Source organism: Gobius niger, assembly GCF_951799975.1.
Source record: "Gobius niger genome assembly, chromosome: 19".
NCBI classification, from domain to species: domain Eukaryota; kingdom Metazoa; phylum Chordata; class Actinopteri; order Gobiiformes; family Gobiidae; genus Gobius; species Gobius niger.
Window position 1 is genome coordinate 11,382,415 of NC_136870.1, and position 139,027 is coordinate 11,521,441.

The following is a 139,027-nucleotide window of genomic DNA, read 5'->3' on the forward strand; positions in this document are numbered from 1 at the left end:
TAGATTAAAGATTTGTCAATTATTATAGTTGTATAATAATTGACAAATCTTTAGTCAATAATAAACAACTGCTAAGTGTTCATTTCTTTAAACAAATCAAAACAACCAACACTGTCAAAATGTCAGATGGAGGGCTGGGGGCATTGTAGCTCCATAAGTAACTGGTCCGACTTAGACCAGCGAACACAGACTATTGTCCCACACAGCGCTCTTCAGGAAGTCAGAAATAACCTGGACTATCGCAGCAGTGGCTCCAGTGCACCCTCACTGAAGGTGGAGAGCACATTTGCCTGATTCCAGGGGGAGCAGAGAGGAGCGGGGGAGCGGGGGGGAGCTGCTGTATGTAGTGCCTGCGGGCAGTGCTCCCAGTCAGTATATATCCAGCGCGCACTGAGCTGCGCTCCCATTTGAGCGGGACAGAGTCAGCGTGGCCTCAGCGCGCGGAGCCACAGCAGGACAGCCACACAGGACCCCTGTGACTTAGGTATGATACATTTATCTACTTATCTCAGGCAGGTGTTACTTTAACAAAGAACGCGTCGGGTCTGGCGCTTATTTATGAAAGGTTAGAAATGTATTTAATAGAACAAAGTGATAATAAAAAATACTATAAGCTTTGTCTTTCACTGACTTTTAGCTTTTTGGAAAATAGAATTGAATTTAAAGCTTTACTAAATATTAAACAAATATTCTATGTACAATTTGCAATGGATTGCATTTGTTTAAGTTAACTTTTAAACTTAGCTTTTAAATTATTGTATTATGTTTTGTGCTTTAAGTTTTTCAACTTTATTTCTCTATTTTATCAGAATCAGAAGTAATTTATTGATCCCAAAAGGGAAATTTTCATTGTTACATACAAAACATCTCGACCAAAAAGGAAGGCTTTATAGACAATTACATTAAAGCAAACAATTGTAAATAAAGGGATTCATCTTTTTTATAACAGATGATAGTTGCATGATATTAATGTTAAAATGCTGATTATACTCATTGTTTTTTCTATTCCAGAATTTACTGCATAAGACGCCTTTTAAAGACGACAACTGGCATCAACATTGGCTGAGGTAAAACTTAATCTTATTTTTTTTATTTATTCATCTTAATATAATGTCACTGCATTATCTTATCATTAGACTTTTATAACCCAATGCCATAAAGAACAGTAAATGTCAGCATATCCAGTGGCCAGTTGACTGGAAGTGGTGCGGTCTTGTTAACTTGTCAAAGCTTTTAGGCCTAGCGCCTCTGTAATAGTGACAGTAGATGTTCAAGTGGTTATTGGCTTGTTTGATCATCACTCCTAAAAGCTCAAAACAAGACCGCAGGGTTCGGATATGGGGCAGCGAGGGGGGGCCGAGCGCTCAGGCCTCTGAGAGGTGCACAGATAGCAGTGGCCTTGAGTGGGAAAAATCTACTGTAAAAATGATTTTTATTGATTGACTCGTAGTTGCAGCTGTTAGGCCCCATTATGAGCTTAAAGCCGGGGTCAGAGCCCCGGGGCGGTCAAGTGAGCCAATCAAATGGTTGGCCACTAACGGGGCAATTCTGAGGGTCCAATTGGGAGCGCGAATGGGAAACGCCTGCCATCCGATGTTAGAGTCACCAAGCCTTTCATCGTCAGCTTTCATGTGGCGGCTTCACCAGGAGCTTGTGTTGTCCCGCAACAAGACGAGCCACCAGTCACTGAGCCACCCAAATTATCTCAATTTAAAAATAGTCTATGATAGTAATACAAACATTACATGCACTTCTATCTTTAAAAGACCTAAGGAGAAAATACATAAAATAGCAGCCTCAATCTAGAATGATTTTAATTAAAAAACTCACTCCGGGTGCAGCCAATGGCCAGGCTCCGAGAAAGAATTCATCAAAAACTTTTACTGTTTTAGTAGTTAAATTAATTCAAAATAATTTAAGAAATAAATTTTCCAAACATTGAAAAATGTAATTATAAAATGAATTAAAATCTAGTGTATTTACAGATTTAAACAAATCTCAATACTGAAAATCTTAATTTCAAAAAGGGCGTTCACACAACCAGTCCGATGGTGGAGATCGGTTGAACTTATGCACAGTGTCCTGACCCAGATCCCCGTCCTGGCACTAATGACGCCCTTTAGGCATTACAGCGTCCTCTCATTAGCAAAATACAGGCATTAAACCCCCAACTCGGACGCTTCGTTGATAAAACTCGCTCTTCCGTCTGGTACCAGAGCATCCCGCTCGAAACGCTGGTGCGAGTCAGTTTGCTTCTGTCCCGCCGAGCTCAGCTGTTTCAATAAGCATCATTTATTTAGCAGCTGGTGAATCTCTAAAACATTACCTAAATAATTTGCTTATTCACTGTCTTAGTTTTCAGAATTCTTTGGTGTTCATTTCTTTGTTTTTGTCTGTTTTACAGGTTGAGAACATCAGGGAAAAAATGCCATTTTCACTCACCAACTAAGCAATCATCAGAAATACAATTAACCAAGTTGCATACCAAGCTAAAAAAAACAACACACACACACAAAGATGTCTAAGGAGGACACGTGCAAGGTCTCATCTGCCACTAAACACAAGGAGCGAAAGCCCAAGAAGCCTCACTATATCCCACGTCCTTGGGGCAAACCGTACAACTACAAATGCTTCCAGTGCCCCTTCACCTGCATGGAGAAGTCTCACCTGTACAATCACATGAAGTACAGTCTGTGTAAGAACTCGCTGTCGCTGCTCATCGAGTCTGACTGGCCCTATAAGAAAGGCAACATCCTGCACCCCGACCAGCTCCGCTCTTTTCAACACGGTCTCCACAACAGCACAAAGGATGAACTAGAGGTGTCGAGGCCTGATGGGAGACAGAAGCAAAGGGCGACGCAGGACGAGGACAGCGAGGACAAAGACGCCCCGGAACCAGAAGAGGAAGAGGAGGGCGTCCGGGGCAATGGAGGGGAGATAACAGGTGTAACCAAAGAAAGCAGCAACAAAGGAGAAGCTGCCACAGAAAGTAGGAAAACCAAACAGCCTGAGTCAGATTTGCTCATGGCTGACATGCTCTCTTTAGAAGACCAGCTGTTACGGGCGCGCTCAATAGAGGTGGAAGCCCAGCTGAAGCACTACAAACTCCCCAAGACCTGCCTAACCACCCCTGGACTCTTCTCAGAGCAGTGGAGGCTGTTAGCGTCCAGCCACACCAAAGCAAAAGCCGAGCCCAGAGTGAGCAGTTCAATCCCGTGTTACCCCCCTCCGCCTAATCTGGTGGATTACCAGGACCCCACTGGGCTCAATCTGTCGGTGCTCGGGGTTGGATATCCCATCAGCCCCAGCCTTTTCTCCTACATGAATTCAGTCATCCCCACGGCGGCTACCAGTGTCGCAGCCCAGAATCAGATCGCCCAACTCCCCTTTCTGGCGTCGGCTGCTCAACTGATGCACCCAGCATCAAGCGCACACAGCCCGTCCGAGAGAGCCTTAATTTCACCTCGCCTCTACTACCCCTTCCTTTGTGAGCACACGTTTGGCCAGAGCGAGCCCAGCAAAGCCCTAAAAACATCAACAAATAACCTCGAAGGAAATGTACTATCCAGCTTTCAGCCAAAAGTAAACCTTTGGAAAGTCCCGGCTGTGCGACCTGGGTCGGCTGCCATCCAGACCACAGGCTGGGTGTCGCCTCAAAGAGACACCCCGGAACAAACCTTCAGAGCGCAAGCAGACAAACAGCAGTTTACAGCCAAGGAGCCGAAGGCCATGTGGGGCTTGAAGAGGACAGCGGCTCCTCTGGGAAGCCTGGAAGCACCTGCGGAAAAGAAGCCGAGTATGGGGTTCACGTTTGACCTTCTGAAGAACATCCAGACAGCGTCAAGCCTTAATCTGGTGGCGGATAAACTTCTCTTACAAAGCAGGTAAGGCATCATTTCGATCAAATATGTAATATGAAAAGCACTGTTGTATTCATAGTTTGTCATTCTTTTGTGTCCTTAAGTTTACACGATCCTCCGCTTCAAACCCAGCCTCTTGAGTCATGGTACAAAGAAGCCGTCAGCAGTCCAAACAGTGATACCTCCACTCACTCCACTGCCATTGGGCCCAACACCCAAGACTCTTCCCGTTCAGCGAGCGGGGAATCATCCGAGTCCGTGGCAGCCCTCCTCACTGACCTCTCCAAGGCCTTGCGGGACTACCAGGAGGCCGAGCGCAAAATTTCCCACATGGAGGCGGAAGACCTACCTGCCCAGCGCCACCTCTGGGAGCACCTCAGCAAAATCCGCAGCGAGCTCTCCCACATCCACCAAGCCCTGGAGCAGACGTCGCGCCCCAGTGACGGGCCCCTGGATTTGTCCGTCAAGAGGGAGCAGATGGAGTCGCAGAGGGAAGACTTTAAAGACAGCAACGCTACGGAGACAGAGGACGAGGAGGATGAAGAAATGGAAAAGACAAAGGACGAGGCCGACGATGAGAGCGAGAGAAAGGCATTGAACGCTTCACTGGAGAGTCGGAAGCAGTCTCTGGACATGCTGATAAAGATGAGTCAAACAGGAGCCGCGGTTGTTAATGCAGACATTCTCACTGCCGGGGCTCTGGCTCTCAGACCCAGTCCAAACGAGGCACTGTGGCCTGGCAGAACCACCAAATGTGAGGCGGACTCCAGCGTGTTACTCTGTCCGGACGGGCGCTCCGTGGTGTTCACTGACATCTCTGCGAAAACTCAGAAGAGATCCCCGTCCATACAGTGCTTTGAGGCCCAGTGTCCGCCAAGCCCCTTGACGGCTACAGACAACTGAACATGCCTCTGGTCTTTATTTGTTTAATTTGCTGTTACAGACAAAAAATGCACCTTAATAAAGAATGACACTTAATTTCATGAAAATGTTTTGTTGTGGTTTGAAGTTTGAATGAGAATGAATTCAAAAATATTAGAAAATGCGTGAGACAACTGCACTACTTATTGATGATTGTAAAATTGTAAACAACTGGTTATTGTCTTAAAAAACAAACAGGTAATAATAACGCTGAGACAATCTTGTATATATAATGTAATACTATGAATATATGAACAATAATGCGGTGATATTGTCATTTGTACAATATTTGTTGTGGTGTTTTGAATAAATGAGTCAAACACAACGGGGTTTCTCTCATAAATAAAATGCTTTTCCCATTGCTTCCTCAAAAAGTCATTCGCTCCAAAATAAATGCGAACGCTTCAGTGAGTTTTCAAAATAATCTGTGGTGGCAGACAGAACTTTAAATGCTGTACTGACCCTGACACATTGGAGACTTTGCAAAAGGTGAAGCGGCTCCTTAAAGGGTCACCTGCACTCGCCAAGACATGGACTCGCCTTGCAAAGGTCAAGGCCCAGGGCTTAATTGCAGTAGCGCCTCGCGGACCCAAAGGATGGACAGGTTAAAATAAGAAAATAAAATGTGGATTTAGAACACTCAATCGAGACACAGTAAAGGCAAATTATCTTATTCCAAATATATTGCAGTAAAAAGTATGCGGTTATTGCTGCAAAGTGTTGAGTGTCTACAGCATTCACCATAGATGATAGCGCCCTCCAGTGGATATTGTGTAAACTGCAAATCACAGTAATAGCCTATTGGTTCACCCACAGGCCGTTGATCATCGCTATTGCAATGTTTGCACCAGACGAAAATACTGCCAATGTTGCCCCCTCGAAATCACCAGGGAGAATCAGTTGGCTTTTCAAAGTTTATTTCGAGCTCAAATAGTACAGAAAAGAAAAGGGTAAACATAGGTCCCACGTCCCAGATGTGACAAGGCTTAGGCCACGGCCCGACTACTGCGCCACAGCTTCTGTCCTGAGGCTGTGGGCCTAGCTCTTTTAAACTAGCATAAACCGGTCACGTGATTGACGTGCTTCCGGTTTCAATTAATAAAAGACAGTGTTTAATTTTAGCGAAAAGATTAATAAATACTGTTATTTACAGTGAACCATTTACCAACAATAAGAAAGCGCTTAAATACTTTGTCGAAAATGGGCGAGCAACACCCTCCCCCACTAAAAATAATGTTAACCCAACATTCCCTTAATCCTACTGGGGGGTCTTACTTGACTTAAACCATAAATTGTAGTAAATAAACAATTTGAACCACAACAATACTTCACAAAAGAGTCCAGGCTAAATGAATAGTGTCCGTTATCCAAGAGTCCTTTGGCACGGCGGTACGCGCAGGTTTAAAGGTCCATTTCCGTATTTGGGTAGATAGTCCGTTGAAGCATTGGTGGGCCCCAGAATCTTCAGAATTGACTCAAGGAAAATACCTTCTACCCAAGATTTTGTAGCAGCATAGCAAACCAACTAAACAAATGGCATGTACTACTGAAACAATAATTAAAGTACATTTACTACTATTGCACATATCTCTATTGCACACAAGCCACATACTTTAAAGTGCAAAGTGCAAAGTGCAACTCAATTAGCAGGTACATAAAGTGCATGTTACTACTGCATTACGACTGGGAATTAAAAAGGATATAGGTTGGCCGAGGTGCTGAAGAAGCCGTCTCGGACCCTCGCTGGTTTGGACACACCGACAGGACAGGTCTGCACTTCCAGGACCGTGGGCTCACCAAGCTGGTCGTAGGTGTACAAGCGCCTGGGCCGTCTGGTTCTGACAGGTCTTGCAGATCCCTCCGAGGAGTCTGAGGAGGATGCCTCTCGCTCAGATGAATCCGCTTCCTGCACTGGCTCTGGCTCCGGCTCAGGGTCAACCTCTGGGATCAGGATCACCACTTCAGCTCTCTCCTCAGCAGGTGCAGCTCCCTGTTCCGGCTGTCTTGGAGTGGGGACTCTAGGTTGGAACTCTCTGGCAGTTGGATTGAGCGGCTGAAGAGCGGGTTGGGGTGGCAGGACGAGATGGTAGTCTTCCTCACTAGAGCTCTCTGTACCTGCAGGCTGGATGTTGCACTTAACACTTGTCCCTCTTCCTGGCGACGTTCTGGTTCTCCTGCTTCTCCTTTTAGGGTTGGGGACGACAGGCGCTGGTTCAACCAGGTAAGGACAAGGTAAGAGCAAGTTTCTGTGCAGCACCCGTCTTCTCCCTACAGCATTCAGAGGCTCAACCACATAGACAGGGCTTCCAGGGCCTTTGCTCTCCCTCACCACATGGACAGTGTCCTCCCAGTGACTGCGGAGCTTCCCCGGACCACCTCGAGGCGTGAGATTTCTCACCAATACATGGTCACCCGGGTTCAGCGTAGAGCTCCAGGCGCGCTGATTGTAATAATCTTGGCCCTTTTTTGCAGACTTCCTCATGTTAGTCAGGGCAATGGCATAGGCTTCCTGCATTGCCTCTCTCCACTTCTCCGCATAGCCAGCAGGGGTCTGTTTCTCTGCGTCACCGAGCTTCTTGGGAAACAAGAGGTCAACTGGGAGGGTTGGTTCACGTCCAAAAAGCAAGAAGAAAGGGGAGTACCCTGTCGCCTCGTGGATGGTGGAGTTGTAGGCATGAACTACTTTGTTGAGGTGCTCCTTCCATCTGGCCTTTTGTGTCTCCTCCAGTGTCCGCAGCATACTCAACAGAGTCCTGTTAAAACGTTCGGCAGGGTTAGCTTGGGGGTGGTAAGGTGTAGTGCGAGAGTGTTGAATACCACCATATTCCTGGAGCTTCCGAAACAGCTGGTTCTCAAACTCTCTTCCTTGGTCGTGGTGGATCCTGGATGGAAACCCAAAGCGTGGGATAAATTCGTCAAACAGCTTTCTGGCAGCAGTTTTCCCAGCCTTGTCTTTGGTTGCGTAGGCCTGAGCGTATTTAGTGAAATGGTCCACTAAAACCAGGATATACTCTTCCCCTCCGTTGCTTTTCTCCAGATGTAAAAAGTCTATTGAGACCATCTCGAATGGTGCAGAAGTTTCAATGCTTTGAAGTGGTGTCCTTGTGACTCTGTTGGGCCTTTTGTTTTTGATGCAGCTGCAGACACGTGTAACGTAGTGCTCCATCTCCTGCCTCATTTTTGGCCAAAAGAAGCGCTCTCGGGCCAGGGCCACCATCCGGTCAGCACCCAAGTGTCCCATCTCCTCATGGAGGTACTTGTACACCAGGGGCTTCAAGGGCTCTGGCACCACCAGTTGCAGCCTGTTGTTAGTCTTCCTCCACAGGAGTCCATCTTCACCCAGCTGCAGCTTTGTCCATTCTCTCAGGAGAACCCGGACTTGCTCACTCTCTGCAGCTTTGTCTCTGTACTTCAGGTAAGTGTTTTCTCTTTTCAGGTTAGAGACCCTCTGGATGGCTGGATCTGCATTCTGCTGGGCCTGGATGTCTTGGATGGAGAAGGGCTGAAGGGGTGGTACAGCACTGCCATCTGGTGGTAGGACATCCACATTACAGGTGACAGCAGAAATCCAGTTGATCTCACCTGTTTGGCTGCTTTTGACTGCTTTACAGATGCTGTCCATGACCTCCGGCTCACACTCTTCCGTGCACTCCTGCATGATGGTTCTGATGGGCTTAGGTCTGCGAGAGAGAAAGTCAGCATCTGTGTTAGCTGTTCCAGGTCTGTACTTGAGTGTAAATCTATAGTCTGCCAGCTCTGCAACCCAGCGGTGACCCGTGGCGTTGAGTTTTGCCGACTTGGTAACGTAAGTGAGTGGGTTATTGTCACTGTAGACTGTGAAGTGTGGCGCGTGGAACAGGTAGTCACGGAAACGCTCTGTGATGGCCCATTTCAGTGCGAGGAATTCCAGTTTTCCTGAGTGCAGCTTGTAGTTCTTCTCTGCAGGCGTCAGGGTTCGGGATCCGTAGCCAATCACTCTCAGTGCGCCATCTTGTCGCTGGTACAGCACAGCACCGAGCCCTTGCTCTGAGGCGTCAACATGGAGAATGAAAGGCTGCTCGAGGTCTGGATATGCCATAACAGGTGGATTTGTAAGTTGGTTCACAAGCGTCTCTAAAACTGCTCTGTGTATTTCTGTCCACTGAACCGGAGAGGAGGGTGGGAGCTGAGCACCTGAATGTTTTGTCCCCTTTTTGTGGCAGTGTTTTGGCTCACCTTTGGGCTTTGCCAGCAGCTCATACAGTGGCTTTGCAGTCCTGGAGAAGTCCTGGATGTAAGCTCTGTAGTAGCTCAAGAATCCCAGGAGCTTCCTCACCTCTCTCACTGTAGCTGGGGTCTGGTACGTGAGCGCCTTTACTGCCTCCACCTCTCTTGGGTTCATCCTGTATCCTTCTGCAGAGATCACACGACCAACATACGTTACTTGTGGCTTAAACAACTCACATTTTTCGGCTCTCAGCTTCATCCCACAGGCTCTCTGTCGCCGCAGGACTTGTCTGACGTTTTCCACATGTTGGTCAAATGTGCGGCTGAAAACAAGGACATCATCCAGATAGGGCACACAGACTTCATCCCTCAGATCTCCCAGGCATCCCTCCATGTGGCGTTGAAAAGCAGCCGGGGCATTTGAGAGGCCAAAAGGGATCCTGGTCCACTCATAGAGTCCCCATGGTGTAATAAAGGCTGTGTATGGTCTGCTCTTCTCGCTCATGAAGCCTTGGTGGTATGCTTTGCCCTGGTCCAGGACGGTGAACCAGGAGTTTCCACCCAAGTTTTCCAGGATTTCTTGGATCCTGGGGATGGGATGACGGTCTGGCCAGGTCTTCTCATTCAGCAGCCTGTAATCAATGCATAACCGGAGAGTGCCGTCCTTTTTCCTGACACAGACTACCGGTGAAGAGTAAGAGGAATAGGACTTTTGAACCCAACCTCTACTCAACAAATCCTGAATGTGAGCCTTGACTTCCTGATACAGGTGTCTGGGTATGGCATTGTATGTTCTCTGGACAGGGACAGAGTCTTTCAAATTAATGTCCATTTGCAAACCAGTGACACAACCAGCATCCCACTCGTCTCTGGCAAACACGTCACCCTCCTCCACCAGCATCTGACGAACTCTGTGCTGCTGCTCTGCCGAGAGGTGACTCAGATCTACAGGCGGGACCCAGGGCTCCCTCTGTGGTGCTTGACTGGGCTGCTCCGGTGAGGATGTGGCACTGCCCTCTGGTGACTTGGGCTCTAGTGGATAAACAGCATCAACACTGTGTAACCAGCCAAGCGTTGTGCGGCCACAAAGAGTAATATCACAGTCTGTTGTGTTTTCAACAGTTACCTTAATCCTCGTATTCTCTTTATGTTGAATGAGCTGCTCTCTTACTTTGAGTCCTGTGGGCCACGGTGTCTCCGGGTTAGGCTCCAACACGACGTGAGTTCCACAGAGCAAACCTTGCTGTAGGTAGTTGCATTGCACTTGGATGGCGTTCCTCTTTGGGACAGTAACTGGCATTCTTCCCAGACGAGCAATGTGGGGGTTGTTTTCAGGTGACGGCTTCTGTAAAACAGTTAGAACAGCCCTCGCAGTTTCCTGACCCACATCAAGTGCTGAACAAAATCTCCTTACCATGTGACCAGAAGGAAAACAGCTTCCAAGACCCTCATTTGCCAAAGCCAGCTCCTCAATTACATTAAATCCAATAATAGGACGTTCCAGATCTGTAGAGGCGACTAAGATAGGAACAACTACTGGTTCATCACTCATCCCAGCAACAGCATCTTGTGACAGTGCAAACTTCACTTCAATCCAGCCCTGATATGGAATCTTTGTCCCATTTGCTGCGGACAGATCCAGCCCTCCTTCTTCCAGTAACTCTTCCACAGGCCTCACAGTAACATGGGGTAAGTGTCTCTGCTTCCACTCATCTCCAATAATGGACACTTGTGAGCCAGTGTCCCACAGCACTTTGGTGTCAACATTGTTCATTGTGGCTCGAACAAGGCACCTCCTCCCCACCAGCTTAGCAGTTTGATGTTGTTTACCAGTGAGAGGCGCTGTGGTGCAGAATATGTCTGTGTTCTTACCAAGATGTACGCTGGTTTCGATCTTGTTGGTGGAGGCTGTGGTGTTCCTAGGCGCTCTGCGGCAACCAACGGCCCAGTGGTCTATGCTCCCACACTTGTAGCAGTGGTCGCATTTCCCCCCTGGATTGGTCCGCTGGCACTGGTGACACTGCCGGTTGGGGCGTGTCCTTGGCGGTGGTCTGTTGTAGCTGTGGCTGGCTTGTCCCCATGGTGGTGGTTGTCCGGGTGGCTGGTGCAGGCTTGACAGCTGAGTGGTGAGATTCTGAATGGCTTCACAGATTGCTTTGTTCCCCTGGTCTACTTTCTCCATCAATGTGTCACGTTTTTCAAACTTTTGCTTTTTATAACTGGTAGAGTTACTGTCATAACTGCTGCTCTCTGAATCAGTGAAATGTGGATCATTACTCACCGCTAACACCTTGGCTCTGGATTTGCTTGACAGCTTGCCCTTCCTCTCCATCTCCAGGTTGTAGGCGGCGGTCATTTTCTCCAGCAGAACTTCATCAGTTATTCTTGGATTTTGCAAATATGGCTTTAAGTCAATACGGATGGTGTCATCTTGAAGTCCGGTAAGTATGGTTTGCAAAAACTGATTTTGGATGAGCTCTGGGCTGTACTTCAAGCCAGTGTCTGCTCTTTCTGAAGCAAAGAGTATCTGTTGCCTCAAGTCCATAGCTCGAACTAGAAACTGGACTGGAGTCTCTCCGTGATCTTGTGCATCACGAGTTAAGGAGTGGTACAGCTCATTAGCATCTTTTTCAACAAAATGAGTCCGCAATATTTGTTTCAGAGCTTTCAATGACAAATCATCTCTACTTTCCAGATAACTTCGCAGTTTTGTTCCTGGAATAATAGCTTGAAGGACTGCGTCAATAATTTCGCATTCATCATATCCTTTCTTTAATGCTTTTGTAATTTGTCTTTCTAAACTTGAATATCCCAGCTTATCCGTTTGATTATGTTCACCAATTTGTCCATTAATTTTCAAGTCTTTTCTATACATTGGGTGAACAACAGTTTGAGTTCTTTCAGTGAAATTATTAACGGCAGTAAGCGTGGTGGCAGAGGTGCGTGGTCTTACCACAGGTTCCGTGTTGCTGGGCGCAGTACCAGCTGTGTCCGCCAGAGGGCGGCGTGGCGACGTGGGACCAGACGTAGACAGCGTTTTTCTCAGTTCATCAATGCTGTCATTTATTTCCAATAACAATGACATTCCTCCATCTTCAAGCGACGTGACATCCTCACACTCCAAATGCTGCAGAATTAGCCTTCTCAATTTGCGAGGTGAGTTTTTTTCTTCATCTTCAACATTGATTTCAAGTGTAGTGCATATTTTAAGAAGTTCCGAAGCAGGCAAGGCAATTAGCTTTCCCTCGATTTCTTCCAGCATATTTTCCCATTCAGACACTTGTTCGTTAAAGTCTGGCATGATTGGAAAGTCTTTTACCTTGGCTTTGATCGTGACTTGCGGTGGGTTGTGTCGTCTTCCTTGACCTCGCTTCCGTTAGCATTAGCTCCGTGATAGCTTCGTGTTGGCGTCTCTCGTAGCGTATTCCACTCACGAATATAGTCCACACACGCGCTCCGGTAGCCACAATCCACGGTTGCGATCCAGGTCATCCACAAACTTAATCCAACCGGGCAGAAACACCAAGATTTTGTTGCCCCCTCGAAATCACCAGGGAGAATCAGTTGGCTTTTCAAAGTTTATTTCGAGCTCAAATAGTACAGAAAAGAAAAGGGTAAACATAGGTCCCACGTCCCAGATGTGACAAGGCTTAGGCCACGGCCCGACTACTGCGCCACAGCTTCTGTCCTGAGGCTGTGGGCCTAGCTCTTTTAAACTAGCATAAACCGGTCACGTGATTGACGTGCTTCCGGTTTCAATTAATAAAAGACAGTGTTTAATTTTAGCGAAAAGATTAATAAATACTGTTATTTACAGTGAACCATTTACCAACAATAAGAAAGCGCTTAAATACTTTGTCGAAAATGGGCGAGCAACACCAACATCTCAGAGTCTTCCCTCATCCCTCCATACCTTTCAGTCTGGTCTTGTCTCACATAATTGGGTGGTGGGGTCATTCTGAAGGGGAAGGGGAAGGGAAAGAAAACAAAGAACAAAACAAAACAGAATGGAACATACTTAAAAAGATGAAAGTTTCAAGAGAGAGAAACATAAAAAAACAGATTTACAATACAGTCTGTAACATACATTGATCTTTCATAATAATAGTGAATATTTTAAGAGGTGGTACTTGTCTTTAAAATGTTTGAGAACCTCTGCCATAGCTCTTAAAGAAGTCCACACAAAACGCACGAGTTGGTCCATCATCACATAAAACTTACTTTCCCCCCTCTACCGACTTCTCACATCTAAACCCACCGTCCTCCAGTCCAACAACATCACAAGTAGATACTTCTAAAGGAGACCTTTTTTTTCTCCTCTTCTGACCCAGAATCGAGCCGTAGCAGAGCAGCCTTGTAATGACGATAGGGCGCGGTCTCCTTCAGCTCATGGTGGCCCATGGTTCGACACTGCAAGAGACAGAGGCGGCAGTTAGGGGTTTGTGGCGCCAATTTATTCACTCAAAGGCTCTTTTAGAAATACAGGCAGGAATAAAAAAGGTATTACAGTTTCCAGGTGTGTTCCATAGTAGAAAAAGTTCTTTGTCAATTTATAATGTTCATGAAACAGACTGAATCCAGGTTTGTACAGATAGGAAAATTCGTGCCATTACTATATTTTAGAATCCATAAAAACAAAAGAATCGGTCCAAACATTTTGGAAAACATAGAATTAGAGGAAATATCAATATTTAAAAAGACAATATGATAAACATTTGTCCAGTTTCAGCCAAAGCTGCAGCCCGAATGTTTGTTTCCGTAGAAAAAAGTGTTGAGCAATGTCGTTATCCAATTTAAAGATACATTATGAAACTTCTATGCGAAAAAAAAGTTGACATTTGTACTTGTTTGAACTTGTAGTGACTTTACTTTCCATCACAGTGGTCTGTAGGACGCTCCAGGATCAATTGTTCTGCAGGTTTTCTGATGAGAGGGTCCTTCAGCAGTGAAAACCTTCCAATCAATTGGTCCTGGAGCTTCCACTGTAATGGAAAGTAAAGGTGCCATGCTGACCACTCATACAGCTGCTGGGTCACTGAAAGGTCAAACAGTTGCAAAAAGTTGCATAATGCACCTTTAAAGCTGCACTGTCCTATTGGTAATGTAAAAAAAAAGTGAATTCATACCTAAAAGACAGAAGAAAACTTAGAAACATATACATTAGTTCAGATTGCTCTGCCCAATCCCATCAGACCTTGGAAGCTAAGCAGGGAAGGGCCTGGCAGGACTTGGATGGGAGACCGTTTGGGAACACCATGCCTGGCAAATGTAGTGAGTGAATGAGTGGTGGTGGTCGGAGGGGCCGAGGGCGCAGACTGGTTGCCTCGCCTCCGTCAGCCTACCCCAGGGCAGCTGTGGCTACAATAGTAGCTTACCACCACCGAGTATGGAGTGAACGAATAGTGCAATGTAAAGCGTATTTGAGTGTCCAGAAAGCGCTTTATAAAACCAATGCATTATGATTATTATTAGATGGTGGTGCTATTTTAACATTTTTTCAGTGTTAAATTGACATTAGCCTCTCACTTCAAGCCTAAAATGCCTATTCTGAGTAGTTTTAAAATGTTGTAAGTGATTATCCAACAGCTGCTCTTTTTCTGCCATGTACTGCTTAAATCAGGGGTGTCCAAAGTGCGGCCCGGGGGCCAAATGCGGCCCTCAGACCAATTTATGGTGGCCCTCGGCCTCTTGCTGTATCGGTACACATCACCAGAGATGGACCTTTTTATTTGAAATGTAATAATTCTACACAATTCTAACAACTAACATTTCATTGTGAGACAGAGCTGGCGTGAAGGTTTTAAGCTTAAATAGAGGTATGGGGCACAATTTAAACCTCTGCTAGTCGAAGGATTTGCGGCACTAACTACTGATCTACGGCCCTTCACCCCGTGTACGCTTCAGTATGCGGCCCCCCATGAAAAAAGTTTGGACACCCCTGGCTTTAGAGCCGTTTTTTCCTATAGGCAAACTATGCAAGTTGCTTAGGGCCCCGCACCCGCAAGGGCCCCACATCTCAGTCAAACTATGGTGTTGTTTCACTCAAATGAGTTCACACGGTCCACACGGTTCTCACGAGAACAGTTACTTACAATAACTCTGGTTCTCTGAATGAGCACAGTCTAACACAAATTGCGTTGCTCACAGGCTGATTCTCAGAGGTCAGACAGAAATAACCATCAGGAACAGGTGTAGTTTTAAATCAGCGCTTCCCAAACTGTGGGTCAGGGACCAGAGCTGAGAGAATGGGACCATTTGCCATTTTAAAAAGTTGGGAAATAGACTATAGTCGTCCTAAATCCCAGTCTGACAGTGGCTAGTGGTTCTCACACAGGGGGCGGGGCCTGAGTTGAGGTCATTATGTTCCTCTTCTGCCCTGCACGACTGCACAGTGGAACTGTTTCTGACCGTTAATGGATTCGTTCTTCATCGAATAACCATGAGACATGTACTGTAGGGCCCCCATGTGGATTTTTGCTTAGGGCCTCCGAAGGGCCAGCACCGGCTCTGCCTGGCTTAAATAGACACGGTTAACTGTCCATAGGAACTAATACACAAACAGGAAACAGTCCTTATTTTAGGAAGTTAGCATCATGTTGCTATGAATATTTTTTATGAAACACACTAAGCGTGATGTTAACTTTAGTTTCTACTTGTATGTATGCTAAAATAGGCAGAAAGTTATAGCCAAAATCAGTCTGTGCACACCTTTTGCTTGCTTTTGTTTTGTTCAAGTACTGTTTGAAGGCTTTTGCCACTATGTCTTGCATTGTTCACTCATTCCCCTCTCCCAAACACATTATGCTTATTTATACAGGAGCTCGTCATATAATAAGAATATCATGAAAAAGTGCATTCACTTCTGTTTTTCAACTTAAACTGTGAAGTAATATGTGATAGTCTCATTACATGCAAAGTGACATACATAGCCATTATAATTTTGATTAATATGGCTCTCAACCCCAAATTAAAAATCTCTGAAAATTAGAATATTTTAAAAATGGACTGTAAGCCATAATCATCAAAATTATAACAAAGACTTAATATATGTAACTTTGCATGTAATGAGTCTAAATCATTAGAACATTTTAAGTTGAATAACGGAGGTAAATGAACTTTTTCATGATATTCTAATTATATGGGGGATGTTGATGTCCTCAACACCAGTTTTAGCACCAATGTATTAACCTGTAAACCCAGTGATATATTTATTTAATAAATCAGCCACAAAAATCAGCTCCAGGTTTTGAAAACACTTCATTTATTTAACATTATACATTCACATGAAAATAAAAAATATTCATATATATATTTTATATCAAGCTATTGAGCAAGTACAAGTTTAAAACAGACACAGACGTCCTCTGTGTGGCATATCTTATTTACAAAGCGTGGTTTGAACACTCCACAGTGTGTATCCATAGCTGCACAGGTTTCATGGATGTTTACATCTTCACTCAGTTGAGGCACAACTAGATTTCAGTGAGAGGTCAGGGATTGGGCCAAGTGCTTCAAAGACTGCCGCTTACAGTAAAACATTACACCAAAACAGTAGAACTTGCAAAAGCAAAGCTTATTTGTTTTAAGAGGACCACTCTGAAGCATAAAGAAGGAAAAAGAGGCAACATGATCGGCCTGTAGTAAAAGCTATACTGTACAAGTCATGCAAAGTCCTATACGTTCACTTTGAGATGACTGAACCACGGCAAAGTCAAAAAGTGAGCAAACACAATTCCATGTCCGAAAGAAACAATGAAAAATCCAGTACCGCTAACAGCTCACGTTGTTCGTTTAATCTGACAGGAGCCAGGACGTTTGGTTGCACTGCAATAAACTGACTTCAATGTCACTACACCCACATATTGACAGAAAGGTTTTCTCAAGTAGTCAAGTGATAAGTGCAATCCGCTCCGGTTCATCCTCATACAAACACCCCATCCTATAAAACTCTCACTCAAAAGCAATGCAAGCATCACATTATCACTCACTAGCACGCAGACCACATTAGTACAGCAGACGCCCCAGCCATAGATAAAGAACCCAACATTATCCAGTAGTTATGTACAACACAACTGGTGCAACATTTAACACATGTAGAGTATTGTACATAGGAACTGTAACAATGATAAAATACAGCAGATAATTAAGTAATATTGGTAAATATATATTATTCATAATGAGTATTGCTGTCTATTTTGGCATTTGGAAGGATAAATAAAAAGCTGCTATGCATTTCTCTCACAGCTTATATGACACTGAATATCTCAAAACTAAGTTTAAAATAACCTTTACACAAGATTGATTGATCAGTAAAACAATTTTCATTAATTATAATAAAAAAAAATACATCGGAGGCAAGAAAGCAGCACGTCCAGGTTTAAGTGACCTCAATGCAGTCTGAAGCTGAGGCTGAGTGTGGCAGAAGTCAGTCCAAAACCAGTGTCAGAAAAGGTCAAAAATCTTGACGAAACTTCAGATTTTTTTGGAATCTTTTGCTTCAAAAAGCTTCAAGCGCTCCTGCACAGTCAGTCCTTCTTTCAGGCTCTGCGGACAAAAAAAAAACGTGGTAAGAGCGACAGCAAAATGTACTCACTCTCACACCAATGAACACCATAAAACCTGGGAGTATAATACAGTTAGTTCCAAGCAGCGTCATTTAGTCTGGCAGCTGTTTAGTTATTGTTTACAAGTGGTTAAAGTAATCAAGAAACAGCTCCCTGTGTAAGAAGGCTGATATTAAATGTTACTCCTACTACAATCCTACTACAAAAATAGAGTCCATTTATAATTAGTAGTCTACAGTAGTCTATTGAATTGAGCGGTAGGGCTCCCTTTGAGCAGCACTGCACTAATGCTTCTGATGTTTTCAGTATTTTTGTGCCTCTTTCTATGTTGCTCAAAATAAACTAACCGATATCTGCTGAGGCTATGGGGCCCAGCTGAGATTTTAGTTAATTCTTCTGTCCAAAAACTGCTGCGTCTTTAGATATCATCCGTCTTCAACCAGTCTTTATTTATTGGACTCTGTTTATTCAACTTATTTCACATCTTATTTTTAAGAAGAAAACAATTGCGTGGCAGTCTATGAAATACAGTACTTATAAGTTATGTTCTTGCATTTTTGTTGTGACGAAAGTACAAACATCCTTGAAGCAACAACACACTGAACCAGAGAGAGTCAGATCACTAGTTTGAGATGGAACAGACGTCAAATCAACATTAAATGAGAGAAAGGTGAAAGGTTAGACGGTTATCACTAATGACACGCTGCAATGAAAACAGTGCTTCCACAAACTCCAGTTGTGCCAGTGAGGGTTAACTATAATCAGAGGTGCAGAGAGAGGTGGTTTAGTGAATGGAGTCCATGCAAGTTTAGGTGGGACATGCTGAGCTCTTTACAGGCTGTACCTACGCAGGACAGGGCTCGGATGGGGAGTCGCCCCACAACGGGGGTGTCAGCTGTCCAACGACACCTGTTCAGTGACGGACTGACCCAACACAAAAAAAACAAATGACAAGCTTTGACACCAACTCTTTGAACACTGATAATGTCTGTAAAGCACGACCGCTCAGAACGTTTGAACCTCACAAATACACTGCACAACGGAAAGACGACAGTGATTCTTGTTGACTGACCTTTGACCTTAGGCCTCTGGATGGCTTGGCTGTGGCTGATTGTTCCTTTTTCATAAAATCCGGATTGCTTTTTGATTTCATAATATCTACAAACAAATGAAACTATGGTAAATATCAATGTAAACAGCACAGTATAAACATGGTTACGTTTAAAATCTGAACCGACCGTATCCAGATGTGACGGACCCGTCCACACTCCGCTCTCCCAGAGCCTCTGTGGCCATGAGCAACTTTTCCTTCAGTTTACTGATGTCGCAGTCTGCCTTGGCCTTGACAATACTTAGCTCTGTGTAGATGTCCTTATACTTGTTTGCAGCGTATTTTTTGTCCTGCAGGGAAAATAATAAATCAGTAACAGGGCCGTGTAACGCTGTATTTGGAGCAATTCATCAAACCAATTCATCTTACCCTCAAAGCAGACTGCAGCTCATCTTTCAGCGAGTGGATCTCCTGTTTCAGATACTGGATCTCAGACTCCTTGATTCTGAGTAAAACCTGTAGTGATGCACATTTGTATTAGACTTACATAAACAAAGGTGATTAATCATTATAAACAAAGGTAATTATGCTTTGTTTTAGACATACTAATCACACCTCTAGTTCATAGACGTCTTTGCCCTGGGTAACAGGCGACATTGCGGTTTCTCCACTTAGACATGAGCGCATGCGGGTGATCTCTGTGGTCAGTCTGTTGTTAAGTTCCTGTTGGTAGAAAGGTTTTGTTTTAGATTGTGTAGATAAATGAATGTACATGTCGCATATGCCATTTGCCTGACCTGGTTGTGAGCGTTGAGCTCCTGGTTCTCGCGCTGGCATTGCCTGAGGGCCTGCCTCTCGGCCTCCAGCGCCTGGGCCAGGTGAGCGTTTTCCAGACACTTCTGAGAGTACTGCTCTGACAACACCTCCAGTTCTCTGTGGATGGACTGCAGCTCTTCCCTGTGGAGAGATCTCATTGATAACTAAAATGTTTGACTTCACTATGATTTAATTAACAATCTACATTTCAAGTCTAGGGGTCGAGTTTATATCATTTCTTACTCATATTGTAGGCGAAGCTCATCAATGTCAGAGTTCAGTCCACTGAGCTGAGAACGCTGCGTTTTCACCAGTTCCTCCTTGTGTGCATTCTTCATAGCTTCAATAGCTGCAAAAGGTGTACATTTTTTTGTGATACATGTGTAGTGTGCGGAGGGCAGGGGTTGATATTATGTGGAAAGGGGACTGGAAAAAGAAGGACATTGTGGGAGAAGATTACCAGCAATAGTAGCAGCAGTCTCCTCAGCCAGCAGCCTCTCTCGCTCCTCCATGAGTTTGGAGATCTCTCTCTGATGCTGCCGTTGAAGGTCTTCGATAACTTTGTGATGAGTTTCTTCCATTGCAGCAAAGCCTCGTTCACACGTCGCCTATGGATGCAAGTCATTAGTCTGTCACATCACACATAAGTGAATTAAAGACATGTTCTAACAGAGCATCAAGCTACTCAAATGTCTCATGCACAATTTAGCATATTAGAAGAATGCAAGAGCACAATTCTGAGCAATGCTAGGTTAGTAGAGAAAATTAGAAAGTGAAATTCCTCTATAACAGAAAAGTAAGGCATTGATAACATTTTCTACATGGAAAATGGTGTGTTTAAAAAGATACATAACATATTATGGAAATGTACTATGTAATTCACTCATAGTTTCTATGATTTTTGCAGATACACCATTTTCCACAAAGTGAATGTCAGCAGAGTGGAGCTGTAGCAGCAGTGATTACCGCCCTATCACTACTCTCATCTACAGACTACAGAGGTAAACTAAAACAAAGTAAAGGATCAGAAACCTTCAGACTGTCAAAGTCCCTCTGGTATTTGTCGCGGAGGCTGTCCATGTCTCCCTCCAGGCTCTTGTTCTCCAGTTCGTCCCTCATGGTGTCCATTTGGGTCTCAAGCTCCTGGATGCGTTCTCGCAGGACCATCATGGAGTCCACCTCAGACACGCTGTGGTCCTCCCCCTTCCTCTGCTCCTCTCTTGTCTGACCCGCTGTCCTGTGCAGAGATCTGTCGTCCTCTGTATACTGTTGCAGTTTCATCAACTCTTCTCTGTGTAAACGTTGGAGCTCACAGATCCTCAGCTCAAACTGCTCTTCTTGTCTCTTGATGAGGCTCTTGTGCTGTTCCTCTAGTGTCTTATGGCTGCCTGCTGTAGTCTCCATAAGCTCCTTCACTGTAGATGTTCGTTCTTCCTCCACTTTTCTTATCTCCTGTTTGTGCCTCTGCCTCAGATCCTCAGCTTCTTTTTGAAAATGCCCCTCTAATGTTGCCATCTGCCCCTGCTGCTGAGAAAGCTCGGCCACCCGTTTAACGATCTCACTTTTGAGAGCTTGGTTTTCACTTTGAAGACTTTCCACCCTGTGCGAGAAGCTCTGCTGCTGCTCTTCCATTGAAGATTCATACTTCTCCTGGATTGAGCTGATGTTCTGTGCATGCTCTTGGACCAGTGCATCCATGTTTTGACTGGCCTGCTTGTACCAGCTCAGGTCTTGTTCATGCATGACCCGCAGTCTGCATGCCACATAAGCCACTTGACTTTGTATGAGCGCGTCACGCATACACAGGGAAGCAGTAGTACACTGTGGTGAAGTCTGCTGTCCTAACAGCACATGGATCATTTTAGCCAGCTCTGGATGGTTGTCACCACTTTCTAATTCGTGAGCATATTTTTGAAGTACAGCAGCTTGTTTCTGGAGCTCACTGGCTAGCACCTCATGTGCATTTCCTAGTGACTGGATAGACTCAACACCACATGATAGGACATCTTCAGGTAAGTGCCTATCAATAATCTCTTCAGCCATGCTTCTCGCCTCCTCCACCTCGATTTGCTCCATGTACGGGGCCAGTTCAGGGGGACGGATGTCGGCTAGCTTATGTTTGCTGAGACCCAAGTTCTTTTTGATTTCTTTGATGATATTTTTCAAATCTGGACTTTTGGAAGCTTCAATGATTGTTTTCAGAGCAATTTCCCTCTGATGCAAATTCTTATGTGCTTCAGCTAACTCCCTTTTCAGGATTCTAAATTTCTCATCATACAATATTTTTATGTTTTGAATGGAGTAGGCCAGTTCAGCTTTAATGTAGCTGTTAAATAAAAGACTGCCCTCTATGTTGGCAACACTTCCCTGATGTCCAACGTTCTCCATGTCCTTCCAAAAAGCGCTCTCGAGCATTAGTTTCTTAGTCAAAATATCAGCATAGACGATTGCCAAACAGTCTTTATCACTGTTTTTAATGTTCTCCACATCTTCCCATATTTTATTTAAAGTTTGTAAAACGTCAGATTTTGAAGTCTGTAATAATAAAGCCATCTTGTTTAAAACCACTGCCTCAAAAGACAGGGTTTTGGCAAAGAGTTGCACTGCATTTGTGTCAGATTCTGTAGGCGGATGTGGAGCCACTTCTGCAGATTGCTCGGTGTTTTGTGCTTGATGGATGAAAAGTGATGCATTGAACAAGTCACTCTCTATTAATGAAAGTGAATGCAGTTGAGAATCAGTGGTTTGATGAGAGCCACTGAGAATGCCCCGCACTTTTAGCCGACAGTTTTCTATACACACAAGAGCATTGGCATAGTGATTATCAGCAGAAATGACTGGAATGCCCCTTTCACCATCAAAGGATGGTGTACTTTCACTAAACTCTACTTCAGTTTTGGACATTGGATCATCTTTGGTTGATCGATCAAGGTTGTGTGTGAGATTTCTTAACTTATCTTCAGTAGCAAGGAGTTTGGATTCTAGGGCATGTATAATAGAAATAAACTTCTCTGGGTCGCTGGTTTGAGGGAATGAGATGTCAGTGGAAATGTTTCCTTGAACTAACAAGACTTTGTGTGTTCTGTCTGACTCCTCTACATTTGTATATTTTTGGCACTGAATGTTTGAAAAGCGTATTCTTGGTCTTTTAGCAAGAGACTCGTCAAAGGGGTTTTGAACTGCTGATGCACCGTCATTAGACATTTCTACAGACTCCTGATTGCACTGTTCAGGACTCTGCCTTTCAGAGTGAAGACCAGCATAGCCCAGCTGCAGGGCATGGAGGTGTTGCTCAAGCTCTGCGATCCTGTCCTCGGCAATTACAAGTTTAGCTTGCAGATCCTTTTCAGCGTCGCAAGGCTCTAAGAGTCTTTGACTCATCTGACAGAGAAGTTCCTCTTTCGCTTGTAACTTCTGCTCTGTTTCCTCCAGGCTGTTCCCGAGTGCAGTCATCTTCACAAAGGCCTCCTTTAAGTCCTCCTCTTTTCGTTCCACCAGCCGCTCATACATTTCTTTAGTCTGATGGATCTCTTGCTCCTTCTCATGGAGGAACTGGTTCATTTTCTGAAACTCCTCAGTGGCCCTCTCATATGAGTGCTCCAGGGTGTAGTAATCGGCTTCTTCTGCCTCCAGTTGACCACGGAGCTTTGTAACTTCTCGGTCTGCCTCAGAGATCTGGTTGAGAAGCTCCTGGCAGTGACAAGTCAGGTGACTTTTCTCCTCCTCCAGTCGACGCACACTCTCTCTCAGAGACTCTATCATGTTACTTTTGTGTGTCAGCTCTTCTTGAAGCTTATGCAGTTCCTCTCCTTGACCAGCAGAGCTCTGTCTCCCACAAAGCAGAGCTTCTACCTGCTGCTCAGCCTCCAACAGTCGCTCATCCATATCCTTCTGTGCACTTTCGGCCTCAGCTAATCGTCGACACAAACTCTGTTTCTCTCTCTCATGAGCCTCTCTCAGGCTCTGTTGCTCCATCTTCAAGCGCTCCTCTTTCAAAGCCTGTCCCTCCTCGGTGGCGCTGAGCCGTGCTGTCACTTCCTGTAGTCGCTCTTGAAGTCTCTGTGTCTCTCTGAGGTGGTCCTTCTGCAGAGCCTGCTGTCGTTCCAGGTGTCGGAGAGCCTGGCTCCGCTCTAACAGACTAGCCTCCACTTCCTTCAGGCGCTCCTCACTGTCCTTCAGTTGAGCTCTAAGTGTGGCCTCGCTGCGGTTATACTCCTCCTCATGTTCTTTGGATCTCTCCTGTTCTAGCTTGAGTTCATTACGCATTCGAGCTACAGCTTGTTCACTAGCTAATATTTCTGCCATAGCACTAGCCAGTTTAGCCTGGAGTGCTTGGATGTCAGTCTCATGGCGGTCTACGGCCTCCTGGGCTTCAGTGTAACTTCTCTTTAACGTCCGAATCTGCTGCTGAGCAACATCCTGCTTGTGTTTTTGGCTCTCCAGTTCTCCTTGTAAATCCTGGTTTAGTTTGTGTATGCGCTGCCAAGGGACTCGGTGCGGTGATGAGGAAGGGGGTGTGGCGCTCTTGAAAGAGATTGATAACAGAGTTTTAGGAACATACAACATCTAACCTGCTGCAGTACGGAGAACCACATCTCAGGACTCAATGAAATTTACCCTAAACAGGCTCTCAGATCTGAGATTCATTCCACTGTGCTTTTCCAGTTTGAAATGTTGAGTATGAAAACCAATAAACTCAAACTGACATGAGAAAACAAAAATGATTGGTTACACACATTCAAATTCACAAAAATACACAAATGAATGGGATGGTCATTACAAATTTGTACCATGAAGTTGGTCCAGTCGCGGTTTGACATGCAAAATAAAGTATGCAAAGGACACACAATGGCAGCACAGACAGACAGACAGACAGAGGGAAAAGCATAGTGCAAAGCTTCCCAGTCAGTAACTCACCACAAGCCACAGATCAGTTATTGACCCAAGAGATGTGAGCCTCCGTAACAACAGTTAGTCCAAACCTCATGCTACGAACACCACAACCATGCACATCAGGTTCAGAATAAAGTGCCCACACCAGTTAGCAAAATACAGTAAATAAGGCAACTTGTAATAGGTCAAAGATGATAGTTTTGCTAGTGTGGAAATACCTGCAGCACGTAGCCCTCTCTGGCGCTCTGTTCTCGTCCCAGCGCATCTTCCAGTTGCTCTTTTAAGAGACTGTTCTGCTTCTGAAGCCGGTCCAGCTCTTTCTGCTTCTGTCCCAACTGCACCAAACAAGTTCAATAAAGGCACACTTCAAATAGCCACAATAGACACAGTGAGTAGTAGACTGAGTAGTAGATACTTTGAAAAGGAGGCAATGCGTGTGTTGATTGATCGTATGTGTTGTTGTCAGGAAGTCAGGGAAAGCAAATGAAGGCTACCTTATAAAATGAAAATATTCAAAAAGCATGAAAACCTTATGAACTATGCGCACTGAACTGATCCACATACCTCTTTGTCGAGCAGCGCTGCCAGCTCGTGCGGAGGTAACCGGTCTGAGTTACTAGACACCGTCGAAGCGGTCGTGATGGGCACTTGCTTTTCTTCCCTCAAAGGCGTCGTCTCCACCTGATGCCACCGCTGTTCGATCTCCACCTGCACCGCGCCAGAGCCTTTACCGTCGCCCCCGTCTTTATCTGTTTGGTGATCTACCTCCATCCTTCCTTGGTCCTGGCACTCGCGCGCAGCAGGGCCTGTGTAGGTGGTCGGCGCCGCGGTGACTTTGTCCTCTGTTGTAGACGGCGGCTGTGAGGAAGTAGAGCCAGGGGACGAGGCGAGAGAGGAGGACGGAGTCGACGAGGAACAATAGGTGGAATTGGGTGAAAAAGACGAGCTGAGGTCCACAGTGTCCGCCCGCTCCTTCGCAGGCTTTTCGGGCTTCTCCATTTTGAATTCTGTCCAGTCGTAGGTCTTGGAGCGGCCCTCTCGCCTGCGCTCCCGCACCCGGCTTTTGCGCGGTTCAGAGGGAGGGTTGGACGAGTTGTTGGAGCTCGACTGGTTGGTGAGGTCGGATTTAGTGGTCTCCGAATTGGGGCTCAGTTCAGATGTGGGCTGTGAACATGGCTCTAACGCCACTGGGGATTTTACATTATCTTCAGGAAGGGATCTAAAAAAAAAAAGGGAATGCATCAAAACAAAGCCGAGTATATCTGTGCTACAAATGACGTCACAACATTTCACTGGCATGTACTGTTTAATTGATGGGGCAGAGCAAATGTTGACAGTTGACAAACATAATACACTTAATGTGAATTTTAGGCGTGGTTGGATGATTTTTTTTTGCAAGATCCCGGACCTTGTTACTAGGGTGACCACCGCAAACCGTTGTGCAATGACAAGAAGGAGGGAATGACTAGAGAAACTGAAAGGGGCAGGTGGTCACCCTACAACATAAAGGTTTCACATTGGTGGATCTTCTTCTTCTAGCAGTATCATACAAATAATATGGGAATTTTGGCTTTCATCTGACAGTGTGACATCAACACAGTCTGAAGACAACAAATATGACACAACACGTAACAGTTGTGCCTCTGCAAAAATCATCAGGCATTAACACTGAGGTACTTTGGGCAGCGTGTGCGCACAGCTTAAGCAGCCTCGGCATTTACAAGAATACCCAAAGATAAGCTATGTCCAACGCCCGCTTTCACTTTTATTTGAGCTATTTTTAAATGCAGCCCAGTGTGATGACACGTTGGCAGTAAAGTTGTCACTTTTACCATAAACCTGTACAGTGCGTTTTTAAAAAAGGTGACCTCAGCGACTATTTCTACGGGTCTGCGGTGAGCTACTGTATCAGCCAGTGTGAGTAAGGGGAAAACGAGAAGGGACAGGGCTCAAGAATGACAGAGAGGTGTCGGAGAGGCGTCCCGACAGGAATGCCAAAAATATCACACATTCCCGTTCGAAGCAGGCGACTGAGGATTCGCACTGGTCATGTTCAGAATAACAACCTGACTCACTTCAGACAGAGCTGATTCTAGGAGTAGCAAGCAGATTCAGCAAGAAGGAAGACAGTTTATCAGGCTTAGGGTTAAAACACCAGCCTTAGTACAAGCACATGCCTTTGTAAGATTTTTTGGACCACCAGAATTTATTCCCTCAATAAAGCATCAGTAATGTTCTAAATGAAAAGCTACCGAATGGTATTGCAATATAATGTCAACAAGATACTGCATTTGTAAAACTCAAAAACTGTGAGATTATGCAAATACCCTCATGTCAATAAAGGTATCAATAAATGAGTATTAAAATGAGTAATAATGAGAATATTGTAAATTACTGCGATTACTGCTAAAACTTTTGGAGTTTATTTAGATATGAATCCGATAAAATTCACTGCAATGATTAAAGACGCTGATTATTGCTGCTTCATATTAGTTTTGTCTCATAAATATGAACTCTTATCTGATTTAAAGGCACACTGCGTAACATTTTGGACTATACTGTTGCCATCAGAACAAAACATGCTCCTAATGACCAGCTCAACACAGAAAATGCCATCTTTACAGTGGGTAATCAAAGAATGGATTTGGATGAGGACCAGTCAGTCAACATCTCCATGGAGACGAGCTGGAGACGTACCCACTTGGGGTAAAGTACAGTACAGTCATGTCTTCGGACAGGTAAGCCGCTGACAACAAAGGCTCATGTTTGTTTGTACATTTTTTCAATGCTGAAAATCTCTGTCATTAAATAAATGTTTGTACTTAAATTTTATGTATTGGGTAAAATTCTACGCAGTGTGGCTTTAAGTCATTTATTTGAACTAAAACTGCATCGTCATTCTCTATCGGTGTTCATGACATGCTTTCTTTCGTCACTGATAATAAATTCTAGCAGTGATGAAATGTTAACATTTCTAAGAGCGTCTGGCACAGCTGACAAGAAGACATTACTCAACGATCACATGACACGGAGATAAACACACGGAGCGGACATCGCTGAGCCATGACATCACTGTTTTAAAGAACATGAAAGACAACACACAGGCAATCCAACCTGGGCTTCAACACGGACAGTTTCAGAGAGATGTTTTTCCTGGAAGCAGGTGGACACACCACGAGGAGGAGGAGGAAATAGAGGCAGCGGAGGAGAGACATTAGTGAGATGCACTATTAGAGAGTATCCTTTTGTTTGTGGCAGTGGATAAGTGCAGCTGATCCTCTGTGAGTATTACCGGGTGACATCAGGGGCGATTGTGGGTCGCACATTCTTCATGATGGCCTGAATCCAGTTGCGGCGGATTCCAGAGGTCATCGCTGACAGGGTGCATGCTCCCTCTTTACACTGTAAACAGCCAGGCATGACAAGGGTGAGATAATGGCCAGCTTAAAATACCGTCCTGACATGTTTGTGAAGAATGGATGCTTTTTAAAAGTCAAACGAAATGATTAATATCTATTTGTCACAGCGCAAACGCATGACCTTTTCTATTTGTTGACAGACTTGAATGCAACATGATAGAAAGATGAAGAATGTCCTAACAGTTCAGTGACTAGTGATGGAAGCCTTGCTGCTGAAGGCAGACGTGTATAAATCAGTGGACCCATCTTCAACCAATCACGACAGGCCACAACCCAAATAAAAGTGTTAATTATAAATTGTAATAAACATATTCTGGAGGTTCATCAATATTGATAACAAAAAACAAAACAAACAAAAAACAGTTAGAGACCTACTGAAAATGATCCTGTCACAGGTCCCAAACCACTAATACAGTCTTAATAATTGTTATATGACCGTGTATATGACTTTGATTAAATAAAAATGTGTACTATGTAAACACATTGATGGTGAAATGTACACCTTTGATTAATTGAATATTACAATTAAAAGAATTAGAAAAAAATGTATGCATTACACATGCACAGCAGCTCCAGCTGGTAGGCACACAGGCGCTGGAGCAGATATAAATACTGCAGTTATTAATTTCTGGTCACCAAACCCATGCAGTTCACAGCCAAAGAGACTATTTCTGATCCTTTAGCAACACTGGGGATGCGTCTGCGAGTGAATGTAAACAAAGAAACCGACCTTGTGGCTAGTATACTCTGCATATAGGCCGGCTTTGAATGGCACCTCTGAAATCTATATGTAGCGAAGCGCAAAACCCTGATGACATCAAATGAATAATGTGGACATTCGAAGCATCTATATGTGCCCAGAACTGAGCCAGCAACAAGCGCTAAAAGTGATTAATGGGCATCTCCACATTAGGGATGATGCATCCCTAAGACGCTGTTATAATTCACAGTAAATCTATCTTGATGCATGAGTGTTATTGAGTGAACACAAGGGCAGATCTTTGCAAACATGACGTATGGGGAAGTTGTAGCAGCAGTAGCAGATTTAGACCAGATCATGAGGCTAGACCTTCGTGGATGACAGGCCCCTGACATCCTTCATGACAGACGAAGAATGGTTTTCAAAAAAGGCCAAAACCTGATACCTAACGTTGTGTCGCCCGCTCGTCTAAAGCTATTTGTGGCCCGGCAGCAGACATCAGCTCGGAAGAGGTGCAGACAATGAGTTTCATCTACATGGGTGATAAATGTCCCTGTCCCTTTGTTGATGTGAAGAATCAGCAGCACCCACCATGATCTGGAAACCGTAATTCCTCTGGACGGGGAACTCTTTGACATCGTAGCACGTGGACAGATCGATCTCGCCGTCCAGCTGTGACGCCTAAAAAAAAAAATGCAAAACTCAGAAATGTAAGACTCTTTAAACGATTCAACCCAAAAATTCGAATCCAAAAAAATGACTTGCCTCCTCAGCAATGGAGTCTTTGTAATACCTTAGACTCTGATCAGTGAGGACAAACCAGTGCTTCTTCCACTACAAGACAGAAAAAACATCATTTGTACAAAGCAAAGGGAATCCATCCATCCAGTCGTTTTTGTCTGTAAGTAAAAGCTAATTACCAGTCCGTCTTCATACAGCTTAGTCATCCATCCTTTCTTGAAGTTCAATAGATCCGGCTGAGGGAGGGCACAACAAAATAAGGCAAGAGTATAACCTTTAAACATTCAATGAAATGACCAATGAATACAGAAAGTAAGTGATGGCATGTACAGTTGGCTTTGACACTTTCCAGATCAGAATATTTATTTTACTCGTAGCAGTCTGACACTAGACACTATTACCCAATAGTAATGCAAGTATTCACACCCTTTACAACAACTGCAGACCCATCCCATTGCTTTCAACCGGAGCTGTCTTTGAACATTCATAATTTCATTCATTTCACCTGATACAAAAATATGTAGCCTCAAAATAAGCCTGAGTGTCTTTTTTTGATAGAGCTATAGATGTATTCAACCTAATAACAAAGGAATACATACAAGGACATGAATATACCTGAGTACTATGTAGGAACCATTGTTTGCACATGTTACAAAAGAAAGCACAGTGGTTTTTACAGTGCCAACATCACAGCAATAAAGGCTCAGCTTTAAAGCCATACCGTAAAGATTCATGGCTTGAACATGTACCCGCCATGTCCTGAGTGTGGATGCTCATGTTTACATTAAGTCAACACACATCCGACCCTGAACTCTAGCGCTCCTGACTGTAGAGACCGACTGGCGGGAGCTACAGCTGACGGTGAAACACAAACTGCTGCACGCTGAAACCAAGCCCATCTGTTTATAGACTCCAAACTCAAATAATACCCCCAAAATGCACCTCACTCACACATACCTTAGTTTTGTTCAGCTTCATCCGGAGGGGGGTCACAGTTTGGCACAGGGTCATTTTGATGGCTAACCTGCCTTAACTTCATAAGCTGACAGTCAGGGTTCTCTGCCGGGGACATGCACACCACTGCGGTGGCTTCTGCGCGCCTATTTATAACCATCAGTAACGCTACTGCTCTACCGCGCGTGTGTGTGTGTGGTGGGAGGGGGTCAAGGCAGCTGCACCAACCAAACAGTGATCAGACCTGCCAAACTGATCTCAGCTCAGCTGATATAACTTCCTATTCTAGCATTAAAGAACTCGGCTCTTTTAAGCAGTTTACATGTATACCTGAGATTAAGCAAAGCCTTTTTTGCCACTGGATTTTAGCCTGGACAGCCACACGATTAACTCCAGAGAACAGAACAAAGAGAGGAAGACATCAAGTAATTCTTCATAGACTGGATTACTAGATGTCTTATGGGAACAGCCGATGGAGTGGAGGACAATTGAACCAATGGAGCCAAACCGTCCCACTTCCTCTCGGCGCTGGAGGTAAAAATCCCATCAAAAAAATAATAATTTAAGGGTTTGAGAGAGAGGGGAGGTAAGGAACAGGCTTGCATCACACTTCTCTTACATTAGTTCCACTGTATAAGCAGGGCAGGACAATCATACTCTGCACAAGGTAGGCAAGTTTGTCTGGTCATGTGACAATTTTCCCAATGGAGCTGAACCTACCTAAGATGGCCAAAAATGAAGGACCACCATCAACTAATAAAATGTTTATACATCATATAAATCTAACTAACCAGAAATAATTTTAAAAGAATGAAGAAGTTTACTTAAACAGATACATAGATGTCTGTTGTACATAATCATATTTAATCAAAATCATCTTGGGGGTCAGATGATACATATGCTCGAGGCCAGTTGGCCAGATGTTGCTTTCCCTGACCGTACAGAATACATGTGGTAGTGCAAGTAGCTCACCAGACTCGCTGCTTTACGGTTCTATATGTCAGACTTACCGTCATTGATGACTCCGTTGCTCTGCGATCCAGTGACTTGGCCCGTCTTAAATTGGCAAAGGTTGAGTTGGACACATCCGGCACTGAGCGTTCTTTTCCTGCATCAAGAGACAAGTCCTGGAAAGAAAACATTTAATATACTATTATACATATGTGAGACTTACAATGAGTCGATTAGTCATAGTAAACTGTATACCTGTTTGTTAACTAGGTAGCGTCTTTCACTGCGGCCTTGTCTCTGGGATAGTGAGGTGATCGAAGGGTCATTGGAGTTACTAGTGTCCATACGTTCCACTTGTTGACATTCTTCAAAATGTTCAATAATTCGCCTAAAAAACACACAAATACAATTTGAAGCCCCATGACAAAATATTAATACAAAGTAAAATACAATAACACATTCCCATAACGCATTAAGCCTTAGCCTTAGTTTGCATACAATTAAACCAAAGCATCAGAAGATCAGTAAAAACTAAAAAAGTTATGAAGCAATTGCACAGCAGTTTAATACACATATGCATTTACATGAAATTTCCCAAAAGAAACACCTACACACCAAACTAAAGGTTTAGGGAGCAGTGTTACTGTATCTGGAGGGAAAAATGGTCAAAATGGTGGATTAGGCAAAAGAAAGTAAGGTATACCTTAGGGTGATGGTTGTTACCAAATATAAGAATAATTTAAAAGCAAGGAATATAATAGGCAATCTACAGTCTGTCCCAGGCAGCGCAGGGTGAAATGAGAGAGCAGGATTCAGCGATGGCCAGCAGGGGGCAGCAGTGGGACAGGGAGGAAGGGTTGGGAAAGCTCAGAGAAGCTCCTTTCAGAAGCCCCTGGAAAAGACCAGAATGATAAAACCGCTGGCAAAGTAGCAAGCGCAAAGGAGGAATCAGAAGAAGTAAAGTAACACATGCAGCTTATGATCAGAAATCATTAATGCTAAACCACTGGTGAATTAATGCTCAAAATATGACCACATCTTTATAAACTACTTCATTCATGTTTAAGGGGAATGGGATGAGTTTACAACCAGTGGGTTATTAATGATTGCAAATTAATTAAGTCCCTCCATCACCAGTTGGATGTTTTTGGCCATCCCGTACCTGCGCTCCTCCCCAAACAGTCGGGCCACTTCCTGTCGGCCGGGGCTCCGTGTGCGCGCCCTGATCTCCTGCTGCTTTCTGTCCGAGCGGAAAGCCTCCCTGTAGCTGAGCCGCCGCGCTCGAGGTACGTCTGACAGGACGGCATATTCTCTGCCAGCTCGGCCCACTCTGCCTGTCCCACTGCTAACCGCACCAGCGCGCCCCTCCCACACGGGGGCGCTGCTGCTGGGCTCAGAGTCCAGAGAGCTCTGAGAGGAGCTGATGGTGGAGTAGCTAGGGGAAACTAGGGCACCTGGAGAAGGGAGAGGGTCTTGGGAGGGTTGGTTTGGGGAGGTCAGGGGGTCTGGCTCAGAGTAGTACCTTGGGCTGAGAGCTCCTAAAGAGGAGGAGGATGCTGAAGAAGACAGGGGCAGGTTCTGGGGTGGCTGAGGAGACTGGGAAGGCTGTGGACAGGGCTCAGATTTTGTTTTCTCCAGTGAGAAGTAGCCGCTCTCCACTCGTACCTTGCGCCCAGTGTTGACTGTAGCAGCATCTGAAACACAGCCACAGTGTCACTAACAGCAAACACAAGAGCTACATGCTTTTCCACCGCTGCCCACCGTCCTGAGAGTTGGTTCTGGGATCTGACTGGCTCTGGCTCAGCTGGCTGATGCAGGACGCGCTGCGGCTGCAGGGGATAGTGGCCCGGCTCCAGCGGCTCTCCTCCTGCCACAGAGAGGCGCGGCTGGTGGGGACGCGCTCCGCGCAGGCTATGCTGCTGGGCAGGCATGGGATACTGCCCCCACTGTTGCTGGTCACAGTCACTTTGGCTGGGCCTGGCTCCTGGACACAGGATTGGGTCAGGGGAAATGGATGAGAGGAGGGGAGGACACAATGGGAGGTGAGATCAGAAAAGGGCTATGAAAAAGGAATGCATCAAGAATAAAAAATATGAGTGAAATTACATTTTCATGACAGTAAATCACTTCACTGATCATCACATCAGAAAAGCAGATGGAGTAAAAAAAAAAGTTAAATCATTAAATCTTGGGACGAAAAACATTTGGAGAAGTTAGAATCACCTTTAAAAGTCAAAGTAGATTTGGCATGAGAGGTAAATTTCTCATTTGTGGGGACTAGAACTTACTGTTGGCAAAACAAGGGGGATTTTGTTGAAAGTTTTAAAAATCATACTCCGTAATACACCAAGCACAACCCAAGATTATTCAAGCCTGAAGGAAGAGAAGGGAAATTTCCAAGAGAAAGCAACTCTACAGCCACGCAGTGTCACACAAGCATGCATGTGGTGGTACAAATCACTTTTCCACAAAGAAGCGAACACTATTGTCTTTTTACTGACCCGCCACCTGCATCATCCGCCATAAAGATAAATAGGCCTTATTGAAGCCAAGAGTTCAAAGCTATTCAGGTCGAAGCAGGATTAAAATGAAGGTTTGGCTGAGCTGAACTCACTGGGTGTCCATTCATGTCTTCAAAGGAAAAACACTGGTTTGGCGTTAGTCCACCCTGCCAATCACAGAAGGCCTTTATTTTCAAACTGTGCTCTGTGATATATTGATGAGGAGTAATAATAATTATAAGGTTAGGGCGGAGAGATGTGAAAAAACTGCGGTGTTCAATAAGTGTCTTGAATATTGCAATAAAGAAGTTTGCGCTATATTATGTGAAACCCTAAAACCAACCGCAAAATGAAAAAATAATCATATTTAAAGAAAGAAATCTACAAATGATAGTATTTTTTATGGAACTGCAAATTTCAGCCGTCAGTTCAGCACTTTCTAGTGAAAACTCCGATATATTCGCAATATGAGACAGATAATGATCCCGTCACGTAATTTTGTTGTCGCTCCTCATCACATGGTTAAGTGTGAAGGCGCTGCCCAAAACGCAAACATATGCTTTTGTACCCGAGCGTGCATTCAGAAGAGTTTCCACGGTCACGTCTCTGTGGATCAGTAAAAGAGGCAGGACAGCTCAATGCGGTCTTGACAGATGTGGAAAATATGAGGTAGCCCAAGTATCTGACTATAATAATCTCAATCATCTTCTCACCCACAAAACGCATTTGCCAATAGAATAATAATCTCCATTTTGGTTCCATCATTACCATCATACAGTAGCAGTAGATTGCGTTCACATGCACCACCATTCAGTGATAGGATTTGCCTTTCACTGAATGTTAAAATGCAGATGTTTTAACCTCAATTAGGATTGATATCTCCAGGGCCTGACATTAACTCTTTTGGTCACTGTGGTTTTCTAATGGTGTGTTCAGACCTGAACTGTTTGGTCCACTTTAAACGGACCAGGGTTTGTTTCCAACGCTGGTCCAGACCTTTAATGCAAGTGGGACCAGGATACATGCGCCTTTTTGGGCTTAACAAGCCACTGTAGCAAGGCACCGGGGGAAAAATTAGCTCTTCACTGCTGCTAGCGCTAATACTGGAGCGACCAGAAGACACTGTGCCTCCTGGATATTAGGGCAGATGCGCACTAACCCAACTAAAAAGCATGATGCAACCTGCTGTAGTAGGGCTATAGTATTATTTACACTTACATGACCAGGATTGAACCAGTGCACTGTGCGTAATATGATTGTAGCTTTATCCGGACCGAGACCAAAGTGTCGGAGGTGAATATCCACCGTCCAACGTGAAACCAACTTCACCACGGTCCAAAGCACTTGCCTCCCGTGTGCGCCTCGCTTTTCCTCATCATTTCGAGGTTGCTCATTAACAGCACACTGTCTGCACTTTCATCTATTTCTTATACACCTTCTGCACACACCAAATTACTGTTGGGAATTAAACACTTTGTCTGGAGAAAAGTGTTTTAGTGAATTTTCTGATCCTTAATCGCATTCAAAACACTGAATTATCCACATTTATAGGCCCCTGCCCTCTATCAGACAAGGCAACCATTTCTACAATGACTTGAACACAACCTTCTAAAATCGCCTAAAACCAAAACAAAAAGACGAACATGAGCAGCCAAGGTGACAGCCAAGGACACACAGGTCAGTGCGGTGTCAGCACGGCCTCTGCAAATGAGTCACTTTGTTGTAGATCCACTCTGTCCCGGGGCACTGTCATTAGAGGACAACGCACTTCAGAGACAGAGGGACAGAGAGAAGAAAAAAAGCCTCACAACAAGAGGGAGCAATGAACTGGTCACAGAGCTGGGTGGTCGGGACGGGCTTATATCATATTTGGAAGAATGTTGTCACTGACTGGTTTATAAAGTTGTGAATTAGTTTCGAAAAAAGAGAAAGCAACTCCTCCGTGTAATATAAGTTACCTGCTGAGTTGGAGGGTCGACTTTTCTCTTTTTCTTCTGGTTTTGCTTGTTGGTCCTTGGGTAAACGGTCAGAGCCTCCTGCCACCTGCAACCAACAACAATTCCCATAAAAAGACAAAAAACACGCTTATTATAAAGAAATGCTAATGACGTGAAATCCCTTGTGTTTTGCTCAATCTCAGTGCGTGTGTAATACACAATGTAAATTTAATAGTCAATCAAATGTGCATATGTCATAAGTAATAAAACCCCCTGTCAGACTCCACCTCATTTTAAGAATAATAGTCTGCTCTTACTGCCAGATGTGAACAATGTAAGCATGTAAACCTATACAGAAAGCACGTGTGATAAATACTAAGATAATGCACAGCGTTTAAAAGCAATTGGTCACAGCTGCGAGCGCTTGTGTGTACACACTCAGAGCACAGACCCATCACTTGTGGCTAATGACGAGGCCTGACAAATAAATGTGTGGGCACCGGGCAGTTTAACACACCCAGCAAAAACATACACGGGCTTAACGCAATTTTAGAAGTTGTTATGTTCAGAAGTAAGTGCCAGCGCCGGGGGGAATAATGGTGCAGAGATGGCCCCGGACCAAACACATGGGGGCCAGATGATCGGAAGGTGTGGGAAGATACAGCAGGTAACGGCGCGTAGTGGGCGTCGTGAGTCACGGACACCAAGAATAGCCGTGATGCAGACGAGCTGGATGTGTGGTTACAAGAAGACCTGAACATGGGGACTCGGGCTGCAACAGTGAATAGAGTCAAATCGAAACGGCAATTTGAATCGTTTTTAACTGCAGCTTAAACCGAGTGCTTTTTCTCCAGTTCAGCTTTACCCAAATCTAAAAGGTTATAGGCTAGAGTAACGCCTCATCTGAAAGCTAAGACCCACAAAACTGATCGAGAAGGAGCTTTTTCCTTGCGTTGTTGCCGTGTTGTCGTCATTTTGTTTTCGTTTTTTCCTAGCTTTTTTGTCACTTTTTTGCAACATTTTTAAACACATTTAACTCACAATTTTGTTATATTTTTGTCCCTTTTATGTTATATTTTTGTCACTTTTATGTTATTTTTTTGTCACTTTTATGTTATTTTTTTGTCACTTTTATGTTATATTTTTGTCACTTTTTTACCACATTTTTGTCACTTTTTTGTTGTCACTTTTTATCAAATTTTTCTCACTTTTTTGTTATATTTGTATCACTTTTATGCTATTTTTTGTCACTTTTGTGCCACATTTTGTGCCACTTAATTGTTGCATTTTCAACGCTTTCAATGCTGTTTTTGTGAATTTTTTCGTGTCATTTTTGTTGCTATTTAGGGTTAAGTATTTTTGATTTAGATTTGGGTAAAACCGAACTGGAGGTAATGTGGTTCAGGTGGGAGTTAAGAGGTTAAGCAGTGCTACATCTTTTGCAGAAAATAAACAAATGAAGGGGTCTTACTTTTGTGTAAACCTGAAAGCCCAGTCTTTTACACCTCTTTAAACAGGTTTTGAAAGGCGTGCAATTCTTGTATTAGATTGGCAGTTCATATCTCAGTCTTCTCTCAAATGTTAATGCCTCTGAACATGATTTCCCATTTGTGTAGTGCTTAAGACTTGTAGGGCAGACATCCATGCACATTACTGCTTTTTATGAGCAAAGTCTTGATATGCAGTAGAAAGGTATACTAGGGAATAATGAGTGAATTTGAGGTGACACTAAAAGAATGTGCAGAGTCACCGGAATACAATTGTGTGGGCGCACTTCCCCAAGCAAACAGCAGGGGGCAGAGTTTTTCAAGCCACTGCTGCGTCGTTTCCCTTCCTTCTCATCTCAGCCCACACACCAGCTCTGCCACTTACATCAGCATCAACAACAGTCACTATGCATGTTATCCACGTCGCGTCTCACCCGTTGATGATTTCTCTACACTCGGCCCGGATGAAATGCTCCCTCTCTGGCGTGATGATGCACAGGGAGTTCTTCTGGCCCGTCCTGGACTCCCCGTCGATGACGTCCGAGCACTGGTTCATGTTGATGGTGCCCTGTGGCAGAGTGCTGGGCTGCGGGGCAGAGAAAAGAGACGCAAAAAAAGTGTCAGAAAAGTGCAAACGCAAGTGGCTGCTTATCCGTGCACATGGTCGGGGCCCTGTCTTCTTCGCACACTGCCCACCCACTGACTATTGCCGGTGCCAAGCTTCACACAGCCCACGCGGATCCGGCAGGCTGTGCAAAAGGCTGCTGGTGCCGATCTGGTTTATTTCTGATTCGTCAAATATCTGCTAGAAGTATTATATATGATTGTATAGAGGGGGGAACTTAGTAAGGTATTTGAGGAATCCTTACGGGGTGCTACTACGCGATTTATGGGGGACATTTATGGCCGTCAGTCATTTTTAGAGCTGTAATAAACATTTGTAGCAACGTAAAGAAGGGTCAGCTGCAGTTTCAATATGCCATTAGTCTGACCAATTCAGTGCTCAAAATGGGAACGTTTTGTTCAGGGATAAATGCTTCATCAAATAGGCTGCAAAGGTTTTGAAAAATGTGTATGATAAGTAGCCAATTTTGACGGTTACTCTATAATAGTGGTTTCAAATTCCTCTAGATTTGGACCTTCCATCAACCTTTCAAGAAGTTCTCAAAACAATCTATTGACTGCCATTTGCGGCCAAGACCAGTCAGTGACCCATTGAAAAAGGTCAAACAACAATTTGATCGACAAAATACTTTTACCGACAGCTTGTTAGTATGATCTTATGATCCATTTTCAAGTAAATGATCCCGTCACGCACAAACTCTCAGATCAACTCCCGCATCAGTCCAGCTTAGTCAAATGCATAAACTTACTGTATCTCTATATTGTACATACAACCACCAGCCATCACCAAATATGCCAAAAACATAAATACATCTGAAATTTGACCCTGGCTCTATCCAGGTTTTAACTTTGTTTTCCGTTTCCTATTCACCTGCTGCACCTCGCCTTTGACGTATTTAAATGTTTGGCAGACATCCCAGTGTGTGCTATTTGCAACCCGTCTACAACCTTATAATATATGATGGCAGAGTGTGTAGCCTGTAAAGGACTGTCTGCTCCATTTATAAACAGTCCTGAGTTCATGGGTTCACCGAGGAGAGCGGCCTGAGTCTAATCTGTCTGATGAAGCCCGGCTCGGAGGCGTGAAACCAACTATGCACACACTGACATGGGAGCCATCTGTTCGCCACGAAAGAGGGATTTTTACTATAATAATACAGCATTGTGTGCAATAACTCGGAGGTGTGTTGTGTGCGTTTACACGGGCACACCAAGCTTTTGTGAGGTGCACGCCTCGCTTGCAATGAGTAGAGGCTAGTTTTGTCACAATACCACACTTTGATGCTGCTTGACAGACTATAAATCAACATTTCGGATTAAAGTAATAGAGATATTCCTTTACACCAATGTGAATGATCCACAAGAGTAGCTCATTAATACATTTTAAAAAGTCTTACAAAACAAGTGAACAGTATGGCATTAAATACACACCATATGATCACTTCTGATTCAGACCAATGCAGCAGGTCTGCAGTTGTTGCATAGAGTCAGAATACATACAACATACATACAATTTCATATCATTCCAGCTATTGCTTTTCTACTTTGAATGTATTATTGTAGAATAAACAGTGTAGGATTACTAACAAACAAGAAATGTATCGGAATTCTCTCAAGTGGCTACATAATAAATCCATTTCATTACAAGAGGCTTGAAAACACACTATATTTTTAATATGACCAAACTCTGAGTGTCAGTTCAAGTTGTGTAACGATTGACTTCCACGTTATTTACTTTAACCATTTGGAAGCATATCATCTGATCTGTTTAAAGTTTGCTTTTGCACACACCCAATGACACACACAACAAACTGCCAAAGTGGTCAAGGGCGCTAAGACAAATGTAAAAAATACATTGTAAAAGCTGAAGTTATGTTCCCGCAGCCACCGCACTCATTGACGCCTCGAATGTGAACAGAGGAGTCAATAGTTAACCATTCGTGGTGAATCTTTGAGAAGACACTGTTTACTCTTTCGCTGCTGAGCCTCACTTCATTTTGTGGCTCTTGCCCCGCAGCAGAAAGGAGAGGAGTACTTAACTAGGAAAAACAAACTGAGCGAGCTCCATTGGCAGCATGATGTGACAGGTAGCACCACCAGGACCAGCGCGGGGAGGAAGTTTTGCTTGTAAACGCTCTAAAACGGCACTACCGGCAGCAAAGGGCTCTTAACGCGGAGGTGAGAGGGTGAGGACGACAGCCGCGCCTGACAAATGGACGCGGGACAGCTGGGGGGACGGCGTCAGCTTGACATGAGAGTCCTGTCAATCTCAGGCACGGAGTCAACTCGGGAAGTTTAGTGGCACAGCATGTCATAAGAATGGGGATTAGGACTCAAGGAGGGGGCAGTTTATGCGGTGAAAGCTTTGCACGGCCATCTGTCTTTATGGAGAGTGTCCGGCACAGGCAGAAGATAAACAGCAAAAAAATATTTCAGATTCCGGGAGCCGCCGTACGAGCTGGTTAAGCCGCCGGCATTGGATATAAATCGCCGACTGACAGCGGCTTTGATTAAAGGCAGGGATAGATATTGGCCGCTCAGTGGGTGGTGGCTTATGTGAGTCGCTGGCTGTATGTATTTAGTAATGGCTTAGAGATGCAGCGCACTTCAGTTCACTGATATTGGCACAATATTAGTGCGATATTTTAACGATAAATGGTTGGGTTCTGAAGCAACCCAGAAAAACAAATGTGTTTTCCTGTTCCAATGCACTGTCAAGAGGGTGCTTCCAATAAGTGAAGTAAATATCGATGAAATATGTCTCTGAGTCTGAGAATCACTCAACAAAAGTGACCTTCATTTCCACCTTTAATCATGGGGGCCAGTGGATTAATGGGATGCACTGTACTCGTTTCAGACATAGTGGATTGGACCGGTCCCAGTGGATCTTATACCCCCGGACCCAGGCCCCTTCGAACTCTGCCACACAGTCCAGTCTTGGTCCCTCTCTCCAGGCCACCTCTCGCCACAATGAGGCCTTTGTGGAGCAGTGCCCGTTCACACAATGCGGGATTGTCAGCTGCCACAGTCCGCAGAGCCACTCCTCCCTTAACCCCTCGACGAGGAAATGACCGGGAGACAAGAGGGTCGAACAAGTGTCCTTTTGTCATCGGTTCATTGAGAAATTACGAAGGCAGCATAAACTTATTCTTGTCTCTGAAGTCGGGTAGACAATAGAGTGGCTACTGTCTCTGTGGGAGCCATTGAGTCGCCATGGAATGAAGGACAAATCAGGAAGTGATCTGGTTTCAGCGGACCAGCAGGATGAGCGCTCTGGGCATCGGCAATCAGCACTGGACACATGCTACGCATTTGTGTGAAGATAGGAGGCTAATCGCAACAGGCTACATCATGCATCACCAGCTCTGGTCCTGGATGTGCACATGAAGTCAACATAGTAACCACTAGCAACAGGAGAAAGCAGATGTCTGAATTGATGTGGTTTCATCTCATCCTGCAGAGTAAAAATGTGCCGTGATGTCCAAATTTGTACCTGGAGTTCAGGGTTAAATGCTTCAAACATCGAAGCACAAATTCCAATGTCTTACAGAAATATGTCTGAAGGAATAGAAGGATGGTACACATGTGGAATCCAAAACAAGAAGTCATAACTTATTTTGTGATCAAAATGTTCACCTAAAACAAGGCATTGCTCTGATTTATTGCTTGACTTTCATCACATTTTTATCATGTGACATACTAAGATTCCATTAGAGTTAAGTGTTCCTTTTCTTGTAATTTATTGGTCTATTATTTTCCATCCATCTGTAAGAGCAAAGAAAACACTGTGGCTGTACTTCAAGTTATTTAACAACGGCAAAGCTCCACTGCATCGAGTCTGCCAGTGCTGCAGAAACACTCCAAAGCCATTTTATGCCAAAATTGTGCATTTTATCATACTCGTATAACAACGCAGATAAGTGCCAGTTTACACATTCGGAAGCCATTGTATTTGGCCTTAGATCAGCTATATTCAGCATGCAATTACATGGACATGTGAAGTGTTTAAATTGGGCCTCTCACTTCTGATACACAGTCTACAGTGTTTGTGTGCTCTTTGATCTCGATCCAGATGTTTTGTAGTATTGCATTACTGTTCATTACAGAGATCACCTCTGTTTAGAACATGATCATTAGGAACCCAGAGCATGTATACCTCTTTCTCTTGGCTCCCTTTAAACTTGGCCATTCAAAATCTTAACAAAACATCCCCTTCTCTCTTATGACACAGCGGCAGAAATATTTGCTTCTTTTGGCAGTCGTTTGATGGTCTACTTTCAATTTTTGGTTGCAGAGCAAATTCTCCTTTGCCATGGCCGCCCCAGAGACGGCGTTCTGGCGATGGAAATCAAGAATGCAGTTAAAATGACTCATTTAAGAACACAATGAAGGATGACAGGGCTTTTAGAGAGACGACTGCCTCAATGTGCTTCGGAGCTTATGTTTCAACTCGAGTGAAGAGGCATGTCATCTTAGTCACAGGCCAGGTTTCAAATGCTGCCATTGTAAACATCTGCGATTCGATATGAGGTGCCGGCTTGTCTCCTGAATGTGCTCTGACAAATTTGCGTGTTATGTTGCTTCTTGTAAATTTACTTAAGACATGTAACAACAGGATGCACACAGGACACGCATCGAGAGCCGTTCGACTCCGATCAGTGCTGAAACGAAGTCCAGGACTGGAATTGATGAACTGGCATAGCTTCGTCTTGACTCACGAAACATGGCCCCGAATCAGGTCTCTTCAGGGTCCAACATCATTCGCTCATTGCCGATAACAGCAATTATGCAATAAATCTTTCCTTAGCAACTTAGCACAACAGACGTAAACAGCCGCTTTTCTGATGCCAATAAGCAGCTGCGGGGAAATGTCCTCAGGTGCCAGACGCATGGAGTCACCTCGATGGAGAGGCGAGGGCGGGGGGTAAAAAAAAAATCCAATGGTCTTCCTCTCCCCTGCATATCTGCAATGATCATATACGTATACAGCGCACATGTAGCAATCAGCGTTAGAGCTAGAGCCGATAGATTGGTCACGGACGCGATTACAATCATCACTGGCCTGGAGCCTTCACGGTCCTGTAATTTCAACCCACAACTTTGAGCTTGATGATAGTTACCTTGGCCCCTGCTTTAATACCAAGCCGAAGCCGCGCTGCATGTAGCGCTATAAAATGAGACATATGGCGGGGATAACGGCGTAGCAAGGCCCAGGCAAACCCGGCAGGCTGACACACCTCATGGGACTGGTATGCGTGTGCGATATTTAAATGAATATCACACTATAGTGTAGCTACATGACGAAATGAGGGCAGCAGTGGAAGTGCTTCGCGGTGTGGAAGGACGGCTGCCAAACTAAAAGTCTTTAGAATGGTGAAAAGCCCTTAAAATGGCATTCATAGCAGGAAAAGGTGAACTGAACCCATGTATAGGCGGAATATTTTCAAATGGACCTGAATAACTATGGGAATTCACTTCCTGAGATGTTGAATGTGATCTTGCAGCACAAAACCTTTCACATGACGTAGCCTCCACAATTTTAGTACTATTGTTTAAAAAAAGAAGTCCCCTAAAGATATTTTTAGCTGACACAGCAGACATTAAACTTTATGTCTGTTTGTCTCATGTGGATAGAGCCAGTAAATAGGCTACAATCAAAACATTAACTTTTTCCCATTTGAAAGGCTTCTTCTTTCTATTCTACCATAGATGTCAGACCTGTCCTTATGCTCGGGATTGGACTGTTTCATGAAAACTGATAAGATTTCTGGGTTTCCTGGCACATTCCCTAATTATAAACCTAATATTTCAAAACATGAAATACTGGAGTTACACTTGGACACTACACTGTGTTAGATCCATGGCTCTTTAAATAAGGTTTACAGCTAATGTTATCATGGACAATGTTTGCTACCGCCTCCTAGCCAAGTGAGTTTCTATGGAAACATTCAGTCCCGGACGCTATAGGTTTTTCAGAGTGCTATTGCTGTCTCGTGAACCCATGCTGCAAAGAGAATAGAGCAGAGCAGTAGCAGGTAGATGCGAGGTGACCGTGGGAGGTAGAAGCGCTGCGCTCGTTGTTATGAAGAACGCTGGGAGGACGTGGGCGGTGTAATGCCGTATTAGAAGACCAGCAGCCGACGGAGCTGTGTGGATGGACAGAAGGAGGAGGAGGAGGGGTGGTAGTGAAGAAGACTATGCTGTGCAAGCGAGGCAGCCCACTGAGCCCACTTTAGTTTCTGCAGTTACACATGACACAAAAGTAGGTTATGCAACATTCATAAGACTGCTTAACTAAACTGAAGAACAGACAGGGAGATTTACGTCGTGTCTGAGGCTTGGGAAAGTTGTGGAAACAGGTGCTCCCATCGAGTCGTGTCATGTCGTCTTGGCAGATCAGAACGCAGTGTGTGTGGTTTGAGACTCACTTACTCTTTCCTACACTACGTCACTACTTTTCACCTTTCACTATGAGTCAACATCATGAGAAGAACACTTGATTGTATGCCTGGTCATTTATTAGTACTTGACACAATGTTGATAATTTGCTTGATGTAATCAGCGAATTAGCCGCTTTTACGAATTGTTTCAACTCTACAACTCTGGAATGTGATTTTCATCGCTATTGGAAATGACATACAGGGCAGCAACTAAACCATATCAAAACTAGGCTCAAATTTAACCTCATTGTCAAAACAATTCTAAATTCTAATGTGTTTTTGTTTTAGGCGTTAATCTTAGTTAAATGGAAGAACTCAGTGATTCTGCGACATATTGAGTCTTCTTGGAATGTATATATTTCTTCAACTACTGTGGTAACAATTATTATATATAGCGCCGCTCTGACTACCAACCTGAAATTATCCGATGCTATAATTTAATGATACAGATGAAATATTTTGCCAAAATGCTAAAGCTATTGCTAAATTAAATATAACGTCTTTAGAACAGTGCTCTTCTTTCTGCTGATCACCTAGAGGCGAGTTTCTGCAGCTTGTTCCACACAATGGGCAGGAATTGCATAAGAGCTGCAGTCAGACTTTTAAATAACTCTTTGATAATGACTACAAATCTGCCAAAGCCGGTCTAAGTCAATTTGAATTAGCCTTCCAGGCAAATACAAGGGAAATTTAGGAAGGGATCGGAAAATGTTCCACAGAGATTTTATCGAAAAACTATTACTTGAGTCAAAGTCCAAAAAATGTTGCCACAGGCCTAAAGCACATTGATTTTTTAAACATATTTTAGCAGCATGGTGATTTATTTTCGTTTTTTGATTATTTTTGAGGCAATGGAGTATCTGAAAGTTTTAGATGATTTAGAAGAAGTGGATTTATTTTAAAGATAATAAACAACTGCCATTTGCTCAAATAAAATGAATATTTCCGAGTTTGTTCTACGCATTGTGGAGTACTGTAGGTGTAAAGTATGGAGTTCAACAAAAAGTCAAAAATGGCCAAACTTTGGAAATTTGCAAAAGTCATGATTTTGCTTTAAAGCTGTACTAAGTAACTTGTTGACCTAATAAATCCTTTCCGTAGTGTGGGTAATAAGTGTTCATGGTATGATTGGAGGGTCTCTCATCTCCCTGGTGTCTCTGGCCAGTGAACCACACTTGCAGCTTTCCCTGCTCCGGCCCCGAGCACCAATACACACTAATGGAATCACGAAGAAGAAGCTAACAGGCCCGCTGACTGTGGGCTAGCCCCACTTTAGCAGTATTTACAGCCAAGTCTGGACGTAGAATATCCTTTGTCTTTTCTGTCAGCATAGTATTGACTCTCACGGAGTAAAAGAAAGTAACACGCTAAGACACCTGCAGTGGTGTTTATTGCCTCTAGGGGCATGAGTTACTTAGTTCTGCTTTAACATGCCAAAGAAATGATTTAATATAGAGTGTTAGAAAAAAATGAGACCGACTTGAAACTTCAAACGCTCACTCTTGGGTATATCAACAACGATTATGCCAAGTTTGAAGCAAATCTGTGATGCCATCTGGGATACATTTGTTGATCTGACATGGGATGACCCTCCTATTCTACATTAACAGTGCACCTCTGCTATGTCTTCAGGCTTTTCCAAATCAGACTTTTGGCAGCGCTACTTCTACAAATGCACTTTCCTCCGCTATTAATATCATGCTCTCACATCCACGACCCTAACAGGTGGCTGCGCTGGCGGGTGACCGAGCTGAGGTAAAAGGCGAGAGGTCATAAACACACCTGCACCTGTCACACCGCAGAATGACAAACCGCTGCAGCTGCCGCCACTCAAGACTCGCGCCGATCCAGCCAACGAGAGGAGACATGATTACACTTCATCCAACTGAGATGTCTTCACGGAGACTTCCTCCCAGGAGTCAGATATCCATCACTATCCCTGGATCTCACGTGAACCAAAAGGAGGACCGTTTCCATAGCAATTAACCATTCAAAACAAAATATTCGGTGCACAATCAAAAGTCCTTCAAATGGTGTCTATAACAGGAAAAGGTCAAGTGCCGGTACTCGAAATACTTTAAATAACCAGGAATGACCTGCTGAGATTCAGAAACTCCTCTAAAAGGGGAATTAATCTTTTTGTACAGGTGGAACGAGCAAAATCCACACAGACAGGCCCTAACCACTCTGCCATCGTTTTGGCCAGTAAAGAAGTGAAGTAGTCGAGGGCGTGACATGAACTCCCTGGCCATGTGGCTAATCGTTACAAGACGACTTACGTTCTCATAAGCCAGAATAATGCATGTCTTTATAGGCTACTTGTGCTAATGCCTGCTCATCATAAGGCTATAAAACGGAGGTGGGCAAACTATAAGCCCAGGGGCCAAAAGCGGCCCATTTTCATTCAACTAACAAAGTAATTAAAGCAGAACTAAGCAACTCATGCCCCTAGAGGCCATAAGCGCCGCTGCAAGTGTCGTAGCATGTCTTTTTGGAAAAGACAAAGGGAGAGAGCGATATTGTACATCCAATTACACAATGGAGATCATTTTGTTCACACAAACTTGGCTGTTTAAGTGGCGCTAGCCCGCAGTTAGCTTTGCCCGTTAGCTTCTTCTTTGTGATTCTATTAGTGTGTATCGGGGCCCCTGGGTCGGAGCAGGGAAAGCTGCAAGTTTGGTTTTCTGGCCAGAGACACCAGGGGGAGATGAAAGACCCTCCAATCATCCCATTAACACTTGTACTACCCCCAGAGGGACTACGAAAGGGATTAAACAAGTTACTCAGTCCTGCTTTAAGCCTCACCAACAACGCCTTAGTTTGAATGCAAAAAACACTTCGAAACGGACACAAAACTTTGATGCACTGGTTGAAAACGGTGACCAACATCACAAATCTCACTGGAATATTTTGTTTTTTAAGAATTTTTTTGGGCTATTATTACAGGTTATTTGTTTACGGTGTATGAGTTTGATAACACCAAAGTGCTATTTGCTTGGCCAATATGGCAAAAGTTAAAGCCCAATGGGTCAAAAGGTTTGCACATACCTGCCATACACCAATATAATGTAAAAGGCTTAGTGGTTCACCTTCACAGATCACCAATGTGCGAGAGTGTTCAATTGTGGCCATTGTGCATATTTAGTCTTTCACCTTTCTTTTCTATTCTGTTTTACTTCAGAAAGTTTGGAGTAACACTTTGACCTAAAATAGAAGCAGCTACTGTACAGGAGGTTTGACTTGCTCTCTTTGCTATACGAAACCTTACCAGTGCTCTGAGAGAGAGTAAGAGTTTGTTCGCGTCTCTGAAGTGTCCCACATTAGCCTTGTAGACACGTAGCCACCCTCCCCACTGTTTTATTAGCGGTTGTCTTAGCGCTGCCTAACCCTTCACCCCTGCTCTTTTGTCAGTGTGCCTCTCCTGCGATTTTCAACAAACTAAGCAAGCGGTCCGTCAGCGCTGTTTGGCTTTATAGACAAGGCAGAGTTTGGGGAGAAGAGAACAGAGAGATTGCACAATACCTCTGGCTGCGCGAATGATTTATTGGCCGGAGAGAAGTGGAGTGAAAGACAGAGATACGAGGCGATTGGCAGCTATGTGAGGAGGTAAAAAAGGATGGGAAAGCTAAAGTGGACACTGGTTTAGCCAAAGCCTCCCCGGGAACGCTTTTATTCTAATAATGAATGGTTGGAAATCGTTAAAAAGAGCAGGAAAAATGAGAGAAGACGCACATACAAAGAGAAGGACACTCTTGGAGCTGGAGTGGACAGGCGTTTGGCTCGGCCTGCATTGACAATCACCAGGAAAATGGAAGAAACGTGATATGTTATGAGAACCCATTACCCCTTTAATTTGTGTAATATAGTCTTGTTCTATGGAAGTGCTGATAGAGGCAGTGCCCTGTGCTAAATGATCCTGTCCTCAGTGTCATGCTGCAGTGGGCAGGAATATAACCATTCAGACCCAACACAAGGACTTCTTTGGGCAAAGCTGGTGAGAAGTTAATTTTTTTTTCATTCTCATAGGGGTTAAATAATCGGTCGTTTGTTTCAACAATCGAGCAGAGCTTGACATTCTATTTGCGTGGGTGTACGGGCCAAAACAATGAGGTTTTATTGAGTGTAATTCGAACATAATACGTGTAATTTGTGGGCTATTATTTTTAGACTCATTAAGTGATTTGGCTGCGTCCACAATAATAAACTTGGAACTGAGGAGAAGTGCTGAAATAGAGGGGGCTTGGGGGGGGGCGTATATCTGATCCCACAATTTGATTTACTATGAAATGAGTGGGAATTGCTTGTTTTGGGACGTGGCCAACGCAGGTCACTCGCTGTACTCTTAAAACAGCCCGAATTTGGAGAAAAACAATGCGAGAACGGCGAGAAAAGTGCGACTGCTTGGGCTCCGTTTTTACAGTGCAGATTTGGTCCAGTGCCGCTTTGTGGCTGCGTACGCTCTGACTAAATACATGGCTATTTTAAACGAGTGGGAAAGATAACATTTTCGTCACATCCAGGAAAGCGTGTTTGCAAAATGGGTGAAAAATACGGAGACAGTGGGCTGGAAGATCAACACGATTGCTTTAAACGTAAACATAAGGATTGGGAGCTTACATTGTGTTGGGCTTAGTAATGCTAATGGTCATGTCAGCTTGGAAATATGAAGGGAAGTACGTGGCCAGTGCAGAGAGCGGGCAAATCAGAAAAACCTCGAAGGAAACGTGAATCAGTCTCAATCTGATCTAAAAGTAATAATTAAAGTTTATTGCGTGGAAGCATGTGTCAATCTCAGCTTTAGCTCATGCTGGGTCACTGAGTAAGTATAGATCTGAGTATGGCCAAGTTTACATTCCAGACTATCACTCGCTTCTTGAACCAGGGGGGAAGGAGGGCCAAGGGTCAAGAAGACTCTCACGCACTGTATCTCTCTGGCAAAGACTTTTTTTGCAAACGTCGGATGTGCATTTGTGTCGATCTCGGCTTGTTTTGACTGTAGCTGGCAAGTCTGAACTCTGGTGTGCGGACTGGAGCGCAGCTTTTCTATAAGTGCACCTAATTTAAAGGGGTGCGGCGCTTTCGCTTCCATTTACTCTATGCGCTCACTGCCTAAAGGCAACAACACAGCGCCTCGTCCAGTCACCCATCGCCGAAATTGGCTCGCTTTAAAAGGCCAAATATGTAGCATTTTCATCTTCCAAACATGCTTCAACCTCTCACTATGTTGTTAGGGTTTTGCAAACAAAGTAGAAAAGAGGTGCCGTTTTTTCTCATGGTCAAGACTCGAGTCAGAAAGAGGGGTTTAAATTATTGATGGGCGTTTATCTTGATTGCCCCCAACTGCTTGGCCGCAAAGCAGTGTTACTTATATCACGTCATGACATTTGGAGAACGAGTGCGTAAAACACCACGAGGATTGTGTGATGAAATTGCAAGACAATGGTCATCAGGGAACTCTAAATACAGCTTATGCTCTAAACATTTCTGTAATGTTATTTATAGCATTTAGCTATGACCTGTGTCAGCATGCGCACACAGAGTAAGTCGAGCATAGTCCAATAAGTTGTCCAAATCAATCATAGAAGAGCATAGGTGTCAGTCTGAATCAGTGTGACCACAGCACAATTACAAAGAAAGAAATGCGGCTATGCATCATATGACGGGGGCGTAAATGCGCGCGTCTGCTTATGTCAGTGAGAAAAGGTTACAATTAGGTCAGCCGCTAGGAGGTAAGTGCTGTGTGGGACATTTAGCGCCGCAGAGCCAAGTGCTTATTAGGGAGTGGGTGGTGAGCATTTCCACTCTTGTCACTAAAGCGGCTCCCACATGTCCTCCCAACCAGGTGCTAATAGACTGTGGTATGAGCGCGTCAACAACACTTAGCTTAATTAGCTACTCGATCATACACAGCTCATCTGCAAATAGGTCAGCCATTCTCTTTAGCGCTTACTAAAAATATCTAATCATAACTTTAAACCAAATCTCATAACATTCGTTTTACTCCCTGTGCAAGTAAGCGACATCAATATCAGCTGGGCCGGAAATGTGGGAAATTCAGTCACCACCTTTGGCCCCGGAGAAGTGGTTTGGTTTATCACAAAACAGCAGCTGTTTGAACAGGGAGGTGTCCATTGAGTCCTGATGTACCGTACTTTGCTTGTCAATGATGTGTAAATATCTTAGAGCATGGCATGGGCCACTAATGTAATGTGTAATGTGCAATGGAATTCCACCACTATAACTAAAGTCACTTCTTTCATCAAAATATTTCAATAGGCTACATGTATTTTCTTTCCAAGCAGAGAGTACCTATCCCTGACCTGTCCAGTGTTGTCCAGCCTTGGTCTAAATGCATTCAATGACACAGAGAAACCTGCAGAGCTCAGCAGCTGTCGAGTGCAACACAATAGTCTGAATGCTGATGTTTTTCTATCTGCTGCATGAGCCCAGAGACCAACACAACCCACTGAACACTCCACTTCCAGTACGTTCTGTCCCCGTCCCGATCCCTGCAGCCCGGACACAGACGGGCCAAGTCCTGTCCTGACTACGGCGACTAACACAGGCCACGGACAACTGTCGGCGGACAAAAGGAACAAAACGTGTTGCCCTGGCAACGTTCCCCTGAAATAACTGTGCGGGGTTGCTCTGGGAGAATCCAGCTTGTACTTTTGCAAATAGGGGACATGCTGAACTAATAGAGAACTGCAAGCATTTGTTTGTCTTTTTGTCAGTTAAAAGCACGCACAAAAACAGACTTCAGTAAAATAGCAATGATTCACCAGATAACTGTTTTATCTTTGCAAAAACATCGACTAAAGCAGTGGCACTGACCTTGATCTGATGCACAGTGTATTTAAGGGCCACAGGACAATCGCAAATGAATCGAAATCCCAATTATTACATAATCAGTTATAACACTGATTATTACAACAATTATTTTGGCATTATAATGAATTAAAACATAATAATGCATGAACATACCCTGTCAAATGTTAATGTTCCTGGATGTGTTTAAAAGGTCAACCAAGTCTTAATCACAACAATAATTATTGTCAGAAAAATTGCAATCTGAAATCCTTCAGCCAGAGTAGATTTTTTGCATTGTGTTTGTTCTTTAGTAGTGACAGCATTCATCTCCAGAGCCACCAAGCCTCTAGTATTACATCGGCTCTTGTTTGGTGCTCTCTGTAGGTGGGCATCCCTATATCAATAGCTCAAAAGAATCGTGATCCATCCCAGGCCTAAGCGAACTGCTCCTTTAGCCCCAAAGCTGTGCCACATCCTGCAGGCTGGAACCGCAGCCCATATGGGTTTGGTTAGAGCCAAGTCATGAGAGCCGTAAAAGTAGTGAGAGGAGAAACTGAGGGGGCACCGCCACCTCATTCAGCCCAAAACCAGCCATCTCATCCCGCCTATGATGTGGTCACGGACAACATTATGCGGCAAAAGCTGGCAGCACTCAATTCTGACCCCGTGTCACTAAAATAACAAATTCAGATTCATCTTTTGCCGGCGCCCTACGGGGCTGACGCAAATAGCAGGCACAACGGTTCACCTTTGCAACACATACATGGCATTATTCTACAGTAAACACAAATTCTACACTACACAAGTGCACCCTCTATATAAGGAACAACAACAAAAACTTGAATATAATAACATCACAAACACCTCTGTAACCCACTGATTGCTATTTGCTAATGAATTTAAGATTTCTAAAAGCCACACGTTTCCGTTATTATTCAAAGGACAATGGCTCGAAAGCTGTTTATTCAACATCATGTAATTATTCTGTTCTACTCAGGCTGACAGTTCTATATTTGGTGGCACTTGATAGGAGCTCCTCTGTCAGACCCTCGCAATTTCCCTTTTGATCCTCCATTCACAAACAAGATGAAAAGACGTGGAGTGACACTCGCGAGGATGCATGGGAAAGGCACATCCGCGTTCTGCCTTTGTCTAACACTAATCACGATCTCTCCTCGAGTGTCATCGGTACCCACGCCTGTAAACAAAGTCGGCCACATGTTTAAACTTACCGCTGAACGACTTTGGGAATATATTTGATAGCAATTTAGTTCAAACACTTCTGGTGGCGTCGACAAATGGGAGAAGCCTCATTTGTAAATCAGAGGAAGTGCTAAACGAATACAAGAATCACATACAGTTCAATGCATGTTTAAATTATACGGCTGGCAGGTTTTACACATGAAAAGACCCGATGGGGAAAGGAAATGTTATTGTATTGCGGAGGCTATGCTAATATATACTAATTACAGTCTTTGCGTTTTGCATATTGTGGCTAATAACATTGCTGTTATAGGCCTATATATATTCTCAATGTTCAATTAGAAAAAGAGTCGCTATGGAGTATAAGTCGCACCAGCCTTGGCAACTACCTCGGCATGGAGGCGCAACTGCACGTTGACAAGCCTCTCCCAGCAGCACGTTGTTCAAGCCCCATTTGTGAACTCATTCCTCCAGCTGTGGCCATCTAGCTTTTAGCCCGCGATTAGTTTTTGTTGTTTTCTTTATTGCATTAAGAGTAACCTCCGCTTTTCACCGGTCCCTCACAAGTTTCCCAGTCACTTGCTTTTTAAATGTTTAGTGGTACAGGACTAGCAGATACTGGTACACAAGCTTAGAGTGGCCACTAGAGGCTGTCAGTGTGAAAATAACAAACATTGTGGGATTATACATTTTGATATATAAGTCGCACCTGAGCATAAGTCGCACCCCCAGCCAAACTATGAAAAAAGGTACGATCTATAGTCTGGAAAATACGGCAATCTTTTAGGTCATAAACATTTAATAAGAGAAAGATACGCTGTAGTTGCTTAAGAAGTATAGGAAATAGCATATAGACTACAGTTACCATACTACACATTAAAAAGTTTTTTCATAAGGGCTTATTTGAGCTGTGGGCAGTGTTTGCATGTGCATGTAAGCATACATATCTAAACATGCTTGAACTGGGTTTGTCAATCATCACTGTCGTCAGGTGAAGCAATACAGTAAAGGGGCCTTCATTTTATCACGGCGATATTTCACCTCAGGCTGTATCTATTCCAGCGTTTGGTCGTTTTTCGACTTTTCCACTCCAAAACAGGAAGTCAGAAGGGGACTCTTGCTCAACAAAAGCAAACACAGAACTCAGCACATGACTTATCAGCACCTGATGGCATCGCTTCATTGGTGTTTACACTGCTGGGCTTGTTGGCCTAGTTCAATATTTTGTCAAAAGGAGCACGAAGGACAACATTCAAGATAGTAGTATCAGGTTGGGACGGGCTGTTATTCTAATGGTCAGTCAGGGTCAGCTAGACAGTGGGTTCTTTTATTTTATTATGTGGCTCAGACAGATTTCTTGCTGGAAGTATTCAGACCCTGTACTACAACTGCGGACCCATCCCATCGCTCTCAATCACAGTAATCACATAGGAATAGGTGTGAATACTTGCATTTGTGTTTTGACTTTCGGTACAAGGGGAATTTATTCACTCACCATCTCGTCCAAGGCGTAGCGCAGTAAACCGTGCTCGTAAAGGATGAAGAACCGCCGTTGCCATTTCTGCGCGGGACAAAGGCAAGAGAACAGTTAGTCATGAGAATCGTATCAGTTATAGTCACGGCAGTAAAATGCATGTATATTTTATGACGGTGGTAATATGTGGTAATATTTATACAGGAGACACTGCGATTCGACGCGAGTGATGCCATTTTGGACGTGTAAACACTTTGCTAAAGACGCTCTCGAGGGGATGCACGCCTTTGGCAAACACTTGGCATCTCTTCTGGCACCGATCCACGAGGCTATGGAGCTATACCGCATTTCATGGCTTGCAACAGTCAATAAATTCTCAATATCTCTGTGCCCCTTGTTCTCTGTTAAAGGTAATGAACACACACAAGCATAATAGAAACCCCTCACGAGCAAGGTCACATGCATCATATCACGTTTATCTTCCCATTGTTCTATATAGATTTTTTTTGAGCGAAATGATACGTTGACGTCTCCCCCCCTTGATCCCTCATCTCACTGGCTGGCTCAAGTCCATGCTAAATACACCTTTCAGCCGCAGTGTTACATTTCCCTCAACTCAACATGCCCTACATGAAATATTAAGAGGTGCTTTGTAACCTTACAACCACATCAAGGTCTCAGAACGTTGCAGACAAGCTCGGCGGACCATGGGAAAAGGGCCCCTACGTATCGGGCCATTGGGATAATCACATGTTTTGTTGATTCGGCGCGGTCCGTAATGTATAACCTGCGAAAACCGAAGTGTTGCTAAAATATGACTCATTTAACTTTGACAGCTGTATCATTTATGCGCGCTGGTCAGTCAAAGCGAGCGTCGGGACCACTACTTATGCGACCGCAAAACTTGATTGTAAGAACGGGCCGCGCTCAGGGGTGATGATGTCAAACGGGCTGGAGTCTGTTGACAGTAGTTGAGCTGAGCTGAAGGATCCCGAGTTGCCCCCCCCCCCCCCCCCACACACACATGCATGCACACATGCACACACACACACACAGACGTCCCATATGGAAGTCATCAGAACGGCTGTGTGAACTGGGACGGTTCCTACACCTCCCCCCACGCGCTCCCTTCTACCCCCCCACATTTTTTTCTTTTTTTCGGGGTGGGATGCAACAGCACATTAGAGTCAGGAAACAGATAAGTGGGAAGTGAGCAAGTGTCCTGTTATGTGGCGCTGGGGGAGAGGAAATCGTCAAGTGGAAAATAGGGATTATCAGGTCAGAAAGATGCTACTTCAGGCTTTAAAGCGGTGGGAAAACACACAAAAAAGACGGTTCTGCTGTCGGAATATTGATATAAAATGCTCAAGGATACAAGTGGAGACATTGGAGGCAGAATTGTAGCCTTTAGAGACTGTGATTGAAGACAGAATAATGAATCAAACTGTAAAGCCACTGTGCGTTGACAGAAGTGCTTAAAAAGATAACTCTTATCAAAATAACTCCCCGGTCACTGAACTTGGGCTCGACCCCCACCTCTCTCGCGGCGCTTTCTCCCAAATCAGCGCGTCTACATCAAAGGTTAAAACTTGTTTGCGGGAATAGTGTTTTAGACAATTTACTCACAGGTTGAATACATCAATTGAATGTTGCTTACCCGAGATCTGTGCAATGGATTGTCAAAATTAGTTCCCTCTGGGGCGAGCAGCAGCCACCCTCCGTATATGGGCTTTGCCTGGCAGAAGAGAAAGGACAGTTACAGCGTGTTAAAGTGCACATCTGATCTGAAGGGACACAGTTTTTAACAATGGATTAATTATGCCACTTGGGAGGATGCTACAAAAGGAGCAATAACAGTGTTGATTCTGTGGACCAAAATATTGTCCTAGTAAATCAAAGTAATATTTCCCTGTGCCTGGCTTATTACACCGACATTACAAATTTGAGCTGATGTATTACAGATTTGTATCACAGATTTGCAAGACCTTTCATCGAGTAAAAACACAACGATCCTAGAGGCTTGAAGAGGTTTGTGTCCAACCAGAAGACTGTCAGCCAGCGAGTTCTGACTGCAGGCTAGTGGCTGCATTCCCCAGCTGGCCCTCTTCCAGCGCACCATGCTGCCACAGAAAAAAAAAAAGAAAAATCCAAAGCCTAACACACATGATTTTTCTCTCTGATCCTCTAAGTAGGTGGACTGGTGGGTGGAGGGGGCAGCTGAGAGGCAGAAGCCAGCGAGAAAAACAGCAGATGAGGAAAACCCAGCAAGGAAGTCGCTGCAGAGAGCACACATTTGCAATTCAAACGTGGAAGTTTCAGCTGGTAGGCTTTTCAAAAATACTCCTCATACATACTTGAACAGTTGCCAATGCCATCGCTTAGCGTTAGGAATTCCGGGCCTTACTATGAGCGCACAAGCGTTTACTTAAAAGAGTAGTACGTGTAGACAAATCTTGCACAATCATGTTGCAGTAAAAAAAAAAAAATCAAGACCGAAACTGAAGCTTTGACATTAAGAGTCACTTCTCACCCCACTTTGAGCCAGTCTGAATGCACACCGCACTTGTGCATATAAAACCATGCATAAAACTCAAGCTATGCCATGACTTACAAGGTATTTATCCGTTGAAAGTCTCTGGAATGAGATGCCACAGAAGGAAGTCTTTATTACCCACCCATCATAAAATAATAAAAAAGTACACATAGCTACTGAACTACGATTCAACTGTGCCTTATAGGTAAAGCAATCACTCAATCCAATGGGCAGATACATCGATTTAGGTCACCATACATTTCAAATCCATAGTTAATTCTTATATGACCTGACAGAAGGGGTCAATGGCAAACCCTCCTCCTGGGATAAAAAAAAGGGGTCATTTTTACCCTTCAGTGGTTTAACAGCTTGGTCCTGTGATTGGGGGATTCCTATCTTATTTATCACATGTTCTGTTCCTTCCACTATTTTCTGATAACTATAGAAACAGCTGAGGAAGAACATAACAGCTAATCACACTGGAACTGGGCAGAAGAGAATGGGAAGTTTCAATATCACAACTCTGAAAAAGTTGTCCAGAGGCCAAATGTCCAGGATGAAAAGGAAGTATTGTTATCCTACACTATCACCTGAGGTCGGACGAGTGTCATTTGTGCCACTCTCTGTGCCAGCCAAAACAGCACAAGGTTACTGTAGGTGTCTAGATGGAAATTCCTAAATATGCAAGGCATTTCAGTGACAAGAGCAAAAGGAAATGAATGTGGACTGATGCACAAATGACAGAAAGTCATTTCAGTCAACACAAGCAGCTGATAAGAGCTGGGGGCTTGGAGCTGTGCATATCCATGGAATAAGGTCAGGCCTCGAGGTTACAAGCCATGTCCAATTGACCCCAACCTCTGCATCACGGTCCACTGACAGAGGGCACTGTTATTTATGCGCACGTCTGGCTTAAAGACTCAACAAGCTGAACTCTAATGGTCCATGTCATCGTCTGCTAAATCCAGTAGGGAGCAGTCATATTCACCTGGTTTAGGTCTTCATCGTTGAGCAAATGTGACTCTCTGGGCTTAAAGCAGTTCTGGCATTTACTTTTGTTGAAAATATTTGCTTGAAATTTCCGACAAGCATTTTCCTTCAAAGACATGGCTGGTTGGAAAACAAGAAAGAAAAAAAGTGCCACTTGCGTAAAAGAGTTTAAAAAGTCAGCCTGTTCTGTTCCTGCTGCCAAATGGATCAAATCCAACTGAAGCAAAGGCAAAACGTGGAGAGATAACACCACAGCGCATACCTGACAGCACAGCCGCGTTACCCTGTCCTGTATGTCACCTGAGGCAGGAATAACCTGGCCTAAGTTATATCTAGAATATTCATCTTCTGTGAGGGGTGCCTCCCGCAGCTCACTCTTTCTGCTAAGTTGTGCTGGCTCTAAAAGTATGCTGTCCTGCGCGCACAGTCCCGTGCTGTTATTTTCCTCTAATTGCCGTGTCCAAAGTGCTGTCTTCGTTTCCCAGGTGACATTCCGGGCCTGGAGTTTACTGCAAAGGTCCCGTCATCCTCCACCGGGGGAGGGAGTCCACTCTGGCCCCTCTTTCGTCGTCTTTTCTATCTAACAAGTGATACCGTTGCATTCATTCCAGTTATGTGTGTTCTTCCGCTGTTTATGCCGCTGTTCGAGGCCAAACTCCGCTCTCCGGGTTTGGAAACGCCATGGATTCGGCTGTCATTCCGCTGAACCCATTCCTCCGGATCCCGTGCGTCGTCCCAGCCTCGGAGTTGGCACTGGTCATGGGGGCGCTGGTGCGCAGTCTGCGGCTGATGTTTTCGTGAAAATCCAGGCTGGGACGGTCATCCAGTTGGCGGAGAGAGGGGGAGGTGTTCAGAGAAAGTGGAGCGCAGATGGACAACACCGTGAGCCTATGAGAGGATAAGGCCCGCCCTCCTCTGAGGCCGTGTCTCCAACAGACCAATAGGAAGCCCCAAACAGAGCACTCCTGCTCAGGCTGGTGGGCTTTAAAGAGCCCCCCCTGGTGAAACTTTTGGTGCAGAAGTGTCAATTATCGTCTTGACATTTGTGATGATTACCATAGTGTTGTTCCGAGGGGATTTGTTCAGCTGTGGACCTTGTGTTTATATTGATCCAAACTGTGAGGGTTTGACACTTCTTATTCATGGTCAGCATTTCTTTCACACCTTTCCCACAGAAAGCTTTGCTTGTGATCTATTAAAACTATAGCCTCTATTTTGTTTTTATAAAGAGCTTGTAATCTGAAAGCCTATATAAAGAGATCAGTTTTCACACATGCCATATTTAGATACATGCAAGTGTAGAGAAATAAAACCTGTGTATTGAAATCTTTATATCCATAGGTTATAAAAGCAGCACTTGTGTTGTAAGTAAGATGATCTAAGTGAGGTCCTGTGATTCTGTGAGGCTGAAGAGCACCATCTGTTGGCTCACTCTCCTGCTGCTGCAGTTTGTGAAATCAATTTATGTTAAGGCTCCCTTATCAACCATCGGCTCATAGATGACAAATGGATCACACAAAATACAACACTGGTTATCCTCCTCATAACATCCTTCCTCCCAATAAAGCTAGTGCATGTGGAGGTGGATTGGGTTATCACAGCTGACTGTGTGGTGACATCCAAACTCTGGCCTCCACTCCTCACAGTCCAGAAATAGCATTCATGAGGAGAAATAAGATAAGATAAGGAGATTTTGGGAAATGCATTCATAGTAAAAGTCACAAGAGAAAAAACACAGCTGAAGTCATACTGCATGTTTATTTCATGAAAATACAACTTGACACAGAAGTGCAAGAGTTTTTACTCTGGTTTTGCCATGGGATCAAGGAAACTGTGCTTTGCGGGTAATATACTGTAAAGTGCAGTGAAATGTCCTATTTGCTGAAATAATCACAAACATGAAAAAAAAACATCCTCAATAAAATATGACATTATTATTTGAGTGTCCAAGACATAGCTAAGTAATACATTTTATTTCTATTTCTAAGTCATTTTTCTTTCTTTTCTACCTGAAAAAAAACTTTTGGGAAATAGAAGAATACTGCATTATTTGTCACTAAAACATTTATTGTACAGATTTAATGCTCAAAATCTAGATCCTTCGATGAGCTGAGTTCTCATGCTCCTATGTGCTCTGAGGTACTGTACAATAGTGACAATAAGGTACAATAAGGTCAGCAGTGAAGTGTGATGATTGAAGCTGATGTTTTCGGTCTATATAGAATCTTATATCTGAATCACATTATTCACATCACAACTGAAGTGTGGGAGAGGCGGCGCTTAGAAAAGATAGGCCCTTTTCTTCATCTCATTGCGTTTCCACAGGGGGAGTCTGCTGAATTCATGGTCCTCCATGCCAAATATGTCAAAGAAAGAATCTGGAGAAAGATGCCGCTGAAAAGGACATAAAACAAATAGATGAAAAATTGATTATCATCAAACCAAGTCAAATCTGGTCACTTAAAATGACATTATCACTTTTGTACCTCAAGGTTTGTCTTGTCTACATCTCTGGGAAGTTTCACACGCCCCCTGTTGGCAACTGTGAGTATTTCATAAGGATAAATCTGAGGGAAGAAATGTAGTGTTAGATGAAGTCATAGTAAGAATTTCAGTTTCAGTGAAATCCCGGTGAACAGTCCAAACATAACACTGGCACAAAGCACACACAAGAACAAAACATAAAAATACTTGCTTTTGGTTCCAACAAATTAGGCATAGACATGCCTCTTTCCATCCGTGCAAGCTGATTGCCATAGATGAGCTACAGTCATGCAATGGGAGATCGTGTTAAGATGAGGCAATTCAACATTTACAAGCCAAATTAGAGTTAGTCAAATTAATTGGAGGGCAAACGGCTGCGGTGAGCTGATGCATAAAAGAAATGATTTTCAACTGTAGCCTTTACCTTAAAATCTGAAAGACAAAAACAGAATTCTCAATGAAATAATAGCCAGAGATTTTGTTCGACACAAAACAGTGACTGGGCTTTACCTCTGTTTCTGTTGTCATTGCACTCCGTGTAATCGGCTGAAATGTGCAACTAAAGGATGCAAAACAGAAAAACTTATTTGATTATTTTTTAGTTGACATCAAATTGACATTATAAGGCAATCTGTCACTCATCAAATGTACATAAACCCTATTACTTTACATTACAAATTACAAGATCTAGTGTTGTCTTAAGTACTGCACTGCACTCTTGTACCAACCAAGTGCAAACTCATTTAAGCACAAGATGAGGTGCCAAACCCAGAGCATAAAGCCTGGTTTCAGACTTCGTCATCCATGTTGCTCTTACCGGATTAAGGCCGTTGCGAGCATATCCTGGCAGAGAGCAGGTCTGATTCGTCAAGTTCAAATCTATGGCGCAGGGAAACGCACAGATTAGCCACAATCAGACTGAGGGCTTACTAATAATAGCCTCTGAGCATGTTCCTTTGCTTACAACATCTCTGTACAGGGATATTTATGACCAGGCATCACTGCAGACAAGAGAAAGTACTGTACCGTGTTGCCTGTAGACTGGGGGCCTCGTGTACATGTTGTAGGCATAGTCTGGGGATGAAAAAATAATCTGTCAAACATTTAATTATGTAAAAGAAATACCATGATGCTGTGTCACATATTACCACTAGATGGCATAGTTCAACCAAGTCACTATTCTATTACTCCAGACAATAAACCTTTATACACTGTATCTGAGTCAGTGAAGCAGTGCGCCATGCTTGGACTGTGTATTCTATAGGTCAGCGAGCACAGGGCAGGACAGTAAAGCGCTTGAGGACTTTGGAAATTAGGACAGGGGTCTTACCTTTAGCAGGAGACACGGGGCTGTGACTTATTGGGGATGAGGGATTTCTACCATTGAGGCCAGAGTGCAAAGAGGAGAAAACTGTCAGCCCTAGATGTTATTGAGGAGCCAGTGAGGAGGTGGAAGAGGAGCAGTGAGGGTGAAGGAGAAAAGGACATTTAAGAACAGCTAAATAATAATCTATGGTGCGACGGTGCGTTCTATGAGTTTCTCTCTTACCAGGTCGGTGGAAGTGTTGAGGCGACCGGGACGGCGTGTAACTGTGGCGGTTGTGTGTGGCATATGCGGCGTAAGATTGTTGAGATGAGGATTGTGGTATGTGTCTTCTTAATTCAAAACTATCCTGGAAAAGGACAAAGAAAAAACATTTATTTTGTTGTACAGAGTCACAGAGTCATGGTTTAATGAACACTTACCTCTGTGCACACCGACATGTTGGCAGGAGACTGAAGAGAAGGGGAGAAAAAGTCTTTATTATATCTACAGAAATGTATGAAAAGCTTTTAGTAGAGACAAATGTAGTTAGTGAAATATTAGAGCGTGGATAGGCAAAATCTTTAGTTTTTTAACACTGTATCTATATTGTTTGGTTGGCTCTGCTAATTTTTCACCTGAACATAGTTAACACTGCAGTCCAACCACACTGGACAGATTATTACTGACTCTATCAAACTAAATAATGAGAAAAAAAAGAAAAAGATTTTGACAAACCATCAGGGATTTTATTAATAGTAGTAAAAATAGCTATAAAAACAGTTTTCTGCATTTTGCCTACCGTTGCTCTAATATTATACAAATATTCTACTGCTCCTACAAAGTGAAAAGTGCATTTCCCATATTAGACAAATGAACAACAAAAACAGGCCTTAGTTTGAGTGAAGGCAAACCAAGTGTGAACAAGAACAAAGCCACACTGTGCACATCGGTTCGGATGCGTTACCTCGGCAGGGCTGACACTGCGCTGTCCGCTGCCTTTGTTGTCCAAAGCAGAGGAGTTGTTGTTCACACACTTATAGGAAATCATATCTGGATGCTCTATATCATATATAGCCTTGACTCTGGGAATTGCCGCTAAGTCTCGGTAATCAATGATCTCATTATCTACTTTCGCCTGGGACCAGGAGAGGAGGGAGATACAGGGAGAAGGGAAGGCAGGAGGAGAGGAAACACAGACAGATCAGGTCAGGTGTAGAGTATTACATAAGTTCTGAGAGGAATGGAACTTTAATCCCATGGCACACACTGACATGTAGTTGGCACTGTGTGAATGAAGTAACACGGCATAATCAGTTTACAATAATATGACCTATTGTTACTTAGAGGCTTATTCAGACTAGGGCTATTCATTTCATCACAAATGTATTGTTATTAAGATCATCTATACCCAATGTAAACCCAATATTTTCTTCTCATAATGCAGTCATAATCATTATAATAGCAACAATAAAAAAATGAAAATATATTCACAGACAGCTTTAACGGCCACATTCCTGACTAGTTTCTATTCTGCTTTACTGGGAGTAAAGTGCCTTCCATGGTAAACAACAGCAAGTGGAGAAACAGGCAAATGGCAGCAGGACGTTGCCTTTGACCAGGATCAATCTGAACATATTCAAATTGAGGGAGTACATTCATATTCAACACTGAATATGAGCTTTTCAACCACAAATGATCTAGTTCCGAACAGTCAAGGTCAATTTTTATATTTGGTCTTTTTTAGTTTGATAGAAAAATATTCTTTTTACTGTAAGTAAGAAATATCAGTAAAAAGAGTGATTTTGTCGCTGCGACTCCCCTGTGTAAATAAAGGATAGACACAAGTGATTGGTGAAAGCTGCACCGTGAAGATGCTGGAGAAAGATGTGGTGAGGACTTACACACAGGGAGCGCCCAGGGCTCCCCGGGGTGCAGGAGCCTGGTCTGGAGCAGGAGCTTTCTGAAGAGGAGTGCGTGGGCTGAGAGAGCAGAAACAACCTCACTGTCATTGAGAGATTACACAGAAAACTGTATTTAAACTGTCTTCACCACATAAATATGGTGCCATCAACAACAAGCATGTTTTATACGCAATGAAAAACACTTTTCTACTGTATTTCTATTAATGTATGGACGATAAGAAGTGATAGAATGAATGAATGAATGAATGAATGTATCAAAATATTCCCATGGCGGTGATAATGCAATGTACAAACGTGCAGAAGGCAATGATTCCCAAGCCAACAGTGAAAGCCACATTTAGCCTTGCTTTGGTTACTTCTGTCTTCTTAAAGTGGAACACCAGAACTTGCATCATGTGAAAGCACTTGCAAGTTTGTGGTTAATCTGAGATTACAGGCCGCTCAAGCCCACACTACAAAAGCCACTCTGAAGCAAAATAATAACCTTAAGTTGATGTGGAGGGAAAAAGAAATCAAGGCCGGGTTTTTTGGACCTGCTGAGCTGCAGAGGAGCACAATACAGTTCTCTAAATCTCTTTTGCTGCATTACGTCTCCTTTATAATTGAGGAATAAATTCTCACCATTGAACTGTCTTCACTTCTGCTGCCGCGTCTGCAGTCTGGATGCCAAATAGATGAGCCTGTAATGTTGAGGACAGTTAACTTCTACCACCTTTTAGTAAAACAATGTTCCACCACACAAAGAAAGGTGGATTTTATTGAGCTTTTCCTTCAAACACTCTATTTCCCCCCTTCTTACCTTGTAGGTACATTTCATCTCCCTCTGCAAACAGCTGTTTACACCGACTGCACCTTGCACAGCTGGGGTGGTAATGCTTGTCTCCTGCCTGCAACAGATCCACAAGACATTATAATGTTTTGGAAAAAGCCAGTACTATAATTTGGTGAACTTGAGATACATAAATGAGATCAGAGGAGTAACCTTTAACATACTTTCAACTGGGCGTCCACTTACCTCCAGAACTTTACCGGTGATAAATTTCTGACAGGCATCACACTTGACTCCATACTGAAGCTGGTAGTCCTTCTCGCAGTATGGAACACCATCCCTGAAACATGAAGGGGTCATTTACCATTTTTTACCCACACACCCTCCTCTCTTATACATGTCAGATTTGTGGTCCGAGCTAAGTCATTCAGGGAATTTTAAATGGTAAATTAAAGGTGCATTACGCAACTTTTTATGTGAAAAAAAGTTGATATAGTGCATATCGACCTTTCAGTGACCCAGAGGCTGTATGGGTGGTTAGCTTGGATTGGCACCTTTGATTTCCACCCCGGTGGCGTCTAGGATTCTCCATGGTAACCACCCATACAGCTGCTGGGTCACTGAAAGGTCAAATATGCACTAAAATTAACTTTTAGTTCCCATAAAAAGTTGCACATTAAGTGTGACAGAACCACAAATAGGTACAGTATATGCTATTTTACAGCTTCTGGTCTTCTGGTCTTCTTCTGGTCTTCGCACAATATTTTGAAAACGTTGTGGATAGAGACAATTGTATCTTTTAGTGAGTGTTATTAAAAAAAACCTGTGCAGTACATACTTGCTGATGTATTCCCCGCTCAGGACTCGGTTGCAGGCTTTGCACTTGAAGCAGCCGAGGTGCCAATTTCTTCCCAAAGCCACCAGCGCTTGGCCATTCTTGATGTCCCTCCCGCAGCCACTGCAGTCTACAAACACACACACAAACAGAGTAAAACACAATTTCATAAGCTTTTATGGGAGCATGTTTGTTTTGTTTTGAGTTATATGGCAGTTTTGTGACAAAGGTACATATGACCTGGAATGTTCCGAGTACATTTAAGCATTTCCTATTTTTAAACAGGTTAACAAAACAAATCCAGAACCACTAAAAATGACCGGAATTCGTTTTCACAGAAGTTCATTTAGCTAATCTTAATCTCAGTGCGTCTGGATAATCCTGCTCACAGCGTCAGACTCTTTAGGGTCAGCCTCACAGTGCACTGACTTTGTGACCTGGCAGGCACCCATCGGATCTGTTGAGTCAGAGATTTCTGACAGAGAACAAAGCAGGTGTTACTTTTGTGAACATATACAGGGACTAGTGGCAGAATGTGTGGTACGGCTGAATGATTTGGAGAAACTATTTAATTGCATTTTTCTGACATTTTCAATTATTTTATTGAAATCAAGATTCCTTTCACAGTGCACCGGCGTGTGGGTGATGCAGTGAATCACACAAATGCCTGGATGCTGACAATGTGCTGATGTAACAGTGTGCACCTACTGTTGGGGAGTTTGGCTTTATCATTTGCAGGAGACATGGGTCGCAGGCATTGCTGGCAGATACACTCTTTCCCACTGAATGTGACACAGTCTCCTGCAGGAAAAGGTTGCCTGCCAAACAAGCAAAAAAAGAAATGTTAGATAAAGGTACATCACCTGGAAAGTTGCTGAGAATATGTGTATTTACTTGCAAATGGTGCACACAAAGCAAGCAGGATGATAGCTCTTCCCCAGCACGTTGACAACCTCTCCCTCCACAAACTCCCCGCAGGTGGTGCAGGTGGTGCCATGGAGGCGCTGGAAGTCCACGGGACACAGGCAGTCCCCGCTCTTAATGAAGAAGCCGGACTGGGACAGATCACAGCCACAGACTGCAGAAAAAAAGTGGTTTGAACAACAAGTACAAGTACAGTAGCAACTATTACTCCCACAATACTTTCTACTGGAAAATGTTGACTCACCAGTTCATCTAACACATGCACGTCTTTGGATGGTGGGAGTGCAGGATGTTCAAACCTCTATGTTTTTTGTTGTTGTCTGACTGATACTGACTAACTTTTCGTGAAGCACTTTGTAGGTTTAAAAAATTACCAATAGAAAATAAATGTATATGATTTCACAAAGTTTTCAGAGGTCTTAAAACTCTCTGAAAGCTAGGGTATGTTACACATAGACAACTGCTGTGACCTCAGCCTTTCTCTGCATGTACATGCGTGCTTATAAAACCACATTATTCCCATATTAGGAGATACAGGTGCATCAATTGTATACATGATGAGTTATATCCTTCCCTATGTTTCTATTGGCACATACTCTTGTCAAATACTCACTTAAAAGATTTATGATGTTTAATCAGGGTTTATACAGGCAGAAGCAAGTCAAATTTAATGTGTTTTAATGCCATTCTAAAACCCAAATACTACATTTTAGTGGAAGTCAACATCGACATGGGAATAACAAGCCAACTCCACACAGAATGAATGGTTATTATGATTGTCAACGTGGGTCGGTAGTTTGGCTAAAGTACCCATGTGTCCAGTGTTGCTATATCTGAGCCTTTTATAAATCCCCAGTCATGAAAGTAGGGGTGTGTTTATCTGTCACTGGGCGACATGTGACACCTGTCACTGTGTCCCACCAGCAGAATGCAGCCCGACGCCAAGGACACATTATTTCGACTCTATTCTGGGCCCACTGTGAGCTACACAAATATTTCCCAGCATTATCTTCAACTCTTGTGCAAACCAGCCAGAAACTTCAGCTTATAGAGTACATTTAGAAAGTATTCTGAGCACTTATAACTACGTCTATTCTATCATGTAGCAGATAAGTCAATGTTTTAAATCTCTACTGTTACATCACAAAAATCAAATTATGTGATAATAACAGAAGGTCTAAAGAGGTTGTTTGTTTTTTTTCCTTCTTTTTAGTGCGGGCCATTCTGTGAGCTTGCCTCTTCTCTGAGACCCTTTGTTTCGCCTGTGCCGTAACAGCCATTGAATTGAAATGAATGGACAACAACATGAGAGGCCTGTCATTCCCAATTACTCGCCGCAAGAGCTCGGGCAGAACGTTTGCTTTTGTGACCACGACAAAACAAGCCACTGAAATCCCACTCCCAGAGATATGCAATGCTGGTCCTTCATTCGATGGTGTCTTTTTTTTGCTAGCTGTAATCAAATCCACCCTGTTTTTTTTTGCATATATGTTTTATGTAATATGTTACAGACTGACCCTTGCAGGTGAAGCACTTGATGTGGAAGAGGCTTTTCTGGACGCGCAGCACTTGTCCTCTGCAAGGCTCCCCACATCTGTGACACTCGATGGGAGTCTTCTCCATCGATGAGTTCAGGTTGCCCTGGGAGTGCATCACTGTAAGAGCAGCACATAGTAATGCATTAGTACAGTGTTTACCAACCAAATGGTATGACGCATTTTAGGGCTGGACAAACACATGCAGCTGATACATGGACTTAGATATACCTTTATACAAACCTCAGCTCAAACGAAAACAAAACTAGGTGCTGTTTCTTCCAAAGCATTGTCTGTGAACCTGATGATTAAAAGGCCCCATGACGATTATTGAGATTGACCAAAGTAGAGATTGCAGTTTCAATTATTCGCCCAACTCTAGTACATTTGGATGATTATGAGAATTCTTCTTACATCATTTTTTTACTTGAAATAATGGTCTAGATCAGGGGTGTCCATCCTTTTTCACCCCATGAGCCACTTTCATGGAACAAAAATGGCACAACTACTTTGGCTCGAAGACACAGTACGACTATGCGAGTAGCCAAGACGATATTGTTAGAGGACAACATTAAGTCGCTATATATCATACTGGGTCAAGCTGTAAATCTGGTCACTCAAAAGGTCACACTTATGACCTCAAAAGTATATTGCCCAGTTTTCAACATTCGTCACAACTCTGGGTGCACCCAGAGCTCATTATAATTGTTGAAAAGAGGAGGGGCCAAGGAGGAAAGTCGATTTGCTCTCTGCGGAAATATTGTGACTCTTTCTGATCGAAATAAACAAATAATGAGAAAACAAAAGTTACATTAAGTAGAAATAGTATTATGTTTGCAGATGCAGATGGTGCTCTACATGTTTAGAATAAAAATGCAATCCATGAAGTGTGAGTGGAAAAGCCTGTGGGGAGCACACTGTATTCCTATCTAATAATCACTAATCTATCTGTGATTTTTCTGATGTATAACTTGAATGTTGTCTTGCATGTTGGATTGGTTTTCTATGGGTTCTCCTGCTCCCCCAAATCAAAGAAAAATATGCCCTAAAAACCCGAGCTAGCGAGTCCTGACAGCCCAGCTCCAGATCTGGAGATACTATGGGTCCCACTGCAACTGACAGGTTTCCCAGCGCAGCGGCTCAGATGGATGAGGACAAATACCCCTTCATGGACAATCTAAAGTATACCAATCATTGTTGCTTCTCTAAATCCTCGTGGCTGCAGTTCATTTGTCTCTCACAATAACAGAGGAACTTTGATCATGTCCACAAAGAAAAAGCCCTCCTATAATCTGTCTTGGCCCAATATCAATCAAAAGCATAACCAAATTGACTGGCCTAAATTCGTAACAAAAAAGCCAATCTCAAACCTCTCTTTCTTCCATAAATAAACGGCATATGGCACGTCTATAAAGGTCATATTTCCAAAAATCTGAAACCAACCATTTAGCATCTCTCCAAAGAAAGTCTCATTCTCATCAACAAAACACACTCATTTTGGAAAACCTCTCAACAGTGCCACGCTGCAATCTCCATTTCAAAACTTTACAATCCAAAAATGGATATAGTCGTGTAGTCGTGTTAATCTGCTTTTATTGTGTTTTTTTTTGTGCCACATGACACATTAAAAGCAGTTCAAAGGCCATTTGAATCTCAATCCAGTGGCATTATCTCTTTATTGAGTTGGCCAACAAAACAACAGCTTGTCCTCCAGGAGATTATATAACTCAAAGCAATGTACAGGCATGCTTTGTCTGTCTCGCCGCTGTCGCTTTTAATGGTTAACTCATCAAATCTACAATACAGAAAGGGGTTATTACTTGGACTGGACTTTGAGCTCGTGAAAGAGTTTTTTATAAAGTCGATCCTGAATTGTAACAGGCAGAAGCAAGTCAAATTTGATGTGTTTTAATGCCATTCTAAAACCCAAATACTACATTTTAGTGGAAGTCAACATCGACATGGGAATAACAAGCCAACTCCACACAGCACATGCCTTTTGCAATCTAATCACGGGCCACTTGAAATGCTCTGAATGTGATTAGTAGAGGATGAGGAGGGAAGAATGTGGCACGTCAAGAGCCCCCATCCCTGTGTCGCCCCACTGTTTGGACATGGACAGGGGGGCGAGACAGTAACAAGTGCCCAGGGCTTTTATCTCCCTTGTCTACACACACGTCAAAACATTTACTCTTTCCACACGTTTACCGCGAGTATGCCGCAAGAATGAAAGAGGGTTTATGTTTAAAGACCAATTCCCAACGCAGGTTTCCCCTCCGAAAATTGAGTCAATCACCTTTTGGTATGTGGATCTGCCCCACCGCAGGGGAGAGCCGTTACTATGACAACAAGCAAAACAAAAAGAGTGGTAGTGATACTTAAAATGTGTGCAGCAGTGATTGAAAGTTGGGAATGTAAGATGCAAAAAAAAAGAAAAAAAGAAAGAAATAATTTGAATGGGCTAGAAATGAGACAAGTTTAGATTGTGTAAGCGGTGTTGTATGGGGGGGGGGGGGGGGGGGGGTCTGATTGGCAACCCCACGTACAACTCCACACAGAGGGGCTGAGACAGTAGTATATTAAGGGTCAGCAGAGTTCAAGACAGTTTTATCAGCCCAAAATTGGGGATTTGGTATAAATAGGGAGTAACTTATTCATGTACCCGATTACACAATACAAAAATGTAAGAGTTCTGATCCTAAATTAAGCCTTGAAGACTTGGAGCCCTACAAAAAATATCTGGACACGCCCTGACAACTCATCAATTATCTCAAAAGGAAGTTTGCTGTCGCTATGTCCAAACTTTGGGGTGAAAAAACAGTTAAGTAAAAAGGAAGCCGCCACAGCTGCAACCATCCAACGGCTTGCTCTGTCCTGTCCTTGACTTCTGAAGTTGATATTGTGTGAGGCATTAGCATTAGATTAATTTAGAAAGTCAGCAAAAGTGGAGAAATACAAGACGTTCTGCTACTGTCACAACAGCAAGAGATACCGTTACTATATAAATGTGCGCCCATGCTGCAGGGGTCTGTAAAATGAACTGTATTCGTCCCTAGACAACAAGCAGATCATATTTCTACTGCAGTGTACTGCACTGTACTCGTCCGGAACTGCTCAAATGACTTTTAAAATAGTCTGTCGATTTATTTACAAAGGCAGTTGTTATGTGGCCAACTTATTCCAAGTACAGAAGCAGACAAAGCTGTAATTGAAGTCATAACTCCCAAAGCTTTGAAACAACAGAGGCCAAAAGACAAAACAAGTTCATTAGCTCATCAACAGAACAGGCGTCATAGACTCAGCTTCTGTCACATGTCAAAGCACCACTCATCAACAAATCAAGTATATACATATAAACAGAAAATTACATTAAGTTATTAAAAGTTATAAACAATCCCGAAAGTAAATCTGTAATTAAGATAAATAAATCAAAATGATATTCTTAGGAGGACAATGAATAATAGCTACCTTTCTGTTTCATAGCTGGAGCCGGTTGGTGCACATCTGCAGACAGCCCCTGCACTGAGCCTTAGACAGGCGGAGGAGGAAAGCTAACGGGAGAGCTGTCCCAGGAAAAGGGGGTGGTACCTCGCCTCCAGCGTGTGTGAGTGAGTGAGTGAGTGAGTGTGTCTGTTTGTTTGTACCAGATGGGCAGAAGCCGTCCCATTAAATGCTTTTGTGAATCTGAACTATGACCTCATACGTTTTCGGTAAAAATCTAAAATGTAGGAGTGTTGTTTATGTGACCCTGAGTGAGGATAAAATTAGATATTATGCATGAGAAATGCGTCATAAAACAGGCTGACGGCATCTGCATAAAGATTTACAATTACTTTTGGAGGGGATTATAACCCACTGACATAATCACGTTTCAGAAGATTTAGTATATTGTAGGAAAGATTGAAATATCAGTCCAAAAAAAAGTCAATGGGATTCCGAACTGAAGAGGTCTCTTCAGGACGTTATTTGGATGGGTCAAGGGAGGGAGAGACAAACATGTTGGAGGCTGGACTTAATGACGAGATGATAAGCTATATTTCTCTACCAACAAATGCTTCCCTGTTTTACCAGTGGACACATCTGCGGCTCAATCTCTACCAAACTGACACTATTTTATATGATAAATATATATATTAATTCAATACTGAATATACAATGCATAACAAACACATTCCTTTATTGTTATTGTATCTAGTTTTGGGACCCTTTGTTTGGGACTGTAGGTACTAGGTACTGCATGTGATCCATCATTCAGTGCCTCTGAGGTGACCTGTCAGGAGCACTGGGTGGCTGCAGTACAGCGCCTGGGGACCCATCTCCAGGCCTAAAGTGAAGAGAAACTCCACATAGAGAAGGCTCACTCCGGTCACTCAGCCACTCAGTTAGAATGAAAACGATTCTTCAAATTATTAGTAAACTAGTTGTGAATATAAATCTGAGCTCCCGTACAGGTCAGTGTCATTTACCTGACATCTCGGCGGGGATACTGGCCAGCTTCTCACACAGGATGTAGTCGGCGGGATTGATATAAGGCATCTGTCCCATCAGAGACTGTTTGGGGATGAGGTACAGCACTTCTGCAATCTGGCCGTCTTCGATGATGGACATGCGGCGTACAGAGTTCTTCCTCTTGACCCGGTCCAAAACCACCATCTCGCTGCTGTGGCTGGAGCCACATATTCGGCCCAGGCTGTTGAGGTTCAGGAGGTTGGACATGCTCATTTTGTCCAGAGAATCAGCCAAAAACTCCCGGCTGCACACCGCCTCCAGCTGAGAAAGCATAAAGCACCACAAGTCAAAGTTGAGTGACTCTTTTGTGGAAATGTCAAGCGTTAAGATGCCCTCTAATCACTGCGTGTTGTCCATGAGGCTGTCCAGCACTAACTCCTGCTGCATGCTGTAAGAAGATTAAGTGTGGTAGGTATATTTTTAGGGTTTCCCTTCACAGTAAACAGAGGATATGGGCTCAAGAAAGTCCTCATCAGGTAGCTCTCTTCCCTTCCATGTCTTTCATAATACATCACATTCACAAGTTGCATAAACCTGGTAATCTATGACTAAAGGGCCGTTTTTGTCAGCTGTTGTTCACCTGTGTCATTAAATCATCCACAAAGTTAAAAAGCATTATGTAAAGTTTGATTTGTAGTGTCTAGTCTTGTACATATAGTTTTTTAACATATATATTATTGCTCTTTTGGATTAAAAACGCAGATCCTTAATCCTCAATCAAGTTTCTGAATGAGGTTTTCCATCCAACTCTATTGTGGTATTAAGCACAGTCTGGCCACAGTAGATCTATCTCCACAGACAAGCTGCAAAAGGGCAAGCAGGGTCAAGCCTATGGTCAAGCCACATTGGAAAAGTGTTGCCAAAGAACAGGTCATCTGAGTTTGATATGGAAAGAGAGTTTGATATGGGATTTCTAGAAAGTATAAGTGTGCATATCTTAAAAAAATAAAATAACTTGTAACACCAGCTCTCAAAAAACAAGAATCAAGCAAATCTGTGCTCTGAACAGTGGCTCTCAAACTGCGAATGACACTCAGGGTCATCTTCATTTTATCTGTTATAAAACGGCATTAACGTTTGGTCTTTTTTCACTTATGAACTTGTTTTCCTCTCATTTAAATCCAAGTTTACTTTGGCCCTGGTTTACACCAGATTTGATCTAATGAGATGATAATTGATTTGAAAAGTTTGTGAAAAACTGTATGAGAAAATGACGCTACCTTTCCGCCAGGCTATTAACATATATTTCTGTAGGTCCAGATCTAAAAACAGAATGCAGTCATACTTACTAGAAACAAGAGGCCCATTTAAAGTGTCATTATTTTGTTGTTTTTACATAGAACATTCAGCCTCAGCCAGTCATCCACTCTGTACTTGAGGTTAAAGTCATCAAATCAAGTATAATTTGCAGACAGCTCCACCAAATGGCTAAAACAAGTACTACATCTAAGTCCTGTGGCTTTACACGGCTCATTATTAGACCTAAAAGCCATACATGTCGTAAGGGCCTATTACTATTGCAGACACTGGGTGGGTGGGACCCTCATGTCAGGACATGACTGACTCACCAGAGTACATAACAAATCAGTATGTGAGTGGATGTCAGTGCCCTCGATATGATTACAGAGGAGCAGTAATCAAGGCCCGTGCCAGGAGAATTAGGGTTCTATCCTCTTAATCATTATGTCTATGGTTCTAGTGTAAATGATTAAAGCAAATACAAAAATGTACACAACATCGGAATATATTTATTCGATAACAAATGTATTCCCTTTGTCAATCAATTAAAAAACATGCTAAAACAAAGATAAAAAATGTTTCATAAAGTGAAGATGTGATTAGAATTAAAACAGAGCATTAAAAGTCATTATTTACAGTTAAAAAATACTAAAAAGCTTTTGTTTACATAACCTTTTGTTTTGCCCCACAGTAACACTAACTCGGTGCATCACGATTTCTCGAAACTTTATGAATTGATAGAATGCCGATCGTCCTCTTCCTCCTCGCTCTGCTCTTGAGCCGGGTTTAGTGGTTCTCGGTCCGCCTCGTCGCTCTCCGTCACTGCTGATCTTTTGGTCGTCTTGTTCAGGGTTCCTCCCTAAAATGACACGGTCAGTTTAAGGATGTGGGGTTCTTACATTTCTTTGTCCTACATGCATTAAGCACATAAAGGGCATCAAACCTGTCTGTGGTCCACGATGTTGAGCAGCACTGAGGTCACGATGCAGCCGATTGTATTAGCCAGCATGAAGACCATCATCCTCTGCCAACGCCACAGAGGAATCTTTTCACTGCAAATGCCATTCAGTTAATCTCAGGGCTAAAAATATACAATCAAAACTTTAATAGCAGATTCACAGAAAGTTATTCAGACCCTGATTTGGTTCCTAGAATCTGCCCAACGACCAGATTGGACACTCCGATTCCAATCATCTGTATGGAGGTAGCGAGGCCCATGGCTGTCCCTAAGGTTGCCTGAGGAACCACCAGGGGAATCGATGGCCACATGCTCGCCTGGGATAAAGTGGAGAGGAAGTTTAAATTAAAAACATTTAAAAAGAGATTCATAGAGAGCATTTATAACAATGACGTTTCACTACTCACTGCAGCAAATGAATAGGTGACTCCAAGCCAAATGGTGGACACCAGCGGGGGAACAAAGGTGAAGGCCAGTAGGCCGAATACTGGTAGAGTGAGGACAGCACAAGACAGTGCAAAAACCCCACGCAGACCCACATAATCCTGGAAAATACAGGTGTAATAATAAGCAATCATGTGGGGATGTCATCTTTAAATACTAAGAACAAACTTGTACTTACTATAAGGATTCCCACACTGGCTGACAGGACCAAAGAGGAGTCATAGACTGCCCCAGCGATATACGAGGCTTCCTTCTGACTGTAGTCACTGTATTTGTCCTGGATGAACTTACTGCAAAGAGCAAACATGTATATATCAAGATTTTCAGTGAATAAATAGAACACAATGAACACTTTTTTTTTGCAATTTCTCTTTGTTGATGTTTGCTACCTGGCATCAGCAATGAACGGGAAGATGCCATTATAGAAAAACATAATTGTGAGAACCAGCAGCCAGTATCTCAGCGAGAGGAGCTTCACATCTTGAATCCTCTGGAAAGCGAACGCGAGAGAGCAAGGGGCCGTGTTTAGTAACGCAGGACATTGTAATTTTAGATGAAATAATCTATTACTGTCACGCTTCATACCACTTTGCGAGACCCCTCTTGAATGGCGCCTTCCAGACCCAGCTGTTTCATCCCAACCTTGTCCAGAGTGCTGACGATGATGGCAGAAGTAAAGCCAAGCACACACAGCAGCGCACCTGAAGACGTTAACTGTTCATTCACGGCTCTTATACTGAAATATTTGGTTTTCTTCAAAGATATTCTGTTGCAGTACCTCCCCATAGGGTCCACTGCATTCCAAATCTTTCTTCAAACCCCTGTGTGAAAAAGAAGTTAAGCACCGAGCCCAGACGAGAGAAGGCCAGGGTTAAACCAAATGCCAACGCCAGCTCCTTCCCTCTGAACCAAAAGGCGGTGATCCGGTTCTGAACAACTGATAAAACCACAAGTTTACACATTTATAATAACAGCAGCATTATGATCATGCATGTATGTGAATGTTCTTACTGGTGAGGGATCCATTGCCTGACCCGAACAGCAGTCGGCCCGTGAGCATGAGGGGCAGCAGATAAGGGGTCCCTTTGAAGTGTGAGCCCAGGGCAAAGAGCGAGGACCCCAAAACACACAGGAACGAGAAGAGAAACACTCCGACTGCATCAAGAGAAAAGAGATCAATAGAAACGCTCGACTGGTTTTGTTAATGTGCTCTCTGAAAACTTACAGCGATTTCCCAGTTTGTCGATTAGAAAACCCGCCATTATCACCACAAGCGCATTCCTAATGAGTGAACGGAAGAGTGTTATTGACAAAGCACAGTGATCTAATCATGCACGAGAGGATGCCACTGGTGTGAATGCGCTTACGTCCAAGCGTAGATAGCGTAAAGGAGATTATACTCCTGGGGGGTCATGCCCAGCCCCTCCACACAGCTCACAGTACCATTGATCACTGTAGTGTTGGAGCACGTCAGATTCTACAAGAGAAGAAAGTTATAAACACTTAGCCTGTTTAGCCTATAAAAGAAACACAGTGTCGAGCAAGCATTTGTCAGAGCTTCCTGCACGTACCCCTTGGAACTGATCCTGCAATACGCTGGGCATGTCAAAGCAGAAGTAGGAGCCGAATGTCAGCAAGCAGTTGAAGAAGAGTACCACGAAGCGGTAATAGGCTGTGGATATAAATCACGCACAAATTCAATATTGTACACTTAGACATCATGATCAATATTATTCTATTTGATTATTGTTGGATTATTTGAACCTTGTGGGCTAATAGTGTTTTTACTTACTGCTATTTATAATGTAATAAAAGGGTTATAGTTGTAAAGGGAATGCTGACTCTTTTTTTTTTTTTTTTTACACCAAAACATATGGAATACACTTAGAATAGTTGCACCTTTTCTATTTTTGAATAGACCAGCAAACAAATTCAGAACTACCTGTTGAGATCTACACCAAGTGGCAAGAGTTTACTGGGCAAATTATAAATCTACCAACATCTGGCTATTTGTGAATCCCTGGTCATGGTTGCAACAGCACACAATGTACTTCAAACTGAACTAAATGTGCTTGCTTAGTTCCTGTCACATGCGTTTTCAGACGAGCAAGTCGGCCAGTCCGTATAGCATCACCACTTGCTGAGTTTGTATTTTTCCTGACCCAGACTAAAAAAGAGTACTTCAGAGGAAAGAAAGACAAAGCTAGTCCTTCTAGTGCTGCTAATACGTGTATAAAATACTATCTAGGCTTACCTTTCTCCGCAGGCTGAGCCATTGTGTCAGTGAAGGTTGGCAGCTGTCTGAGAAAAACACAATCGCATCATTTAGTGTTGTTTACATGGGCAGAGAGCCGCTAGCGCTGCTGCTCCTGCCCGTCGCTCACCGCAGATCTACAACACAAAAGGATGGGGACCTTCGTATAGAGGCTGCCGCACGCGACGATTTGGACATCAGCGTACGTCACAAGTGTTACACCAAATCCCTCCGCTGGAAACACTACTTATTTTTTTTCTTCCCCCACCACATTTAATGGTTACAAAATAAATAAACACACGGGACACTAAAATAAAACGTCTTGTCTTGTGAACCGTCCCTTTTTTATTGTGGCGAATCTGCCTTTGAGTTTTAAATTTATGTTATTATGTTAATTAATGTGTCCCTTCGCGGGCACCGTCCACCAGGTGCCACCAAACATCATACAGTGCAGCGAGAACACTGACCAAAAATACAACAATGACATGGGATTCGTGCCTATTACTGCACTCCTCAGGGTTAGTGTTTTGAAATGGATGCCGTGTCTGCTTTGCGTCGAGCGAAAACCTGGGAAATATCTGAATCTGAGGATGAGACTGAAGCAGAAAACGGGTCAAACCCAGATTTAAAAAGTCACGAGAGACTCCCAAGTGTGACTGTGAGCACCGACTGCAAAGAAGAAAACGCAGAAGATGCACGTTCTGACAGCAAATACAAAACAGCACAAAAGAGGTCAAGAAATAACACTTGTGCCTTGCTTCCTCCTCCTAAACCACCAGCAAGTCCTGCTACTCCCAGTCCCACCAGGAAACGCAGGACCAAAGAGGAGATAGAGCTCGACAAGCAAAATGCCAAGGAGAGAAGGGAGGCTAGGGAGAGGGTGAAGGCTGCTAAGGCTCTGGAGAAAGAGGAGAAGAAACTGGAGCAGCAGCAGAGGAGAGAAGCAGCACAAAAGCTCAAAGCACTCAGACCAGAGAACTGCCTCAAGTGTCTCACTCTGTGCATTGATCCAGGTAGAGAGAGTGCTATTAATGAAAAGAAATAGGTTTACTATGGTATTTAAATCTGAACTAGTGTCTGGTTACTACATTATTTTTGTCTGTCTCCTAGTGCTGCTCCAACAAGAAAGCTCAGACATTTTACTAGAGACATTGTCCTCGTTGGAGTGGACATTTCTTATTGAAAGTCAGCATCTTAACCATTCCATCACATGGACCAGACAGCTCCCTCAGGTAAACATTTCTTTAATACATACTAAGATGCCTGGTTGACTGTTAGATATTTTTAGGAAGGTGGGATTGTAGAGGAAGAGCAAGTTCTGATGGTGTTTGGATGGAGTGAATTTTTAGAAGTGGTGTCTGCTGTGAAAAAAGTAAGTTCTAGTATGTTGAAGGAATATTGATCAGCCGCCGCAATTTTATTTGTTGTCAAAATCCATGTTCTCATTGTAGTCATTGGATAACGAGGGTGATGAAACGGGAAGCCCTTCATTTTTAAGTCCACTGCTGGAGTTTTTGAACCGGGATGCAAAGAAGGTGGTCACAATCCTGGTCATGGACTCTCCACTTGAATACACGTGAGACGCTTCTATCCACTTTACAGAGAAACAGCACTGTAAAGTAGACAAATGACCATGACCAGCATTCACTGAACTGTTTTTGTTTTGTTTGTTTGTTTTTTCACTTGAAAGTAGTGGTTCAGATGAAGGAACCCTGGCCTCCAATTTAGGAATGGACCAACTGCACATTGAAGAGGTGAGTTACCATTTCAATTACTCTTGACAAAGAGTTTTGAGACATTGAGCAGTAAGTGACCTGCCAAACAATGCCACACCAAATATTTGTTAATAATAATGAATCTGCCTCTTGTCTTGTGTAGGTCCTTGTCTACCTGCAGCTGTATAAGAATGTGTCCATGGTTTTTTTGGATGGCTGGCAGGGTGTGACTAGCCACGTTATTGCTGTGACCAAAGCATTGTCAAAACGCCCTTATAAGTATGCACAAAGGGGCGAAAAACTGTTTAATATCAGTTATTATGCAGATCCTACAGATAATTTCTGTGTTACTTTAGACTGTTGACAGAGAGAGCAGAGCTGCCCTTTTGTGTGGATGGGTCTTGGGCCAGTGGGGCTCGGGTGGAACGGGACGGCTCTGGGCTGGAGCAGGTGTGGACTTTACAGATCCAACAGTTGAACAGAGTCAGTCCGACTGTTGCTGCTACTGTGACGGCAGCGTATCAGTCACCTCAGCTCCTTTTGCAGGTATGGGTAAATACTTAAGAATAGCTCGACTGTACAAGCCGTCTTCACATACAATGTGTGCTTCCTATATTAAAGGAGTACCAGAGACTGGAATCCGAGGAGGAGAAAAAGGGTTTGCTAGCTGGACTTCTGATAAAGACTGGAGGTAAAGAGAGGCGCATTGGACCAGAGATCTCTTCCAGAGTTTACCGCTGCTTCACAAGCCAAAACCCCCAGCTGGTCCTGGACTAGTGTGAGGATATCATTACTAATATGTTTTCTAATGAAACTTAAGCTGCTAACTTGTTGTGTTTACAACTGAAAATAGACTGAAGCTATCAAGTAGGCTTCCTAGCAATAGATTATTTATAATCAAGGGAACTGATTTGTGAGAGAAAATGTTGATGAACTAATGAAAATAAATTATGAGCATGAGATTCATTTATTTATGTTTTGTTTTAAAGCATCAAGTAAAAAAAGGTAAACAAAATAACAGTGAAAACAAAATTCCTGTTTACAAAACAGAGTATGAAACATTTCCCCCAGACTTCTGTTCCTGAGTAACAGACTCACTCCACCACCACAGTTTGAAGTCTGATGAAATGCCAGATCAAAGACTGAGTGAAAGGATATCAACAAACAAGAGGGAAAAACATGGCTCATATTTGTACAAAAGTGCAAATATTAACAATAAAAATGTTTTTATCTACAATTTTATGCAATAAAATTCTTTTGAATTAGGTCATTTATCAAACAATAACAATATAAGTTCATTAATAGCCATGTTTTAAACAAAGGCTATATATTTTTTCACTTGATTCACACAGACATGGCAATGGCAAAGGTAGAGATTAAAGTAATGCAGTAGGTACAGGGTCATGTCCAGCGGCATCTCTTGCTCTGATAATCCTCTGGCTCGGAGCTGCAGCTGTCGTAGTCACTGCTGGGTGGGGTGGGGGGGCAGAGGCAGGTACACGAGTGAGTGTGGGGCGTTTGACAGGGACACTGAAACGGGACACTGTCAAAGGGACTGCAGTATGGGCTGAGGGAGGCACAGGCACTGAGGCTCGACACGGGGCTGGGGATTGGACTAATGCTGGGACTGGAAGGCAGACTCATGTCTTCACAAAAGACATCAGATAACTCCAGAATAGGATCCAAAGTGTTATGTTCAGGACTGCTGTTATTCAGAGAGAACACCCAGCCCATCTGAGCACTGAGGTGGCTGCGCAGACCTGGCGGGATGTTCAGAGCACCGAGCACATCAGGGCACTGGGGGAACATGTGTCGAAGCTGCACACAGCTCAGATACTGCAGGGACGTGGGTGTGTAACAGGCTCGGATCACCTTCATGCTGCTCTTTGCTGCAGTGGAGCACACCATTGGGAAAAACTTCTTATTCTGCAGCTTAGTGGCAGCGACACCTGGGGAGCAGTAGTGCGTATATAACCACATTTACATATTTACCACAAAAGAAAGTTAATTAAATGTACTCTGTAGCAAGATATTCCTACCTATGCGGTGACGGTTCTTGTAGAAGGTCAGCGTGCCATGCCATGTGTCCAGATGGACTCCTATGATGGACCCTTGACCAAACCGAGAGGAGAACTTCATTTTGTCGCCTTTGTGCTGGAACAGACCTAATGGATACATAAGGTTAATGTGTATCCCAGGGTCCAAAGTACAGTGGTAATGTCAGTGGTAATACTGTCCTACTACCTGTGTACGAGAGGCCCCAGCTATCTTCATCATGACCCAAGAAACTCCCAAAGCTGTACTTGAACTTGTCCAAGTTCACTTCCAAAGTTCCTATTCCCACCATCTGCAGCACATAAACATAAAATCAGCATCTCCCTCCACAATCAGCACAACTCAAACATGTTGTACCCACCATGTCTGTCCCATAGACAGGAGAGGTCATCTTCACTTCCCAGAAGTGCTGTCCCTCTGTCAGCGCCTTGGTGCCCCTGATGGCAGCAGTCCCACAACTGTAGTCTGAGTGAAAACTCACTTTCCTGTTCTCACAGCTCAAGAAGGTTCCAGTGCCGTTGCACTTGTCATCCCAAACCCAGTCAAAATCTATAAATAATGAAGATTTAAATTGTTTTAAAAAGATGAGCCTTGTAAGTCAATCAGAGACCATGCATTCAAGAATGTGTTCAATCTATTTTAATTTATAATATAGTATTATTATTATTATTTCACAAGGAAATAGAAGTTGAAAAGCTGTTTGACCTTGATCATCCTCTCCACACCGACAGTCACTGATGAGGTTGAAGCCATTGAGAATAGCCCCCAGGGTGGTCTCGTCGTGTGGCTGACACTGGCAGAAGGACTCCCCTGTCACTGGGACAGTACTGGGCAGATCCAGCACCTCAGATACGGGCTCCAGGTGATCCACCTCCGAGTCCAACTCATGTTCCTGACAACAAGCAGCACATGCAACGGCCTGGATAGTCATGGAAGTCGCCATTGTCCATTAATGTTGGTCAAGATGAAGCTCTCTGAACATTTGCCTTCACAAGTGTCTCTGCTGAGAGAGTCATCGTGCCTATATGACCTCCTTCACGTGTAGCCTTGTCCCTAAAAGTGGTATCGCAATCCTATTGGCTGAACTAGTCATGTGCACAGCACGTAAAATTAGACTCATTCCAAAAATACAGTGCCTCTTGGGACCCTCTATGCCCTGCTTCTGTACTCACAACCATTTTAGACTTGGGGCTGTTTCAGTGGAAAACTACTAGCAGTCTGTTACATCTTGCATGTACCCAGATTACATACACATTTGGTGGCATTAATTGCATTTGCATTTTGCACCCTCTTCATTACTAGTTATTCTTTATGCATTACCTGTGTTGCTTCTTGTTGCACTTCTGCTCTGTCCCGTGACTGGATCGGGGCCATGGCATCTGCCTCCCTCGGCGTTTCGGCCCAGGCCAGACGAGCTCTGCCGTTCCTGGCCCTTCTAAGCATGGCAGCTCTGTGGACAGCAGGCCAGAACCTTATGACCAGCTGGCCCAGGCACTCGAGGTCACATTCAATTTACGGCATGTCATGCGAGATCAGGGGGTATCTATGCCTACTGGGGCATCTTGACATGTGAGATTGTATTTAGTTGAGAATAAACATAGATATATATTCTTTTAAGCTAAACATAGTTTAGTTTTTATATGCAGTCAGCACACATTTTCCAATTACCGGTATACAGAATTTATGTATATTATTTGGAAAGGTGTACTTGACAATTGTCACTGTAGTCATCAATAGTTTTAATGCCTATAAATATGGTATTATCTTTTTCTTTTGTTTTTTACACCTACAGGACTCTATTTCTTGTGGCCTATATTCTGTTTGAAGTCGTTGACACGTTGCAGGACACACCAGATGCTGAGGTGCATCGTAGCAGGTGCAGGAGCTGACTTCCATTCATTTAGATTAGTTGGGCTGGGGCTAGTCTTACTTTAATTGGTCCTTGCCCTACATTAACCGTGCGACATGCATCACCAAGACGCACAATGGACAAGAGTGGCCCACACATGACAAAATGTATCATTTTTGCTTTAGCTCTGAATGACTTTGCCACAATAAACTGATTGTTTATTGACTCGTGTTTATATGAGTTGGGCATTGGCATAGAAATTATACATCAAAATAAGTTTTCAACGTCTTTAGCATTAACCTTAACCTACAACAATTTCAAGACTCACAATGTATTCAAAATAAAGCAGTGCCTCACCGCGCTGTGGTTTTCTTGGAGGCTGTCTTGCAGTGGCTCATTTGAGTCCAACGTGGTCCAATTCCGAGTGTGACAGGTGCGCGATGAACCCTGTCCCAGTTCTCAACTGGCCAGACGTAAACATTACATTTCCACGCCCTCTCCCTGCTTGAGTGGATAAAGTCCTGGCAGGAAGGAGGAGTCTGATGATCACGCATTTGGTGGAATTTAACTTTGGCACAGCATCAGACAGCTTATACACAACTATCAAACAATGCATTGAAGACAGAAAGACTAAATATGAACTGAATTAATTACAACCACATTAAACTTATTTTCTAAGTCGGTTACGATAAGTTCCCATGCTTGAGCCCATTTGGTGCAGGTGGAATATACACAAATTCAACTGCCATAACAGAAGTAATTTACTGAGGTAATTTCTGAAATGAAACGTATCTGCTGGTAACAGTTAAATACTGATAAAATACCACGAAGTGCGTTTCTTTTCCATTAAATACGCATCGTAGTGTTATTGGTGTGGAGCCTATGAGGGCGGGACTTGAGTTGAAAATGTCTTCGGTAATTGGTTAAAATATGGAACAAGGTGTCACGAGATACGGAAGTGTCTAATCTTGTACGGAAACAGCCCCGCCGTGTTTTGGTCCCACGCAGCTGGAATGATGGAGCAAAATAATGGTAATTTGAACGCATTATTGGTCAATTATTATGTCGAGTGTATACCGTTAATAGTGAACAAAAGGGTCACAAGATCAATTTATGAATAACCCCCTTGTGTTGAATTGAGAGCAGTTTTCACCCAGATAATGATGATGCAACTGCATTGCAATTTGTCCATCCTGTTCACACTCTTTCTTAATTTTTTTCCATGACATTTGTGTTCTATAGCTATGAATGTAATTACGTTTTATGTCACTATTTCTACACAAAACTAGATGACAACTTGTCCCAGGTTCGACATGTGGTTCTTGTCCTGTCTGGAAAAGGAGGTGTTGGCAAGAGCACCATCACCACAGAGCTGGCACTGGCCCTTAGGCAAGCAGGCAAGAAGGTGGGAAAGAAGCTGCTCTGCGTTTAACCTACAGTACGTGGTGTGGAAATTAACAATTGTGTGTTCAAAAGGTTGGCATCTTGGATGTTGACCTCTGTGGCCCAAGTATTCCTCGGATGTTGAGTGTTGGTCGCCCAGATGTGCATCAGTGTGACTCAGGCTGGGTGCCAGTCTACACAGATGTTCAGAAAAGCCTCGCTCTGATGTCCATTGGCTTTCTCATGGAGGACCCTGATGAGGCCGTGGTGTGGAGGGGTCCCAAGAAGACCGGTGCATTCTTTGATCACTCTAAGTTTTTAAATGACATCAAGATGACACAATTTCAACATCGCATCTACATCATCTAATAAAGCTTCAGTTGGAATCATTGTTATCGTTCAGTTCGACATAGACATTGTAAAGGCATTGATTTCAAGTCGCTATAAATTTGAGACATTTTTATGAGCATAATCTCACATAACTAAATCATGCTTGTTTTTATAGCTTTGATCGGGCAGTTTGTGTCAGATGTAGCTTGGGGAGAGCTGGACGTCCTGCTGGTGGACACGCCTCCGGGGACGTCAGATGAGCATTTGGCTGTGTTGGAGAACCTGAAGAAACACCGAGTGGATGGAGCTGTGCTTGTCACCACACCACAGGTCCCTTTTGTGCTTGAATAGATCATGTTGTCGTAACCTTTAAGTGCAGATACTTTTTCTTTTCAAACATCTGGTATACTTTTTGAAGTTATACATAATGTTCTTAAAACTATGCCATATCCTGAACTCTTTTCACCTTTGCCAGCAAAAACATACACCAAGCATGTACTGTGTATTTTATACATAAAAATATCCTTTTATCATTTTCTTTCTTACAGGCTGTATCGACAGGAGATGTAAGGCGGGAGATCACCTTTTGTAAGAAGACAGGCGTTCGCATTCTGGGCATTATAGAAAACATGAGTGGATTTGTTTGCCCACATTGTTCAGTGAGTAATTCTCCAAATGTAAGACTATATAAAACTAAGGATTGATTTCCCAACCTGTGCTATGAAATACTATGTCAACAGGAATGCAGTAACATCTTCTCAAAAGGCGGTGGCGAAGACTTGGCTGAACTCACCGGATCAGTTTTTCTAGGTAAGGCACTGCAATGTAAGCTTTCCACCACAAGGTGTCAGGTTGCTCCATTTTTGGTATCCTGTTTCATTCATGATTCTGAGGCTTGTGCATCACTGCTAAAATGGTAGATGCAGACATGGCCGTAGTAATGGCCTAAACACAATCCCCAGAAATCAATAACTCCTGGTCAAATGAATAGTATCTCTTTGCATTGATCTTTATGTTTACACATCAGTCTGGGGTGTAATGAAGCAGCTAGTGCATCATAGCAGCGTGGAGCCAGCCTTTAGTGCCATTGAAGCTTAGCTTTAGCAAAGAAAGATGTCAGTGTAGGTTATATGAGCTACTGTACTACAGTATAGCTGATTAACTAGGCTTACAGTTCAGTTGTACAAAATCAAATGTACGGCTCTGTGCCAATTAGAATGGTTTAACAGAGAATTTCTCTTTCAGGTTCTGTGCCCTTGGATCCGCAGCTGAGCACCAGCATGGAGGAAGGCAAGGACTTCATGCAGTCATTTCCAGAAAGTGCCACTTTCAGTGCAATAAGCAGCATATGTGCAACTCTACTCAAAAGCCTCCATGACTGACCTGTTCTTAATAGTTTTATATTAGAGTATGTTTTAAAAAATACTGTCAATAAAAACTATGCAGCTTGCTAAATCCTCCCTTTACCTTTACAAAGCCTACAGACAGTCATTTATTGCCCAATTCATAAAAATTCAGAAAGATTACTATCAACGCCTTTGGTGTGAAGCCAAACCCCATTGATGTTGGAATCTTCTTTAATTTGATTGTGAAAACATTCACCTTGACACATCAGGAAAATTTTAATACCAGTGTTAATACAGGATTTTAGGCTGATGTTTCAGTAAATGCGCCAGAAGCAGTGCTATTATAAGAAAACTTACTCCAGATCAGTCCTTTTGATAAACTAGATCAGCTCAAAACACACTGCATGATTTATAGTTTATCAAACTGATTTATTATGGTTTGCATCAGGGTTCAGACTTTCTTATTTTGTACTGTATTGATCCGGAATAAATTGTCTCAAATTAGCTCGCTCATGAGCGCCGTATCCAACAGCAACAAAACATTGAAATCCATGCAGGATTTGAATGATTGGAATGTAGAAGAGATGAGTTACAGCCACAGATGTCGGGGAGGAGTGAGGAAGATGAGATGAATTTGAAAATTACACTGTGACACCCAGCACTGGGCACACACCTTTAATGCAAACAGCAGTACTACAGGAACACTGAGGTTTGAGAATGTCGCATCATGATTAGAATACAGCTACACACAGAACTCCCACTCCACCAGCAACATACTAAAGGCAATCTTATTAAACCAAGGGAATCCAACCACTTATCACATATAACCCACAGTGCATAAATCTATCTATAGATATTTTATATTCTGTATGTATAATATATCCTTGGATTAAAGTTCAATTAACAGTTTATTATAAATAAAATCAGTGGAAAAATTCATAAGTCCATACACATTTCTCTTTACAAACAGATCCTTAAGATTAAATGCATAAACTGTGTCAACTCCCACAATGATATGAGAGAAATAAAAGCTTTGCGGCCCTTTGGTCAGTTTTCATAGACCAGAGGCCGAGCTGCCTCAGCCGGCCCCCAGGCCAGAAATAAGTGGAGGGAGAAATCATACAACTTTTTGAAACACACACACACGCACACAAGACAGACAAATCACTACATTGCGCATTTACAAGTTGACTATCAAACTGGGACAACTGTACACATTGTTGATATAAGACCATATTCATGGATCCATTTTAAGTCCCCCCCCTGCCTTCACTCGTTTCATCTTTGTGTGGCAGAAATTTACATTTTCCCCGTTTTACACTTTTTCCAGCAGCAACATAAAGGACAGATCTTGTAATGGAGACGTTTGGGTGTTTACTTCGTGGATAGAATTAGGGCAACAATTAGCCCGTAGAGACCCAAGACTTCAGCAAAAATAAGAATAAGGATCATGCCCACAAATAGCCTTGGTTGCTGAGCTGTGCCCCTTACTCCAGCGTCACCAACAATGCCGATCGCAAATCCTGCTGCCAGCCCACTGAGGCCTACACTCAGCCCGGCCCCCAGGTGAAGAAAACTCCTGCACACAAGGACAAAAAGTCAGACCATTGCTTGACCTCACTCCTTAATGCCTTCCTACTGTAGGATCAGTGCCATGTTTAGAACATGACTGGGATAACTAGATACTCACTTGTAGAGGGTGACTTTCTCTGAAATGTTGTTGGCAATCAGCACTGCTACTACCAGGCCGTAGATGGCTATGATACCCGCCATGACCACAGGAATGATGGATTTCATGATGAGCTCCGGCCGCATCACCGACATGGCTGCGATGCCTGTTCCACTTTTGGCTGTTCCATAGGCCGCTCCCAAGGCTGAAGAGACGAGAAAGAGCAATAAAATACAAGGATATTTGCCTGAGCACATCACTAGAATACAAAACATTTATTCATCATCTTTTATGTCTGTTGTGATCGGCGTGAAGGATGAAAGAGAACTGAGAAAAAACAGGAAGTGATAAAAGACTAATGAAAACCCGAGATTACGTTCACTTCCTCAGAAAACTCCATTACATCTCAATATAGGGAATTACATTAATACGACCGCCACATTTGCTACAGTACAGCTGCATTAAGATTTCAGATTTTGTTTCAATGTTTTAATGAACCAGAGACTAAATTCAAACATGTCACATCTGTGAGACAGGACCACTGCAAAATGAAACCAGTTGAGTTCGACCATTCAACTGTAGCAGCTGCAGTAAGTGTGAGTACGCACTCCGCACCAGCCGGAGCCTCGCATCAGTAAAATGAAAAAGGGAGGAGTATAAAGTGCATCGTCAGCGGGACAGCCTGTGATGAAGAGCAGAAAGCTCCTACGTCACAGCAGCCGCTGCTTGCAGGAGCAGAGCCATGCTAGACTAAAATTAGAACTCCTCAGCAAGAATAATACTTCTACAAAACAGACTACCTTCAAAAGAAATACGCCACTATTTTTCTTGGATAGATAAGCAACTACATGGGACCACACTGACATTTTTTCTTTGAATCTCTGGGGAATCACCATGTTCACAACCTGAGGTACTTACTTATCCTACTAAACAGGACACGTACATTAGTATTGGACTGGTCGTCTGCAAGAATGACAGAAATAGAAAGTAATCTCTAAATGTACACATGGCAGGCAGCCACATCTCCAGTCGCTCCATATTGATTCACACTGTTACCATCAACATTAGGTTAAATCTCTCTGGCTCATCTAAAGAAAAGCACCACCTGACCAACTGCATTAAGATAATGATGCTAATATAATTACAGACAAGATGCGATTTCTATGTTAAAATTGGCTTTTTTTGCCTTCTTCCAAAAAAATAGATAGTGAATCAAATTTCTAATGTTTCTTACTGGCCTCTATTTGTAATATTCCTCAAAACCCACGTTTAGCACTCATCACTGTTGTGTGGCAGCAGCAGAGAGACAGAACCGCTGGATTTAATCTTAATCCAGTCATTTTAGAGCTTTACATCTTGCAGCACAATATTCAATGTGTCGGATGCCCTTGTGACGTACTGTGATGTCAATGAAGGATGGGCCTCTGGCTAGACATGCTCTTGCACATGCACAGCTCACGCAAAACTTAACAGATCAATGGACCGGGCCAAAGCAAGTTAAAAATAAATGAGGGCGGAGGGAAGTTCCCCTTCACAAATAAAATGTTTATGCAAATGTTTAAAAAGAACAAATCAACACTGTATTATTATGTTCTATTGTTCTTCTATGCTATTCTGCCAACAATGGGACCAACCAACGCTTCCCAGTGTAAGTCACACGCTTTTTTTTTACATCCTCTTTGCCGCTATTGAAATAAGTAGGGGATGGTGAGCAACAGTAGCCACAGGCCGACTCTTCCTTCATCATAAATAATAGCAGCTCAGCGTCATCTGCCCAGTAGCCACTAGCCAGGATCAACGGAGGTAGTTGCCATTTCACCAGACTGAACACACAGATCAGCATCACCTGACACCAGAGTCATTTACAGTTAATTACCTATAAGCTTTTGGGTGTCACGGTCATTTTTTACAGCGAACGATGTGAATCACGTGACCTATGGAGGAGATTGCGACACAAAAAATGATCTTCACGCCTCAAACCAACCTGGTTAAGTTCCCAGCAGTCCACGTTCACACCTCTCCTTTGTCCAGGCATGATCCCCTGGTGTCTCACTAAATCCCCAGCTGTCACTACTACTACTACTACCATTACTACGACTACACTAGCGACACTTGTGACCAATATGCCTCCTAAAAAACACCCCCATGGGATCAGTTATATAATTTACAAGCCAAACGTGCAAATCTCTGGTATTACATTATTATGTACCTCTGTAGATATCTTTTGATGGTTTGTATACAAATGTTTTAATGTAATTTAGCCTACAATAAGCAAGATGATTGTGCTTTTACCTTACATACATTCAAAGCATTTGAATCAACCTTCAGCCATTGCACTGAGCAGCATTAGGTTCAAACTCAAGAGTCAGAAGTCTCATCATGTGATCGTCATGTGACTTTGTATCATTCCTTTGAGCAATGAGGAAGTGGACGAGCTCGGTCCGTCTTGAACAAACCTATAAAAGATGTTGTAACACTATTTCCATCTGGCAATTATATAAACATATAACATCACTCATGGATGGACGTGCAACATCTGAAGTAAAGTCGTCTCTAATAGTTAGTAGTTTCCACAATTCAGTGTCAAAGAGACTGATCACAATACATATATTTGGTAATGACCAACACGGCTCAACACGCATTTTGCATTAAATGAACATTAACACAGTGAAAGTTCATCTTGTTAGCTAGCAGCTGGATGAAAACTGTCAGTATGTCCGAGCCAGGAAAACATCCTTTTAAATCAAGTGGGGAATGTCTAGGTTTGTCCTTTTTTTATTCCCTTATTACAAAACCCTGTCAAAGCTGTCACATGCTAACGTGACCGTACGTCATCAGCTGGTTAGCATTGTTAGCATAGCACCCAGCCTGAAAGAGAAACCGACCATCGAGCAGGAAATGTCAAATAAAACGCAATGTCGTGTGAATGAGAGTTAACTCCAAGTCGCTGGCTGTTTCACTGGATCAAGAACTTGATAAATGACAGCAAAAGATTAGCGCAGTCTTAAGGAGGAGGGGGAGAAAAAAAAGCTAGTGGATGGCCGTGCACGTAAGCTTAAGATACGGATCATGGCTGAGCACAAGTCGCCTGTGGAGAAGGACGGGGATGCACACTGGTTAGCAGCGCATGTGCTCCATTACATGTATTATTAACATGTATTACGCTAAAAAAATAAAGAATAAAAGTGCATAATTACCGCTGAACACCATGGCCGCAGAGGCTCCCATCACTGCGAAGAACGGAGAGTATTCAGGGCTTTCCGACATCCTGGCTTTTGGAATAAAAAAAAGAAACTAAATATACAAAATCAAGAGCAGGGGAGTCTTAAGTGATCAAAGGCCACAGAAATGAAGAAGGCCGGGTATACGGGAGGATCGTGTGACCACCTAACTACCAATGTACAAGGGATAGTCACGACTCTTCAGATAAATACCCGGCGCAGCAGCACAAAATGGCGAAGCGGAAAATATCACCTGACTGGCTGTACGGATATGGGACCTCCCATCAGCTGGTCCTGGTGCGCAAGTCATCAGTTATTTTACTATACCATAATCAACTTACTGCTGTTGACTGAATATGTGTACTGCGGATGTCTTTTATTATATTACAATAAAATGGCGACATTTTTTTTTATTTTTGAAGGTCACCCCTATGATGCATCAACGTGGTGTTTTCCTCTGCAGGGTTTCCCTTTACCTCCAGACTCAACCTTCAAATCACACTTGGATTCGTCGTGATGGGGTTAAACAGGAAGGTTTGGATATTGTTCTACTATAACAATATTTGTGCTTACGTAATAGTAACATTATACAAGCAATAAACCTAAAAGTAAAATAAATTCACATTAGGAATAAGTTGCATAACATTTGACCAGTGTTGTCCAAATGCATGTCCTCATTTTGCACCACAACTCTACAATGGCGCCTGAGATGGTTTGCAGCCAGCTGTGACATGCAGCAGCGTGGTGCGTGTGACTGAGGGAGAATTTGAGGATGACTGTATGTGATGGGGGAGGGAGAATCCCCACTCCACCCTATAGCTAAACTAACTGTGCATGCTTCCAGATCTGGAGAGGACAGGAGGGGCGGGGTGGTCGGGCACCACATCTATGGGCATCACAGGAGAGATGACATGAGTGAGTCACACACAGAGAAGGCCACGCTGCCTGCTCTTCCTCTGTCTTCATCCTTCACTGCACAGCAGGCTGGTTCAATCAGATTGTAACCCCCCCTCCCCCACCTTCATAGGAGAAGTGATTGTTAAAAAAAAGATACAAATAAAAATACCATAGGCCATGTATGCCTGAAGAAAAATGACATGGATTCACAATTCAATTGAAGGTAAAGCCTACCGAAAACCTTCTTTTTATTGAAACACATGTAAAGCACATTGTGTAAATTAATGCATCTTTTATAATAAGACAATGCAACAAGCCCACTTACACGATATATGAGATGGGCAAATATTACAGGAGGCTGCTGTTTGTTTTGGGTGTGACGTACAGCCAAAACTGTACAAAGAATAGGTTAGTTCTCTTTTGCACTCTGAAAAGTTGTTCTAAAAGTACATGGATCAGATGTTATTTCTATTATGCCAGTATACAACAACTAAAATCTGTATTTTGTGTAATACTGTATCGTTATCACATTATGTCACCTTTGTCTCAGTATAATTCTAAACAAAAATGACGGACACAATGTCCCTCCCTGGCCCAGTCAATCCGCTGTGCACAGACCCTTATGATCTGTGGTACAGTGTCTGTCCAGGAAAACACCCCTCTCAGTGTACACTTAAATGCTTAAACACTTAAGCATCTTACTACTTCAGGCTGGAAAGCATGGTTTTCAGGAGATGCGCCAGACCCACACCCAAAGGAGCAGCTAAATATAGACGTGCATGTGCGATTAGCTTAGTGTGAATCCTTAATGAAGGGAGCAGTCTCAAGTTGGCAAAATCCACTCAATGCAATTTATAGTAGTATAAGAGTATTTTAGCTCGTAAGCACTTTGGTGTTGAATGCTTTCATTTCACAGCATGCATTAGGCTGCAGTTAAGACTATGTGAGCAATGATCTATTGTTTTTTAAATGTCTTGCCGGCCCGTTTATGATGCAACTACACTTATCAGGGGTTAGGACTGACAGTATAGAAGTTGTAAACAACTTGGCATCTACATTGACTTCTAAAGCAGGTATTTAAACTTAACATTAGTTCTGTTATCTGACTCATGTCAACTAAATATTTCCAGTCATGCCGACAATTTCAAACTTCCACAAACTCAGACAGACAATACACATGAGTAATTGTGTTCTAAATTGAGATGCAAGTATTTTACAAGTCCAACCAGATGCTGGGATTAAAAGGGTAAAAGACATGGTCAGCTGACTGAAGGCATTTGGCACATTTGTGAAGATTGAGAAGACATGTATCCTTATTAGTGTGGCTCATACAAATAGCAAAGAAGTAAAGAAAAGGAGTCTGATTTACTCCTTTATTTCTTGTATTTTCACAATAATTACTAGATCCATACATATAAAATATTGTAACCTGACAACAACCAACAGGACACAGATCTGCATAATGTTGTGTGATACTGCATTTTAACAAGATACCAGATAGCAAGAAGCTGCAAGATGAGAGATTGATAAAACTTTCTTAGGTTGACTTTTTTGTTTCATTATTCACAGATGCAAGTAATTTGATCTCATTAAGTTTAAGATAGTAACAGTAACGACAACATCTTTCCACTCTACTTCACCAGTGTGTCAACAGACCACACAAGACAATCACACAGGACAATATTCCTATTATAATATCTATAAATGGCCTCACCTGACGCTCAGTGCACAATACTTTATTATAGCCCTTTGTCCAGGACGGCATGTTCATTAAATTTGGCAGACTAAAACTGACAAGTCCAATGTCTGAATGAATCAAGATGAGCACAGGATTATCTCAGCTGTTCAAAAGAAACACCACATTTACTCATACAATTGCTGACTCTTTTGTAACGTGTGCACCATTCGCAAAACAAGTAATTTTATGTCTATACAATAAAATTAAATAAAAATGAAGACAAAAATGAAGTGCATTTATAATTAAAGGTTCTCACTGGGGATAGCTGGATTTATCCAATATGGACTGCACTGCAGATGCCCTAGTGGATAGGCCGCTGTGCGTATGCAGGACATATTTCCTGCCTCCGTATTGTTAGATTTATTCCTGGTTCCGACTGCTTTCCAAATCCCTCTCCCCCTTCTTTCTGTTCTATTCAATAAAGCCCACAGGCCTCTAAATCTTATCATCTGTCATACAGTGTTAGGAGGCCATGGCATCCTGGAAGCCCCAGACTTCGAGCAGAGACACCTGAAAGGTTTCTGCACACAGAGGAGGGTTGTCAAAGGTAGCACATGTTGCAGTGCGGCCATGGTTGAGCTCAGAGTCTATGTACAGGGCATTTCCCTCACCACCACCTGCGCAGAGACAGGAAGAGAGTTACAAAGATCTCTCAAACAACAGTCTCTTAGTATATGGCTTTGTAATACAGGCTAAATGAAACTCACCAATTATGATGGAGTCAAAGTTTCCAGCCATGAACATGGATGTATTTTTGGAGGTTAGGTTGAAGTGTCGGGCAGACAGAAAAGGTGACAGTTCCCCTACAGGTTTCTCTGGCTGCGGCAGGTTATTGCTGTCTGAGTTCTGACCCTCAGCCACAGCGGAGTCGTCTTCACCCCGAGTCTTTAAGGACGAAGCTAATTCAGGATGGCGGATCACCACCCACTCGTAACGCTCCATCTCTGGCTTAAGCTATTGAGAAAAAACACAAAGTCAAAGCCAAGGCTTAAATAATCATTTAGAAACAAGTGCAACTTGCGACAAAATCGGGTTTAGAAAAACAAGATAATTTTGACATGATACATTACCTATCATGCCAAATAAATTGATTTTCTTTCTTTCTTTATAATTTTCTTTTATTGTATTTATTTATTTAATTTATTGGTTTATTTGGTAGGGACAGTGCAAGTTAATGAACAAGCCACACCGGATTGTAACCTTGGGCTGCTTTCCATCCGTTGTCCCCCATACTCCCTCTCAAACACACTCTCTTTCATCCTGACCTATTGTACATGTTTTTAGTGGTAGGGGAAACCGGAGCACCCGGAGGAAACCTACGCAGACAGGGGGAGAACATGCAAACTCCACACAGAAAGGCCCCGACCAGGTTTTATTCTTGTACTATTGACCCAGGCACTGGATTGTGGATCATCTTACAGGAGTTTCCGATCTGTGTCAGTGTGTGGGAGAGGAAGGAGGCGTGCATGCTCACACAGCCTACAGCTGCTCAGCCGGACAAATAAATAATGCACACAAGAGGCATCTGAAACACAGTGTGTGGCTGCTCATTTTGGATCAGGTGCTCTGCAAACTAACGTGGTCACATACAGCTACAAGGAGGCCAGATGTGCAAAGGTACACACGACAAGGTGCATGTGGTGACCAATGACCAGGTTATCTTTTCAAGAAGCTGGTCAATAGAGTTACATCCATAAGGTTATACACATACCAAGCCAGTGTGTATGGCCCCCTCTGGTGGCTGAGCCATGGTATGAGAAGGGTAATAACGCCCAAGGATGTTTACATTTACATTAGAACATTGCACATGCACACTATTGTTTTGGGGTGAACCTACCTTAAAGACAAAGCATTCTCCTGTTCCAAAAAAGCTCAGTTTATTGCCACCTCTTTTGCGCTCCTCCCAGTCTGTGGACAGAAAGGCTCCACACACCTGAAGAAGAGTGTCCATTCATTACCATTTCAGAATCATGCATAAATAGGTTGTATAGATGAAAAAGGTAAATCTTGTTTCTTACGTCGCCATCAGTTGTTCGGATGAGGAGCAAAGTGGGTTCATAGCCTTCACAATGAGAGTAGAACCTACAGCAAACATGTTAATATAACATATTAACAGACCTTTCCTGAATTGACCTCCTGCCTAGCATGTACCTGTTTAGGCTGCAGCCGTGATTGGAAGTGGTGAAAAGAAGCTGTGGTTGGCACAGGGCAAAGCGCTCAGGGATCCACGACCAGATGTCCCGCATTTCCTTGGCACTTACAATCTCTGAGGAGAATGTGTCGGGGTTAAGGGCCAGCTGCACATTCCGTCTTCAGAAAAGAGACACAGGCACATTAGTGTTAATTAGTGACAATCCCTGTAAATCATGAATAAATAGGCTTTGAACTGTGCAGGTGACAAAGATATGATGGTTGAAAAAGAGAAGACCCACCTAGAACTGTACAAAGAACCAAAAGTGGCAAAGACAGGAAGGGAGATGAAGATGGATGGAAAAAAAAGAAACAGGACAGAAATATAAGACAAGCTGAATAACAAACTATGTGCACTTTTGAAAACATTTAACTGTGGCTAATGGATTTCCCCACTGCTCCTTACGGATTGCCTCAGTGGGACGAAAGGATGGATCAAATGCAGAGGACAAATTTTCGATGGAAACAATAAATAAATAAATAAATAAATAAATAGGAGATTTTTGCATAGTCAGTTGCGAATTGCATCTACATTTGCCCTTGTAATTGTAGCTGTCATTTACATTTAATTTAGTGTCAATGTTATTTCAGCAAAAATATTGTAAAAGGTCTTCAGTGTGCACTGTTGGTGGTGAAGTTATGAAATACAAGAGGGATGTACTTGAAGGCCAAGGAGGCACACCACACTAAATGTATTACCCCAGGAACTTCTTCAATGACATTTTCATTCATTCAGGATGGAAAATATGATTAACCATCTAGAAACATTTTTGTAGCTTACAGCCTACCGTTTCTGTTTGACAGTGATTCCTTTCTCCTGCAGGGACTTTTCATTGGTGAGCTGGAGTAGGGTGATCTCCTTACGGCTGAAGAGTCGAAGAGAAAAGGCCTTTTCCAATAGTTTGTCAGGACTGACTGTAGAGGCGATGCCCCTAACAAATGCCTGGATTTCGGCTCGAATCTTCTCTGAATCTTGAGGCTGTGCTCCTTGGTCGTTTTGGGGGCCAGCTTTGTGCTTACGATAGAATTTTAGCAGAGCTATAGCCACACGATAGAGGACTTTGTAGCCCTCCACAAGGTAAACATCTAGCACCCGGACAGCATGGCTGAAAGGAAGGTCACCCAGTAACCAGCGCTGCCAGTCACAGTAGACCTCCTGCACATCTTGCGCAGTGCCTACAATCAGCTTGTGTGCTGGAGCACAGTACTTGTTGGCAAGGTCACCAAAAGTCATGCAACTAGATTCGTAGGCCAGAAATGTTTGGTCCATCAGTCTTTTGCCAGGCTCATTACAGGCAAGTATACGACTGACATGCTCAAAACACTGAGCCTCGTCTTTACTGAAGTGTAGCAGTAAAGCCGTGACTGCAGGAAGAGACGGGCAGTGGGAGATGTCTGGAAACTGTCCGGCCACACAGTTCATGATCTGATGCACTGAAGCAATAGATTCTGATTTTAGGCAGTACTTCGGCACTGCGTTTCCATCCACAAACTCTGGCAAGGGAATGTGGGAAGAGGGCTTCTTTGAGCCTCCACTTTTCATAATGTCCCTGTAAACCTCTGCGTCCGGAGTTACTGTGCGACAAGGGATGGTTTTGATGAGCTGCTGATATACTTGTGCTCGAAGTGTGTGGTTTTTGGCCCAGTATCCCTGCCGTGCCATCTGCTTAAACTCCTTCAGATCTTTGCAGTCCACCTTCGTCGGACCACTGCTCTGTTTCAGGTCCCCCATTTGAGTCCAGTCCACAAAGCTGCCATACTCTTCCTCTGCCATGACTTACACACGTTTGACTGGAGGAATATTGAGCTATTTCTGCGCTTCACAAAACTGACTTTATTGCATTTTAACTGCTCATTTTGAGTCCTGAAACAGAGAAAAAAAGTTAACACATGAGTATTGCATGTAAACTAAGCCCCAAAATCACAAGAAAGAACACTAGATTAAAGACAGCCACTACCAAGTATGTCAAAATATCCAAAGGAAATTTAATCCACTTGTAAGAATGGAATGCAGAGCAAAGGCATCTGAGTAAATGCCTTCTGACAGACACAAAACAACTTCAGATGACCGTTTATTACTATTGATTAGATACAATTATATATAATTGACAGAGCTTTGGCCAGTACTATTGCTGTGATAAACAACTCAAAGACATAAATTCCATTTGCGATGTACAGTTCAAATCAATTTGTGCGATTCTGCAAACTGTCACATGAGACATGGTGTTCAAAGAATATACAGCACAATATTGTGAAGCAATGACAGCCATTAAAATCCTGTTAAACTATTTTTACAGGTCACATGATGCCAGCATATCACAGTGGGAACACTTTGATTTCATTCAGCAACTATCAGTAAAAAAGGCATACTTTGGAAACTGCCCAAACAAACATGCCTTGAAAAAAACATGTTTTGCCCAAAGTGCAGCCCGGGGGCCAAAAGTGGCCCTCAGCCCAGTTCTTGGTGGCCCTCAGGTTTCTTGTTGAATTAGCACATAGAGATGGTACTTTTTTCTGCAAGTTTCATAATTCCACGCAGTTAAAACAAAACATCATGCTGTTGTTCTATGTCAAATTGATTTTTTTTATTTATTTCTTTTAATCTTCTTTATGCATGCCATAATTTTTGTTTAGCTTTTTAAAAAAAAATCTAAATTATATGTTTTATGTTTCATGTTGCACGATTGAACCAAGAAAAAAAAACTTGTTTGTGAACCCGTTCTCAAAACAATGGCAATAAAATAAAATAAATAAAATGTAGATATAAAATGACAAGCAGCATCGCAGGTGCCAGACATCACAGCCACTACAATTTCAGGGCACCAGTAATTGAAGCTGCAGAATTTGAGCTCATGCGTGTATTCTTGTGCTGCATGTTGAAAAACATGCATGTTATGTTACATGATTGTTACACTACTACATGTATGAAAACACAGCAGCCTGTGTGATAAAAGCGCCCGCACTGCTGACAGTGACAGATACTGCTGCTAACATGGGCTAGCTACAAGCCTTCTGTCAAGCGGCTAACCAGTGAAAGTGAAGCTCAAGAGGCACAACCACACACGGCGCTAAATAATCTCTTTTACATGCACACACACACACAACATTAGACTCTGAAGTTACCAAAAACAATGCACTGATATGCCTTGCAAACAGTTGCAGGCGATTGAGGTGCCGCGGTTGATCTGAAGAGATTTCTTTGGCTAAATTGTATGAAAGAAAAGCATGTCACGCAAAAAAGATCCACTACCGCAGGAAACTATTTGTGATCAATACCTGAAACAAATACCAATTTAGAAAACTGTTGCAATAACGACAGTCGTTTCGACAATATTCCTACCTGAACGGGAGATATGTCTCTGCTCAAGACGTGCAGGAGGATTTGTATGAAGTTGTCTGGCGCATGCGCAATGCTGACAGCTGGGCGTGCTGGCTGTGTACACTGTACTGTACTGCTCACGTACTGCCTGAACAGTTAAATGCCTGATCAGTTGTATGCCTGAACTGTTATGCCTGAACTGTTATATGCCTGAACAGTTCTATGCCTGAACAGTTACATGCCTGAAGGAGTTGATGCATCTGGGCTCAGGTGCGCAGTCCAAAAACGAATAGGGGCATAATTACTCTCTGACTTCTCTTTGTTATTGCAGCTATTTGGTAGAATAATGTTGTCTTGCAATCCACAGTTCTGCTTTTTTGTTGCATATTTCATTTAGGATTTATTATTTTATTTCCTGTCTGTTATTCATGTTTACAGACTTGCTGATGGTTGACAGGAAGGACCCATAGCTCCATCATCCAACAAACCCTGCCTTTGTCCCACACTCTTAAGCAACCACCAAACTTCCACCGCCCAACACATGACAGTGGTTACTGATAATTCAATTGTACATCCCAGGACAAATCAGGGGAAAATGTTGTTTGGCTTTAGTGATGCTCCTTTACAGCCATTCAGTATAGTAGCATGTTTCAACATAGCCTTATGTGGGGATAAGACTGGGATATTCTTAATGGCTTAGCTTCGCATGCCACTGTTCCAGGCTTATCAAACCAGGATTGATCTATGAAAATGGATTGATAACAAGGAGATGAGCAATATATACTGTATAGGCAGAGCTATTGATTGGGCTGCCTATCGATCACTTGCCCATTGCTGGCTGCCTGACATGTGTAACTATGTGTCTTGCTTTTGTGTGTGAGCGAAACAGATGGGTGTAAAGCCAGTAAGCTGTATCTCCTTATGGATGTTTGAGCTCATCCAATCCTTCCGCTCAGCATGTGACATCAGCAACCGATCTCATAGGGCAAGCTCCACCCACTCACACGTCAGACATAACATTTGCCTTCCTATATACCGTGATATTCTGTATGTGGACAATATCATAGTAGAGCTAAAGTAATAAATATGGCTATATGTGCTGAATCTGCAAATGTCATAATATGTAGCCTTAGTCCTTTATGACATTCATTGGAATGCTGAATGTGTAACTCATTAGGTGTAGAGCAATTCTGCCATTCATTCATTCATTTATTCATTCATTCATTCATTGAGCTCATTGGAAGGGAAAAGTCACATATATTATTGTTGTTATCGCACGGCTCTTTGTAAGGACTGGAATGAAGAAGTGAAGGAGTATGTTTACTTGAAAGGCTTAGTGTTGCCCCTGCTTTTGACCTGACTGGCACCCTTCCTGAATCCAGGTTTACCTCACCTGACTTGATCATTTCTCTGCTTCTCGCAAGATCAACAAACCTGAAATGTTTCCGTACAGAAATATACAATTTTATGTGTACACATTTCATAACACATTTTATTTTACACAGATTTATTTGGTTAAATTGATCCACTGTTTTGATTTCCACGTATGTGTCTGTGTAATTTCAGTATTTAGCTTTTCAAACAGAAATCACACTAAAGTATTATTTTTTCTCGTTGCTGGCAGGAGATAACCTCATGGAGTTTGTCAGGTGGAAGGTCTCGGCACACTGATGGCCCAGCTGATGACCTTGGCACACAGCATCGCACTTTTCTCCCTCACCAGCTCATCAGCCGGGATGTGTTTTGTGTCTTTGTGGTAAGTGTCAAAATATCAAATATAATTTTACATTGCACAAGACCTTTCTGCCAACAAGCCATCTGCACAGATGGTAGAGATGATCTCATGATCAGAAGGTTGGGGGTTCGAATCCTGCAGGTGCATACTGTGGTTTTGTCCTTGGGCAAGACACTTCACGCACCTTGCCTCTAGTGTCATGAGACACTGTCATACATAAGAGTGTGAATGGAGTGGTTCCTTGATGAATCATGATGTATCTTTGGGTTAAAGCACTATATAAATTGAGACCGTTTACCATTTTTGTAGTAGTATGTGCTGGCTATAAAAGACCTTTGCTTTGCCTCCCTCTGCAGTTGTAAATTCACTTGTAGAAACTCTTTTACCACTTTTTCTTATATATAGGCCCATTTCTGTTCTTCTCTGATACTACTGCAATCTTATAAGCAGGACTTACCAATAAACAGCTGTATTTTGCTTCCCCTCTACTGGTGGATTTCTATGTCAAAGCACTCCGACCGACATGCAGACAGTTTGTCTCCTGATGTGGATAACACTTAAGACTTAATATCTCTTATATTAAAATGTACTGTTACGTTTTTTGTATCAATCTTTGCAAGATTTATCCTTATTTAAAAAAGATTATTGTTTTGTTTCCATAATCTTGTAAAAACTAGAATTAGACACATGTAATCACATTCCCCTTACCACAGCCTAAATCCTGCAAATGAGAGTGAAAGAAGCCGTCACCCAATAGCGTGGGCTCCATTGTATCAGAGTGCGCCCTAAGCCGCTCTCTGTGTATTGTTTTCTTTAAAGGGGAGTCGGGTTACCCTGGCAACCACATGATGCCATGCCCCGAAGGCCGTATATAAGACAGAGAAAAGGCCATGGTTGTAGACCCACAATGAAGAGGGAGGCAAGGCTCTCTCCCGACCTGGACTTTATTTTCTTTCTTTTTTTTTTAAAAGCCTTATAAATGGGTATCACGGCGGCCATGGTTTTTGAACTAAGAGTAAAGAAGGTGAGCATTTGTGCTGATTCAATATAGTTAACATGTCCAAGGCAATGCCACAAGGGGACCACAATGTGAACTGACATTCGAGTGTGTGTGGGCAGGAGAGCTGACTCTATTATGTCTCGAGTTGAATGATGAATGAGATGCAGCTTGGAAAGTTACATGTCTTTGAGAATGCAATGCATTTTTGTGGTTTTTGCCAAGGATTACCCATGTTGTCCCTGTTTTGGCAGTCAGACTAACATCCAGTGACAGGGCCATCATGCGCGCCCCACTGCGACCACGAAGGTAAGACCCAGCCACTTCCACGTTAAAAAGTAATTCAAACAATAGAGAGGGAGAAGAAATGTATTTATATTAATATTTAGTATTAAATACATTGGAAATGACCTGCACAATATCTTATATGTTAACAGTACAGCACCTCCAAAAAGTCCAGAGTTTGAGCCATCGGTTTGAGCTGGTAATGGCAGTACTAGAAGTAACAGCAGTAGCGCCAGCAGTAGTGATAGTGGTAATAATAGAAGTAATATAAGAGATAGTGGTGGTGCTGATGCAGCAGCAGAAGCCCTGTAAGTAGTGCTTTATTTGCCATCGTACATTTGTAAACGCCGCTGTGCCAAGAGAAAGGAAAGTTGCTGCTAATGCTGTTAATGCGTCACCATGTAACATCCACAGCAGATTTTTGCCTATGTTCTTGGTTTGTCAAATTGAGATTATGTTTTACCTTCGAAGAACCATGTTGCAATACTAATTGAATGTGTGTGGCTCCCCCTAGTGGCTGCCTGCTGCTGTGCTTGTGTATCTCTGTGCTCATGCTGATGCTACAGAGCTTTTGGGTTCCACTGGAGATGACCACAGATGAACCAACCGGGAGGTCACGTGAAAGTAGGAGACACGCATTTTTTTTATTCAACGATGTCTCTTTTTGCCAATGTGTGTCGTACCCTCTAAAATGTTTTTAAAATGAATTTTAAAAGTATGTTTAAGAACACCATTTGGTCTTTAAATTATGAAAAGTAAAGTGATGAGTTGGAGCTACTCAGTGGGAGTACTTGTCAAAAAAGGAACTAAATTCATTTTTCCATCTTGTGTGATTCATGACACTGGAAAAGCAGTCCTGACATGTTTGCCCAGTGTTATCTGAAGCTTTGTACACAAACCGTTGTGGGTCCACCAACACGGCCGACTGTTGTGGCTCTGTGGTTGTGGTCTCTGTATTCTGTGAAACACTTTTCTAAAGAGGGAGATGCAGATTTCACAAGCCAAGAGACATAGCTATTCTTTCAGCATTCTTTCCACTCAAGGTTTGGATGATCAGCTACCCTAAAACTCGGCACACAGCTATGGATTTGTGCCTTCTTTTACTAATTTGCTGCAATAACTAGTGAGATGTTTTACGTTCAGGTGGGGGGAGCCCAAGGGTGGTTCTAGGTCTTTAATCGTCTTTAAGGTTTGAAGTAAGATTCAAGCGGGGAGCTGAACAGTTACATATCAACTTTCTGGTAAACTTGTAAGTGTGTGCTTATTTATAGCTGTGCCTCCATGCATTTGTTTATGGGTGCTCATATATTTCTATTCACGACTGGTCCGGCCCTTGCGCCAAGTTCAAAAACCCAATGTGGCCCTTGCATCAAGGTCTAAGCCATTTTGAGTGGGATGGTAAATGGGGTTGCCAATCTCACTCATGCCAGGTGCAGTCAGGAGTAGCCCGATCCCCAGACGCAGCTATCTTATGAGCTAAATTTCTTCTTCTGAAATGCTCAAGAGGCACCAAGAGCCCCCCACACCTGCAGCACAGTTCAGGCGTCACAAGAGGACCTACAGGAAACAAGGAAAGAACAAATGAGGAGAAGATGGTGAAAGACTGTTCTGGACCGGAGGGAGGAGGTGGATGAGCTGGCCAGTGCCGGACACCACGCTCTGGAACACGGACACACCCAGGAGAGGATCAGAGGAGTTTTCCAGGTTCTCCAGGTTCCCCTACCTCCAAAAACATGCTGCTCAGGTTGACTCACAGTGGTGGCGTGCTCAGTCGAACTTTTCCATCACTTTCCATTGAACCAGAACACTGACAGGTCTATCCCCAACTGCTTCTAGTTAGTTCTTTTAATTGTGCACATTGACAAATAGGCCTCTCAAATATTGAAATATTCCTGACCACTTTGAGTTTGGTAGGTTAGTCTTTTGCACAAGAAGACAAGATCCTCAACATCCTTTACAACCAGTGTGAAGCTGTAATAGAAACCACCTTACCCTGTGCATGTGTTTAATCTTTCATTAGCCTTGTGCGTAAAGTCCCGTGCGGGCTTGTGAACCGGGACACACTCAGCTGACCAAATCGCAGGTCCTCTGACATCTCCAGTCTGTGTGTACTATCAATGAGGCGGCTCCTAAACTGGTTCAAATTCAACTCCGACTTCCCACGTTACAAGGAAAACAGTGTCTTTTAGTTTAACAGGTGGAATATAAAGTTTTAGTGATGGTGATATGCATTTGACCATATGACCGTGTGATTATACTTGTACTGTATAAAAGATCACTCATGAGCCGTTGTTGTGTTTTGTAGGTCATGGTTTCCATAGCTTGGCGCTCCAGCTGAAAGACTTGAACTCTCGGGTGAACAGGCTCAGTTTAGACAGAGATGGCACCAGAGACGACCTGGGGGCACTGCTGCAGAGGTCTCTAATATGCATCAATATATAGATGATTTCAGGCTTTATCGTATATACTAATTAGTTCTATCATATTAGGTTGCACTCTGCTAATATAGCCTATATAAAAAAAGATTTTAAAAAATGAGGGGTTTGAATACTTCCTGAATCAGCTGTGTTCTTCCAGCGGTTGTCTTGTTCACCAATATCAAGTTTCTGTGTACTTTGGCCTGTGCTGTAGTTTCAGAAAGGACCAACAAGGTTTGGCACGTTTGATGGAGAGAGAGATGAAGAGAGTGTCCCAGAAAATCGAGCAGTTCAACCGCCATCATCAGCCGCCTCAAACCACGGCCCTGGAGCAGCAGAAAACACACACAGGTAAACCAAACGGAGAGCCCGCAAAAAGTGTTCTCATGAGGCTAGGTGAGTGACCTGGAACATTTACAGTGTATCTTGGGAAGTAACAACAATTGAGCAGGAAATCTTAAAGGTGCATTGTGCAACTTTTTATGTGGAAAGAAAAAGTTGGTGTTTGTGTGTATTTGGCCTAGTAGTGACGCAGTGGCTGAGTGGTATGGTGCCTTTACTTTCCGTCACAGCGGTCTCTATGATGCTCCAGGATCAAAATCAAATTCACTTTATTTATCCGTTTGGAACTTCATTTGCAGGAGAAGTGCAAGTACCGGCCCGATAAAAACAGTACATCCACAGACATACAACAACATACAGCAATAATAAATACATTAAAAAAACAATATAGTGGGCCTTTGATAGACCAAGGTCCACACAGTCATTTATTCAGCAGGCGGATGGAGGTCGGGAGGAAAGTGGAGGTCGGGAGGAAAGTGGAGGTCGGGAGGAAAGTGGAGGTCGGGAGGAAAGTGGAGGTCGCTCTCTTTGTCCCCAGAGGGAGGGACCTGAACCTGCGCCCTGACGGCAACAGGGCGTAGTGAGAGTGTAGAGTATGTGAGGAGTCTGTGGAGATCTGGGTTCCTTTCCTCAGAACTGAGTGAGTCCTGCTCCTGACCGATGATTTTATTGCTGATTTTAATTTTATTGAGCATTATACTTAGAATGTGAAACCATCCTTCCTATTTCTAATGTTTTAGAACATAAAAATGTTGCCAAAACTGTATACGATTATTATTATTAACATTGTAAACAAACACTTTAACATTAGATGATAGAATTAACCTCCTGGATGACTGAGAATCTAAAACTGTTTAATATTACCATTGACATTGTTAGAGGAAAACATTAAATCGCTATTTATCATACTGGGTCAGGCTGTACAGTCGTACTATCTCTGTCATAGCCTTGACTGTGGTGCTCAGGCGCCCACTCTCAGCCACTGAATGTTAGCTTGCGTATCAGTATGACGCTCTGAGAGGGTATTTATCACTTTTCTGTGGAAGCATAGACAGACTTGAATGATAGAACTAGCGCAATGTCTCGACTTCATGTCTCGGGTCCCGCACCGATGGTAAATAAACTTCTCCTGTACAAGACATCCAGACTGCTGCCTATTTTTCATTTATCCTCTCAAACACCATTGTTAATTCTCTAACAGACATCATCCCATCACACTAAATAATTAGTAACATCAAAACCTATAATTTGCACCTGAATGTGACTTAGTGGGAGAAAATCTCAGCTATAATCTCTATTCACTGTACAAAAGATTCACTGTCAAAACTGAAGCTTTGACTTTATGGCTTGTTCTAGTCATTACAGGCTTCTTTATTGCAAGTTCAGCCAAATAAATGGCCTCTAAATGCCTCGTGTTGTCAGTTCCAAATATTTTGCCGACGCAGTGATTTTGTGTGGTCGCGCGCCGTGGTCAAAGATTTACGCTTAAGCTTTGGCCGCGCTTTTCATAGCCGTGTTCGAGGTTAACCGCACAATGAAGTTAACAAGCTGTGATAAGGGAGGGTGCGGGCGTAGGTGGTTCCGTGGATAAAGCCCTTGAATAGTTTTTACAAGTCTCTCTGAGCGGCTAAGAGGTGTCAAGACGACGGAGCGGAGAGAGAGAGTGCTTCTTGTTGTAACGAGAAAACATACACGCATAAATCAAACCTTGAACCCACATTGACTGCAACTCATTCAAATGACCTCACGCCTATAAAACAGGAATTACCCACAAGGCCTTTCACCAGCTCGTCTGCTTGTGCCCCTCTTTTCGGTCACTACTGTTTTCACACCTCTGAGGTTTCCCCGTCCTCGCGTTTCCGTCTTTACGAGGTTGTTTAAATACCCGGTTTGGGGCTGTGTGCTTTGGCTGAGGTTGTCACAGTAAAAAGGGGAGATGTTTGGGAGAAGCAGGTGGCTCAAGGGTGCAGTTTATACAGTGCCTGCAGGAGTCAGGACAAATAAGTGGAGCTGGACGTCGACTTACGGGAAAAGGGCGTCTGAATAGAACACAAACTGCCCCTTAATGCATGCAGGTGAATGTTGAAACTGTGACTAGACTCTATTAATGTCAAATTTGTGAAGTGAAAGATCGAAGTTTCGTGCTCAAAATTATTACTATCACTATTATTCTTGTTAACAGGGCTGAGTGAAGACTGTGAAGTTCCCTCGGACCCCACTTATCCACTTTGCGCTGAAAAAATGGAGGTAGGAGAGTTCATATTTGGAGTTTACGTTTCAGTAAAGCATTGGATTGAAATCGCACCTTATTGGGGAGTTTATACATTCCACTATTGATTCACATTCTCTTGAGTCACCAACAATTTGTCATTTTCAGTGTTTGGATTGACCTGGGAATCGCCATGTTGACTCTAATGTTACACTTTTCAGTTTCTACAGCTTCACTGGAAAACAGACCCATGCTACGCCTTTTACGGCGTCGATGGCACCACCTGCTCCTTTCTGAAGTACCTCAGCCAGACGGAGGACTTCTGCTCCTCTTCGGCGGGGCATAACCACTCTGCCCCACCGTGGCATCAGAAACCACCAGTGCACACACAGAAGGTATAGCGCGTTCTAAAGCGATTATCAGTTTGGGTACAGTTTGTAGCCAGATGTTGGTTGTCCTCAGGCTGAAATCCGCACCAGTCTCGCTCCATTGTACGAGGGCGTCAGGAACAGCACCAGTCCCGGTTTGAGGTTCATCCGGTCTCGAGCGCAGAGGATGGAGCAGAGGTGGATCCAGGCTGGTCTCAACATGAGGGAGAGGAGCAACATCAGTGTCTCCAGGGAAATGAGGGTAAAAACTACGGTCATTTTAGGATGTATGCTACAAAAAAGCTATAAAAAGCCTGAAAAATACATATTGCCTTTTAAACACTATTTTAATTCATAGTATGTGGTTTCATAGACATAGATTGACCCCAGTGAAATAATTAGACTTTTTATTCTTCCAGGATGATGTTTTCAATACCTTTGTTTGGCCTCTAGGTGCTGCTCTATCCTGGGACTCTGGCTGGGGGCCTTGGCCAGCGTTTTGAAGCCATGGTGGAGCGAGGGGGGCCTTTGGGAGAGCTGGTCCAGTGGGCAGATCTGGGTGCGAGCCTGACCATCCTGGGACACAATGTGACCCTCACCACGTCACAGCACCTCCTCCATAGGTTCGTATTCTGCCCCGTGTGTTCAGCAAGTTTTCAATTACAGAGAAATAAATCGAGCCGCTGTGTATAGAGAGTTACCTGTGGGTGTTCTTGCTCGGTGTGTCCAGTCTGATAGGTGCTGCTCCGGGTCGAGGCAGCTGTCCCATTCAAAGGCCGCTGACTTTTGACCTCATCTACACCGACTACCATGGCCTGGCGCACCTTCAAGGCGCAATGGGGATCGCCTTTAGGCATTATCAGTGAGTAATAAAATCACTTCAACACATAGGCCACAGTCACAAGTATTCTGGGCGAACCCTGCTTTCCTTTCAGGTGTCGATTCAGAATCCTGGACTCTTTTGGCACCGAGCCAGCCTTTAACTTGGGGACCTACGCACGCAGCCGCGAATATAAAACACTATGGGGAAGCTGGGACCTGCATCCTCAGCAGTTTATGACCATGTTCCGTAAGTCTGCCTTTCAGATTGTGACAGCATACATTTCGCAAATACCAACGACTGCACTGAACTTAACCCAGTCTTACTTTACATGAAACCTGTGAACCTGATAGTTTAGACACCAACAATGTTCAGAGGTGGATGTTCTTGTATTAGCAGCTCATGTTTCAGCCTTTTTCTCTCCGACGTTGATGCTGCTGGACATGGTTTAAGTGTGTCATCTGATCTTGTAATCTTGTAACACTTGTCAGCAAAGAAAAAGGCTTTAAAGACTCAAGCGTGGACCAACACTCTCCTGACTCACCAGGGAAATTATTAAAGTGAGCTATCGTTGTTAATGTTAGCTTTGCGTTTTGCATTTCTGTGAGTCTTTGAAGATGATTAATAGCTCGGTCCAGACGGGGCTTTCATACCAACACCTCGCAGACTGTCATGAGGCTTACACTGTTGGGAGATGAGCACAACCTGGAGACACTACCTGTCCACAAACATTCAACATTCTCCCCTCTGTTAATGTTTAATAATTAGGAATATGCTCTTTTGTATTGAGCATTTGTAAATCGGTGATATCTGTTCTCACTCGATCTGCTCTTGCTAACCTGATAGGTGAGCGTAAGCAGCTGTTTCCTGGCAGGTGCGAGAAACAAGAGGGAAATAAATGTGATTATAATTGTCTTCTGCCACAAACCCAGAAACATTTAAGTACACTTACTCATATACACCTAGACCTAATATAAATACTTATCTCTCACACTTTGCGGAGTTTATCATGGCTGTCTGGTCAAGTTTTTCAAGTAAAATTTTTTTTTTTTTAAACCACACTTCATCATCTATTTCATTTGGATTTGTTCTGTTTTACTGACAGCGCACACTCCAGATAACTCCTTCCTGGGTTTCGTAAGCGAGGAAGCCATGAATGCTGATGTTGAGAAAGAAGACTCCTACGAGAAAGGCAATGTTGCTGTCGTGTACGCCAAACAAGAGTACATGTGGGAGGTTTGTACCAAAGTGGCTTTCATGTGTGCGTGCTTTGGAATTTTGAAATGTTGTTTGTTTAGGGCAAATTTGATTATGTGAAAATGATCAGTGAAGAGTTTGAAACCCATGCCACAGTCTACTCGCGATCAGGAGTCCCATCAAAGCTACCAACATTTGTCACAAATCACGGCCTCTTGAGTCAGGAGCACTTTGTTCAGCTTCTGCGTCAAGCCAAGGTCAGGCTTTAGTTTTTGCCGAGTCAGTTATTCTGCTATATCCGTAGTCATCGTTTTCTCTTTCAGGTTTTTGTAGGTCTCGGATTCCCTTATGAAGGCCCGGCTCCTATTGAGGCAATAGCTATGGGCTGCGCTTTTCTCCAGCCCCGATTCAACCCCCCTCACTCCTCAAAGAACAATAACTTCTACAGAGGGAAGCCAACCACAAGAAAGGTATGGACACAAACTATGGGAGAGGCACAGATTTGGAAAGAAAATAAACTTTGTGCCAGCTGTTGTTTCAAAAATGTGAAATATACAGTTGAAATAGGAACCATGTCTTTGAATTCGAACCTGGATGCCTGGATATGAACTTAATAAACTGAAATGTTTGGGGTCATTTGTTTGCAGATCTCCTCGCAGCATCCGTACGCAGAGGAGTTTATAGGAAAGCCTCACGTGTGGACTGTGGATATAAACAACAGCACTGAAATACGGCAAACAGTCAAGGACATTCTTCACGCAGAGGTAGTGAAAAAGGTTGCGCATTTTAGCTTCAGAAGATGCATTTTTTATTTTTTTTCCTGTGTGTGTGGATTACAGGTGAAACCGTTCACTCCTCGAGAGTTCACCTGCGAGGGGATGCTGGAGAGGCTTCAGGCTTACATCACTCATCAGGTACATTAGGAGCTTATAGTTTATAGTTAGGCTGTTTCTATTTATTAAGGAGTGTGGTTCAGTTACTCGCATTTAATCAGGATTATTTCAGTTTGGTCAACTCTTCTTCAAAGCAGCATGTTTGTGACATTCATTTGTTACTTTTAGACGTTCTGCAGTAAAACGCTCCCTTCATGGCCGCCTAAAAGTGTCCTGAGGGTGCTGTTGAGTCCTTTGGGTGAGTCGTGCGCAGACGTGTGCCAGCGCTCCTCTCTTAGATGTGAACCTGCCCTTTTCCATCATTTAAACAGCGCTGCCACGTTCTCCAGGTACCCCATAGGAACATATTGATAATAAAAACATTTGTGATCATGTTTGGTTAACAACACTGGTTTCTTTTGTGCAGTTTGGAGCTGAACTGTTCACGTGTTGAGCCAGAAGTCAGTCACCTGTTTCCAGCCTACAGTCCCTGGGGCCGACAGTGTCACCTGCAGCAGGAGCCCCTTCTGTTCAGCTGTGCCGGCTCGGACCCTTCCTTTAGAAGACTGTGTGCATGTAGGGTCTTCCTGCCTGGACAAGTGGCACTGTGCCCGGACTGCCAATAGTGTCAACTCCAAAGGATTCAAAACTAAAGACAAGTGTTCATATTGTTGAAAAGTTCCCACATGCAGAAAGGATTTATGGAAGAGAAAGTCATTCTGGGCACTGAAAATATCATCGATTGCACTTTTACCGTACATGTATTAAATTTAATAAGTAATTTGGATTTACTAATGAACCAGAACCAGTTGGGTTGTCCTCTCTATGCCTGCACGGGAGAAACATGTACATTAGGGTCTACACTGGAGCCAGGGCTCAGGGGGACTTTCCTGGTTAAATAAAGGTACAAAAATTAAACATATTTTTGTTTATTGTGGTTGCCTAGTTGCTATTCTGTGGGTTTTATGACGCACAAGCATCTACTTTCATGTCCGTTCACTGTTAATTTAAAAACTTTCAATTATTATGTATGGAAATCTCATAAATGGGCATGTAATTTTTCCTAGTATTTGAGACAAACTACGGGCCATTAAATTTATACATTCCTCGCACTGACAAGTTACAGTACATGCTCCCTGCACCGCGGCCAACAACTGATTAGTTTTGGCTCTTTTTTGGACGTTTCTGATGAAGAGAAATTCACCAAAGAATTGAAATATTTGCATTGATATTCACCAGGGTTCTATGAAATCATTGTTGCATTCTTTAATATTCACTCGTTGGGGTCATTTTGGGACATTTTTTCTTATTTTCTCAGAAGCTTAGTTGTTGTTATTCAGTAGTTAAACTCACCTCTTTAAGTTAATATTACTTATGTAACTGTCTGAACTGAAAAAAATCCTTACTTGTCATATATGTTTCCCACTACATTCACTGTTATCGCCCTATTTGGTAAAATTGTGTGTTGTTAAGTTAAGAAACAACTCTTCCTCTGAACTCTACAGAAATGCACCCTCTGTGTCCAAATGTATGTTTTGAGCTCATTTATCACATCGGTCAGTGGGGCATGGGATTAGCGCCTATGGGCCGCTCACTTGTGCGAATATGAGTCTGTCTCTCCGAGGAGGAAGGTGACAGCCTATAACTGATGGGGCTCATTATCCAAACGAATCATGGATGACCTCCGGATGCCTTTGGGAGGTCAAATCCCCATTATGTTGTCATATAAACCACTGCTTCCCAACTTTGGAAAACCCCATTAGTACAGTCAGGGCTGCGATGTTTGTTTTTAAGCACACATACATTTCGACATTGAGTTAAAGGTTATAAAAGGTCAGGATTAATTATGTTTTCCTGGGTTCTTTTACAAGAAATTACACCTCAAAAGATCTTAATCATAACACATGACTCACTTTGGGAGACCACCCTCTTTTCCCTCTTTGCACTGAAGCTCTTAATAACACAAACTGATATAGGAAGAAACGGCACTGTGATATAGCTATTTGACATTGATATACAAACGGAGATCGGAAACGGGTTTATTTAAATTCACTTCTAACCTGCAACATTACTTCTATTTTCTTTTAATGCAAGTTTAATCCAACCATTGAATGTTGCTCAAAATTGATCCTGTAAAAGATTTTATTTGATCACCTTTCATGATCTTTCTTTTGTCTTCATTGATCATTAGTCTTGCCTAAATAATCTTTTGTTTTGTTTATATATTTCATTTACATATAATGTTGAATGGATGAATGAAATGATGGGCAGAACAGGGCTGAAGCAGGGTAATGTGATCCAATGTGAGGGCCAGCCAAACATCATGGAGGGTTCACGCACGCTCCAGAGTAGTTTGAATAATGTTTATCTGAGCCTGTTTTAATTTTGCGTAACACACGTGAACTTTGGAAACTGGAATGTAGTGGCAATTCCCATTCCTCTGCCAAAACAAATGGGATCTCATGTACCAGAAAACCCAGAGAACTTTACTTTGGGGTCAGGCGTTTTCCCTCTGGAAAGCTGTTTCTGGAAAAAAAAGAATAATAATAATAAATTCTAAATCAGAAATTCTCTAATATTGTATTTTTCTCTGTGGGCCTTTTTGAAGCACTGAAACGCAACTTTATCTGAATCTCCTGCTGAAATAACAACAGAGAAAAAGCCAACACACCTAATTCGAACAATATAGCTCACCATTTCTCCAGGTAAAATGAAGATGCAATTCTGTGTTTAAAATAAGCCTTCATTGTGTTTGGATTTTTTATTTTTATTTTGTATAACTACTGCTAGAAAAGCCTTACTAATGAAAACCAGAGTAATTGTAATATTTCTTTGTGATCAGATGTTTAAAAAAAACCTTGTAGACAGCTCTACTGCAGGTTAAAATCAGCTAAATCCCATCATAGGGCAGGGCTAAAGCTGGACCTAGAAGTAGAGCGATGATATCGTCACTTAACAAACACTGCAGACTGTTGTGTCCTTGGGCAAGACACTTCACCCACTGTATGAATGTGGTCTGTGTGAGGGTGGGGTTGCTGGATGCTGGTGGGTGGAGACTGATGGCGCTGCGCCTCTGTCTCTCTCTCTCAGCTGCAGCTACAATAGTATCTTGGGGAATTAATAATTACTACAGTGTAATGTTTTGCTTTAAGATGTGCTCCTTGCCTGTCTTTGCCCCTGCAGCCACAGTACATAACCTAAAGGGGGCAGTGTGGTTCAGTTTATTTATTTTTTTGTAAATAGTAGCAAGTTGCGCTGGGACAAACCCACTTCCCTGAGAGAGAATGAAATAGACTTTTGTTTTTTAGGACTGCATCCAAAAAGTAAACACTGGGCATTAGGACAACTGCAGACAATAGTCTTGAGTGCTTGCAGACCACAGTGTCTCCAAAATCAGAGGAGGAGAGAGAAGAGCAACCTAAACTCCATCAGAGCGCAGCTGCTTTTATTGAAACCTGTTATTGGCGTGCCAAGATTACGCAGAAAAACAACAACCTTCCTCCCTGGGAGCCAATAAAACGCCGACAACAAACAGTTGGCTCGCCGACAGCGCTGTTAGAAGCCACAGAGGTTTGGCCTTAATGATACTGGTAACTATTACAGACTATTAAAGTGAGGGAATAAAAGAGGAGACGAGGGGTGAGAAGCAAACAGTGATTCGTTCTCCAAGTTGTTTCCAGACTCGAGCCCACGTTACGAGCCCAGATAGAAGGAGCTGATTCATCTCTGAACCGCCTCAAAGAGATGCGTCAAAGGAAGTAGGTTTGTAAAAAAAAAAAAAAAAAAAGGAATGGGCATGTTTGTGGCCTGAGTAACATAAAAGACGCCGTGACGTAGCCGTGCTGTTAGAACCATCATCATCCTACACTGCAGACCGGAGTGATGCTGTGTCTATGCTTCACTGGTTTGCCTGTTTCCCTGATTCTCCCCACGTCAACATCTCTCCACACATGGGCGAGTCCATGACAGATTCGTCAGATTCGTGTGGTTATGTAGACGACTGTTAATTCCATTGTCCTTATGCATATTCAGGTCACACATGTATGACCTCTGGAGGATGCCAATTCATCTGGGGGGGAACATCTGGCACTAAACAAGATTTCAGATGGAATTTAGTTGGACGCCATGTAGGGACTTTAAATGTATTAAGTCGTAATAGGACCATATGATCAGCCAAAGGGTCTTCTATCTATTACATTGTAGGTTAAAGGCACATTGCGGAACATTCCAAGTTCAGTATGTCAGAACTCTCAAATATGTTAATGAACAGTTTCTTTATCTAAATCAAGCCTTTGTGTGAGCGTCTCGACTGGAGCTTACAGACTATAGGCCAGAATAATGCCTCATTTGAAAGCTTTTTTGTTGTGTTGTCGCTGCTTTTCAAATCACATTTTTAAGTATTTTTGTCTCTTATCGCTTTTTTTGTCATGTTTATGTAGTTTTTGGTGTGTTTTTGTTGCTTTTTCATCTTTTTTCGTTGCTTTGTTAACATTTTTTTCAGTTTTTCATCACATTTTGTCGTTCTTTTGTCGTCCTCGTTTTCGTTGCTATATCGGCACTTTTTTACAAGGAGCGTTTTAGATTTGGGTCAACTGGAGAAAATGTGCTCGGTTCAGGTGGGGGTTAAGAGGTCAATACTTATTTGGCTACCTGAATATAAATCAGAGCAACAACATCTCCATGGAGACGAGCCGGTGATGTCCCGCCTCCAGCAAACTTATGAGTGAGGTCTTTGGAGACGGGGGCCCACTCACTTTAAAGACAGATACGAAAACACAATCAGATGAAATGAATGTTTGTATTGAGGGAAACATTATCATTTTTAATCATTATCATTCATCCTTCTTTGCCACAGCGGGAAAACCTGCCAGAAGCAGGACGACCACAGCACATCGCCCGCCCTGGAACCATCACTAGATTTGGAGCTCGAGTCGTGGCCAGGTGAATGTTCGAGTCGTGGTTTGTGAATGTTTTTTTTGTTTATTTTTAGTTTCGTTCGAAGAGGAAAATTGGAGCACCTGGAAGAAACCCACACAGACCTTGCGAAGAGCGTGCAAATTCCACACAGAAAGGCCCCACCCCTTCTTTGTCCTTTGCAACATAAAATGAGTTCGACACCAACAACTTTAAAGCTAATGATCAGTTAATTTACCACTTCTTAACAAGCTTCTCTGTCAGCCTTGTTTCGTTATTCCGCGCCACTTTAGTGCCTTTAAAAGTGTCACTTCCCCTGAACGCCGCTCCCTATGCTGCGGAGAAAGTTGTGAGGAAACACAGAACCACCAGCTAACGCCTCCTAGCCTCCAGAAAGCCCTTGTCATCTTTCAACCCACACCTCTCAATTGCCTTCATTTTCTGGGGGGGCCATAAATTGACTCTTATTGTCCCATAAATGGCTCCTTTTGGGGTGGGATTTTTAGTACGGGGGTGTGCGGAGCCCGCCGTTTGATGTCCCACATGCTGCCTGGTGCTGTGCCACACACCGCCCGGTGCGATGGGCTCACACTGAGGCACATTAAAAGATATTAAAGTCCTTTTCTGCTTTCGTTCACAGTCATGGGATGTAACGAGCGAGCGGCGGGTCACGCTAAGCTGCGCCACTTCCGTGACTGTAATTAAAGCCACCCATACGGAGGCCTGTGTGAGGACTGTTCAGCTTGCAACCTTTAATATAGAGTAACAGCCTATGTATGATTTTGTAAAGCCGCATGACGAGGACTGGTTTCTTCTGGGTTGTACAGTGATATTCCCACACTTGCACTATCAAACGCATGCTATGAATGAAAAAAGATGAACCCGAAGAAGCCCAACAACTGCACTATGAGATTCAAGTTCTGGGTTGATTGAGCCTCGAATCCCATGCGCCGCACTTTCAGCACATTTCGGCCAAATGCTAGCCAGGTGTAAGACACATTTGTATATTTAGACACAGCCCGTCCCAGCAGGGGATACCGCAAATTCCCCTGCCGCAATCTCATTCACAACCATTTAGCAACATTCATCCCTCTCCTTTCTTACTTTCTTCACTCAGAGGCAGATGATCCAGGTGATAGCAGCGAGGCCAGCTGTGTGCCCGTTGCTGTGGCGATGACAGCTGCCGGCCCAGGTGCATGTTGGGTATGTGAGTCCGAGATGTGTGCGTGTGTGTGTGTGTGTGACAGAGACTGTTTGGTGGGTGCACTGAGGACACAGGTGTGGCAGCCACGGAGGGAGCGTGGGAGAACGGGACGAGAGGAAGGAGCAGTGGGGGACAGGCCTGAACTTTGACCCCCTGGCATCCTCTAAATTAGTGGTTCTCCATCAGTGGTACGCGGGCTGCTTCAGGTAATAGTCAGGCTCCTTTGCAGGTCTGTTTAGAGACCTGTATAATCCTTATCTGGATGTGGTTTCGATCTAGTGGTACCATGAGGGCCTTTTTAAGTGGTACATAATATTTAAGTGCTGTAGCAGTGGTCCTCAACCTTTTTCCTCCTACAGACCGGTACAAAACTTGTCCACGAACCGATTGGGAATGCAGACTGCAGTGTTTACAGCTGGCAAAGAAGGAAGAGATGAGGAGAGAGACTGCAAAGGGCAGGGAACAGCGTTATTGGTGGTGCCAGTCCAATAACGCCACAGGTACGACATACTCATTAGACTTGTGGCAGCGCTGATTCTCTCAGTCTCACTCCAGAGCTATTGTAAAAAGGTTTGTGTACTCTGTTCAGGTCAGGCTTGTAATAGTTCGAGTCTGTGTCAGTCTTTTTTTTTTTTCTACTGTGGCCTAGTACCGGACAGCCCACAGCCCGTTTCTGGGCCGCGGCCCACAGGATTGGGGAACCCTGTGTTACAGTGTTTTAATGCTAGATGCTGCGTCTTGAAGCCCTATGAAAATGATAGAAAGTCCAATTCATTAAAATGGTTGGTCGGAACTCTTCTGGTCTGGGAACGCATCGGGATCCCCTAGAACAGCTGGAGGAAGTGTGAGTGGATAAAGCGGGAAAAAATGAATGGATGATTGAACATAACCACAAACATTCTTTAGTTAGAACTATTCCTGCCAGAAAAAGAGCATGACGGATGTGCTTCATCTAAGAAAAGGCTCTTGAGCAGGATTGGATGCCCCAAAAACTTTTCCTGCGTGGATTTCAAATATTTTATACACAAATCTTGCTTGGTTTTGCAGTTCATCCTAAAGCACATACACAAGCACTGGCCATTGCCCCTGACCATTCAAGCTGTATTGAGTCATTCCAGCGAGGCACATTCCTGGGCTTTGCACCTGTGAGCCCGGGGCATTGATACACCTCTTTCTTTCGCGCCCTCTGGGAACATTCCTGCCCCTCTCTCTGTCGGGATTGGGAGGCCTGCCGTGCCATCATTCACCACCTGCTGATAACTGGCACAAAAGGGCTCTTGGTGGCCCGCTGCAGCCGCCCCGTCCTGCTCCGGCACTGGGCAGGGAGCAGAGGAAAGTCCCCTGGTCCGTCGGGCCGGTCCCAGCGCTGGTGTGTTGAAAAGCCTGTCAGCGCAGATTAGGAAGGAGCGGTGTGCATCAGCGTCGGGGAATAACGCCGATAAAAGCGGCCGCGCACCTCAGACGTCCATCCTTCAACCTGCTCACTATTTGTCACTTTAAACCAATTTGGGGATTTTGACGGCCTTTTGATGCTGCTGCTGCAAAACAGCTGGGCAGCTTCAGCACAGATGGACAATGAAACATTCAAATGAATCTGACCAAATTCCATTTAGTATTAAAGTGATCAAAGGGAAGTTTTTAGATCAGTGACCACTTTGGCATGCTGTATGTTGCAAAACTAAACCCCCTTCGGATCAAACATACCAAAGAAAAACTTTAAATAAAAAAATACTTACTTTAGTTTGTTTTTTGTGAGACAGAAAGTCTAAATATCATTATATACAGTATCATACATGTATTTTTGTTGAGTTATTTCTAAATATTAATTATGTCAGTCCTAAACTTAGGTAAAATAGTGAAGCATCTGTTGCTGAATATGTGTTCCTCACTGAAATACTGTAGAGGTTTTCCAAACTACAATCTAATCTGATCTATTCAGATCTCAAACTGTTAGATGGTGGAGTTAGTGGGTTTTGATTTTCTGTCTGAATGCCTGTTTTCAAGCTATTTCTGAAACAAAAATAATATCAACCAAAACAAAGAAGGCTTCTTTGTATTTAACCGTTTAAATATGCAAACATGCATCTACAGACATTCTACAGATACAGCGCACCAACTTGTGCGGGAACAGAAAGTCACATACAAAAACACTTAGCCCATTTAATCCAGAGGAGTTTTAAGATAGTAACTAGGGCAGAAATTTGGGGGAAGTGGTTTTTTATCTGACTGGCACAACAAGAGTCTTGCTTCACGGTGGGAGAGAATGGGCGCCGCAGAGGGAGGGGGCGCAGGCTCCATAATCGATTTCATGGCGGAGTCAGACACTGCCTGAGGAAGGAGTGTGCGCACAGAGGACAAGTTCAGTGTGAGGGTGCACAATAGTAAAGGGGCCGACCTGCATCATAGAATAAATCTGCATACGAAAAGGCACACTATTTTTCTTTTGACGTCAGCAGCAAAGCACGTGATAAAAATGGGGTTTGCAATCAATGTGAACCATTTAGGTTAGCTCATGTTTGCACACTGAACCTGTAAAGTTAGTACAGCATCACTTCACAAAGGAGAAGTTATATTTTGATTCCAAGTGCATTGAGATACTCACCCTCTTTTGGCCTGTAAACATAGATTAGAATAAGTTAGACAAGGGATCATTCAGTCAGTGAGTACCTACAGGAAACGATACATTTCCAGTCCATATATTTGCCAGTTGTGGTGAGTTTCACAGTCCATTTAACAGACTTAAACATTGAGGCTGTTACGGCCTAATGCAGTACTGATAAGTGTGCACACAAGCATGGTCACGCTGGCCACATACCTCAGCAGGCTGTTGTGAGTGGGTCTGCCCTCGGCCCGCTGACCCTCACTGATGACTCTATCTGGACTCATTACATCGATCATGTGCACGGGCCTTTCTTCCTGCTCTGAGTCCATCCTAGGCCTTGATCTAACCTTCCTTTTCCCTCCCTCAGTCTCGCTCCCGTCTGTTCTTTCTCCGCTTCTTGGCACCGAGAGCAGCATCTCTTTTAAGGCACATGTCAAGGAACTGTCTACCAGTTTCAAAGGCTTTTGTGTCCGCCCTTTCTTTGCCTTAATTTGGTTTCCCCAAAACACTTTCCCATAGCGTGGCTGTCTCGCCCCTTTTCTCCTGCTCCAGTCTCCTCGTATCACTCCTGGCTCTCTGCATGTGAGCTGTCCTGAACCTGAGCTACCGCAGTCGAAACTGTGTCAGGCCACTGTTATAGTTAAAATATCCAAGTTTAAAAAGCGAGCCCACTTATTACCCGTGCAGAGCTGCGTCGTGCTTCGTGAGTTGTTAGTTGTAATAGAGGCACGCCAGTAGACTCGGTCGTTATTATGTCAACAGATTCAGCGGCTGCAAATACAAAAATGAAACTTTCATAACAGCACCGGCCCTACGCAGTCCTGGGCATCCGGTTACCTCACTACCCTGTTCCCATGACTTCTGCGACCACATACATTTCCTCCGGGATCTTCGTGTCATGGCAACATTCACCAACGCATTGTTAGATTAAAGATGTTAACTTGCCTTCATTTATTTATTTGCGGAGAAGCCGGAGAAAGTTGGCGGGGCAAGCGTGTTATAGAAGCGAGCGTGCGGTGCCCCCGGTGGGTGCACGCTGCCTTTTTCGGTGTCCTCTCTTCAGGCAGACACATGTGGTTTCAATCCTGTCTCCCTTAAGACGATCTCCATCTTTCCCCCTTCTCTCCAAAACATCTCTTCATCTGTTCATCAGTTCTGCTTCAACTCTCATTCCGATACGTTTGACGGCACTCACTTCTGTCACAATACGCTCTAGTTTTTCGCGGATTCCCATGCCAACGGTGTCTCAACAAAGTTTCACCTACTTTTAAACTTTTCCTCCTGCATTTTGTCATGTTTGAGATTGATTTCCCGGGACCATTTATCAAAGGACGTCACTCACCTTACTACTCAAAACACAAATCATGTTTGATCATCGCGTGTCTATTTTTGGCAATGTTTGGTACATAAGCCTTCTCCTTTCTTTGTTGTCCCGAGAGTTGAAGTATCCAGATCTGGAGTAGATAAATTTTGTTTTTAGGCACGCGCTGGTGCCTGTTTTTTATCCAAGATACTAGGAAGAATTAAAAGGTATTTAAGTTTGAAAAAGACATTCCCTTAAGAACGGCACAGATGGATTTACGTGAAGTGAGCTTACAGGTATCATGTATATTAACGCTTATAAAACTGCTTCTGGGCTCCTTTCTCATTTTATCATGTGTGCTTATGGAAATGACACTTGATGATTAAAGAAGAACTAAGTAACTTGTTTACCGTAACAAGTTATTTTTGTAGTTCCTCTGGGGCAAGTGTAATGGGATGATTGGGGGGTCTTTCATCTCCCCCTCTCTGGCCACAAAAACCACAATTGCAGCTTTCCTGCCTCCGGGTCGGAGCCACCAATACACACTAATAGACTAGGGCAAAGCTAACTGTGGGCTAGCCCCACTTAAACAGGATTACAGCCAAGTTTGAGTGAATTTTTTTTTAAACAATATCCCTCTCTGCCTTTGTCTTTTCTGTCAGCGTAGTATTTACTCTCACGGACAATTATAAGTAAAAAAAAAAAAATGCAACATGCACCTGCAGTGGCGCTTATGGCCTCTGGGGGCATGAGTTACTTAGGTCTGCTTTAACCTCTTAACCCACCACTTGAACCAAGCACATTTTCTCCAGTTTGGATTTGCCCAAATCTAAAAGTAGCAACACAAATGAGATGAAAAGGAGTAAAAAAAAATGCAAACAAAAGAGTTAGAAAAAGGCGACACACAACAATAAAGTGACAAAACGCAAAACAAACAAACAAATGAACAACAAAAGAGTAACCGAAAGATGATGAAAAAGTCAAATGTGGCAAAAAATGTGATGAAAACGCATTAAAAAGGCAATGAAAAAAAGTCTTGGTTAAGACGGGGGTTAAGAGGATCAGGAAACTTCTTTCACGCATGTTCTGTGTTGCTTCTAGCGCCCTCCGCTGGCAGCACGGGGAACTTACTTTCCAAAACACAGATAAAAGCCACCATTTTTTAGCTAACGGTGAGCCAAGAGAACAATGACACCGCAAAAAAACACAATATAAGTGCTGAATGGATCTGCTTTATACAGTAGTTGTTCCTGATTCTTTTTTATTATGGCTACTCAAAATCTATGAAAACCATACTTAAAAGCTTAAAAAAGTCAATATTGTGTATGTTCCCCCCCATTTTTTTTTTTTTACTTCTGTACTCTGTGACACATCAAAAATGGCCGTGGGATATACGCCGCGCACTCCTCAAATCACCGAATCAACAATTGGATAGAATTTCCAAAGAGTGTAGTAAATCTGGGAAAGGCAACCCGACTCTTTAAAAAGGTTTTCTGGATTTTATGGCCTTTTCAACCGCGTGATGGTTATTGAGTGTGATACGGAGCAAAACGCGACACAGCCGGGGTCGGATCAAGTCCTCCGGTGCACAATAAAAACACGGGGCAACGCTCGGCCACAATAGAGCGGGTCGTGATCATTTGCTTGTAGTTGACCTTCACCCTTTTGACCTGGTCCCCTTTTTAGTTGGGCGTGGCACGTCTGACCCCTGTGAAGCATCTCGGACTCCTTTAGCGGGATAGAAAAGTCTCCCAGCGCGATTCCATTGCGATGTTGTACCTTTGGCCTATGATGCAGGCGGAAAAGGTGTTTTGTTGCAGCCAACCATCAAACTGTTCTCAGACGTGACCGTGATCTGGGACTACAGCACCATTCGCTGCTTGTCTGTGGTACAGTAACTTCCATTCTGAATGATATTAAAAAAAAAAGATACTAACAAAATGGCTGTGTTTTATAAATGCGTAGATTCTGGAGTTCACAAGCTCCACACTTTGTAGGATCCAGACACAAGGGACTTTCATTGCCTCCTTTGCACCAGACCCAAGCCTGGATAAGTCAGTGTTCACCTTTTTACTTCTTAACCCCCACCTGAACTGAGCACATTTTCTCCAGTTTGGCTTTACCTAAATCTTAAAGCGTCTTGAAAAAACTAGCGACATAATAGCGACGAAAATGAGACAAAAACGAGGATGAAAACGCAGCAACCAAAGAATAACAGTTTAAGTGACAAACATTTGGTAAAATTGTGACGAAAAAGTGCAGAAAAATGTGACAAAAAAGTGACAAAAACGCCACAAAAGAGGAACAGAAAAGTGGCAACAAAGTGACAAAAACACGAGGAAAAAGATCTGTTTTGTAGGTTTGCAAATGAGGCGTCACACTGGCCTATAGGCTGTAAGCTTTTAGATTTGGGTAAAGCTGAACTGGAGAATGCACTTGGTGAAGGGGGAGGTGGTTAAGAAAATGTCCACATGCTGCATAGAAGAAGAGGACTGGGCTCCAGCAGCAGCACATCTCAAAATAGTTGGGTCAAATTTAAAAGCAGCGTTACTAAAACAGCTGGAAGTGTATTTTTGCCAAAGCTTAGATTCATTTGCAGCATTATGGGCAGTGGCATTTTTGATTGATAAATTGTAGGATCTTTAACTTTGTTTGGGTATAGAAACACAGACTATTGGTTTTATTACGAACCACTTTAGCAATTTTCCAGTCATGTAAAAACCTAAAATTATGCCTCTATTTTCCACAATCACTTAACCTGATGTCAAGCAGCTCAGTGAAATTGGCCATTTATTTGGCTCACAAATGAGACAGGCGACCACTTCAGAGAGACTGATTACCACTGCCAAGCATGCATGAAATCACAAGACATATTTTCAGTTGGACCCAAATGACTCCCAGCTCCGTGTTTGGGAGGTCAGGCCTTTGCTGATGACTTAGAAACCGGCCATGTTCACATGAAGTACTGGTGTGGACTTGGAGTACTGGTGTGGACAGTGGAGGATCGGCTTAAGAGTATATGTACTCAGTTGGTAATATTGGACAAACAATTCCCCTTTAATCAGTTATCAGCCGTCCACCACGTGTTTTGCTCGCACAGAAACACACAAACTACAAGGAAGTTCTTAGCTTTCAAATTTGGCATTGCACTGGCCTTCAGGCTGTAAACAGAAACGTGACATAAACATGATACAAAATAGCAATGAAAACACGACAAAATACAGCCGAAAACGCAAAGACAACAAGAAAATATGGTCAAAAACACAACAGAAAAAACACCAAAAAGCGGCGAAAACGCGTTTTGTAAGCTCCAGTCAAGAAGTTTTTAGATTTGGGTAAAGCTGAACTGGAGAAAATGGGCTCGGTTAAGGTGGGGGTGAAGAGGTTAAAGATCTACCTTTAATATTGTGCTTTTTTCTATTAAACTATCTTGGATACCTGCATGCATTGGTACTTATTTCGAGGCTACTTAAAATAATACCCCGAGGACTTACTGTATTTTCTGGAAGTTAGGCGGGGGGCTTGACTTATATACTCAGATGTGACTTATATATCAAAATATATAATTTCACATATTCGTTATTTTCACCCTGACAACCGCTAGAGGGCGCTCTAGGCTGGTGTACCAGTATCTGCTTCTCATATTCTCCAGATTACAAGCTGCATGTAGTGAAATATGCAGCTGAAAATGGTAATTGAGCAGCAGAAAGAAAGTTTGGAGTGAGCGAGAACCTTGTGGGGGCCTGCCGAAAAGCGGAGGTTACTCTTATTGCAATGAAGAAAACAAAAAAAGCTAGTAGCGGGCTAAAAGCTAGATGGCCACAGCGAGAGGAATGAGTTCGCAAAATGGGTTCTTGAACAACGTACTGCCGGGAGAGGCTTGTCAACGGTGCACCAGGGTGGCGGGTGCGATGCTTCGGAGCGACTTATATATGTTTTTTCTTCTTCATTATGCATTTTTTGGCTGGTGCGACCTATACTCCAGAGCGACTTATTGTACGGAAAATACAGTAGTAGTTCTGAAATGTAGTTATGTAGAACTCGAGCAGAGTCTTGTAAGACACATCAGGGCACAGAGAACCGACTTTAGGAGCAAATGGTTGATCTGACAGCATTTTGATGACCGCTGGCTGGAAGCAATTTTGTGGGGGGAGATGAATTTAATACAAATTCCTCAAAGCGCATATCCATGTGCAGGGGCTGACCTAAGCTGCCCTCACGCACCTCCATGGAAACTCACACCCTTCGCCAGTCTCCCTCGGCAACTAGCTCCTGTCACTCACACCGGCCTGTCACAATCTCCTCACGGTGTATACGGCCATGTTTGTGTGCATAAGAAATGTAATGTTGAGCACAGAGCTACGTATTGAGAAAGTCAATCCTCACAGCTTCGGGGGGAGAATGATGGGCCTGCTGAAGTCCACTTTCACGAGACCGCTATGCTTTTTTTTTTTTTAATCTCATTGTGAATAGGATCCACAGATGCAGCTTATGAGGCCTTGAACACATCTCACGCAGTGGTTGTTCTGAAGTGGGCCAGTCGACCAAATTCATCATTCATGCTGCAAACGGATACCCCACATTTTTCCGCACTGTTGGCGAACATGACCGACTATAATTTAGCCAATTACTGCCACATTAATGACTGAGAGAGACAGCTGACAGGTTTGATGAGGGCAGAGATTCCCATTCCTCTTTGGCCTCGATATTAGCGTGGCCATCAAATCTAGACCTGATCTGGAGTTTGCCGCAGGTGTCTCGGTGCCCCGTCGCTCCCAAGTCGTCTTTCTTTCTTCTCTAGAAAATGCTTTCAACCGGAGTTGGGTTACGACAAAGCAGCGGAGAAATCCCAAAGATGCGAGGAATGTCCCTCGCATCAAAGGGGCAGCATTTAGTCATTTTTATATCTGCAATTAAAACTGTCCAAAAGAGAACTAGAACTGGAATGCCAGCAGCACCTTGAGCCATGTGTGCCACCAAAGAAAAGTTAGAAGAGACATTACAAGGGTTGATTTTTATATTGCTGGAATTTAAGTTGAAATTGGAAAAAAAAAACTCATGACTTGACCGTTTTTGACCCAAATGTTGGATCTGGTTGTGATTGCTGGCGATTGCCTGTCATGTTTTAGGCTTGTAGGCTTTCTTACCTATCAAGTAGCACCACTCAGAAGTGTTAAAGGCAATGTTGACTCAAGAATCTGATTCTTTAGTGCAGCCAAGCACAACCGACAATGACACCCAACCTCCATTTTGGGGTTTTAGGGCTTAGAAAGTAAATGTACAGCGTTTTGTTTCAATCCCAAAACCACTGGAGTCCGGTGTTTGACTTGAAATGTAGGTTTCGGATCAAGTACAATGTCGTTTTTTATTTTACTGCTTGATTGTGATCTTGACCCGTGAAATGAATTTTCACACTTGGTGTCGACGAGCAGTGGAACAATGTTGAGCCTTTAATTGGAGTGTAAACCGGTGGAGCTGCAGTATACGAGCAGCTTTCACTTTTTATTCATTTTGTGAGTTAATGAAATGCATTTATGTATGTACATATTTCTGGAGCAGACATATTAAAGGGATAGAGTTGAACCAAAGTCACCCCTCAAAATAGCAGAAGCATAAGACCTGATTCAGCATGTGTGTTAACAAGCCTATGTCAAACTCAAGACTTTCCATTACAATGCCTACAATTATTGTAATAACATGGTTTTAAAAGTACTGTGCTGGCAGCATTTTATCAAGTGCACCAGTTGTGGGCCACACATTGTTCTTGTATCAGGGAAAGGTGAATCTAATTCTAAAAACTTACCGTGGACAGTATACAGTCCAATGCTGAACTATGCCTCACCATTTATTACTATTGCTATTTATAATGTGACTCTGGCATGATGTGATATTCAGAAAATGTTGCTCAATGGTTTTATCACATTTTCCGGTTGTGGAATCCACAAGTGTGATCTTCAAGAATATCTCTATCTAGCAGAGTCTTGAACAAAACTAATGCAGATTAAGCAAGTTGTAACAAAAATGTTGTAGATGAATAATACCAATACTGCATTAGACATATATAGCGTTTTTCCAGATTGCCTTACAATTTTGTGCATCATTCATTCGCACCATACCTGAATGAATGAATGATGTTATATGTTCATGGGAAAAAGATATTACACAACGTTATTGCATGCTTGAGAAAGACTTGTAGTGATCCGGACCCCTGCCCCCTCCCTCCTTGGCGATGCTCTCCTCTGTGGCTGCGGTCGGCACATTGCGTGCGACACTGGTGCTCCGGGCGCTGAAGGCTCAGTCCAGCAGCAATAACCCAGAGTGCTGCTGAGAGCCCTGTGCCTTTTACTACATCACTGAGACAGTGGCTGCACCTGTAGTGAGGCCACAGTGTTTTCAAATGTGTCGCTCAGCGCACACACGTGAGCCCGAGCCATCTGGCAACTGCCACGTTAAGACCGGCAGCTCCCAGCTTTGTCTGTGACATGGACTGCCATCGCCAACAAGCAGCTGTGTTCTGGCGCCCCATAAACAGAATTCCTGCCTGATTTTATGGTTCTTTCCTTTTCCCTTTTTTCCTTCCACCAGAATACGGATTAGAAGTGATACAGGCTATGGGCTGGACCGCATCCCGAGACATCCAGAGATCTGCTCCGTGCCAAACATACGGTAAATGACTGAACCAGTGCCAAATGACTATAACAGTCTTCAATCTCAGTGACAAGTTTAGGGCCATTTGTTGAGGGCCACTCGGTGGAGGGCACAGAGCTCCTCTAAGCGCCCATCACACTACATTAGATTTATTAATGCCTTATACTCGCTCCAGAGGTTGGTCCTTGGCACAAACTGCTCTTTCAACTTTAATGAAATAACCCTGCATGGCTTTAATGTTCATTTAAGTGAGACTAAATTCCCAACATCAACATCTGAAAAACAGTCCGGTTTCCATCAGGACTGGTAAATGGTTTTTACGGTTTTCCAAAATGTAAATGGTTCCTGTTCAGCGTTTGTTCTGCCTTTTATGTGAAGCTATTTTTGATGATTTGCCGTGACAGATATTGAGAAGCAGATCAATAAAAATCCACTTTCTTAGCAATACCTTGGGAATTTCATCATTTGTGTTAAGCTTTTAACCATATGACGACCATTTGAGAGCCCTAATGCAACAGAGCCAGCATTGGCCTCAAATTCTGCTAATTTAAGTCGAACGTGTTGTCAGACCAGACTGAAAGTCCCATAGAGACGAGTCACGACCTCTTACCACTTCAGTGTAACTGTTCAACCACAGCCGGCTGAACGGGCAATTTGGAGATGTTCTGACCATATTGTCTGGTCATTACGGTTTGTCTCTCTAATCTGTGGCCCATTCCTAGCATGTATTTATTAATTGCATTTGTTGTACAGCACTTTGAGCAGATGTAGCTGTTTTTAAATGTGCTCTGTGAATAAAGTTGACATTGCCATTGACATTGATAGCATGTCAATCGATTCTCTGGTGCTGGACAACGAGAATGACATGGCTAGTTTCATCGTGTAATTTGTTCACGATACCTTGGACAAAGGGAGAAATGATATCTTATAGTGTCCTTTTCACCTGAGCGCTGGTGGCCGTGGGATTCTGAAAGCAGATCTGGAGCCCTCGCTGATCCCGCCGTAATGCTACAGTTGGCTTTTTTATTGGAGAGGGAAGCAGGAAGTCCCTTTGGATGCCATAAAGCTTACTCACAGAAAGAGGTAATCCGCTCATAATTACAGGTGCTACTCTCAATATGAGGGGCTGAGGTGGAGGCAGCACTTCCCCGGGTCAGAACCGGAGTGCGACCCCCCCCCTTCCTCGGAACACAGATAATAAAACACTAATTGGCTGGGGCTGGACGGGGCAGGGCACGGAGTACAAGGCTTTAGATAGCAGGCTTAAGCAGGTGCATTTAAATGGTTTCAGACTACTGCCCCAGTCTGTCAGGTTTGTTTTGGAAATGCTGTTGTTAAAGTGCTTAATTCCTCCTTGGTAGCAATGCCAACATGACTATCAGTGGCTCCTGAAAGAATCTAAAATATGTCCGACGCAACCACTCGATACACAGACGCACATTGCGGAGGAATGTTCTGTTATCTGGCAACATTTGACTCATAACATAACTGCATTTTTCCCTCTCGGTGATAAAATATCCCCAAACTTCTTCATGCGTGCAGAGCAGAGCACAAACATAGAGGTGGGTATTTCAATTAGGGCCACAGTAACGAAACCTATAGAAAAGCAAACAAATGTGATTCATTCGCTCGGTACTGGAACAATAAGCGGGAATATCGGGTGCCCTATGATTTATACAAATACGTTGGAAAAAGAAGGAGGGCAGATGTGGGAGCGAGGGTATTCCCTACAAACACCAGGGGCCAAGTGAAATGGAGCCTAATCCCAGGAATGCCGCTTCCGTCTGGACATGTCGATAAAAATAAAGCTTGTTGTGATAGTGGAGGTCTGCCCCCCCCCCATCCCCCAGGTAAAGCTAATGAAAAGAAAACTGGCACTGACCCCAATGGGAAAAGATCGCCCCTATTTGCACCAGGGCATAATATGTAGCCTTTAGCTGCAGGAAGGAAGCACAAACAGATTTGGTAAGTGGATACAAACGCATGGGATGCCAATGTGGTGGGAAACACGAGTCAATTAAGAGGATTTCAGGTGCAGGCCGGGGTGTGTGGGACAAAGCAACAGGTCAAGTCTTATAACCCATCAGATTTCTCGTATCGTCACATTTCAATCAAGGTTCTGCTTTACTTTTACAGCACAATAACAAAGTAATATGACAGTAACAGTACGGAATCTAACCATGTGTCCTGGGAATTTACAGTGTTTGTCTTGTGTTTAAAGCTGTTTTTAAATATGAAATCTGTGGGTGAAAAGTTGTTACTGTCAAAACATAGAACGTTTTTATCATTTACAAACATGGAAGAGTCTAAATCAGCTCATACATTTCATTAGCTGTCTATTCGGATTCACTGAACACTTACAGACACTTGCCTGAAACACATAAACTTTACGAGAAGAGACAGATTATTGGAGGTATTGTGAGAGCTACAAACGAGTTGGTTGGAGCATTAGCTAGCAGATTCTGCTCAATTCTACTTATTATTCTTCTCATTAGCTTTCTATCCTTATTATGAGTGGTGTTCTATTGCTGTTAATTGTTTCATATTTCGTAACATTGCTCCTGTTGTGTTTCTGTGGCATCGCAATTTCCCTTGTGGATCTGTAAAGTTTAAATCAACCATTGGCCTCGGACGCCTTCACAGCACTAGGCTACAGGGGGCAATCTATCAATGTCTGATATACTACCACGACTTTTATAAATAAAGTATATAAAGTTTAGCATCGCTCTCTGGAGATTCATCTGTTAGCAATACTTTTTGGGCTGAATCTGCTCTTTATTCGCTTGTACTTTGTAGACTCATTTTCACCATACGCATTGAAGCATATTTGTCTACTGTGCCATTTAAACACAATAATTCTTAGTTTATTCTCTTGGTTTGGATTTGTTGATGTGCGCCAAAGTCAGTTTTTCCGTTCACATACACAGACTAAGTGGATTTTCCCTTGAAATTAACCAGGATTCACTTCAAGTGGAGCAAATGTGAACATGGCCTTAAGGTTAGGGTTAGATCAATCCTATTCCGTGAAATTAAGTCGAAGGACAGGTGAATGAATTAGTCTTGTATAGCCCTTTTCCAGACGCTCAAAGTTGCTTTACAATTTTCTTGCATTATTCATTCACACCACACTCAGTGGTGGTAAGTTACTATTGTAGCCACCGCTGTCCCGCCAACCACTCACTCACTAGATTCACCCAGGCTTCCTGGTGTTCCCAAACCATCTCCCATCCAAGTACCAGCCAGGCACTTCCCTGCTTAACTTCTGAGCTCTGACGGGATCAGGCAGAGCAAAGGCGGGATGGCAGTGTCTGCTTGTTTCCATAAGTACTGACCATTACATTACCGTATATCCCACATTATTGCTGTGTTGGTTACCATGCTATTTCCACCCTGTTGTCGCCTTATTACCATGCTTTTATTGTGCAGTTAAGTAAAGTGTCACCAAAAGTTACATGATTCAAATCTAGTCCAGGTAAAACAACTGGTAGCATTTAGCTTTAGCATAACAAGCAGCTGGACAGGCTGTTTTAATGTTTACAAGCCAGCTCAGGTGTGCCTTTCTCCTGCGCTGCTTTACAAGCGTGAAGATGCAGTTAATAAGCCAGGGTCCTTTATGCACGCTCACCATATGTGGGACAATAGCCTTTATTTGAAGCTGTCGGCCGACTGGGTCATAGTTAGGAGGTGCTATCTGGTAAAAGTATTCTTGTGATGACTCCCGAGGTAACTTTTGAGTGCCCTACGGCTAAGTCTCCACTGTGTGTCTGTGGTCTGGTTAGCAGCTGTGCTCTCACCATCACTGAACATTACCACAAACATCATAGTAGCAGTTGAGCGGTGAGCGGCTGATGCTGAACAGACGGGCGGCACAGTGTGGACCGGAGGAATGTGGCTCCAAGTGTTTGTTGTGCCGCTGCGTTGGGATGGACACGGGGACAGAACTTTGAGAGGGAATAAGCTGGCACTGCGTTTGTGCTGTGACCGAACAGTCTAAGCCACACACAGACAACAAGCGAGGGGAACGCTGCAGACTTAAAGTGCATCAGACAGGCCTTTTTGTATAGGACAAAATTAAAAGAACAATTGACAATGTGGAAAATGAAGACAGTCCTGACGCTGCAAGAGGTGTGAAGCAGCTGTTTGGACTTGAGTAGTTTAAAGTCTGGGCTGCAGCTTGATGGAATTTTAAACATTAATGACAAGCTTATGGTGTTGACAGTAAGACCAGTAAAACTGTCATCTGGATAAACGCTCATTCAGGAAACAATCAGAGGGAAGGGCCAGTAATTAAACAATAGCCTCCTGAGCTTTGTATTTGATTAAACTAGTAGCATTTGTCCATTCGTGCATTTCGGGGGCTGTATTTGGGTTTACTGTCCATACAAAGTGCATTGCTGAGTCCTGCCTGTGTATCTTCACATGATCCATGGGGGGTGGGGTGCTAAAGGTGGTATAGTGGTAACCAGATGGGCCCTAATTAAAAGCACGCGGTAGCAGTTAACAGAATAAGGAAATTGGGGAGTGCATAGATGAAAGTGACAAATATGAAGATGCTTTGACGGTGCAGCTCAGGTTTCTCTGAGGAAGAGAAAAGTAGCCGTGTGAAAGCTAAGCAACACCAAGTAACGGGAAATTTCAACAAGCAGACAAGCAATGGCAGAAAAGAATGTTTCAAGTTTGACAGCATTTTTTTTCTCTCTCTCTTGAAATCCCCAAATCTAAACAGCTAACATAGAAGAAGAGCTCGGGATTGAGACACTGCTAAGGATTCCTGGTGTGTTCCATACCAATAAACCAAAGGAGATTTTAAAATGTAATGCAGTTGTGTGGAGTGAATGAATGCTGGTGGTCGGAGATGTGACACAAAAGAAACACAGAAACTTTCTTTTCACTCATGGTCAGTGAGTGGCCATTTATTGTGGGAAAAAATGTGTAAACTCATTTCAAATCACCACCAAAAAATAATATCAAAATGACCCTGTTGAAAGGTTTACACACCCCAGTTCCTAATACTGTGTGTTGCCCCCTTTAGCATCAATGACAGTTTGGAGTCTTTAGTGGTAGTTGTAGAGAAGGTTCTGTATATAATTAAATTAAATTCCTGGGCTGTTTTGAATGAACTGCACGTTTGAGCTCTCCCCACAGTGGTTCAGTGATATTGAGGTCAGGAGACTGAGATGGCCACTCCAGAACCTTCACTTTATTCTGCTGGAGCCAATGGCAGAACCACCTCCATATTTCACAGTAGGTATGGTACACTTTTCATTAATGTGGCTCATTCTCCATGCTCCATACATTCATACTGTATCAGTACGAAGCCAGGCATTGCTAACAACTTAGCACAGTGGCCTCCTTTAACGTGAGCGCTGGTGAAATTGAAAGAACAAAAGCGTAGCAATATTTGGTTTCCTTTTATTATCATGAATGCATATTATACCGGGGTTATAAGCAGAAAGCAATGGTGAACAGTAGTCTGGAACAACAATTCTACATGTTGTAAGAGCTTCAAAACTGTTCTGTAACTGAGCCCTGTGAAAAGGCCTGAACTAACCCACAAATCTGATCCGCGCAGAGATAAAGAAAGAAAGGAAGTTTTTCTTGCAGATTAAAACGCGCAAAGAACTGATTTGCATCAAAGAGGAAAACTCTCCACTTAATCCAGTTACGTTTGGCCTCTTACAAACCAAACTTTTTTTTCTCACAACGATTTATCTTTTTTCAAAACTTCCATTTGACTTTTTATAATCAAATGTTCTCATAAGCGAATGCATTCCCGGGAGCTTGCGACTCCATCTCACCTGGTTGTTATTATGCATGCTTTTTGTGTGGTGCGACCGCCCCACTCCCTTTTCCCCAATAACCCTTTCCTCACCTCAGCCTTGAAATAATAAACACAGGCCGGCCGTGGCACCCTGGCACCCATAGGCCCCTCCGGCTCCTTGCCCCTCTCGCCCTGTTGGCCTGCGCCCCAGCTCTGCCTGTCATTTGTCGGCTCTTGTGCAGCGGCGGAGGGAGGTTTAGGCGGATGGGCCGGTTAAGTGCTTCTTCATGATGCTGCATTTGGAGGCTGCTGTGGTTTTGATTACTCACAAAGCTCCTGGTCTCTGGCAGAGATGTCAGCAGGCTATGTAAACAGGCCTGACCTCGTATATGAATATATCACTGTTGACTTAGTAAAGCGGAGGTATAGCAGCGTATGGGGTTAGAGAGAGCATGCTGTACTTTCAGTGACCGGTGACACCGCACAAAACATCCCAACGGACACGCCAGATGGAGCTTGTCCACGTTTTTATACTGTGAAAATATTCATTATTTACTATAGCCATGTTTCGTCTCAGCAGCAATGAATAGATTTAGACTAAGGGTGGGTCATTTCTGATGAGGTTTGCATAACTTGTATCATTTATAGCATTCATCCTAAACATTTTCACACATCCAGGTAGATAAATGAAGTTGAATAAATGGAGACTACTGGACATTTCTTGATACAGTTGGCCCACTTTTTGTGATTAACCATATTCCTTTTAAAGACCCAATTCTGGAAACTGTGTTGTTCTCCAAACACCAGTGCACAGGTGTTAAAGATCAGTCACAGTCACCAGGCAAACTCTGCTAAAGTCTAGTATAATTAAACAGAAATATCTGTGATTGGTCAAAATGATGCACAGAATAATATAATATACAGGTTTTTTTTACGTCAATATCAAGCAAAGCGATCTGCATTTAAAGCTCCTGTACCTGATTTCTCCTGTTCTCAAACAATGACGGAGGAAGCTTTAAACTCAGCTGTAACTTGTTTATATCCACGGACATGAATAATGGCAGTAACTTGTTTACCTTAATAAATCCTTTTCGTAGTCCCCTCTGTGGGTAATGCAAGTGCAAAGGAACAGGCCACTGTGTTTTCCATACTGATATGTTCTTACCTGAGCTTAGACGAGTTGATATGTACCTGTCTGGTCTTTGAGCGTGCCCATGGAAGAGCTTTGTAGCTTTCAACTTCACCCTCATTTGGAGCCATAGGAATACATTGGGAGAGGTCAAATGCTAACAACATCTCTGGCTGTTTTGCGTGACTGAGCGCACGCACAAAGACCAGACAGTTACACATTAACTCGTCTAAGCTCAGGTAAGAACATATCTCAGTTTGTAAAAACGGTGGCCTGTTCCTTTAATAGGATTGTTGGGGGGTCTTTCATCTCCCCCTAGTGTCTCTGGCCAGAAAACCACAATTGCAAGTTGACTGCCTACGGGTCGGAGGCCCAATACACACTAATAGAATCACAAAGAAGATGCTAACGGGCCAAGCTAACTGCGGGCTAGGACCACTTAAACAGTATTTACAGCCAAGTTTGAGTGAAAAAAATTATCTCCATTGTGTTATTGGATGAACAATATCCCTCTGTTCCTTTGTCTTTTCTGTCAGCGTAGTATTTACTCTCACGGACAATTAAGTAAAAAACTGCAACATGCTACGACACCTGCAGTACACATTTGATGATTTTTATACTTTGATATTAAATTAGATTTGTTCTGGGTTTTGTTCCATATGATTATTTGTATTTTTTTTTTTTTTTTTACAACTTTTACAATATACTTCATTGGACTGAATGTACTACAAGGAAACACTTGGCAGAAGAACTATAATAAGTGATCTCGTCTGAAACCGGGCAGTAACATCACACGGCAAATGTATTTCAAACATTGTAGCGACTAAAAGATGGAATTGGCGAATGTTCCGGTGTCGGTAATTTCTCTAATTTCTCACAGTCATGGATGCTTGAAGGAAGAGGAAAGCCTTTAGGTGTGTTTTTGCATTCCTGCCGGACCAAGTTGGGCTATATTTTTTTCCAGTCGCCCATTCTTGCAGGTTGAGGTACATTTGTTTCCTTGTTTGAATACACCAATTTAGCAGTTTGCCTCCATGTGCCAAGCATGAGCCTCTCACTACCTGCTGAGTGGAAAAGGCCTGTATGAGCTCCGAGCGTCTGACTGTGCATGGAGGGCCTGAGGTTTTAGTGCCAAAGTAAATTGGGTTGACTATTTCATTTGTTGGATAGGCTTCACCACATGTATCCACCGCGGAGCTCGGCGCTTGGGCCATTACCACTTCTACAACATGAGCGGAGGACAGGAAATGTGGTTTCCTCTGGTTTTACTGTGCTGTGTCAGGGGTTAGGACCTTCACTAAAGTGGACACTTCGCTCCGACGTGCTGTCGTAGGAATTTAAAAGAATCAATACCTGAGTGTCACGAGAAGTTACCGAGGCAGATGCACTCATTTCTCTTTTCTTTCCTCCTAAGTTCAGCCACATTTTTTGAAAACAACAGATAAAAGATCATGCAGAAAGTCTGGGAGATTCTTTATCAATAATAAGCAATTCAGGTGGAATTATATTAAAGCAGTACTAAGTAACTCTTGCCCCTAGAGGCCATAAACGCAACTGCAGGTGTAATAGCAAGTTGCAATTTTTTAACTCATTAATTTTCCGTGAGAGTAAATACTACGCTGACAGAAAAGGCGAAGGGAGAGAGGGATATTGTACATCCAATTATACAATGGAAATATTTTTTTTCACTCAAGGTTGGCTCTAAATACTGTTTAAAGTGACGCTAGAGTTAGCTTTGCCCGTTAGAATGTTAGCTTCTTCTTCGTGATTCTATTAGTGTGTATTGGTTGCTCCGGTCCAAGTTGCAAGCATGGTTTTCTGGCCAGAGACACCAGGGGGAGATGAAAGACCCTCCAATCATCCTATAAACACTTGTATTACCCCCACAGGGACTACGGAAAGGATTTAATAAGGTAAACACGTTACTTGGTACTGCTTTAAAGTCTTAACTCTTCAAAATAGGTATATTTAGCTCACATGGTTCATGAACATGGATAACATTTTAAATAAACCTCAGCTTAAAGGGACTATACAGACTTTAAAAATGTTAAAAGTAAGTATATTCCTCCCCTTACATGTTCCAACAATGTCCTAATGTGTAGAATGAGCCCAGACCTGTTCACCACAACTGCCTCTAAAATCTTGCACTGTCACTCAAAAAGGTATTAATTCGGGTCCGAAGTGCCGTCATGCACGAGCTTAATATAGAAGGTGCAGTTACACGTATGACCTGAGGTGGCAGTTGTGAGTATTAAATGGTTAACTTCTAGTCCCTTTAAATACTAAAGAATGCAATAACAGCAACAACATCAACTTTACTCTGAGCTGCTGTTACTGCTACAGACTTTAAAAGCTAACAATTAAAACCCCCTGACGATGATTGAGATTGACCATATCCCTATATTTGTCATCACACAGACGAAATGGAATCCGCAGATGCTCAGATGGTCAATTGCTTAGAAGTCGAATCAATGTTTGGACGCCAGGTTGTTGTGCTCTTCACTCTCAGACGCTGGATATCTCATTATGACTCGCCAGTGTTCGGAGCCCACTGTTCATGCGCCTATTATCACACCCCATTGTGAAGGTGTTTGACGGCTGAGAGGGCGCGGCCCTGGCTGGTCCCGTCTGTCATCGGAGCGTGCCTCTCTCCACGCCGAGGTGAATTTATTTGCTCTGATACGTGGTGCGTCGCGCCTATTTTCACAGGTGCTTTGGTTGTTGAAGCGAGAGGCTGAGGCGTGCTTACCCTGGCAGGCACAAGGCTCCGGTTGTCCAGGGCTTCCAACCAGCAAATGCAATCTAAAGAAGTGCGGCTGTAGGAAGCAATCGCCTTCAATCGTCTTCCATAGAGTGTGTGTTAATGAGAAGCTGTATTTCTAATGTGCAGGTTGTAAATGGTACCACTTTAAAGAGCAGTGGAACTTTGTCGGAGAATAATAAAAAGCACGGACTTGAGTTTAAACCTTTGATTTCTTTGTGTGACTTCAACATCTCTGACGGCGAGAATGAAAATGTAGTGGAAAAGTTCGGATCCAGCTGTCGTTGGTTTTGAAGGCTTGCAGGTTGGAGGGACCAATTGGCACGCGAGAACCACGAGTCTCGCCTAGGAGTTTTGGGAAAGTGGAGATTGCAGGCCCAGAGTTGGACATTACCATAAATGAACCTGTGACATGTGGCGCGGAATCAGAGGATTCTGATACTTGTAAATCCAAGAACAAGATTTTCGCAGGAGTTGTATTAGGGTTACGCAATTTCCACCGCCAAACTGCAGAAGGATTTGTTATAGAAAGAGTGGGGACAGTTAAAATCGCCAGATGTTTTATGGACCAGATAAGAAGGTCTTTATTTTATCAAGATATGATAAACCTTAAACACCATCAAGGCATTGCTAGTAAATCAAATTTTTGCACAGAGTGTGGGCAAAAGGGAGAAACGGAAAACATTTTCTCATTGGGCTCAAAACTTAAAGGGATAGGCCACTGTTTTTTAAATACTGAGATATGTTCTCACCTGAGATTAGACGAGTTGATATGTGCCTGCTAGGTCTGTACGTGTGCCCTCAGTCACGTAAACAGAGCACAGACGACGTTAGCACATAGCCTCTCCTCTTCTCATCTATGGATCCAAACAGAGGTGAAGTGAATTTAGAAGCGACAAAGCTCTTCCACATTTTCCCTATTTAAATATGGTTACATGAGCCTTTACACAATCCAACTATAGTCACACAAAATTAAACATGTCGATTTTCTAGGCGGATAAAAAGGGTAACTATATTTTCTCCTATTCTTTTAATAAATAAAAGACTTTGAACACTGTCAGTAAGCAGAGACATAGGCCATCCAGGCAACTGCCGCGGGCGCCGAATTTCGCTTTAAATTTTGAACCCCACGAGGTCCATGCTCGCGCCATCTACAACATCGCCGATTTTCGGACATAACTCTGGAACAAAAAGTGATAGAGGCTCTTTTTGTGTCGCAAACTAGCTTTGGCAACGAGCCCTCACTGGCCTTCTACACCTCCGGGGAGCCGCGTAATACTGCAGTGAAAAGTGTGTCCAAAAGGATTGGGATAGAAAAACACAGCAATAAAACAAAAAAAAAGGAATATACCATATTTTTGGACTATAAGTCACACCAGCCAAAAAAATGCAAAATGAAGAAGAAAAACCACATATAAGTCGCTCCGGGGTATAAGTCGCACCAGCCTTGGCAACTACCTGGTCATGGAGGCGTAGCTGCACTGTTGACAAGCCTCTCCCAGTAGTACGTTGTTCAAGCACCCATTTGCGAAGTTCCTCTAACCATGGCCATCCAGCTTTGAGCTCGCGATCAGCTTTTTCTGTTTTCTTCATTGCAGTAAGAGTAACCTCTGCTTTTCCTCAGTCCCTCACAGGTTTCTCGCTCACTCCACACTTTCTTTCTGCTGCTCCATTACCAGTTTTTAAATCTTGAGTGGTTCAGGAGTAGCAGATACTGGCACAAAAGCCTAGTGCGGCCACTAGCGGCTGTCAGTGTGAGAATAACATTGTGTGATTATATATTTTGATATATAAGTCGCACATGAGTATAAGTAGCACCCCCAGCCAAACTGTGAAAAAAGTGTGACTTCCGGAAAATACGGTAGATGGAAAAGAAGATGCAAAAGTTCAATCATGCCTTGGGCGCCAAATTAGAACCAAAGAGTTGGGTATGTTCATTCTCAGTTACAAAACATGTCTTGCACAAAGACTCAATGACTTTATGGAATGGACGGTGGTGTAATCAAAGCACAAGGGTTGGAATGTGGCATACACTCCTCCACTGAGAATTTACCTTAGTTTATGTGGAGTGGAGTGTCAGTAAGTGCTGCAGTTGATTTGTCACGATGTCCATTGATTTTAATAAAAAGGATTTCTATTTAGGTACTACAGTCTTCATCAGTGTTATCTCCCAAGCATCGCAGCTCTCACTCCACACACTTCTTATTACCGCTTTTCTCCCACAGTGCTTTTTCCACATGTCAATCTGTAATCGCCGTCTCTTCCTCTTTTCCTCCACTCTTTTAACCTTGTCTGACCTCTCTTGACACCCTGAGACCCCCTCCCCTTTCTCTCCCCCTGTCCGGGCGTGTTGTATGTGTGCTATAGTCGTCAGAGATAACTGGCATCCCTCACCTTTCACACCGCCTCACGTGGTAACAATCAGAGCTGGCTTTGGCAGACAAATTAGGCCCGTTATTGTAGACCGGAGATCAGCGCGCAGGCAGGAAAAGTGCGGCTAAATGCCAACAGATGGACCTCAAGGAGTGGATGGGAGCGGCAGTGAGGAGTGCGGTACAGTACTGGCCCCATAGAGACATTACTTTTAGCTGAAAGGTTGTGTAATTCCTGTTAGATATTGATATGATTGATATGAAATTAGCACAGTTACCTGAGTACCGACTAAAACGATTTCTCTTGCATTATATGGACTTTGTTTACGGCATATAGGTTCAACTCGTCTTTGGCCGAGTCACTCTGTTTCATCGATCCAAAGTCTGAGTCACAGTGACTAACAGAAACAGTTCACTGCTGACTTATCCATATTTCATTAGGAGTCTGGCCCGGTCACTCAGTGTAACCCCACGCCAAAATTTCAAATTCTTACCCAACGGCACATTTTGAGATTCAGTCTGTCATCACTTGTACAACCTCAGATGAATAATGCTCCAAGAAATTGATTAATTCAGGATGCATTCGCCAGCATAAACCGTTGATCTTTTGGTTAGCAAAAAAACGTTTAGTCTGGGCTGATGGGGGCTGACACTTCATCTGGCGCTTTTCATTTCTTTTGGGGTTCTCCGGATGAAAACAGCTATCACCTTTATCGTCTTTATGATATTCTAGGATTCATAGTGTATAATGTCTGAAAAAAAAGCGAAATAAATAAATAACATCCATTTTGGTCAAAACAATGTCTGCTTCTCCGTCATGGTGGTATGTAACGCTTCAGCTCACTCCTTTGAAACAAATGCTTCCAAGTTCACATCAGACCTTCATTAATTGTTCTTTTTGTGTGTGTTTGTGCGTGTGTGTGTGTGCGTGTGTGTGTGAGTGTGTGTGTGTGCATGTGTGTGTGTGTGTGCGTGTGTGTGTGGATCTAACCTGCTCTCTCTCTCTGCCTTCTCCATTTCCAGCTGCTGTGACCACACAGTCTATAAAGCACTATTTCTCCTTTTGAACCCGGAAAAAATCAGGACCAAGGAGGTTTTTGATTTCTGTGACCAATCTTCATTCCA

The 139,027-nt window shown here is 43.2% G+C and overlaps 10 protein-coding genes and 1 long non-coding RNA gene across 18 annotated transcripts; 5 read left to right on the top strand and 6 right to left on the bottom strand.

Moving 5' to 3' along the window:
• The first annotated feature begins 388 nt into the window (after positions 1 to 388).
• prr35 (proline rich 35) lies at positions 389 to 4,936 on the top strand. The gene is made up of 4 exons (XM_079576966.1): positions 389 to 484; positions 1,012 to 1,067; positions 2,405 to 3,884; positions 3,965 to 4,936. The coding sequence occupies exons 3-4, from the start codon at positions 2,518 to 2,520 to the stop codon at positions 4,761 to 4,763; spliced, it is 2,166 nt and encodes a 721-aa protein (XP_079433092.1). The 5' UTR covers positions 389 to 484; positions 1,012 to 1,067; positions 2,405 to 2,517; the 3' UTR covers positions 4,764 to 4,936.
• An 11,295-nt stretch (positions 4,937 to 16,231) lies between these two features.
• Positions 16,232 to 57,922, bottom strand: LOC306978721 (myosin phosphatase Rho interacting protein). 6 transcript variants are annotated; one of them, XM_079577388.1, is made up of 26 exons: positions 57,074 to 57,922; positions 55,210 to 55,287; positions 53,574 to 53,639; positions 37,436 to 37,587; positions 35,536 to 35,620; positions 32,838 to 33,060; positions 32,239 to 32,770; positions 31,332 to 31,464; positions 31,136 to 31,252; positions 29,351 to 29,407; positions 29,196 to 29,264; positions 29,022 to 29,111; positions 27,604 to 27,713; positions 27,414 to 27,464; positions 24,876 to 25,530; positions 24,530 to 24,646; positions 20,451 to 23,942; positions 19,879 to 20,026; positions 19,662 to 19,767; positions 19,400 to 19,559; positions 19,218 to 19,325; positions 19,032 to 19,118; positions 18,790 to 18,952; positions 18,624 to 18,709; positions 18,400 to 18,475; positions 16,232 to 17,531 (listed from the first exon to the last, which is right to left on the bottom strand). In XM_079577388.1, the coding sequence occupies exons 1-25, from the start codon at positions 57,191 to 57,193 to the stop codon at positions 18,443 to 18,445; spliced, it is 7,038 nt and encodes a 2,345-aa protein (XP_079433514.1). In that variant the 5' UTR covers positions 57,194 to 57,922; the 3' UTR covers positions 16,232 to 17,531; positions 18,400 to 18,442. The 6 variants fall into 6 exon arrangements, with proteins under 6 accessions (XP_079433514.1, XP_079433515.1, XP_079433513.1 ...); XM_079577389.1 differs by having other exon boundaries at positions 18,396 to 18,475; XM_079577387.1 differs by lacking the exon at positions 18,400 to 18,475 and having other exon boundaries at positions 27,426 to 27,464.
• Positions 57,923 to 59,101: 1,179 nt separating this feature from the next.
• Positions 59,102 to 71,632, bottom strand: LOC306978314 (actin-binding LIM protein 1-like; the record flags this gene model as incomplete). Its single annotated transcript, XM_079576837.1, has 22 exons — positions 59,102 to 59,469; positions 59,562 to 59,642; positions 59,771 to 59,839; positions 59,951 to 59,991; positions 60,070 to 60,118; positions 60,377 to 60,438; positions 60,586 to 60,633; positions 60,890 to 60,979; positions 61,109 to 61,232; positions 61,306 to 61,335; positions 61,830 to 62,000; positions 62,767 to 62,844; positions 63,272 to 63,328; positions 63,409 to 63,467; positions 63,587 to 63,674; positions 63,803 to 63,896; positions 64,395 to 64,521; positions 65,100 to 65,209; positions 65,286 to 65,469; positions 66,833 to 66,970; positions 71,121 to 71,174; positions 71,317 to 71,632. 22 exons carry the CDS (start codon positions 71,630 to 71,632, stop codon positions 59,356 to 59,358), a joined length of 2,184 nt encoding a protein of 727 aa, XP_079432963.1. The 3' UTR covers positions 59,102 to 59,355.
• Positions 71,633 to 73,209: 1,577 nt separating this feature from the next.
• On the bottom strand, positions 73,210 to 76,451 carry mfsd1l (major facilitator superfamily domain containing 1-like). The gene is made up of 13 exons (XM_079577406.1): positions 76,255 to 76,451; positions 75,572 to 75,672; positions 75,368 to 75,477; positions 75,226 to 75,281; positions 75,012 to 75,155; positions 74,779 to 74,937; positions 74,586 to 74,701; positions 74,390 to 74,490; positions 74,179 to 74,290; positions 73,964 to 74,101; positions 73,734 to 73,873; positions 73,542 to 73,650; positions 73,210 to 73,457 (listed from the first exon to the last, which is right to left on the bottom strand). The coding sequence occupies exons 1-13, from the start codon at positions 76,274 to 76,276 to the stop codon at positions 73,326 to 73,328; spliced, it is 1,440 nt and encodes a 479-aa protein (XP_079433532.1). The 5' UTR covers positions 76,277 to 76,451; the 3' UTR covers positions 73,210 to 73,325.
• A 238-nt stretch (positions 76,452 to 76,689) lies between these two features.
• Positions 76,690 to 79,032, top strand: eme2 (essential meiotic structure-specific endonuclease subunit 2). 2 transcript variants are annotated; one of them, XM_079577435.1, is made up of 8 exons: positions 76,690 to 77,267; positions 77,365 to 77,486; positions 77,543 to 77,626; positions 77,706 to 77,830; positions 77,945 to 78,008; positions 78,133 to 78,248; positions 78,326 to 78,515; positions 78,591 to 79,032. In XM_079577435.1, the coding sequence occupies exons 1-8, from the start codon at positions 76,787 to 76,789 to the stop codon at positions 78,744 to 78,746; spliced, it is 1,338 nt and encodes a 445-aa protein (XP_079433561.1). In that variant the 5' UTR covers positions 76,690 to 76,786; the 3' UTR covers positions 78,747 to 79,032. The 2 variants fall into 2 exon arrangements, with proteins under 2 accessions (XP_079433561.1, XP_079433562.1); XM_079577436.1 differs by having other exon boundaries at positions 77,948 to 78,008.
• A 167-nt stretch (positions 79,033 to 79,199) lies between these two features.
• spsb3b (splA/ryanodine receptor domain and SOCS box containing 3b) lies at positions 79,200 to 82,346 on the bottom strand. The gene is made up of 7 exons (XM_079577511.1): positions 82,231 to 82,346; positions 81,345 to 81,474; positions 80,730 to 80,916; positions 80,386 to 80,573; positions 80,214 to 80,316; positions 80,009 to 80,134; positions 79,200 to 79,918 (listed from the first exon to the last, which is right to left on the bottom strand). Exons 1-7 carry the CDS (start codon positions 82,269 to 82,271, stop codon positions 79,371 to 79,373), a joined length of 1,323 nt encoding a protein of 440 aa, XP_079433637.1. The 5' UTR covers positions 82,272 to 82,346; the 3' UTR covers positions 79,200 to 79,370.
• Positions 82,347 to 82,822: 476 nt separating this feature from the next.
• On the top strand, positions 82,823 to 85,044 carry nubp2 (nucleotide binding protein 2 (MinD homolog, E. coli)). Its single transcript, XM_079577393.1, has 7 exons — positions 82,823 to 82,905; positions 83,157 to 83,278; positions 83,350 to 83,548; positions 83,762 to 83,916; positions 84,135 to 84,245; positions 84,327 to 84,396; positions 84,832 to 85,044. The coding sequence occupies exons 1-7, from the start codon at positions 82,887 to 82,889 to the stop codon at positions 84,966 to 84,968; spliced, it is 813 nt and encodes a 270-aa protein (XP_079433519.1). The 5' UTR covers positions 82,823 to 82,886; the 3' UTR covers positions 84,969 to 85,044.
• A 547-nt stretch (positions 85,045 to 85,591) lies between these two features.
• On the bottom strand, positions 85,592 to 90,026 carry atp6v0cb (ATPase H+ transporting V0 subunit cb). The gene is made up of 3 exons (XM_079577394.1): positions 89,799 to 90,026; positions 86,623 to 86,806; positions 85,592 to 86,511 (listed from the first exon to the last, which is right to left on the bottom strand). Exons 1-3 carry the CDS (start codon positions 89,866 to 89,868, stop codon positions 86,307 to 86,309), a joined length of 459 nt encoding a protein of 152 aa, XP_079433520.1. The 5' UTR covers positions 89,869 to 90,026; the 3' UTR covers positions 85,592 to 86,306.
• On the top strand, positions 89,994 to 99,644 carry LOC306978725. Of its 2 annotated transcripts, none has more exons than XR_013793916.1 (3): positions 89,994 to 90,119; positions 90,245 to 90,356; positions 99,591 to 99,644. It is a non-coding gene; the product is annotated as an uncharacterized lncRNA (long non-coding RNA). The 2 variants fall into 2 exon arrangements; XR_013793917.1 differs by lacking the exon at positions 99,591 to 99,644 and adding an exon at positions 90,667 to 90,837.
• tbc1d24 (TBC1 domain family, member 24) lies at positions 92,131 to 98,062 on the bottom strand. Its single transcript, XM_079577559.1, has 7 exons — positions 97,988 to 98,062; positions 95,436 to 96,511; positions 94,609 to 94,767; positions 94,476 to 94,539; positions 94,295 to 94,390; positions 93,165 to 93,411; positions 92,131 to 93,074 (listed from the first exon to the last, which is right to left on the bottom strand). The coding sequence occupies exons 2-7, from the start codon at positions 96,419 to 96,421 to the stop codon at positions 92,920 to 92,922; spliced, it is 1,707 nt and encodes a 568-aa protein (XP_079433685.1). The 5' UTR covers positions 96,422 to 96,511; positions 97,988 to 98,062; the 3' UTR covers positions 92,131 to 92,919.
• Positions 99,645 to 103,234: 3,590 nt separating the features above from the next.
• Positions 103,235 to 109,885, top strand: LOC306979042 (alpha-1,6-mannosylglycoprotein 6-beta-N-acetylglucosaminyltransferase B-like). The gene is made up of 15 exons (XM_079577813.1): positions 103,235 to 103,400; positions 103,615 to 103,751; positions 105,925 to 105,989; positions 106,173 to 106,346; positions 106,414 to 106,581; positions 106,773 to 106,942; positions 107,050 to 107,181; positions 107,255 to 107,388; positions 108,245 to 108,375; positions 108,438 to 108,593; positions 108,660 to 108,806; positions 108,984 to 109,100; positions 109,176 to 109,250; positions 109,398 to 109,558; positions 109,636 to 109,885. The coding sequence occupies exons 2-15, from the start codon at positions 103,649 to 103,651 to the stop codon at positions 109,832 to 109,834; spliced, it is 1,932 nt and encodes a 643-aa protein (XP_079433939.1). The 5' UTR covers positions 103,235 to 103,400; positions 103,615 to 103,648; the 3' UTR covers positions 109,835 to 109,885.
• Positions 109,886 to 139,027: the final 29,142 nt, after the last annotated feature.

Coding starts and splice junctions, on each gene's coding strand:
- mfsd1l (XM_079577406.1), bottom strand. CDS start 76,276: ATGGCTCAGCCTGCGGAGAAAG. Junction 75,478..75,571: donor TGCAGGATCAGTTCCAAGGG/GTACGTGCAGGA, acceptor CTTCTCTTGTAG/AATCTGACGTGCTCCAACAC. Junction 73,651..73,733: donor ATTCTAGGAACCAAATCAGG/GTCTGAATAACT, acceptor TGGCATTTGCAG/TGAAAAGATTCCTCTGTGGC.
- atp6v0cb (XM_079577394.1), bottom strand. CDS start 89,868: ATGTCGGAAAGCCCTGAATACTCTCCGTTCTTCGCAGTGATGGGAGCC. Junction 86,807..89,798: donor TGCGGCCATGGTGTTCAGCG/GTAATTATGCAC, acceptor TCGTCTCTTCAG/CCTTGGGAGCGGCCTATGGA. Junction 86,512..86,622: donor GAGAAAGTCACCCTCTACAA/GTGAGTATCTAG, acceptor CCTTGTGTGCAG/GAGTTTTCTTCACCTGGGGG.
- tbc1d24 (XM_079577559.1), bottom strand. CDS start 96,421: ATGGCAGAGGAAGAGTATGGCAGCTTTGTGGACTGGACTCAAATGGGG. Junction 94,768..95,435: donor ATCACTGTCAAACAGAAACG/GTAGGCTGTAAG, acceptor TCTTTTCTGAAG/ACGGAATGTGCAGCTGGCCC. Junction 94,540..94,608: donor CACGGCTGCAGCCTAAACAG/GTACATGCTAGG, acceptor TGTTTGCTGTAG/GTTCTACTCTCATTGTGAAG.
- spsb3b (XM_079577511.1), bottom strand. CDS start 82,271: ATGAGCCACTGCAAGACAGCCTCCAAGAAAACCACAGCGCG. Junction 80,574..80,729: donor GTGTGGAGAGGATGATCAAG/GTCAAACAGCTT, acceptor CATTATTTATAG/ATTTTGACTGGGTTTGGGAT. Junction 80,135..80,213: donor CTGGGGCCTCTCGTACACAG/GTAGTAGGACAG, acceptor TGTATCCATTAG/GTCTGTTCCAGCACAAAGGC.
- nubp2 (XM_079577393.1), top strand. Junction 84,246..84,326: donor TTGTTTGCCCACATTGTTCA/GTGAGTAATTCT, acceptor CTATGTCAACAG/GAATGCAGTAACATCTTCTC. Junction 84,397..84,831: donor CACCGGATCAGTTTTTCTAG/GTAAGGCACTGC, acceptor TTTCTCTTTCAG/GTTCTGTGCCCTTGGATCCG.
- eme2 (XM_079577435.1), top strand. CDS start 76,787: ATGGATGCCGTGTCTGCTTTGCGTCGAGCGAAAACCTGGGAAATATCT. Junction 77,627..77,705: donor TGGTGTCTGCTGTGAAAAAA/GTAAGTTCTAGT, acceptor TTCTCATTGTAG/TCATTGGATAACGAGGGTGA. Junction 78,516..78,590: donor CACCTCAGCTCCTTTTGCAG/GTATGGGTAAAT, acceptor CCTATATTAAAG/GAGTACCAGAGACTGGAATC.
- LOC306978721 (XM_079577386.1), bottom strand. CDS start 57,193: ATGTCTTTGAAGGAAAATGCTTGTCGGAAATTTCAAGCAAATATTTTC. Junction 35,621..37,435: donor TGTAGAGAAATCATCAACGG/GTGAGACGCGAC, acceptor TGTTGGTTGCAG/GTGGCAGGAGGCTCTGACCG. Junction 19,326..19,399: donor AGCTCAACGCTCACAACCAG/GTCAGGCAAATG, acceptor TTCTACCAACAG/GAACTTAACAACAGACTGAC.
- LOC306979042 (XM_079577813.1), top strand. CDS start 103,649: ATGGAGAGAGAGATGAAGAGAGTGTCCCAGAAAATCGAGCAGTTCAAC. Junction 109,251..109,397: donor AGGCTTACATCACTCATCAG/GTACATTAGGAG, acceptor TGTTACTTTTAG/ACGTTCTGCAGTAAAACGCT. Junction 109,559..109,635: donor AGCGCTGCCACGTTCTCCAG/GTACCCCATAGG, acceptor TCTTTTGTGCAG/TTTGGAGCTGAACTGTTCAC.
- prr35 (XM_079576966.1), top strand. CDS start 2,518: ATGTCTAAGGAGGACACGTGCAAGGTCTCATCTGCCACTAAACACAAG. Junction 3,885..3,964: donor AAACTTCTCTTACAAAGCAG/GTAAGGCATCAT, acceptor TGTGTCCTTAAG/TTTACACGATCCTCCGCTTC.